Below are 139,378 nucleotides of genomic sequence, written 5' to 3'. Positions count from 1 at the left end.
ATATCCAGTTTCAACATTCCCATTGAGCAACAGCGTTAATGAATCCTGTGTATTCTGATATGGAGACAAACAATACGAGCGAGCAAGGGAGCACTCAGTGGCATATGGGACAAGACAGACGCCAATCTATTAGGAGAACAACTGTTGACCCAGCTCCATCTTTCACAGAGACAAATCTATCCTCTCAGGCCCAAGGAGCCTGGACCTGTGAATTGGGTGCCATCCAATCAATTAGTCTCACCGACACCAGCATGTCTTGCCACATGCTGAGGGAATCTAGAGAGCTTGATGAGAAATCCATTCCCCACAGGTACATGATCAAGGGCGAGTGGCTGGTCATTGCGTGGTCTGCATCGCAATACTAAGGTTAATTGCAGTAGAGCAGTGATTCCCAAATACAAATAAACTAGACACAAATAAACTGAAGAACGAAACACACAAATGTGATACCACACAAATGCTCTGTCTCTCTCTCTCACACAAACACACACACAAATTCAAACATGATGTACACCTCATTTAAGGTATAATCCTCGGGCTAGTCTGCTTTAGTGGTGTAGTTATAGGGGCTAATTGTGTGTTGTCTGCAGTAATGTCAGATTTGTAAGGTCTCAGGGAGTATTTCCTCCAGTCTTTCATGTTTACTGGGTCTTTTCTCCTGCTGGAAGTCTCCTAAATTGGATTTTCCACACCTTCTCATGAAGAATTCTGCATGCTTTACCTCTCCAGTAGGTCTACAGCTCAGCCTTGCAAACTGTATAGGATTCACTGTGTGCTGACGATTGTTGTGTGATAGGAGGTGTGTAAAATAAGTTATTTGAAACCTGAGCTGCTCAATAAACGGTTTCATATGTTTGGTCGCCATACATAGAACTCACATCATGTGACACCACATGTGCTGGTGATAAATAGGCCAAACATTGTTGCAGGATGAATGTCAGATGATAAGGAGTTGTGTCACTTCCTGTATCACAGCAATTGAAACCCATAAAAGCAGCACATCTCCCTCTCTTCTACTCTGCATCTGCAAGTAACCAAATAACACAGCATTTCAACAGCAAGGCAACCCAAACTGAAAGAGGCCACATCTGCATTCATAACAATAATAGGACTTCCCACTGACTTACTCAATAGAAGAATATGCATATTACTTGATTATTGTTTTATTTCCCCAAGCATGAACAGACAGACTCATTCATTCAGAGCCATACCTTGGCAGGTTAGTCAGAATCTCTCTGCATAGAGAAATATTCAAGATACTGAACTAATAGGCACCCACCCACCTCTCATCGTTTGTCCCTTGAAAAATGTATCCAGCAGCTCATTGGAAACACCTAAATGGTTCTATCATGGCAATGCAATGGATTTTCAATACACATGCAGCTTTGAGTGCAACCCCCACTAGGCCTATGTACAATTTTACATCTATGCTTTGTTACATTTGAAATGTTAAAATTAGATGTGATGTCAATAGATGTTGATAACACCTATGGATTCTATAGGAAGTACAAAGAGATGTGGAAGATGGGGTAAGAAATATACAACAACTCATTTAACTGGCAAACAAACATTAGGCTGGCTATATGTCAAATAGCTTCAGAAATGAACTGCACAAAACAACAAATGTGTATCAATGGCAAACACATCGTGAGTGCTTGCAGTTTCTGCGAGTAGCTTATGGTATATGCTCCTCAATCCTCGTTAATCAAACCAAACACACAAACCATTATATTTCCAATATGTATTATTATTATTATGTTACTGTTATATTGAGTTTATTATTTAGAGGAAACACCTCATGTCAAAGCCTATAGGCATATGGCTTTGGTAGATAGATGCCCACCAAGAAAACGAATTAGTCTACCAATCAAAGAACAATTTATTGAAAGTAAATTGGTATTATTGTCACCATGGCCATCATAATGTATATCCAGCCATACATTGTTTCAGTGATTTTTCAGTTTCAATGGCATGACCACACATGCCAAGCTTGATAATTTCCTTACCTAGCGGCCGTTTTCTCCTTATCTTGAAATATATTCAGACCAGCAGTGCACTAATTCAATCCTTTTAGCCATAATAAATAGTTGACCTGCCACGGACGCGTTTTCCGCCGATTTATGTCGGAAACACAAGCTCGTTCATACAGGTTAAACCGAAACACTGTCAGTGTAAGAAAAAACAGTCAGTGTAAGAAAAAACAGGCAATGAACGAAGGCACTAAATAGGGAAGCGTCTCATAGCCTACGTCGTTTTCTCTTTCCCAAAAACAACACCCACACAGTTTGCTCATGAATCAAATCGGCAATTATACGAAAGATGAGCACAAACGCAGACCTATCTCCGAGCCACATTCATGTTGGCAGATTATGTTAAAAATAGTATTTTGGGGAGATCTCCGTATTCCCTGTGAAGTAGCTATAGCAGACGATAGAAGCAGAAAAGATGGAAAGGTATGGCAGACGCACCTGCCGAAGCCAAAGAACTGCGCCAGTCTTCGCCAGAGATCTGAGCAGACAGAAAAACTGTGGGGACATCACTGCGTAAAAATGATCAGGATATCAAAATGTATTGATAGGATTATGAAAATTGATATGTTGATAACTGTACGGTCAGCCTGGTCTCAGAAGAGTAGATAACATAGTAAACGTACATTTGGAACACTCAAATTAGTACGTTAGCCTATGTTACATTTGATATGGTTACATAAGACAGAAGGTTACTTAAATTAGTTGGGGTGGATGGGTGGGCTATAATGGCAATGTCTAGCAACCCAAAGTTAGAATCTCATCTTTAGCATTTTTAGCTTATTAGCGACTTTGCAACTACTTACTACTTTTTAGTTACTTTGCAACTACTTAGCATGTTTGCTAACCCTAACCTTAAAACCCTTTAACCTAACTCCTATCCCTAACCTTAACCCCTACCCTAGCTAACGTTAGCCACAACAAATTGGAATTCGTAACATATCATACGTTTGATAAAATCGTAATTTATTGTACGATTGCAATTCGTAACGTATTGTACGAATTGCAATTGATAACATAGGATACAAATTGTAATTCACTACATATCATACGAAAGGTAACATACCGTACTAATTAGAGTGTCTCCGATTTACAATTACTATGTTGCGTCTACCCGAGTCCTGGTTGGCCCGTTATATATTGTATACTTGAAATATTGCACAGTGTAGATCCATGGAGGTCCGAATCTGCCCCAATGCTGGTGTAGACTGAATAGAAGCTATGATCAATTATTGTGGGCAACTCTTAATTGTGTGTAGTAACCTTTCAACTGATCAAAGTTTTGGGAAAATATTGACATTTCAATGCACTTGATAGGCTACAGTAGGCTAATTAAACATGAATAAGCAATCTATAAATCATATTTGACATGGTTTCAATGTGTCATTAATAACCCCCCTTGATCTGTAGGCTACTTGAAGATGTCACGGCTGTCGTAGAAAGGGGACCAAAGCGCAGCGTGTTGAATGCTCATGCTTAAATGTATTTAAACTCAAAACACTAAAGACGAAATAACAAACCAACGGCCAACAGTTCTGTCAGGTAACAGATAACTAAACAGAAAATACAACTACCCACAAACACAGGTGGAAAAAAAACCCTACTTAAGTATGATCTCCAATTAGAGATAACGATGACCAGCTGCCTCTAATTGGAGATCATCCCCCCCAAAAAACATAGAAATAGAAAAACTAGAACTTAAACATAGAAATACAAAACATAGAAAAACACAAAACACGCCCTGACCTACTCTACCATAGAAAATAACATCTTACTATGGTCAGGACGTGACAGAAGAAGACATTTCTGCATAAGAATTCTGTTATTTCCTAGGCTAACGGTTGGACAGGTGGGCCAGCAACTGTAAGGTCGCCGTTGTAAATCCCAAATCTGATGGGGGAAATCTAGTGGGGAATGAGCTGGTAACCGGAAGATTGCTAACATGAGTATCCTAGATGACATCCCCTGCCGTTTTGCACTTGAGCAATGCACCTTCTAGTGTACATTGTGTCATAGTGCAGATGGTTCTGAGTTTGTGTCCTGGATCAGTTATATTTGCATTCCAACATTCCTTTCACACAGAGTAAAGGAATAATAATCAATTCTACTATTCTGATGACAAAGTAAGATAGGCTATTAATCTCCTCCCCACTCTATAACTGTAGTTCATAAATTATCTTCAGACAAGGCCCACATATTATCAGCTAGTTGTCTGTCTTTCACACGCATGCTCACTCACACGCACACACACACGCACACACACACACACACACACACACACACACACACACACACACGGTCAATAGCTGGGACAAACCCAGTGAAACAAACTCTTTTTTACTACAGTCAGTGCCTGTGTAGTCTACCAGATGCCTATTAAACACACATTGATCATCCTCTCTTCAGCCCAGGATTCCTTAACATGGCCAGAGCATCGTTAATAATGCTCCATACAGCCACCATTTGACATTTCCTTTAATTATCTCCGTAATGTATTCATGCACTTGATCCTAGGAGCTTGTTGTGAAAAGCCGCCTCTAGGAATATTTTTATCCCGCCTCGAGGCACCACGGATTAGCGCGAACCCTGAAGGTATTACCTCCGTCTGTATGTGTGTGTGTTTTAAGCTGTAAAAGTCATTAGGCCTTATTTCTCAACCGTTCAGAGAAGTGAATGTAAATGCTCCACCACGACTAGCTTGTCTAATACCCGGAGTTACAAAGAAAAGTGCAAATGGTTGCAAGATAACATGTTAATAGCACAATGGAGCAACCTCCATGTTTAGCCCAGTTTTAGAGAATAACAGCCTCAATTAATTTGTTCCCTCTGCATGTCTATCTTTGAGCTAGCCAAGTACCTCAACTCCTCCATAGATTTTTAAATGAACCTCCAACTCCTTCGGGTCGCTATGTATTGATACTTAAGAAATTTAAATTCTTAAACCCTTACCGTGCACCTATGTTGTTGCGTGCCTTTCTTTGTTTGCTGAAATTCATACTTTTTAATAAAACGTTAATCAAATATAACCACCGACTGTTTCCTTATTGAGATTCATTTGGCACATGGGCATGCTGAGTTTCCATCTTAGAGCAACAGCAATGAGGAAACAGTCAGTGGTTGTATTTGATTATCGTTTCATTAAAGAGTATGGATTTCAGCAAACAAAGAAAGGCCCGCAACAACAAAGGGAAAACATAGGTACATGGAAAGGGTTTAAGAATGTACATTTTTTAGGTATCGACGAGTCCGAGGTTCATTTAAAAAACTCTAGTCTGCGCTCAACTCCATGGAGGAGTAGAGGTACTTGGATAACTTTGAGCCAGGCAGTAAGACTCAGCTGTTTCTACCAAAGAAGTAGAAGTTTAATACACAACTAAATGTCCAAGTTTTAAGATTCCCTTTTCACACAAATATGTTGTGTGAAATATTCACAAGTTACCTTTATCTAGTTACTTGTATCTTCAATACTGTGCAAGCAATGAAGCAAAAAAAAGCAATATCGTTTTCATATTTAAAACTGCTCATAAATACTCTAAAGCATAAATGCATTAAACTATGCAGGACTGCAAACCTGTTCCGCCATAACTTTGTATTCTAGACTACACAAGACTTTACCACGATTTGTACAAACTTTTTTATGAACATAGCTGTAAAAAAACAAAAAAAATTGCTTTGTCGTTTAGCTGTTTCCTAATTTAAGAATGCACTGAGGAAGGATGCCCTCCTTGGGTTGCTTCATTAACTCTTAAACTCTATGGTTGACTCTTGGTGTAGCCTTACTTCATTAGCCAGGATGGTTTCAACAGCCTTGCCTAAGAGGGTCCATTAGGTTCGAGTACCTAGAATTCTCTCTCTCTCTCTCTATGAGGGAGCCCAGGCCCCATTAAAGAAGGGAGAGATCCAGCTGGGGATAAATCCTGTTCTTGGTCAATACAGTTTGGCTGCTTCTAGAGGACAATTAGAGACCTGCTTTTGGAGGACTGGGCTATAGTCCCACAACCTCAGACAGCACTATGGGCACTATTCAATCAAAACCGCTACCTGGGTAACTGGGGTTAGTCCAAAGCCAGGTAGAGGCCGTAAAGAACATTCAGTGTTTTTTGCTGCAAGAGAGTATGTTTGACTTGTTATGCACAATATATTCTTATATATAGTGTAATATATAATAATATAGTGTATTATACTTGCTTTAAGCTTTAGTAACAGCTAATGTCGCCTTATAAAAGCCTACATAAATTCTGAAGTGGTTCATAGAAAGTGTTACAAACATGATTTTAACAAATACATTATAATACAAACGTTCACTCTCACAGAGAAACAGGTGGCATGCATCTCCCACCGCATCCAAGTGCAAAGCACATGTTGACTGTTCAAAGCTTCACTGACGAAACCAAATGGAGTGATAACTGAATGGAGATTTAATCTAATGTATTCAGAACAGGAGTTAGTTTGTCAGTGTATCAGTAAGGATCATGCTACAGTTAGTGTCCAAGCACCATACCAAGGATTTTCTGTAGTATCCCACTGGGCACAAACTGGTTGAATCAACGTTGTTTCAATGTAATTTGTCAGCATATTGTGAAGTGGAATCTACATGGAAAATATATTGGATTTGAAAAAAGTCCTCAACATTAACTGTTGTTTTGAAGGTGAAATTACAACCTCAGGATTATATCATCATGATAACCAAATTTGAATTGTATAAAATATGTTGAATTTGTACCTTGAAAACAACTTCAGATCTTTACTTCACCCCAGCTGGCAGGCAGACGCTGGAATACGTTTTTGAGTGAGAGTGAGGGCTTTGCATAGGTGCTGTGTTGCAATTTTTTGGGGACTGGAAAAAAATGCCTGGAATGTAAAAGAATGTTATTAACCGGTTCCCAGGCTTTTAAAATAACAGTTCTGTTCCAGAAGAGGATATATCACTTTTTTTCCATTTTGGGTTCTGTTCCTCAAATAATTTCTATATTTTCTGGTTTTTGGTTCTGTTCCCTCAACCAGTTCCAACCCGTGGTTTTAACCAAGCCCTGCTTAGCTATGATATTTGTCACTGACTATTACCAATTGTGCTATCGTTAGAATGATTGTTGAGAGATCTCCACTTAAAAATGAAATAGATTCACTGTTGCTATCGAAGTCATTCCAAAGGGTAGGTTTAACAGAGAAAATGAAATGTGACCATACGTTATCACTCATATATCATTAATTATGCTATTTAGGCCTGAGATGGAGACATGAATCCATCATATAAATTTTTTTATTCATAGACAAACTGGAATTAAAGCCAGACTAAGTCAGTGGCACAGATGGAACTATCAAGTTCAAGTTTATTTATTTGTCATATACACATGATATACAGTGCCTTCAGAAAGTATTAATTTGGGACCTCCCGAGTGGTGCAACGGTCTAAGGCACTGCAACGCAGTGCTAGATGTGTCACTATGTATCACAACTGGCCATAATTGGGAGTTCCATAGGGTGGCGCACAATTGGCCAAGCGTCGTCTGGGTTAGGGGAGGGTTTGGCTAGTAGGGCTTTACTTGTCTCATCACACTCTAGTGACTCCTTGTGGCGGGCCGGGCACCTGCAGGCTGTCCTCGGTCTTCAGTTGAAAATTTCCTCCGACACATTGGTGCAGGCGAGTGTTAAGAAGCGCAGTTTGGCGGATCATGTTTTGGAGGACGCATGACTTGACCTTCGCCTCACAAGCCCATTGGGGAGTTGTAGCGATGAGACAAGATCAAAATTGGGGGATTTTCATTCAAAACCCCTTGACTTACTACAAATGTTATTGTGTTACAGCCTGAATTCAAAAACGATTAATATATATATATATATTCTTGCCCACCTATACACAATACCCCATAATGACAAGGTGAAACATGTTTTTAAAAATGTTATCAAATTTATTGAAAATGAAATACAGAAATATCTCATTTACATAAGTATTCACACACCTTTGCTATGACACTCCGAATTGAGTTTAGGTGCATCAAATTTCCTTTGATAATCTTTCAGATGACTCTACAAATTAATTGGAGTCCACCTGTGGCCAAGTAAATTGACTGGACATGATTTTGAAAGAAACACACCTGAAACACCTGAAACACACACTGAGTGTACAAAACATTAAGAACACCTTCTTGATACACATGGGAAACTGTTGCGTGTGAAAAAACCCAGCTGCATTGCAGTTCTTGACACAAACTGGTGTGCCTGGCACCTACTACCATACTCTGTTCGAAGGCACTTAAATCTTTTTTCTTGCCCACTCACCCTCTGAATGGCACACATACACAATCCATGTCTCAATTGTCTCAAGGCTTAAAAATCATTATTTACCCTGTCTCCTCCCCTTCTGCTAAACTGATTGAAGTGAATTTAACAAGTGACATCAATAAGGGATCATAGCTTTCACCTGGATTCACCTGTTCAGTCTAGGTCATGGGAAAAGCAGGTGTTCTTAATGTTTTGTACACTCAGTGTAAAGTCCCACAGTTGGCATTGCATGTCAGAGCAGAAATTATAGCATGAAGTTCAAGGAACTGTCCAGTTTGGTCGGATGGCCAGACTCTGCATAGAGCTTGCTAAAGTTCCAAAATTCTGTATTCTGACATGTCCCTCTGTGCACCCTCCGTGAATTCTTGGAAGATTTTAACCCATTTAACCCTAACATTTCTCCATGTTTTCACCATAATTGTAAAGCCCTAGTTATGCCCTAGTTATTTTGTTGATTTGACAAAGTCATTTCTGGAGATAATTACTTATTTACTTATTAGTGATTCATTTCTGTCAGTCCCTCATTTTAAGCTCAACCCTGTTACGTGAACTGAATTAACATGTTAATATGGATAATATAGAGCTGGTGGGATTTTCCATGCACCGGCAGAACAGAGAAGCTACGTCTGGTAAGACGAGGGGTGGGGGTGTGTGTCTATTTGTCAATAACATCTGGTGCGCGATGTCTAATATTAAAGAAGTCTCGAGGTATTGCTCGCCTGAGGTAGAGTACCTTATGATCAGCTGTAGACCACACTATCTACCAAGAGAGTTCTCATCTATATTATTCGTAGCTGTCTATTTACCACCACAGACAGATGCTGGCACTAAGAGCACACTCAACCAACTCTATAAGGCCATAAGCAAACAAGAAAATGCTCATCCAGAAGCGGCGCTCCTAGTGGCCGGGGACTTTAATGCAGGCAAACTTAAATCAGTTTTACAAAATTCTTACCAGCATGTCACATGTGCAACCAGAGGAAAAAAAAACTCTAGATCACCTTTATTCCACACACAGAGATGTATACAAACCTCTCTCCCGCACTCCATTTGGAAAATCTGACCATAATTCTATCCTCCTGATTCCTGCTTACAAGCAAAAACTAAAGCAGGAAGTACCAGTGACTCGCTCAAAACAGAAGTGGCCAGATGACACAGATGCGACGCTACAGGACTGTTTTTCTAGCACAGACTAGAATATGTTCCGGGATTCATCCAATGGCATTGAGGAGTACACCACCTCAGTCATTAGCTTCATCAATAAGTGCATCAACGACGTCATCCCCACAGTGACCATACGTACATATCCCAACCAGAAGCCATGGGTTACAGGCAACATCCGCATCGAGCTAAAGGCTAAAGCTGACGCTTTCAAGGAGCGGGACACTAATCTGGATGCTTATAAGAAATCCCGCTATGCCCTCAGACGAACCATCAAACAAGCAAAGCATCAATACAGGATTAAGATTGAATCCTACTACACCGGCTCTGACGATCGTCGGATGTGGCAGGGCTTGAAAACTATTACAGACTACAAAGGGAAACCCAGACGCGAGCTGCCCAGTGCTGCGAGCCTACCAGATGAACTAAAAGCCTTTTATGCTCGCTTCGAGGCAAGCAACACCGAAGCATGCACGAGAGCACCAGCTGTTCTGGATGACTGTGTGATAACGCTCTCTGTAGCCAATGTGAGCAAGAACTTTAAACAGGTCAACATTCACTAAGCAAAGGGTCCAGATGGATTACCAGGAAGTGTACTCAAAGCATGCGCGGACCAACTGGCAAGTGTCTTCACTGACATTTTCAACCTCTCCCTGACTGAGTCTGTAATACAGTACCTACATGTTTCAAGCAGACCACCATAGTCCCTGTGCCCAAGGAAGCGAAGGTAACCTGCCTAAATGGGGCGGCAGGTAGCCTAGTGGTTACAGCGTTTTGGCCAGTAACCGAAAGGTTGCTAGATCGAATCCCCGAGCTGACAAGGTAAAAATCTGTCGTTCTGGCCCTGAACTGTTCCTAGGCCGTCATTGTAAATAAGAAGTTGTTCTTAACTGATTTGCCTAGTTAAAAAAAATATATATTACCGCCCTGTAGCACTCATGTTGGTAGCCATGAAGTGCTTTGAAAGGCTGGTCATGGTTCACATCAACACCATCCTTCTGGTTACCCTAGACCCACTCCAATTTGCATACCGCCCCAACAGATCCATAAATGATGCAATCACACTCCACACTGCCCTTTCTCACCGGGACAAAAGGATGTGAGAATGCTGTTCATTGACTACAGCTCAGCGTTCAACACCATAGTGCCCACTAAGCTAAGGACCCTGGGACTAAACACCTCCCTCTGCAACTGGATCCTGGAAATCCTGATGGGCCGCCCCCAGGTGGCAAGGGTAGGCAACAACACTTCTGCCACGCTGATCCTCAACACTGGGGCCCATCAGGGGTGTGTACTTAGTCTCCTCCTGTACTCCCTATTCACCCACAACTGCGTGGCCAAACACAACTCCAACACCATCATTAAGTTTGCTGACGACACAACAGTGGTAGGCCTGATCACAGACAACGATGAGACAGCCTAAAGGGAGGAGGTCAGAAAACTGGCAGTGTGGTGCAAGGACAACAACCTCTCCCTCAATGTGAGCAAGACAAAGGACCCTATTAAAATCAATGGGGCTGTAGTGGAGCGGGTCGAGAGTTTCAAGTTCCATGGTGTCCATATAACCAACAAACTATCATGGTCCAAACACACCAAAACAGTTGTGAAGAGGGCATGACAAAACATTTTCCCCCTCAGGAGACTGAAAAGATTTGGCATGGGTCCCCAGATCCTCAAAAAGTTCTACAGCTGCACCATCGAGAGCATCCTGACCGGTTGCTTCACCGCCAGGTATGGCAACTGCTCGGCATCTGACCGTAAGGCGCTACAGAGGGTAGTGCGTAAGGCCCAGTACATTACTGGGGCCAAGCTTCCTGCCATCCAGGACCTACGTACAGTGAGGGAAAAAAGTGTTTGATCCCCTGCTGATTTTGTACATTTGCCCACTGACAAAGAAATGATCAGTCTATAATTTTAATGGTAGGTTTATTTGAACAGTGAGAGACAGAATAACAACAAAAAAATCCAGAAAACGCATGTCAAAAATGTTATAAATTGATTTGCATTTTAATGAGGGAAATAAGTATTTGACCCCCTCTCAATCAGGAAGATTTCTGGCTCCCAGGTGTCTTTTATACAGGTAACGAGCTGAGATTAGGAGCACACTCTTAAAGGGAGTGCTCCTAATCTCAGTTTGTTACCTGTATAAAAGACACCTGTCCACAGAAGCAATTAATCAGATTCCAAACTCTCCACCATGGCCAAGACCAAAGAGCTCTCCAAGGATGTCAGGGACAAAATTGTAGACCTACACAAGGCTGGAATGGGCTACAAGACCATCGACAAGCAGCTTGGTGAGAAGGTGACAACAGTTGGTGCGATTATTCGCAAATGGAATGTCAATGATCTCAAGGCAGCTGGGACCATAGTCACCAAGAAAACAATTGATAACACACTACGCCGTGAAGGACGGAAATCCTGCAGCGCCCACAAGGTCCCCCTGCTCAAGAAAGCACATATACATGCCCGTCTGAAGTTTGCCAATGAACATCTGAATGATTCAGAGGACAACTGGGTGAAAGTGTTGTGGTCAGATGAGACCAAAATGGAGCTCTTTGGCATCAACTCAAACTCCGTGTTTGAAGGAGGAGGAATGCTGCCTATGATCCCAAGAACACCATCCCCACCGTCAAACATGGAGGTGGAAACAATATGCTTTGGGGGTGTTTTTCTACTAAGGGGTCAGGACAACTTCACCGCATCAAAGGGACAATGGACGGGGCCATGTACCGTCAAATCTTGGGTGAGAACCTCTTTCCCTCAGCCAGGGCATTGAAAATGGGTCGTGGATGGATATTCCAGCATGACAATGACCCAAAACACACGGCCAAGGCAACAAAGGAGTGGCTCAAGAAGAAGCACATTAAGGTCCTGGAGTGGCCTAGCCAGTCTCCAGACCTTAATCCCATAGAAAATCTGTGGAGGAAGCTGAAGGTTCGAGTTGCCAAACATCAGCCTTAAAACCTTAATGACTTGGAGAAGATCTGCAAAGAGGAGTGGGACAAAATCCCTCCTGAGACGTGTGCAAACCTGTTGGCCAACTCCAAGAAACGTCTGACCTCTGTGATTGCCAACAAGGGTTTTGCCACCAAGTACTAAGTCATGTTTTGCAGAGGGGTCAAATACTTATTTCCCTCATTAAAATGCAAATAATTTTATAACATTTTTGACATGCGTTTTTCTGGATTTTTTTGTTGTTATTCTGTCTCTCACTGTTCAAATAAACCTACCATTAAAATTATAGACTGATAATTTCTTTGTCAGTGGGCAAATGTACAATATCAGTAGGGGATGAAATACTTTTTTCCCTCACTATATATAATATGTGTCAGAGCAAAGCCCATGAAATTGTCAGAGACTCCAGTCACCCAAGTCATAGACTGTTTGCCCTGCTAAGGCACGGCAAGCGGTACCTGAGCGAAAGGCTCCTTAACAGCTTCTACCCCCAAGCCATAAGATTGCTTTACAATTAATCAAATGGCCACCGGACTATTTACATTGACACCCTCCTACATCCATTTGTTTTGTACACTGCTGCTACTCGCTGTTTATTATCTATGCATAGTCACTACACCCCTACCTACAGTACATGTACAAATTACGTCAACTAACCTGTACCCCCGCACACTGACTCGGTACCGGTACCCCCTGTATAGAGCCTCGTTATTGTTATTTTATTGTGTAACTTTTTTTTTTTTTTACTTTAGTTTATTTGGTAAATATTTTCTTAACTCTTCTTGAACTGCACTGTCGGTTAAGGGCTTGTAAGTAAGCATTTCACGGTAAAGTCTACACTTGTATTCGGCACATGTGACAAATACGGTTTGATTTGATTTAAACTATTCCTTTTTTCAAAATAAACATTGAACATTAATGGTGAAATCACCGCTGAAAGCAGGTGAGCTTGTTCTACTCTTTTTGGCCATTTTGTAGTGTTTTGTGGTGGATGAACTGAGCGGGTTGAGCATAACACGTCAACCTTGTTACCCATTGATAGACAGGCCAGAAATGTTTTATCAATGTAACATTTTTTTTTAGCTTGCATTAAATTGCCCCTCATTTTGATTTAAGATGTAATCATCAACCCTGTTCCAGTCAACCCTGTTACGGTGAACTCTGTTACAGTCAACCCTGTTACTTTATTTGGCACTTCATAAGAACTTACTATAGTAATTTTTTTATTTAACCACTTGAGATGGGATTTTTTTATTAAGTTGAACATGTGCTCTTTATGACAGAATGTTAAAATTAGGTGAAATAACACATTTTGTTTACAAAGTTACACTACCTTAAAGGTACTCAATTGGTGGAACAACCCAATCTTCAACTTAACAACAGCATCATTGTACCAATGATATAGCAGGTATAATATTTTTCAGCGGCTATGTTGTATCGACTGGAGTATACATTGTATAGACACTGCTACTGTACCAAAGTACTGATAAATCCCAAAGTCATAATTATCCCATACAGATATTCTACAGTGGCAAGAGAAAGTATGTGAACCCTTTGGAATTACCTGGATTTCTGCGTAAATTGATCATAGATGAAGATCAGATCAAATTGTAAGTCACTACAATAGACAAACACAGTCTGCTTAAACTAATAACACACAAACAATTATACATTTTCATGTCTTTACTGAACACACCGTGTAAACATTCACAGTGTAGGGTGGAAAAAGTATGTGAACCCTTGGATTTAATAACTGGTTGACCCTCCAGCAATAAACTCAACCAAACGTTTCCTGTATTTGCGGATCAGACCTGCACAACGATCAGGAGGAATTTTGGACCATTCATCTTCACAAAATTGTTTCAGTTCAGCAATATTCTTCGGATGTCTGGTGTGAACCACTCTCGAGGTCATGGCACAGCATTTTAAATCGGGTTGAGGTCAGGACCCTGACTGGGCCACTCCAGAAGGCATATTTTCTTCTGTTGAAGCCATTCTGTTGTTGATATACTTCTGTGTTTTGGGTCATTGTCCTGTTGCATCACCCAACTTCTTTTGAGCTTCAATTGGTGGACAGATAGCCTAACATTCTCCTGCAAAATGTCTTGATAAACTTGGGAATACATTTTTCCGATAGCAAGCTGTCCAGGCCCTGAGGCAGCAAAGCAGCCGCAAACCATGATGCTCCCTCCACCATACTTTACAGTTGGGATAAGGTTTTGATGTTGGTGTGCTGTGCCTTTTTTTTCCTCCACACAGAGTGTTGTGTGTTCCTTTCAAACAACTAAAATTTAGTTTAATCTGTCCACAGAATATATTGGCAGAAGCGCTGTGGAACATCCAGGTGCTCTTTTACAAACTTGAGACTTTTTTTGGAAAGCAGTGTCTTCTTCCGTGGTGCCCTCCTATGAACACCATTATTGCTTAGTGTTTTACGTATCGTAGACTCGTCAACAGAGATGTTAGCATGTTCCAGAGATTTCTGTAAGTCTTTAGCTGACACTCTAGGATTCTTCTAAACTTCATAGACAATTTGTCTTACTGTGGATTGATGAACATCAAGGCTTTTAGAGATACTTTTGTAGCCCTTTCCAGCTTTATTCAAGTCAACAATTCTAAATCTTAGGTCTTCTGAGATCTCTTTTGTTCGAGGCATGGTTCACATCAGGCAATGCTTCTTGTGAATAGCAAACTCAAATTTAGTGAGTGTTTTTTATAGGGCAGGGCAGCTCTAACCAACATCGCCAATCTTGTCTCATTGATTGGACTCCAGGTTAGCTGACTCCTGACTCCAATTAGCTTTTGGAAAAGTCATTAGCCTAGGTGTTCACATACTTTTTCCAACCTACACTGTGAATTGTTATGATGTATTCAATATAGACAAGAAAAATACAAGAATTGGTGTGTTTGTCTATTGTTGTGACTAAGATGAAGATCAGATCAAATTTTATATATTCTGAATATATATATATACATACTGTATATATTTGTGCACATACATGTACAGTGAGGGAGAAAAGTATTTGATCCCCTGCTGATTTTGTACATTTGCCCACTGACAAAGAAATTATCAGTCTATAATTTTAATGGTAGGTTTATGTGAACAGTGAGAGACAGAATAACAACAAAAAAATCCTAAAAAATGCATGTCAAAAATGTTATAAAATGATTTGCATTTTAATGAGGGAAATAAGTATTTGACCCCTCTGCAAAACATGACTTAGTACTTGGTGGCAAAACCCTTGTTGGCAATCACAGAGGTCAGACGTGTCTTATAGTTGGCCACCAAGTTTGCACACATCTCAGGAGGGATTTTGTCCCACTCCTCTTTGCAGATCTTCTCCAAGTCATTAAGGTTTCGAGGCTGACGTTTGGCAACTCGAACCTTGAGCTCCCTCCACAGATTTTCTATGGGATTAAGGTCTGGAGACTGTCTAGGCCACTCCAGGACCTTAATGTGCTTCTTCTTGAGCCACTCCTTTGTTGCCCTGGCCGTGTGTTTTGGGTCATTGTCATGCTGGAATACCCATCCACGACCCATTTTCAATGCCCTGGCTGAGGGAAGGAGGTTCTCACCCAAGATTTGACGGTACATGGCCCCGTCCCTCGTCCCTTTGATGCAGTGAAGTTGTCCTGTCCCCTTAGCAGAAAAACACCCCCAAAGCATAATGTTTCCACCTCCATGTTTGACGGTGGGGATGGTGTTCTTGGGATCATAGGCAGCATTCCTCCTCCTCCAAACACGGCGAGTTGAGTTGATGCCAAAGAGCTCCATTTTGGTCTCATCTGACCACAACACTTTCACCCAGTTGTCCTCTGAATCATTCAGATGTTCATTGGCAAACTTCAGACGGGCATGTATATGTGCTTTCTTGAGCAGGGGGACCTTGTGGGCGCTGCAGGATTTCAGTCCTTCACTGCGTAGTGTGTTACCAATTGTTTTCTTGGTGACTATGGTCCCAGCTGCCTTGAGATCATTGACAAGATCCTCCCATGTAGTTCTGGGCTGATTCCTCACCGTTCTCATGATCATTGCAACTCCACGAGGTGAGATCTTGCATGGAGCCCCAGGCCAAGGGAGATTGACAGTTCTTTTGTGTTTCTTCCATTTGCGAATAATCGCACCAACTTTTGTCACCTTCTCACCAAGCTGCTTGGCGATGGTCTTGTAGCCCATTCCAGCCTTGTGTAGGTCTACAATTTTGTCCTTGACATCCTTGGAGAGCTCTTTGGTCTTGGCCATGGTGGAGAGTTTGGAATCTGATTGATTGATTGCTTCTGTGGACAGGTGTCTTTTATACAGGTAACAAGCTGATATTAGGAGCAATCCCTTTAAGAGTGTGCTCCTAATCTCAGCTCGTTACCTGTATAAAAGACACCTGGGAGCCAGAAATCTTCCTGATTGAGAGGGGGTCAAATACTTATTTCCCTCATTACAGTTTTTTCCAACTGCTTTCACACAAAATGTTTTCATGTCACATGGTTTTTTAAACCTCTCATTCAAAGTGCAAAACTACACACCAAATATCCAAAACCATAAGCTATTTCTCAGCCTTTGACTCAGTTGTCAATTGCATAAAACACTTTTTTCAAAACACTACACACAATTCTCTACCTAAAACACAAAAATCTAACAGGAAGTGACTTGCTTTCCTTTTCCAAACACAACCAATCAAAATGCTACACTTATTCACCAGGTCACACACACAATAGGACTGAGGGCAATTACCAATGTCCCTGGACAGTGTAGGGGCAATATAACTATGTGTGCTGCCATCACTCAAAACGGGGTCCTCCATCACAATGCCACACTGGGTCCGTACAACACCGGCCATATGCTCAGTTTTCTGGATGCAATTTACACAATGCTTGTCCCTGATCCAGATCAGGAGCCTGCTAGATTTGTGGTTTTATGGGACAATGTTAGTTTTCACTGGGCTGTTCTGGTCCAAAAGTGGTTTGCCACCCATCCACAATTTGTAGTTTTGTACCTACCCCCATATTCACCTTTTCTAAATCCCATAGAGGAATTCTTCTCAGCCTCGCGCTGGAAAGTGTATGATCGCCAACCCTATGCCCGCATGCCGCTTCTCCAGGCAATGGAGGACGCATGTGGGGACATAGAGGTTGCCTCTGTCCAAGGTTGGATATGCCATGCTAGGAGATACTTCCCTCGATGTTTGTCAAGAGAAAACGTATCTTGTGATGTGGACGAAGTATTGTGGCCAGACCCAGCCCGGAGAAGAGATGAAGCGTAGCTTAGCACTGGTGACTGCCCCCCCCCCCCACACGCACACAATTGTGTTCTTTACTGTATTCTAAAGAATATACTTTTGGTTTACATATGTTTATGGTTTTGTTGTATGCTACTGTATACAACAGTAATGTTTGGCCTAATAAATATTTTCTGTTTCTACATTGCATTGGTGTTTACAGTGTACTTGTTACCCCTCTCAGCAGATTACTTTCACTGTAGAACATTGTATTGAAATGTAGATATAAGCCTATGAAAGACCAAAGAGCTTTAGATTTAGAACAACAGTGTTTACATGGTATATCTAAAAATGTACTATTATGAAAGCAGTGTTTGCCATTTGATGCAAATGCTTCATTCTGACATGTGCTTATGGCATTTTGAATGCAGTGTTACATTTTGAAGGAGATGTGAGGCATTTTGCATTTTGTGTGTGCAGTTTTGGGAATTGTGTGTAGAGTTTTGAACAAAAGGAGACAGTCTTGAAAACGTGTGTAAGCAGTTGGAAAAAACTGTAAAATGCAAATCAATTTATAACATTTTTGACATGCGTTTTTCTGGATTTTTTTGTTGTTATTCTGTCTCTCACTGTTCAAATAAACCTACCATTAAAATTATAGACTGATGATTTCTTTGTCAGTGGGCAAATGTACAAAATCAGCAGGGGATCAAATACTTTTTTCCCTCACTGTACGTGTGAGTGCTATGACAAACTGCCGTGTACTCCACTGCACACTAAACACGCAAAAGACACAAGATAGTAGTGTTTAACATATTTCACATCTGTGTGTAGTTGGCGTGTATAAGAGCTAATCATTTGATAGTTTGTGTGTAGAGTTTTGATGCAAAAACACCATTTTGAGAAGAGTTAAAATAATTTTGAATGAAGTGTTTGGTTTTGCAAGAGATGTATGACGTTTTGCATGTTGTGTGTGTTTGGGGGTTTTGTGTGTAGACTCTAGAGAAAAGGAGCCATAGTTTCAGAAGTCATATGTAAGCAATTGTCAAAATGTATGTCCTCTCCTTTGACACTGGTCTGGGAAATAGAACAGTGTCCTCTGGTGGATTGTAGTGAAAGTACTGTAGAAGACTTACGCTTCGATCACACCGACAGCGTCAATGCATTTTGGTACACCAGAATTAAATTAATTTCCAATGAAACGCTACGTTTGCCTTGCAGCATTGCGTTGCAGGGGCAGTTGCAGTGCGTTCTGTGTAGTGCATAAATTGGATTTATCGAACGTATGCGTCAAACTTTATGTGTAGACGGCTTGACAGAAATGGTAGCAGAAGGTGAATGTTGAACTTTTGTTGCATACATATCCAGATGATGCTGCGTACTATTTTGCGCAAACGCCGTTGGTGTGTTCGAACGTTAGGAGGACCATAGTTCCTCCCATTCCCTGCCAGACCATTTGAATTGGTCCTACGTGGCTTAGTTGGGAAAAGTGTGATGATAACAATAATGTTGTGGTTTCAATTACCACAAGGATCATAAATACAAAACTATGTCTGCAAGCTCACTTTGGATAAAGGCAGCTAAGTTGCATTTCATTCCCTTGCGGCCAAACTGTCATTATAGTTTATATATAGCTCTGCCTATGACCATGTATTAGTTATTTTGGAAGGCACTATCCAAGCTACAGTTGAAGTCGGAAGTTTACGTACACTTAGGTTGGAGTCAATAAATTGACTCATTTGAGTCAACTGGAGGTGTACTTGTGGATGTATTTCAAGGCCTACCTTCAAACTCAGTGCCTCTTTGCTTGACATCATGGGAAAATGAAATGTAGACCTCCACAAGTCTGGTTCATCCTTGTGAGCAATTTCCAAACGCCTGAAGGTACCACGTTCATCTGTGCAAACAATAGTACGCAAGTATAAACACCATGGGACCACGCAGACGTCATACCGCCCAGGAAGGAGACACGTTCTGTCTCCTAGAGATGAACGTACTTTGGTGCGAAAAGTGCAAATCAATCCCAGAACAACAACAAAGGACCTTGTGAAGATGCTGGAGGAAACAGGTAGAATAGTATCTATATCCACAGTAAAACGAGTCCTATATCGACATAACCTGAAAAGCCGCTCAGCAAAGAAGAAGCCACTGCTCCAAAACCACCATAAAAAAGCCAGACTACGGTTTGCAACAGCACATGGGGACAAAGATCGCACTTTTTGAGAAATGTCCTCTGGTCTGATGAAACAAAAATAGAACTGTTTGGCCATAATGACCATCGTTATGTTTGGAGGAAAAAGGGGGAGGCTTGCAAGCCGAAGAACCCCATCCCAACTGTGAAGCACGGGGGTGGCAGCATCATGTTGTGGGGGTGCTTTGCTGTAGGAGGGACTGGTGCACTTCACAAAATAGATGGCATCATGAGGCAGGACAATTATGTGGATATATTGAAGCAACATCTCAAGACATCAGTCAGGAAGTTATAGCTTGGTCAAAAATGGGTCTTCCAAATAGACAATGACCCCACTTCCAAAGTTGTGGCAAAATGGCTTAAGGACAACAAAGTCAAGGTATTGGAGTGACCATCACAAAGCCCTGACCTCAATCCTATAGAACATTTGTGGGCAGAACTGAAAAAGTGTGTGTGAGCAAGGAGGCCTACAAACCTGACTCAGTTACACCAGCTCTGTCAGGAGGAATGAGCCAAAATTCACCCAACTTATTATGGGAAGCTTGTGGAAGGCTACCCGAAACGTTTGACCCAAGTTAAACAATTTAAAGGCAATGCAACCAAATACTAATTTAGTGTCTGTAAACTTCTGACACACTGGGAATGTGATGAAAGAAATAAAAGCTGAAATAAATCATTCTCTCTACTATTATTCTGACATTTTGTCACGATCGTTAAAAGGAGTAGATTAAGGTGCAGCGTGGTAAGTGTTCATCTTTGTATTTATTTTAAATCAGAACACTAAAAACTAAATAATAAACAATGATAACGACCGCCACGTCTTGCCGGCTTAACAAGCATTACAAAAATAAGATCCCACAACTACAGGTGGGGAAAGGCTGCCTAAGTATGATTCCCAATCAGAGACAACGATAGACAGCTGCCTCTGATTAGGAACCATACTCGGCTCAACACAAAGAAATAGACACCATAGAATGCCCACCCCACACCCTGATGTGACCACATAGAGAAACAAACCATTTCTCTCAGGTCACGGCGTGACAGTACCTCCCCCCCAAAGGTGCGGACTCCCGGCCGCAAACCTGAACCTATTGGGGAGGGTCCGGGTGGGCATCTATACTTGGCGGCGGCTCTGGTTCGGGGCGTAGCCCCCACACCGCCCGCTGATCCCCCCGCTTCTGTGTCGCTGGAGGAACCAGACCGTGGATCATCGCCGGAGGCTCTGAACTGCTGACCGCCGCTGAAGACTCTGTGCTGCAGGCCGCCGCTAAAGACTCCGGGCTGCAGACCGCCGCTGAAGACTCCGGGCTGCAGACCGCCGCTGGAGGCTCCGGACTGGGGAGCGTCGCTGGAGGCTCCGGACTGGGGAGCGTCGCTGGAGGCTCCGGACTGGAGAGCGTCTCTGTAGGTTCCGGACTGGAGAGCGTCTCTGTAGGTTCCGGACTGGGGACCGTCGCTGCAGGCTCCATGCCATGGATCATCACTGGAGTCTCCGGGCCATGGATCCTCACTGGAGGCTTCGTGCCATGGATTGTCACTACAGGCTCCGGGCCATGGATCATCACTGGAGGCTTTGTGCCATGGATTATCACTGGAGGCTTCGGGCCATTGATCATCATTCGAGGCTTCCAACGTGGAGCTGGAACCGGTCTCACCGGACAGGGGAGACACACAGGAGACTGGGTGCGCAGAGCAGGCACAGGGTATACTGGGCCGTGGAGGCGCACTGGAGGTCTGGAGCTTAGGGCTGGCACACCCTGTCCTGGCTGAATGGTTATTTTCGCCCAGCAAGGGTGGAGCGCTGTACAGGACGAACTGGGCTGTGCTGGTGAACGGGGGGTACCGTGCGTAGAGCAGGCACAGGATAACCTGGGCCGAAGAGACACACTGGAGACCAGATACACTGAGCCGGCACACTTCTTCCTGGCTGATGGCCAACTCTTGCACGGCAACGGTGAGGAGCTTGCACCGAGCGCACCGGGCTGTGAGTGCGCACCACCTCATAACACGGTGCTTGCTCGGTCACTCGCTCCCCACGGTAAGCACGGGGAGTTGTCTGGCTAGACTGTAAACTCTCCTTCCAGACTCATATCAAACATCTCCAATCCAAAATCAAATCTAGAATGGGCTTTCTATTTCGCAAACAAAGTCTCCTTCACTCACGCCGCCAAACTTACCCTAGTAAAACTGACTATCCTACCGATCGTCGACTTCGGCGATGTCATCTACAAAATAGCTTCCAATACTCTACTCAGCAAATTGGATGCAGTCTATCACAGTGCCATCCGTTTTGTTACCAAAGTGCCTTATACCACCCACTGCGACCTGTATGCTCTACTTGGCTGGCCCTCACTACATATTCGTCGCCAAACCCACTGGCTCCAGGTCATCTACAAGTCTATGCTAGGTAAAGCTCCGCCTTATCCCAGCTCACTGGTCACGATAACATCACCCACCTGTAGTACGCGCTCCAGCAGGTATATCTCACTGGTCATCCCCAAAGCCAACACCTCCTTTGGCCGCCTTTCCTTCCAGTTCTCTGCTGCCAGTGACTGGAACGAATTGCAAAAATTGCTGAAGCTGGAGACTTACATTTCCCTCACTAACTTTAAACATCAGCTATCTGAGCAGCTAACCGATCACTGCAGCTGTACATAGTCCATCTGTAAATAGCCCACCCAATCTACCTTCCTCATCCCCATATTGTTTTTATTTATTTTGCTGCTCTTTTGCACACCAGTATCACTACTTACACACCATCATCTGCTCATCATCATCTGCTCATCTATCACTCCAGTGTTAATCTGCTAAATTGTAATTACTTTGCTACTATGGCCTATTTATTGCCATACCTCCTCATGCAATTTGCACACACTGTATATAGACTTTCTTTTTTTCCTTTTTTTCTATTGTGTTGACTGTACGCTTGTTTATTCCATGTTGTCCTGTGTTGTTGTTTCTGTCGCACTGCTTTGCTTTATCTTGGCCAGGTTGCAGTTGTAAATGAGAACTTGTTCTCAACTAGCTTACCTGGTGAAAAGTTGAAAGGTGAAGGTGAAAAAAAATAAAGGTGAAATAAAGGTGAAAAAATAAAAAATAAAAGAATTGCTGTCTATGGACAACTGATATCACTAGAGGGCAGAGTTGTACTACAGGAGAATCAGTTGTCTGGTTGGTATTCTTACATAGCCAGACACCCTATTTTCCCATTTGCTCTGCATCCTGCCAAGCAAGGCTATCAAGTTGGTCATAACCTTGTTTAATCACCATGACAACAAAACCTTCTTTGCTATACGCACTTTTCATTTTGAACATGATTTTAATTATTTGCTTTACCTCATGTATGACAGGTCAGCTTTAAACCAGAAGAGCTGTACTTGTGATGGTACAACACCTTACGAATGTAAAATGGCTTTTTCTGAGATGCTGACGGATTTTTCTGAGATCCCCGCGCTGCTGACGGCTATTTTGGCCCGCTCATACACAAGTAATAAAGGCCCAGTGCACTACTTTTGTTTTGGTTTAAAATTCTGATTTATCAGGGGGTGCTGCAGCACCCTCAGCACCCCTACTTCCTGTGGCTATGTGTAAAAGCTCTCTTTTCAGAGGTTAAACATGCTGTAGTAGAGCACCGAAGTCTTTTCTAGTAGTAGCATCGGCCCCTACTCTCTGTATCCCTTTGTATCAGTCTCCCCCTATACAGTTCTGAGGCAGGGATGCAGATAGAAGAACAAAGTGTATATCTGAGGACATGGGTCAAGTTCAAGTACAGATAATCTCATCTAGTAATTAGTAATAGCGCCACCCTCAATCACTCCAGGTAAATACACTTATATGCATGACACTGTTCCTCAACAATAACACTTTTTTTTAAACAAACAAACACAAATGAGTAGTAGATTCCCATCCTTGCTAAGCAAAATTACTATTTACTATTGATAATGAGCCAAATAATCTTTCAAGTTCTAAAGCGCTGTGTTCATGGTGGTCCATTTTGATGATTTCATGGGTTGATTTTAATTCTGTACTGAGTGGTAAAAACGGTTTAATTGAATGTGACTAACACTACATTAAGTTGGGTAGAAAGTCTCTCTCATCAGTCATATTATATATTTGACATAGGAGGGCTATAACGTTGCTATAATGTCGCTATAACTTAGATAACGAGAGCTGTGACATCTGTGTAATATTTACAATATCTCTTCATCCTCTGTGCTCTGAGTGAGCTTAATCCTGTGAATTAAACAAAGTTATCTGTCATTGACACAATTCATAAAATAAACTGTATTCTATGGAGATTGAAAATGTGGGAGCCTATAAAACTAGTCTGCTGTCCATGGACTTATTCTCTGCGATTGAAAGTCAAATAATTTGCCATAGAACATGTGCCACCTCAATCATCTGGTAAGAAGCGTGTCCTTTGTCAAATGCCATCCTCCAATTATTCTCTGTGAATTGAAGTTACTGCAGTATTTGTTGAGATTAGATGAAGAAAAGAAATGTCCAGCCAGTATGTGAAATGTCTTTAGATATGTGGAGAGGGCAATAGCATGCATGACTGAACAATGATTGTCCTCTATAATCGCCAATAACACATGTAATTGGAATTTATAATGAAGGTTAGACCTATTTTATTGAATGTGCAGTATGCCATGTGTGACCAACCAGGGTTTGGACCTGTTCTCCAGCACACCACAAGACTGTAATAGCATGCTGAGCTAAAGCCTAGGCACTAGCTTAGGAAGCAAGCAAAATGTTTTATGTCTCAGGCAAGGACAAGGTTACTCATTACACTGAAGTGCTTTTTCTGATTGGTATGATAAAAATTGGGTTTTGGTTCATTTAACCTATTCTATTGAATTTGACAGATCAATGTGATTTTGGGAATTGAATGAAAGCTTCTAAATTGCTTTCAACACCCCGTGCGCATGCACTTGCACAGCCGTGGGGGAAATGTATTGCCAGCGGCCTATTCATGAAATATTAGTTTGTATTTTCCAGTATATTATTTAAACGCGTGGGTACCAACGGTGGCCTCACCTGTGATAATTCTGTATATCGCTCTGTCTAGCCAAAAGCTGAACGCAATTACCGCAGTTTTTCTCGACAGTTTGCATGACAAGAAGTTGTATTCATTTGTTTCCGATGTATAAATTATGCAAAAGTTTGGGTCATTCTCTTGACAACCGGCAAAGTGATTTATAGGCTAAACTCTGGGGGAGCGCGAGCTCGCTATTGTCCAAAGTTGATTGAAGCGCCACATGCAAATCATAATTACGTTGGATTTACTTTCCTTTACTACGAAGGTAAGTATTATTTAACATACATGGTCTGTATTGAAGTTTCAGTGTGATCATTTTAAAGTCTAGATTATACGTAAGGCGGTCGTCATACTGCATATGACTTTTCGCACAGACTGAGTGTTGTATGCGAGTTTCACATTCACAGAACTGTTCGGATGTTGTATTAATTTTGTTTTATTTCTGAACATGGTGTAGTATGAATATGTTCGAACAACACCTATATTGCTGTTGATCGTGCATTATAACGATACGTGTACATTTGTCATGGAAAATGCACAGTTCTTTTTGCCCATGCCTGTCCTCACGGGTGACTGTATTCAAAGTATGAAACCATCCTGATTTACAGCCGTTGTCGGATGACTTTTATGTTTGTTTTTTTCTGGGCAGGTTTTTACATGTAATGTGTCACATAAATCTGCTTTAATTTGGACTGATAGATTCTTGCGCAAGTTCTCCCCTAAAGGCTTCTTCTACTCTTTCTCTTTTGTCCCTCTTCATAGCACTATGTGTTTAAATGACCAGTTTTGTTGGATGATATTCCATTCATCCAGCTCAATGTAACATCAATAGGTTTAGGTCACTACATGATACTCAAAATTAAATACCACCTTGCACACTCTTGCCTGCATCTAGCTGGTCTATGGTGTAATCATTCATCCAAACAGTTGCAAATAAGAGTTTCTATTGGACAAATTCAGGTAGGTTTATCCCGGTTTCGTTTTGTTTGCTTACATCCCTTATCACCGGCACACACAGTTCACTTTGATAGTAGCCTGATACAAACAGCGTTATCACTTTGCTCATTGTATAATTCATTCTCGCATCTATGCGCTCTCCTCCTCTCACCTTCACTTGTGGACTTCAGTGCAGAACACAGCAGCAGTCTGTGACAAGGCGAAAAAACCTTCATACCACATAACCACTAACCGCTACACACAGCCTATATAATTGTCAATGTCATTATATTAGCTAATGTCATAGTCAACATAGTCTACAATCGTGCAGTACAGTGTACAGCAAGCAGTTTAACAGTTACACCGGTGGGCCCGGTGGCAATAAATGTATAAAACCAAAAGCTTACCTTGACTTGGAAGAGTTCCAGTGTTGGATAGCAATAGCCAGTTATGTAACATAAATAGCATTCCTTCATTTGTTAAAAACTGTTCAACTATTGTCGTTCTCTCTCTTTGTCAACTACTCAACACATTTTATTTAGGTTGGAGGACATCCTCCGGAAGTTGTCATAATTACTGTGTAAGTCTATGGAAGGGGGTGAGAACCATGAGCCTCCTAGGTTTTTGTATTGAAGCCAATGTACCCAGAGGAGGACGGGAAAAAAGCTGTCCTCCGTCTACACAATGGTGCTACCCCAGAGAGTGCTGTTGAGGCTACTGTAGACCTTCATTGCAAAACAGTGTGTTTTAAATCAGTTATTTGGTGACGTGAATATGTTTAGTATAGTTCAATCTAAAAAGGATAACTTAAAAAAAAATGTTTTACTATATTTTTATTTTCATGAAATTCACTGAGAAGGATGGTCCTCCCCTTCCTCCTCTGAGGAACCTCCACTGGTCTGTGTTCAAGCTGTGAGTGTTCTCTCTATATCTCCTTCAACTGAAGGAGAATAAGAGGAGGTTTCCCAGGGCATTGGCCACGGTCGGTCCTCTGAAGCTTGGCTATTCAGTCCACTGCAGCTTTATACAGGGAAATGGTTCGAGCCTCTTTCATTGTGACCCAACTTGACTGCTTTGGGGTAATTGGGGAATCCAGGGATACTCAAACTCCCCGCTGTGCAGTGATGTTGGAGCCAGCGTTCAATGAATACATTTACAGCACAGCACACCAAACTGCTACATAGGAATTCATTTTCATCCAGTCCTGTCCTGCAAACTTCTATCAAAGTTCACACTTTGGCATGCTCTCGCAGTTCCTTTCCTTGTCATTCATTCACAGCAAACACAGAAAGCTGCACACAAACACTGTTACAGACTTTGTTTTTTCTCTTGATTGCATTTTTTGCAGTTGTTTCTCTTTGGGTGTGGCGTACTGATTGGAATCACCCTCATTGATCAGGATGTGTTGAACCTGTGCTAGCACAGCTGATATGTAGGAGCTACTGGCCCATTGCTTCAGTTGGAAAAAGAGATGTTGGAAGAGCGACACCTCTGTTTAAGGTTGTTTAACAGAGCCTTTACCTTATTTGTTTCCCCCAATTTTGGTTTCACTACCTATCCAAAGTTGGTGTGTTTCTTTTCTTCTTTTAGTTGGTCTGATATCAGAGAAATCCAGTTAGTGTCCATGATGGGCATCTTTTAAGACCCAACTGGAATTTCTTGGTGAGCACTCGGTAGGCCCTCCATAGATGCCTTTCAGAACCCATTTTAAAACCCCACCTGTTTCATTTCAGTTGTCAGTGGCTCATTTGTTAGTTACCTTTTTCTGTGGAGCAAAGTTTTTTGGTTTCTTATTGGGGAATGTAACAAAATGGGGGCTTGTCTGGGATCTTGTGTCCCAGGTTTGTTGTTGTCGCTCAAATCACTCTGAAACAAGGGAAACACTAACAAAAAAAATCATGGGGTGGTTCTCAATATGCCTACTACCGTGCTCCACACTCATGCTCCAAGTGCATTCTCCGAGGACATATTCTTGAGTACGTTCTTGTGAGGACGAGAGTGTGGAGAACACATAAAACAAGTGTGGAGAACACATAAAACATTACATTTGAGAAGCACTCACACTCCCCCTACTGTGTTGTGTCACGCTGCACCTCCCCATTCACTGAACCGAAACAAGATATACACAAAGCAAACATTTTACTTCTTAATTATCAGCTAGCTACAGTGCCTTGCAAAAGTATTCATCCCCCTTGGCGTTTTTCCTATTTTATTGCATTACAACCTGTAATTTAAATTGATTTTTATTTGGATTTCATGTAATGGACTTACACAAAATTGTCCAAATTGGTGAAGTGAAATGAAAAAAATAACTTGTTTCAAAAAAATTAAAAAAGGAAAAGTGGTGTGTGCATATGTATTCAACCCCTTTGCTATGAAGCCCCTAAATAAAATCTGGTGCAACCAATTACCTTCAGAAGTCACATAATTAGTTAAATAAAGTCCACCTGTGTGCAATCTAAGTGTCACATGACCTGTCACATGATCTCAGTGTATATACACACCTGTTCTGAAAGGCCCCAGGGTCTGCAACACCACTAAGCAAGGGGCACCACCAAGCAAGTGGCACCATGAAGACCAAGGAGCTCTCCAAACAGGTCAGGGACAAAGTTGTGGGGAAGTACAGATCAGGGTTGGGTTATAAAAAAATATCAGAAACTTTGAGCATCCCACAGAGCACCATTAAATCCATTATAAAAAAATTGAAAGAATATGGCACAACAACAAACCTGCCAAGAGAGGGCCGCCCACCAAAACTCACAGAACAGGCAAGGAGGGCATTAATCAGAGAGGCAACAAAGAGACCAAAGATAACCCTGAAGGAGCTGCAAAGCTCCACAGCGGAGATTGGAGTATCTGTCCATAGGACCACTTTAAGCTGTACACTCCACAGAGCTGGGCTTTACGGAAGAGTGGCCAGAAAAAAGCCATTGCTTAAAGGAAAAAAATAACACGTTTGGTGTTTGCCAAAAGGCATGTAGGAGACTCCCCAAACATATGGAAGAAGGGGTACTCTGGTCAGATGAGACTAAAATTGAGCTTTTTGGCCATCAAGGACACACTATGTCTGGAGCAAACCCAACACCGCAAACCCAACACCTCTCATCACCCTGAGAGCACCATCCCCACAGTGAAGCATGGTGGTGGCAGCATCATGTTATGGGGATGTTTTTCATCGGCAGGGACTGGGAAACTGGTCAGAATGGAAGGAAGGATGGATGGTGCTAAATACAGGGACATTCTTGAGGGAAACCTGTTTCAGTCTTCCAGAGATTTGAGCCTGGGACGGAGGTTCACCTTTCAGCAGTACAATGACCCTAAGCATACTGCTAAAGCAACACTCGAGTGGTTTAAGGGGAAACATTTAAATGTCTTGAAATGGCCTAGTCAAAGCCCAGACCTCAATCCAATTGAGAATATGTGGTATGACCAAAGGATTGCTGTACACCAGTGGAACCCATCCAACTTGATGGAGCTGGAGCAGTTTTGCCTTGAAGAATGGGCAAAAATCCCAGTGGCTAGATGTGCCAAGCTTATAGAGACATACCCCAAGAGAGTTGCAGCTGTAATTGCTGCAAAAGGTGGCTCTACAAAGTCTTGACTTGGTGGTGGGGTGAATAGTTATGCACCCTCAAGGTTCACACCCAAAAATATTTTGCTTCTTCAAAGTTGTAGGCATGTTGTGTAAATCAAATGATACAAAACCCCCAAAATCTATTTTAATTCCAGGTTGTAAGGCAAGAAAATAGGAAAAATGTCAAGGGGTGTAAATACTTTGGCAAGCCACTGTATATGTGAATCGTTATAATCTAGCTAGCCAGCTAGTTAAACAGGCAAAAATGACCTACAACTAATGGTATTTAAGGTAGATGTAACATTTTCGTGGGTAGCTAGCTACCCATTCTTCATGGCTAGCTAGCCAGTTATCCCTATTGACTTACTATGAACTTACTCATTCACTGAACATTCTTCCAGCCAGGATAATGGCAATAGATATGATATACACAAAGCAAATGTTTTATTTCATAACTATCAGCTAGCTATATGTGAATCGTTAACTGTCTAGATTATTAACAGGCAAAAATGACCTAAAATGAATGTTATGCGACAATTCTTCGTGGGTAGCTAGCTAACTATTCTTCGTGGCTATCTGGCTAGCTAACAGTAGTAGCTAGCCAGTTAGCCCTATTGACTTGGACTTGCAATCTACGCACACTAGTGGGTCTTGTAAGCAGGTAAACATGCCAAAATTAACACAGCATGTATTATGATAAAATATTGTAGTCAGGCAACATATGAGATGTGAATGGGTAACATTTCATTCCAAAGTTGGTGTTTTATTTTCTCTCGCTTCAGCTCAAATAATGGCTGCCATTGATTTCAAGAAATGTTGCATAATTCTTTTGACGTGTGCATCATATTTCTGTGCATACTTTCCATTGAAGCTTACATCGACGCATGCTTCAAAATATGTACAAGTGGAGTACGCATTCGAAAAGTGCCCTCCGTGCTCCGTTTTGCATACTTTGATTTAGACTCATACTCCGACCCTCTGTGCTCCAATTTGCGTGCTCGGAGCATGGTAGTATTCTTTTTGAGAAACACCTGTGGACTTCGAATGAAAGCATTTGAAGAAAAGCCCACTTGGGAAGTACTAGACCGATGTACCAAGGAGGATCTTACTCTCGAGAAAGCTGCAGTCCTTGCAGATGAGTTTATGTTGATGCATTAAACTACCTTCACAAACAAAGCATACAGTAGTTATCCCTACACAAAAGCAATCTAGAGAAGTTCAGCCTTTTCCCCCAGTGCCCACAAAAAAGATTAGTCAGAAAGGTGGATACGAAGACCCCAGTTATATGTCATTACTGTCATGAGAAAGAACACATTAGCTGTGTCCAAATACCCCTACAGTACTAGCGCACTACGACTTAAACTGCATACCATTTACTCATTGTTGCATACTATTTAGCATGTACTGTTTAGCATGCAGCATGAAATTGCCGCAACGCACTAGCGGCTCCTGATTGGCTGAGTGCGGGTGGATTTTTCCATATTCAACAGAAATGCATTGCATTAACCATTTCCAATTTGGAGTTATAGGCCTACTCAGGCTCGTTATAGGCAGACTATCACATTCAATCTATACCGTAGTAGACCATATACCGTAATTTCCGGACTATTAAGGGCACCTGAATATAAGCCGCACCCACTGAATTTTAAAAAAAGTATTATTTTGAACATAAATAAGCCGCACATGTCTATAAGCCGCAGGTGCCTACCGGTACATTGAAACAAATGAACTTTACACAGGCTTTAACGAAACACGGCTTGTAACAAAAAATAAAAAATTAGCAGTAAGCTTTAGTTGTCTTTTTGCACTGAGTCAATTCCTCACGCTGCTGTTTCCAATGTCTTATCATCGACTCATTAAGACCAAGCTCCCGTGCAGCAGCTCTATTTCCTTTTCCAACAGCCAGATCAATCGCCTTCAACTTGAAAGCTGCATCATATGCATTTCTCTGTGTCTTTGCCATGATGAGGATGACAAAATGACTACCGTAATCAGAATGATGGGAAGTTTGAGAGCGCTCGATTTAATCTAAACAGTAAACAAAAAAGTTGTTTGACCTTAACCCGTTCGGCAATTTCATTGGTCTAATGAAAGCTTCATGCCGCCAAAAAACTGAGCACGTCACAGAATGTGTTTTTTTGGAAGAAAAAAAATTGAAAGCGGGAAAAATCCATATATTAGCCGCGTCATTGTTTAAGCCGCGGGGTTCAAAGCGTGGGAAAAAAGTTGCGGCTTATAGTCCGGAATTTACGGTAACCTATTTAAAAAGGACTGAGACAGGAACCGATAATTTGGTTCCATTTCAACATATTTATTAGTCAAAAGGCACTCGCACAGCTGAGATATCTTTGTTGCAGGTGCATGGTGACAGTTGAATAAGATGAGAAAAAAGAAGAAACCCACACACTGCTCTTGATAGTATCACTGCTCTTTAATAAGCATTACATATCGGCCTCAAGGCCTTCATCAGAGCTTTTGTGAGTAAAAAAATAAATAATTGCACTCTTATGCAGACATAGCTCCACCCACATCCGTTAAATGCATCGAATGGGGTTGGGGTCGAGGGAAATAAATGTTACCAAATATAACAATGTGCATTTCATAAATATTCGAATAAAGTGTGTACATAAAACATATTAAACACGTCTGTAAAACCACAATGAGGACATCGACTGACCAAGCAAGTTTTCATAAATCATTGGGTACAGCGCAAGAAAAACGTCAGAGTAATCTGAAATGGGGGCATTAATTCATTTTCACATTTACAACATAACATACATAGGCATTTCATCATTAAGACCTTTAGGAAATAATGTCTGGAGGGTGAAAATCCCAAAACATTCTCTTTTGTTCAGAGTATTATTCATATCACCTCCCCTGTCTGATATCTTAACTTTCTCTGTGCCACAAAATCTAAAGGTGGAAATGGTCATTAAAATGTACTGCGACTAGATAATCCCTGTCATTTCTCTTGATTGAACATTTATGTTAATTTATTCTCTGCTTGAGAGAACGAGCGGTTTTACCTACATAACACAGACATTTAATAATTTAGATAACATGGGTGGTGGAGCACATAATAATGTCATTTATTTGGAACCGTTTTCCTGTATGTGGGTGGCCGAAATTATCACACTTCATCATATTGTAGCTACCATTCGGAAGAGGGCGTAAAAGAGCCTGGCTGATTTTCTTTTGTGGCTGGCAGTTTGCATGGACCAATTTATCTCGTAAATTGCGACCTCTCCTATATACAATAAGTGGTGGATTCTTAAATTCAGCTGGCAAAGCTGGGTCCGATGATAAAACATGGCAGTGTTTCTTGACAGCATCTCCCACTTTGCGCGAGTTCAAAGTATACAGTGCCAGTCAAAAATTTGGACACCTACTCATTCCAGGGTTTTTCTTTATTTTGACTATTTTCTACATTGTTGAATAATAGTGAAGACATCAAAACTATGAAATAACACATATGGAATCATGTAGTAACCAAAAAAGTGTTAAACTAACCAAATATATTTTCTATTTGAGATTCTTCAAAATGGCCACCCTTTTTCTTGATGACAGCTTTGCACACTCTTGGCATTCTCTCAACCGGCTTCATGAGGTACAGTGGTTCCTCCTTTAAAAATTGTGAGCTTACACCACGGGATTTAGAGGTCATTTGTGGTTTAGTACGGTACCCTGTGTCACCACTTCAATGCTCCAGACCAGCGGAAGGGGGAGTTAGAGCACTGATTTTGCTTTTGGGTCCTACTGTGTCTTTAACTGACAATGAATGGGCGACATAAACCTAAATAGAAACTGATAATTGTGCACGACTTCAGTATTACTTACTAAAACTGTTGTTACACTAAGGTTTTTATTATTTTATTTTGTTAGGATCATTTTGCTCGTACTGTAGTACTGTAGGCCACTCCTGACCGGTCACATACAGTGCCTGAGTGGTGCAACGGTCTAAGACACTGCATAGCAGTACAAGCTATGTTGCTATAGATGCTGGTTCAATACCTGTACCGGCCTCAACTGGGAGACCCATGAGATGACTGTAGATTTTTCTCCCTCTAAAAACAGAAATAAATAATTCTAAATAACAAACTGACCTTATTTTACAAATTAGTAAAAATGTCTCACCCAATGTTCAAGAATGGCCTTTTTCTTGCTCATTTTATGTTATTTGAAAAGGAAATCCTCTCCAAAATATTGTTATTTTTTTAAACAAAGTGATTATTATTCATTTAGAATTGTATAAAAGCCCGTTGGATATTCTCACAGATATTATTAATCCTGCTGGACAAAATATATTGGTCATGGCTCCAGAGTGGCGCACAATGGGATTGCCTTTCAGTTCTCCAGCTGTATCCACTGAAAGTGTGCGAGGTTCAAGGCATGAGGGCAGGGGGCACGGGATGGGCCGCGGAGCTGCGCACAGAAGACCGACCTAGCCCATGGGGAAGGGAGGAGGTGAAAGGGGGAGGAGGAGGAAGGGGGAGGGGGTGGACCCCCACCCCGCCACACTGGCAACACTTTTTAAGGGTCATTGCACTAATAATGGCGCTGACTAGGGAAACATTCCCGCTGTTCTGTTTTTAGTGCCAGTCTGCACGTTCAAACTAAAACAATGTAACTAATAATGGCATCTTTATGTTTTCATTAATAAAATTATGATAAAAATACTCTTTCAAAATGCTGATCTGTATTTAGTTATGGATCCATAATAAATTACTATGGGAATAAATATCACTGAATTACAGAAATATCCTCTATATGTAATTATTGGCAGAGAGTCACTTCATATTTTTCGATATACTGTAGGCCTACCATAGGTGACATGAGTCTCACTAGTGTTTAGTAATGTGCTGTTAAAAGTGGTGTAGGTCTTATTTATTTTAAGAGCATATTGAAGTTAAAAGCAATAGGATTTGAAGCAATAGCCTACAACTACTTTAGCACTGTTTCGCGCTGCCCTGAGACAACCATGGGGACTGGTCTTGATAAATCAATGACATTTTTATGTTCACTGAATCTCCGTTTGGGTATTGGTTAGACTAGAATTAGAAAATTAGGGTGTAGAAATGTTATGCTCTTAGTGTAACCTTTATTTAATTAGGCAAGTCAGTTAAGAACAAATTCTTATTTACAAGGACAGCCTACTCCTTCCTCCCCGTCGGGGAATTGAACCCGGTCTCCCACATGCCCTGCCCACATAACATGGGGATTCTTTAGCTAAATAGCCCAGTACTCTACCCCCGACCGTCACGTTGTACAGCTCCATATTTTCCATTCTATCCTAACGGAAACCCAGAGGGTTTTTTGTTTTTCTTGGAATAGAAACACCATAATATTAATTAAGCAAGTACCATTCAACAGTTTGGACAAACCTACTCATTTCAGGGTTTTTATTTCTTTTATATATTTTCTAAATTGTAGAATAATATTTAAGACATCACAACTATGAAATAACACATATAGAATCAGTTAAGAACAAATTCTTATTTACAAGGACAGCCTACTCCTTCCTCCCCATGAGGGATTGAACCTCGGTCTCCCGTGTGCCCGCATTCTCTAGTACAGCCATTATTGAAGGTTATCAAATGCTTCTCAAAGATGCCCTCTGGTAGTCAAACAAGCATTAATGGTAGCAGTGGTTCAAATAACGTGCCATAGAATTCTGCAGCACCATGCAAGCTGCGCCGCAGTACGCTGCAACTTTGAAAGGACGAACCACTGTAGTCACCTTGAATGCATTTCAATTAACAGGTGTGCCTTATTAAAAGTTCATTTGTGGAATTTCTTTCCTTCTTAACGCGTTTGAGCCAATCTGTTGTGTTGTGACAAGGTAGGGGGTGTATACAGAAGATAGCCCTATGTGATACAGACCATGTCCATATTATGGCAAGAACAGCTCAAATAAGCAAAGAGAAATGACAGTCCATCATTACTTTAAGGCATGAAGGTCAGTCAGTCCAGAAAATCTCAAGAACTTTTAAAGTTTCTTCAAGTGCAGTTGCAAAAATCATCAAGCGCTATGATGAAACTGTCTGTCATGAGTACCGCCAGAGGAAATTAAGACCCAGAATTACCTCTGCTGAAGAGGATAAGTTCATTAGAGTCACCAGCCTCAGAAATTGCAGCCCAAATAAATGCTTCACAGAGTTGAAGTAACAGACACATCTCAACATCAACTGTTCAGAGGAGACTGCGTGAATCAGGCCTTCATGGTCGAATTGCTGCATAGAAACCCCTATTAAAGAACACTAATGAGAAGAAGAGACTTGCTTGGGTCAAGAAACACGAGCAATGGACATTAGACCGATGGAAATCTGTCTTTTGGTCTGATGAGTCCAAATTTGAGAATTTTGGTTCCAACTGCCGTGTCTTTGTGAGACGCCGAGTAGGTGAACGGATGATCTCCGCATGTATGGTTCCCACCGTGAAGCATGGTGGAGGAGGTGTGATGGTGAGGAGTTGCTTTGCTGGTGACACTGTCAGTGATTTATTTTGAATTCAAGGCACACTTAACCAACATAGCTACCACAGCATTCTGCAGCGATACGCCATCCCATCTGGTTTGGGCTTAGTGGGACTATCATTTGTTTTCAACAGTACAATGACCCAACACACCTCCAGGCTGTGTAAGGGCTATTTGACCAAGAAGGAGAGTGATGGAGTGCTGCATCAGATGACCTGGCCTCCACAATCACTCCTTCAAGACTGTTGGAAAAGCATTCCAATCAACCAGCTTCATGAGATGCCAATGTGTGCAAAGCTGTCATCAAGGCAAAGGGTGGCTACTTGGAAGAATCTAAAATAGAAAATATATTTTCATTTGTTTTACACTTTTGTGGTTACTACATGATTCCATATGTGTTAATTTATAGTTTTGATGTCTTCACTATTATTCTACAAGTAGAAAATAGAAAAAATAAAGAAAAACCCTTGAAATTTTAGGTTTGTCCAAACTTTAGCTCTAGTGGGTCTTCTTTGTAGCAGTTTGTCTCATGTTTTCTCCAATCCCAAATCAAGAGCTTCATCCACACATTGTGGAGAGTAGCCTCTTCTTAGAAACCTATTGCGCATTGCCGCTGCTTTTTCTAGATAGTCCTCTGTGGAGTGACGTACGCCGCAGTCTGAAAAACTGGCTTCTTGGAAGGCCTATTCTTTATGGCTCAGGGTGGAAGCTGTCCCACTGTAATAGAGTATTTCTGTCCGTTTCTTTTCTATACAGTGGTGTAAACAGGGTTCCATTTGATTTCTCAATCCACATATAGAGGTAATGAACACATTTAGTGTCACATTCAATAGTGAATATGAGATTGCTGTCAATGTCATTGAGTAATGCCATAAAGTCTGACAGCTCTTCTCCCGTTCCTCCCCATATGCAAAAAATGTTGTCAAAATATCAATACCACTTCAGGACTTTTTTCAAAAATAGATTTTCGTTTTCATTGTTAACAAAACGTTCTTCAAAAAGACACACATAAAGGTTAGCATAGCTCAGTGCAAATGTGGAGCCCATCGATGTTCCATTCGTTTGGAGGTAGTATTCATCATTAAACCTGAAATAGTTATACGTCAAAACATATTCAGCCAGCTGTAGAATAAAGTTTGTTGGTGGAGACTTGTTATTATCTTGGTCTCTCAAATAGTGAGCTAGGGCTTCCAGCCCCCCCCGAATGGGGAATGCTGTTATATAGACTCTCTACATCTAATGTGACCAAAATACAGTCTTCTGTTAATCCCATTATTGGTGAGATCTTGTTTATGAAGTCTATAGAGTCTTTCACATATGATGGCAATGCTTGCACATGAGATTTAATAAAAGAGTCTACGAAGTTCAACAATGGCTCTAGCATTGAGCCTATTCCTGCAACCACTGGTCTGCCTGGATAATTGCCTTGTTGTGTTTTAGGTTTATTATATTTGGTAACCCATACTTACTTATTTTCCCCTGACTTCAATCCCATTCAATGTATGGAATGCATGTGGGTGGAGCTATGTCTACATATGGGTGCTAATTTTTTTTAAAACTCACAAAATCTCTGACAAAGGCCTTGAGGCCGATACGTAAAGCTTATTAAATAGTGATACCATCGAGTAGTGTGTGGGTTTCTTCTTTATATAAAAGATCACAGAAAGTTTCCATATGCACAAAAGCTTATTTCTTTCAAATTTTGTGCAAAAAATTGTTTTACCTCCCTGTTAGTGAGCATTTTTTATATGCCAAGATAATCCATCCACCTGACAGGTGTGGCATATAAAGAAGCTGATTTAACAGCATGATCATTACACAGGTGCACCTTGTGCTGGGGACAAAAGCCACTCTAAAATGTGCAGTTTTGTCACTCGACACAATGCCACACGTCTCAAGTTTTGAGGGTGCATGCAATTGGCATACTGACTTCAGGAATGTCCACCATACTGTAGCTGTTGGCAGATAATTGAATGTTCTGTTCTCTACCATAAGCCGCCTCCAACGTTGTTTTAGAGAATTTGTCAGTGGGTGGGCCTGGCATACATGTCTGCGCCCCTGCCAAGTCATGTGAAATCCATAGATTAGGGCCTAATGAATTGATTTCAATTGACTTATTTCCTTATGACCTGTAACTCAGTAAAATCTTTGAAATTGTTGCATGTTGCATTTATATTTTTGTTCAGTATATTTTTGTTCAGTGTATATAATTTTACCCAGAATTCATTAGATTATTCCTGATTGTTTGAAATGCAGTGTATTGAATGTTAATTGCGCAACAAAGCTTATTTAGAGAAAACGTTAAAATTGAGATACAGTATATATCGTGAATCGCCCATAAGTTAAAAAAAATGTAGATATGATTTTTAGGCCATATCGCCCAGCCCTACTCTGTAGCCACATGCCATGCAATCTTTGTCCCCACCCTTCCACTCAGCCTGCTAGATAGCTAGAACAGCTACTTACCCCTTAGCTACCCCACATACTGCAATTGTCTAATTGAACCCCACTGGGAAGGGTTTAGAACCTAGCCAATACCTGGCTTTGTAGGTATGGCAAAGTGGCGGAGGTATTCCATAATGTGCCATTCCAATACCCCGATCATTATACTAGGACTGCATGAGTCAAATGCATTTCAGGAGAAATGCTTGAAAGAATGCTTACATGTGGTGTGATGGTGACACAAAGCCACAAACGGTGATATGCTGTCAATGTCACAGCCTGTATGAACATCCTTTGTTGTTATCCATTAGGAACAGCACAGTGCTCTATAAGAGCTTTATCAGGCAGAGAGGTATTCCTGAACCACTTATCAATGTAGCACGGGGAGGGGGGGTAAAGCCTCGTGCCAGTCCAAGATAATCAACACTACAGTGGAAACAACCTGCAGGGCAGGCTGTGTCAAGCCTTAAGATGTTTTCTGCTGAAAGGATAGCGTCTAAATACCAAAAAGCCAGAATAATCCAATTTACTCGTAAAATGGAACTATCTAGATTGCAAATAACCTTGCTTCACCCCTACTATTTCAGGGGGGGATTTCCTAGAGCCTAATGTCTGGGTTTAAATTATGCCAACCATTTCAGTCTCCCAGTCCCTGCCGCTGAAAAACATCCCGAATAAACTGATATCCTAGCTGGACTAGCTTGCCGACATTTATTTATTCCTGTAGAAATGTGATTCCAAATAAATGTGAACGTGCATGAAGATGGCAGAATTCAGATATGACATCATTGTTTTAGCACCACTAAGTTTTTAAACTACGGCGAGCGATACGGTTCCATGTGCCAATAAATAAGCACAATCTACTTTTTCGTTTTTTTTCAAATTGCCGCTGTCTTGAAGCTAAAATTTGTATAATGTGTACTCTGCTAATGACCATACAAAAAAGAGTAACGGAGAGCAATGTACACTGATCAAAAATATAAACAGAACGTGTAAAGTGTTGTTTCATGAGCTGAAATAAAAGATCACAGAATTTTTCCATATGCACAAATTGTGCACAAATTTGTTTACTTATCTGTTAGTTTGCATTTCTCCTTTGCCAAGATAATCCATTCACTTGACAGTAGAGGTCGACCGATTAATCGGAATGGCCGATTAATTAGGGTCGATTTCAAGTTTTCATATCAATCGGAAATCGGTATTTTTGGAGGCCGATTTGGCCGTTTTTTTTGTTTTTTTTTACACCTTTATTTAACTAGGCAAGTCAGTTAAGAACACATTCTTATTTTCAATGACGGCCTAGGAATGGTGGGTTAACTGCCTTGTTCAGGGGCAGAACGACAGATTTTTACCTTGTCAGCTCGGGGATTCAATCTTGCAACCTTACAGTTAACTAGTCCAACGCTCTAACCACCTGTTTACATTGCACTCCACGAGGAGCCTGCCTGTTACGCGAATGCAGTAAGAAGCCAAGGTAAGTTGCTAGCTAGCATTAAACTTATCTTATAAAAAACAATCAATCAATCATAATCACTAGTTAACTACACATGGTAGATGATATTACTAGTTTATCTAGCCTGTCCTGCGTTGCATATAATTGCTTAGGTACACGTTGCTCGTACACGTTGCTCCAACGTGTACCTAACCATAAACATCAATGCCTTTCTTAAAATCAATACACAAGTATATATTTTTAAACCTGCGTATTTAGTTAATATTGCCTGCTAACATGAATTTCTTTTAACTAGGGAAAATGTGTCACTTCTCTTGCAACAGAGTCAGGGTATATGCTGCAGTTTGGGCCGCCTGGCTCATTGCGAACTGTGAAGACTATTTCTTCCTAACAAAGGAACAAAAGCGTATTTGCGATAAAAGCACAATCGTTGCACGAATGTACCTAACCATAAACATCAATGCCTTTCTTAAAATCAATACACAGAAGTATACATTTTTAAACCTACATATTTAGCTAAAAGAAATCCAGGTTAGCAGGCAATATTAACCAGGTGAAATTGTGTGTCACAGGGGTCGTTGAAAGGGGACCAAGTGCTCATATTTCTTTTATTCATGATAACACTTCAACAAAATAACAAAACGACAGCCAACAGTTCCGTCAGGTACTAAGACTAAAACGGAAAACAACTACCCACAAACCCAAAAGGAAAAAAGGCTGCCTAAGTATGGCTTCCAATCAGAGACAACGAAAGACACCTGCCTCTGATTGAAAACCATACCCAGCCAAAACCTGGAAAACAAAACATAGAAATAGAATACTAGAAAACCCCCACCTATAAACAGAAAACCCAAAACCACCAAACACAACCACCTGTCATGCCCTGACCGCTCTACCATAGCAAATGACCTCTTACAAGGGTCAGGACGTGACATTGTGTCACTTCTCTTGCGTTCATTGCACTCAGAGTCAGGGTATATGCAACAGTTTGGGCCGCCTGGCTCGTTGCAAACTAATTTGCCAGAATTTTACGTAATTATGACATAACATTGAAGGTTGTGCAATGTAACAGGAATATTTAGACTTATGGATGCCACCCGTTAGATAAAATACGGAACGGTTCCGTATTTCACTGAAAGAATAAACGTGATAATTTCCGGATTCGACCACATTAATGACCTAAGGCTCGTATTTCTGTGTGTTATTATATTATAATTAAGTCTATGATTTGATAGAGCAGTCTGACTGAGCGATGGTAGGCACCAGCAGGCTCGTAAGCATTCATTCAAACAGCACTTTCATGCGTTTTGCCAGCAGCTAAGCATTGCGCTGTTTATGACTTCAAGCCTATCAACTCCCGAGATTAGGCTGGTGTAACCCATGTGAAATGGCTAGCTAGTTAGCGGGGTGCATGCTAATAGCGTTACAAACATCACTTGCTCTGCATGGGTAACGCTGCTTCGAGGGTGCCTGTTGGCGATGTGTTCCTGGTTCGAGCCCAGGTAGGAGCGAGGAGAGGGACGGAAGCTATACCGTTACACTGGCAATACTAAAGTGCCTATAAGAACATCCAATAGTCAAAGGTATATTAAATACAAATCGTATAGAGAGAAATAGTCCTATAATAACTACAACCTAAAACTTCTTACCTGGGAATATTGAAGACTCATGTTAAAAGGAACCACCAGCTTTCATATGTTCTCATGTTCTGAGCAAGGAACTTAAACGTTAGCTTTCTTACATGGCACATATTGCACTTTTACTTTCTTCTCCAACACTTTGTTTTTGCATTATTTAAACCAAATTGAACATGTTTCATTATTTATTTCAGGCTAAATTGATTTAATTGATGTATTATATTAAGTTAAAATAAGTGTTAAGTGTTAAGTGTTATTGTTGTAATTGTCATTATAACGAATAAATAAATAAATAAATAAATCGGCCCTCCAATAATCAGTATCGGTATCGGCGTTGAAAAATCATAATCGGTCGACCTCTACTTGACAGGTGTGGCATATCAAGAAGATGATTAAACAGCATTATCACACAGGTGAACCTTGTGCTGGGGACAGTAAAAGGCCGCTCTAAAATGTGCAGTTGTCACACAACACAATGCCACATGTCTCAAGTTGAGGGAGCATGCAATTGGCATGCTGACTGCAGGAATGTCCACCAGAGCTGTTTCCAGAGAATTGAATGTTAATTTCTCTACCATAAGCCGCATCCAACGTAGTTTTAGAGAATTTTGCAGTACGTCCACCCGCCCTCAAAACAGCAGACCACGTGTAACCACGCCGACCTAGGACCTGCACATCCGGCTTCTTCACCTGTGAGATCGTCTGAGAACAGCCACCCGGACAGCTGATGAAACTGAGAAGTATTTCTGTCTGTAATTAAGTCCCTTTGTGGGGGAAAAACTCATTCTGATTGGCTGTTTCTGGCTCCCCAGGCCCACCCATGGCTACACCATGCCCAGTCATGTGAAATCCATAATATTTATTTTTATTTCAATTGACTGATTTCATTATATGAACTGTAACTCAGTAAATTCATAATTTTTACCTTGTTGCGTTTATATTTTTGTAAAATACGAGGAATTTGTGTAGAGTGCATGGGGGCCACCATCTTTATGCACCTCTATTGTGTTTGACATTATCCTGCTTGTAGAATTAGGTGCAGAAAATTGAGATTATGCACTGGCCTAGGTCACAATAAATCTCTCACTTTTGGTATTAGCAGGCATCACAAAAGGACTTAATGTTTGAGAAAAACAAGAACATGACCAATGCAACAATGATAGCTTTCCCAGAGAGTGCATTTGGAAAGTATTCAGACCCCTTGGCTTTTCCACATTTTGTTTCCTTACAGCCTTATTTTTAAACGGATAAAAAAAAAAAAATCCTCATCAATCTACACACAATACCCCTTAATGACAAAGCGAAAACAGGTTTTTGAAATGTTTGCAAGTGTATAAACCAAAAAAAGATAAAGAATCCTTTTCCCATTGATCATCTTTGAGATGTTTCTACAACTTGATTGGATTCCACCTGTGTTAAATCCAATTGATTGGACATGATTTGGAAAGGCACACACCTGTCTATGTAAGATCCCACAGTTGACAGTGCATGTCAGAGCAAAAACCAAGCCATGAGGTTGAAGGAATTGTCCGTAGAGCTCCAAGACAGGATTGTGTTGTGGCACAGACCTGGGGAAGGGTACCAAAAAATGTCTGTGTCATTGAAGGTCCCCAAGAACACAGTGACCTCCATCATTCTTAAATGGAAGACGTTTGGAACCACCAGGCTCTTCCTAGAGCTGACCGCCCTCCTAGACTGAGCAATCGGGGGAGAACGGCAGCACTCCATCAAACAGGCCTTTATTTTGTTAATATTTGATACCAGTCCTCATTTAACTAGGCCTAAACTGGATCGAATCCCCGAGCTGACAAGGTAAAAATCTGTCGTTCTGCCACTGAGCAAGGCAGTTAACCCACTGTTCCCCGGGCGCCGAAGACGTGGATGTCGATTTAAGGCAGCCCCCCGCACCTCTCTGATTCAGAGGGGTTGCATTAATTGCGGAAGACACATTTCAGTTGAAGACATTCAGTTGTACAACTGACTAGGTATCCCGCCTTTCCCCTTTCCCATTATAAGTAAATGAAGCAGACATAATGGAAATCATGGTATCATTTTTTTTTTGATGATTTAAAAAGTCTATGCAAGTAGACTTCCCTTCCCTCCTCCTTCTTCTCCTCCCTTCCCTCCTCCCTCTCTGCGGATGACTTTGTCAACCACACTGGGTCATTACAGTTATTGTTATTTGTTGCCTTAAACATTATTTTGAGTTAATTCTATGAGGGGGAGTGTGCAAGGGTAAGGTCATATTTTTATGTTGGGGAGGTGGGTGTATTTTATTTGACAGCCTGATTCTCAGCAATCAAGTTTTCAAGAAGCAAAGTGTAGGATGTCACGTCGTGAAGCCTTTTGCATCATATGATGCACCTGTATCTTGAATATAATTGCTGACATGCATACATTTTGGGACTGTATCAACAGTGGACTTGGAATTCAGTGACACTCTCTCTAAATTTGAATGTCCCGGCCAACCTCTCTGGCCAGTGGCCTGGATCGCTGTATTCCTGTCACTATGGTTTCTGGACTCCTGCCTGGCAGTCCTGTCACCTCCTAGAGAGCCAGGTCAAAGGTCTTGACCGCTCCAACCATCCACTGATTAGTAGTGTAATAAGCACCTTATGCAGGCACCACAAATAACTCTGAACCCAGTTGAATAGAGATAGAGACGACCATAGTCTCTCTGGACCAAGAGCACCTGGGGAGGGAGAGGAACTGGAGGTTCCGGGTTCGAGGACACCCACGCCTCTACTGTCCAAACCACCCACTCCTCCCCTCTGAAACACCATTATTGCCTTTCAAGGGGCGCGGGCACCCGCTCAATAGACAATGGCCTGAATTCCTCCTCGCTAGTGAGTAACATGGTTTGCTTGCACTTGAAATGCACTTCAATTCATTCAGCTGAGCTCTTGCTTTTAAACAGTGCATTCACTGTTAGGTCCCCCTTTTTATAGACATCCATCCCTCGTCTTGTTCCATGGTAGAACTGTACTCCCTGTTGACAGTGTGTCTCAGCAGTCATGGAGTAAACAAAATCTCCACTTGTGCCCCCTCCCCACTGCCCGATTTTCTCTTGTTGTAACTGGAGTTCGTTGAGGAAAAACCAGATAATCTCGTTACAAAAAAAAATATTAACAGACCGTTTATATCGCACACACGTAGAAAAACACAATGATACGTGCAGAAGGAAGAAAGAGGGGGATGACACATTGATGCCATGTCCGTACATGTTTCCAGGCTGCTAGGTTGGCTGCTGTGGATGAACAGAAGCAGGTCCATGCCTTGCACTCAACCCTAATTTGCTTGAACAGAAAGTAGATTTATATTTTGTTCAAATTGGCTTATATAGTACATTATATAGAGAGATGGGACTAAGTTATGGACGTTAATCTTTAGTTGTGTGAACCCAAAAACCCCAGTGTGTCACGCCCTGACCTGAGACAGAGGGTTTCTTTCTCTATGTGGTTAGGTCAGGGTGTGGGGTGGGCATTCTATGTTTTGTATTTTTTTGTGTTGGGCCGAGTATGGTTCCTAACCAGAGGCAGCTCTCTATCGTTGTCTCTGATTTGGAACCATACTTAGGCAGCCTTTTTTCCTTTGGGGTTTAGTGGGTAGTTGCTTTCTGTTTTGTTGTAAGTACCTGACGGAACTGTCAGCTGTCATTTTTGTTATATTTGTAAAGTGTTCATTTTTGGCGTTAAAATACAAGATGAACATATTCCACGCTGCACCTTGGTCTCCTCATTTCGACGCCTGTGACACAGTGCACATACAGTATGCCACAAATTGCCTGAATCATAACTTTATGAATTTCACCAGAGATGCACTATAAATGCCTTTAATCTTGTATTTTTTATTTCTTCATTTAACCTATATTTAACTAGGCAAGTCAGTTAAGAACAAATTCTTATTTACAATGACGGCCTACCAAAAGGCAACAGGTCTTCTGTGGGGATGGGGGCCTGGGAAATAAATACAATGTAAATATAGGACAAACACACATCACAACAAGAGATACAACACTACATAAATAGAGACCTAAGACAAAAACATAGCAAGGCAGCAACACATGACAACATAGCATGGTAGCAACATAACAACGACATGGTAGCCACACAACATGGTAGCAGCATAAAACATAGTACAAACATTATTGGGCACAGACAACAGCACAAAGGGCAAGAAGGTAGAGACAACACTACACCACACAAAGCAGCCACAACTGTCAGTAAGAGTGTTCATGATTGAGTCTTTGAATGAAGAGATTGAGATTAAACTGTCCAGTTTGAGGGTTTGTTGCAGCTCGTTCCAGTCACTAGCTGCAGCGAACCCAGGGATATGTGTGCTTAGGGGACCTTTAACAGAATGTGACTGGCAGAACTGGTGTTGTATGTGGAGGATGAGGGCTGCAGTAGATATCTCAGATAGGGGGGGAGTAAGGCCTAAGAGGGTTTTATAAATAAGCATCAACCAGTGGGTCTTGCGATGGGTATACAGAGATGACCAGTTTACAGAGGAGTATATAGTGCAGTGATGTGTCCTATAAGGAGCATTGGTGGCAAATCTGATGGCCGAATGGTAAAGAACATCTAGCCGCTCGAGAGCACCCTTACCTGCCGATCTATAAATTATGTCTCCGTAATCTAGCAACCTATCACGTGTGCAGTTAAACTGTATAATATGAGATGTATGAGCTGGGGACATTTTATTGGAAGGCAGCTTTGCAGAAATATGAGCTCCCGAGTGGCACAGCGGTCTAAGGCACTGCATCTCTAGTGCAAGAGGCATCACTGCAGTCCCTGGTTCAAATCCAGGCTGCATCACATCCGGCCGTGTTTGGAAGTACCATAGGGCGGTGCACATTTTGCCCAGCATCGTCTGGTGTAGGCCGTCGTTGTATATAGGAATTTGTTCTTAACTGACTTGCCTAGTTAATTAAATAAAGGTTATATTTAAAAAAGTGTTCTGTTATTATAAAGATTGCCCAAATCTTTTTTTATTGCACATAAAATTAACTATTATATTTGAAATATAATGCAGATGAGAATTAACTATGTAGACCAAATCTAGTGCAATGTTTGTTGTACCTGGTCCCTGTCAACTACACCAAAAATAACCCTACACACTTAATCAAAGTCAATACATGCTCTTTGATTTATAGTTATTCCTACAGTTTTTATAACCACAAACAAATAGGATAAATGGACACAGTCCTGGAACAGATTCCTCTGAGCAGGCCTTTGAGTGCAGTGGGGGGCCTAATATCTGCAGCACAGGAGAGCGAGAGAGCCATGGGAAAACCTCATTAGCATATGAATCAGATTCCAGATCCAGGAAAAAGGCCCATTGTTAGGAATACCAGCAGTGTGTGAGTGAAACCAACGAGTGATGTGAAGAACTGAAGGTCAGAGTTAACACTCCCATAGTTCTCAGGAGCCAGGGGAAAACGTGACAGAATATCAAACAAATGCTTAAGTATGGCTGTGGCCCCTTCCAGACCTAGCTTGTTCTTGGCATTTGAGACTGGTGGGTAGTGTGGGTACACACACTAGCCTTAAGGCGTCAGCATGCTTCAGTTCGGCTGGCGGCTTGCCGAAGTCAGCTAGGCAAACCGAACGACTGTGTTTGTATACTCCCTTAAGGTTTGAGTTAGAATGGAAATTGAGTAAAGACGTAAACTTTGAAGTAACTATTTTTTTATCATTGTTGTCTTGATAGTGGCTTCAGGCGATGTTGCAATCCCTCATGAGGAGTAAATATAGTTTTGATTGATACTGGGCTCTTTATGTGAGACTGGTTGCCCTCTGTCTTTCTTGAAACATTTATTTAATCCATTGGATATACACTACCGTCCAAAAGTTTGTGGTCAGTTAGAAATTTCCTTATTTTTGAAGAAAAGCTAAAAAAGAATTGTCCATTAAAATAACATCAAATTGATCAAAAATGCAGTGTAGACATTGTTAATGTTGTTGTAAATGACTATTGTAGCTGGAAACGGCTGATTTAAAAAAATGGAATATCTACATAGGCGTACAGAGGCCCATTATCAGCAACCATCACTCCTGTGTTCCAATGGCACGTTGTGTTAGCTAATCCAAGTTTATCATTTTAAAAGGCTAATTGATCATTAGAAAACCCTTTTTACAATTATGTTAGCACAGCTGAAAACTGTTGTTCTGGTTATATACACAATAAAACTGGCCTTCTTTAGACTAGTTGAGTATCTGGAGCATCAAATCAAATTTTATTAGTCACATGCGCCGAATAAAACGGGTGTAGACCTTACAGTGAAATGCTTAATTACAAGCCCCTAACCAACAAGTTAAAAAAAAAAAATACAGATAAGAATTATTTTATTTTATTTTACTAAGCAAGTCAGTTAAGAACAAATTCTTATTTTCAATGACGGCCTAGGAACAGTGGGTTAACTGCCTTGTTCAGGGACAGAACGACAGATCTGTACCTTGTCAGCTCGGGGATTCGATCTTGCAACCTTTCGGATACTAGTCCAACACTCTAAATAGTACCCGCAAAACACCAGTCTCAACATCAACAGTAAAGAGGCGACTCCGGGATGCTGGCCTTCTAGGCAGAGTTCCTCTGTCCAGTGTCTGTATTATTTTGCCCATCTTAATCTTTTATTTTGATTAGACAGTCTGAGATATGACTTTTTCTTTGCAACTCTGCCTAGAAGGCCAGCATCCCGGAGTTGCCTCTTCACTGTTGACGTTGAGACTGGTGTTTTGCGGGTACTATTTAATGAAGCTGCCAGTTGAGGACTTCCTTCATTTCTCAGAACAAGAATAGACTGACGAGTTTCAGAAGAAAGTCCTTTGTTTCTGGCCATTTTAAGCCTGTAATCTAACCCACAAATGCTGATCCTCCAGATACTCAACCAGTCTGAAGATAGCCAGTTTTATTTCTTCTTCAATCAGAACAACAGTTTTCAGCTGTGCTAACATAATTGCAAAAGGGATTTCTAATGGTCAATTAGCCTTTTAAAATGATAAACTTGGATTAGCTAACACAACGTGCCATTGGAACACAGGAGTGATGGTTGCTGATAATTGGCCTCTGTACGCCTATGTAGATATTCCATAAAAAATCTGCCGTTTCCAACTACAATAGTCATTTACAACATTAACAATGTCTACACTGTATTTCTGATCAATTTGATGTTATTTTAATGGACAGAAAATGTGCTTTTCTATGAAAAACAAGGACATTTCTAAGTGACCCCAAACTTTTGAACGGTAGTGTACGTAGTACCTCAAATAACCGGTTCCCCGCATTGACTCTGTATCGGTACCCCTGTCACATCCTGACCAGTAAAAGGGGTTGTTTGTTATTGTAGTTTGGTCAGGGCATGGCAGGGGGTGTTTGTTTTATGTGTTTCTGGGTTTTTGGTTAATGTTCTATGTTCGTTCTAGTCTTTCTATTTCTATGTTTAGTTATTGGGTTGACCTTCAATTGGAGGCAGCTGTTCCTCGTTGCCTCTAATTGAAGGTCCTATTTAGTAGGGGTGTTTTTTCATGGGTTTTTGTGGGTAGTTGTTCCTTGTGTAGTTGTGTTCCTTACAGGACTGTTTCTCGTCGTAGTTTTTTTTTTGTATTAAGTGTTTTGTTTCATTAAATAAAAATCTCATTAAATAAAAAGAAGATGAGCATACACATTCCCGCTGCGCCTTGGTCCCATCTTTACGACGCCCGTGACAACCCCCTGTATATAATCTCGCTATTGCTATTTCACTGCTGCTCTGATTTCTATCTGTATTTTTTGGAAACTGCATAGTTGGTTAGGGGCTCGTAAGTAAGCGTTTCACTGTAAGGTCTACACCTGTTGTATTCGGCGCATGTGACTTATAACATTTGATTTGATTTTAAAATAACAATCGCGAGACAATGCTGCGTTGAGTTGTCACAAGATGGATTTTTCTGTCAGATTTTTGCAGTTCGTTTGCACGTGACATAAGACATACTTTACAAACCAACATACTTCCTTAGAACTTTCTCCCTTGCACTTTCCTCCCTCAGCAAGTATAGAACTTCCGACCCAACTTGGAACAAGGCGTAAAACACTACTTAATGGACTCTTTCAATTGGGCACACAAACTAGAACAAACACGTTCATTCATCCCCTTTCCAAAATGCTAATGTGGCAAGGCCTTGAGCCTTTTTAAGGGGCTACCCTGTCATGATACTGTGTAGGGGGGCTGTAGGGAGGTTGCCATTTGTTCAGTAGCCACACAAGGTGATGTCCTCACGGTAACCATCCCACGCTAGTTAGCAATTAAGGCTTACCAGGTCGAGTGAGTTTCCTCAACCACCATTGGCAAGGAGCCATCTGTAGCGTTAGCATGACTAGATTTAGGAAGGCATACTACTAGGTAAAGCAACCAAACCAGATGCTTGTCAACACTGTAATGTAATGTTGACACACCTGTCAACACAAGTGACACAGAGTGATTTATGTTTACTGGAATGCAACTCAACCACAATGCCATTGAAGCCATTATCAGTCATCTTATTAAGATTGTGATAGTACTTTGGAAAGCTCTTGGCACATTGTTTCGAGTACTCAAGTCTTATGATATGTTTTTCTTCATTATAGTAAATATCTCTTAAGTGTTAGTGTGTTGTCTTTTTAGCAAATTGAAGTTTGACAGTCCAGATAGAGTACAAGGAAGGCTCTTGTCTTGTTTACCTCAGTTAAGTGTTTTGTGGCGGCCCTGTCAGAGCTTGCTGTAGATGGGGTAATATTTGAGGAATGTGTGTGCGGGTAGGGTGCACTTTGTGGTATAGGGATGACCCTGTGCTGTTTCCAGCATGTTACAACAGAAGTTTTCATTCCCATTAACTCCTAGCTTGTCATAAATATGTAAGAAGGATGTGTCATCTACAATGTTTAGATGAATATCTGTATTCATTGATTCATCAGATTTGAAATAATTTAATTACACTCCATTTGAGAGCTTGCACAATATCAATAAGGTAGGACTTAGGGTACTATGGGGTGAGACGCCCCCTGGGGTAAGAAGCCCCCCCCCCCTAATTCTCACAAACACAATTTGTCACAAATCCTTTTTTCAACAGTTCCTCTGGCTGCTACTAGTCTTAATCAATCTGTTTCATCAACATTTTTTATGTAATTTCCTCAAAATGATTTTGAGATAAGTTGATCAAATTTTTGTTCATTTAGAAAAAGTTGTAGGTATAATCCAATTAAGTTTGATCCTTGTCTTTGTTATATATACTGCTCAAAAAAATAAAGGGAACACTTAAACAACACAATGTAACTCCAAGTCAATCACACTTCTGTGAAATCAAACTGTCCACTTAGGAAGCAACACTGATTGACAATAAATTTCACATGCTGTTGTGCAAATGGAATAGACAACAGGTGGAAATTATAGGCAATTAGCAAGACACTCCCAATAAAGGAGTGGTTCTGCAGGTGGTGACCACAGACCACTTCTCAGTTCCTATGCTTCCTGGCTGATGTTTTGGTCACTTTTGAATGCTGGCGGTGCTTTCACTCTAGTGGTAGCATGAGACGGAGTCTACAACCCACACAAGTGGCTCAGGTAGTGCAGCTCATCCAGGATAGCACATCAATGCGAGCTGTGGCAAGAAGGTTTGCTGTGTCTGTCAGCGTAGTGTCCAGAGCATGGAGGCGCTTCCAGGAGACAGGCCAGTACATCAGGAGACGTGGAGGAGGCCGTAGGAGGGCAACAACCCAGCAGCAGGACCGCTACCTCCGCCTTTGTGCAAGGAGGAGCAGGAGGAGCACTGCCAGAGCCCTGCAAAATGACCTCCAGCAGGCCACAAATGTGCATGTGTCTGCTCAAACGGTCAGAAACAGTTTCCATGAGGGTGGTATGAGGGCCCAACGTCCACAGGTGGGGGTTGTGCTTACAGCCCAACACCGTGCAGGATGTTTGGCATTTGCCAGAGAACACCAAGATTGGCAAATTCGCCACTGGCGCCCTGTGCTCTTCACAGATGAAAGCAGGTTCACACTGAGCACATGTGACAGTCTGGAGACGCCGTGGAGAACGTTCTGCTGCCTGCAACATCCTCCAGCATGACCGGTTTGGCGGTGGGTCAGTCATGGTGTGGGGTGGAATTTCTTTGGGGGGCCGCACAGCCCTCCATGTGCTCGCCAGAGGTAGCCTGACTAGCAGAAAGTCTGAGGTGAAATAAATTCTAGCCAGCTAGTTAGCATAAGCTAATGTCTGATATCATAGCTAGCTAGCCCCCAGTTAGCAACCTCACTAGCAGAAAGCCTGAGGTGATATAAATGCTGGGAAGCTAGTTAGCATAAGATAATGTCTGCTAGTATAGCTATCTAGCTATCTAAGATACGCTTAGTCGTGCCCTGAATGCTATTGAAAATGGGCAGGGCATTAAGTGGGCAGGGCCCATGCTTTTAATGTGATACACAAAACCCTGAGGTGCCACTTAGACCAGCAGGCAAAAACCCCAGGCCACAGCCATTTGGGTGGGTTACCAGTCTTCACTGGCTCTTTTGAATGTGACCTGGTGAGTTATATCCATGAAATGGAAAGAGCCCTTTTCGGACTTAAATCATGGGATGCCCGAAAACTTGCCTTTTGACTTGGCGGAGAGGATGGGAATCCAAAACACATTCAATAAAGAAAGGCAGTTGGTTTTACAAACTATTGAAAACCATTTGCTCTTGAATTTCATTTTAAAGAGCTGGGATTTTAAATCTTGCCTCATTCAAATTATAATGAGTTTAGTTTAACTGTACATAATGGAGTGTAAGGAAAGGGTAAAAGAACAAAGTTTCTTTATGTGCAGGTGAGGTAAAAAAAAAAAATAGGGTCACTTCTGTGAAATCCTATGACATAATCTTCTATTGGGGTAACTTGCCCCCAGGGGTAGTTGCCGGCCAACTTACCCCGGGGTTGGTTGCCGGTCAGGCTGTGTAAGGGCTATTTGACCAAGACGGAGAGTGATGGAGTGCTGCATCAGATGATCTGGCCTCCACAATCACCTGACCTCAACCCAATTGAGATGGTTTGGGATGAGTTGGACTGCAGAGGGAAGGAAAAGTAGCAACAAGTGCTCAGCATATGTGGGAACACCTTCAAGACTGTTGTAAAAACATTCCTCGTGAAGCTGGCTGAGAGAATGCCAAGACTGTGCAAAGCTTTTACTTTTATGGTTACTACATGATTCCAAATGGGTTATTTCATAGTTTTGATGTCTTCACTATTATTCTACAATATAGAAAATAGTAAAAATAAAGACAAAACCTTGAATGAGTAGGTGTGTCCAAACTATTGACTGGTAGTACTGTATATTATTTAGTATATGTAAAGACCAGATTAAGTGAAGAATAGTCTGATGGGTGACAATATTAGCCTATCACTTGTGAATGATATATTATCACTTGTGAATGATGCCCAGCATAAGAAACAATGCCTACACCTCATGTAGCCTAGCTCATAAGCCTGTATGTTTTAATTAGGTTTGTATCACAACTAAAGTGGCCAAATAACTTCTTAAAATTAAGCACATTAATCCACTTTACAAGGGGTGTAGAGCCTAACTGGCATACATAAGCAGCACATGAGTTTCAAGTTTGGGGAAGATCATTTTCACCATAAAAATGCACCTTTATAATAAAAACATTTACATGCATAATTGCATTTGCAGTCACTTTTGATAATGGTGTTTTCCGCTAATTGAACATTCGCGCTTATAGCCTACTACCATGTGCGCATTGCTGCACTTATCATGTGAAGAAATAGTCTAATAGTTTATCAACATTTAAAGCTAAATGTCTGTTGCGTAGGCCACATTGCATAAAACATTTTGGGGGATGCTAGTGGTTGTATTAATTTGGGATCCATCGCATCCCACAATTGTCACAGACTATGTTTGGAATATTTATTTCTTGCACAGAATAGAATAGGTCAACTTTTGTACTATGGGGGATAGTAGATTGACATAGGCTAATGCTTTTGCTGTTCGTTAGGCCTACTCATCTTGTTGGCTGACGAAAAGTAAATGTGGACAGTTCTTCCAATATCTTCAATATGCACCTCGGAATTGGATAAGGACTCGCGCAGTTGCGTCCGCTGTGTGTCTCTTCACTTGTAGCCTGTGAGAAAGACCCAATCACGTGACGGAGCGCGCAGCACTCAGGGAAAAGGGCACAACGGCGAATGGCCACAAAAGGCATGTTTTTTTTTTGGGTGCATTACGGCCACACAAAAGGGATGCCGCCATAACATTCTAGGCATTATCAAGTGCTTGTCAAATTGTGAATGAGTGACTGATGTAGTGTTTACAGCCTGCAGAGAATACAAAGCAGAGCTCATGCCTTTCAAGCAACTTTTTTCAAATCATCATTAGTCGCATCATGCAGCCTTACATTGTAATAAAAATCAAAACATATAGCCCAACGTTTGTAGAACAGCTAAAGTTACATCATAATTATAAATTAAGGATATAGGAATACCTATTTCTTTGTTAACCGCTCAAAACAGAATAGTCGCATGTGCGCACTCCCTCAAATCGTTTGGAGAAAATATCCTTTCTCTTTTGTTCAATCTTATTCTTCATACTATAAATAAAGCCATGGAATTCTAAGCAAATCTTGTCTGCTAAATGAACTAGTGTAGCCCACAGCCATTTGGCATAGCCAGATCAGGACCTAACGTAAGGACAACTCAGAGTACGCTATTCTGAAATAGACCACATTTTCTTCATATCATGCTTCTTTCGACCTGTCTAAATAAATTGTTTTATTTATTGTGAAGGTGTAAGCTATATTACATGGATTTATTAGACTTTTTAAAATGTAGATGTTCCAAAGGACTGCGTCAGGTGTGGAAGCCTGGTCAATTACCATGAGATCAACAATTATTTGCTTGTTAATCACCAGCTGACAAGGTTTTGTGACCGCCACAGCCCTAGTCGTGAGCCATGGCTTTCTATATAAAGCAGACAGACAGGCATTGAGGTATTCAGCTACTGTTCAACTTGAATGTAAGAATGGGCAAAACAAGTGATCTAAGTGACTTTCAGCGTGGTATGATTGTCGGTGCCTGGCACGCCGGATCCACTATCTCAGAAACAGCTGCCCTCCAGGGCTTTTCATGCACGACAGTTTAGAGTTTACTGAGAAAGGTGCGACAAACGAAAAACATCCAGTCTGTGACAGTCCTGTGGGCGAAAACAGCTCATTGATGAGAGAGGTCAAAGGAGAATGGCAAAAATTGTGCAAGCTAACAGGTGGGCCACAAACAGACAATTAATGTTACTTTACAAAATTGGTGTACAAAATGGCATCTCGTTATAGACCATCCAATAGCCCATCCATCGATCCTTGTCGTGGATGGGCTATTGCAGCAGACGACCACACCGGGTTTCACTCCTATCAGCTAAAAACAAGAAGAAGCGGCTCCAGTGGGCACACAGCGATCACCAACACTGGACAATTGAGGAGTGGAAAAACATTGCCTTGAACATGACAGTGAGTTCAGTTTACTTGAGTGGCCTGGTCAGTCCCCAGACCTGGTCAGTCCCTAGACTTGGTCAGTCCCCAGACCTAGTCAGTCCCCAGACCTGGTCAGTCCCCAGACCTGGTCAGTCCCCAGACCTCAACCCAATAGAGGATCTTTGGGATCAGATAGAACGGGCGGTTTGCAGCATGAATGTACCGCCTTTCAATCTGCAGCAACTGCGTGATGCCATCGCATCAGCATGGACCAACATCCCATTTCCGACACCTTGTCGAATGCCCCTAAAGATTCAGGCTGATCTGGAGGCAAAGAGGGTCCGACCCTGTACTAGATGGGTGTACCTATTAAACTGTCTGGTGAGTTGTTTCAAGCAAAACTATTGCTGATAGTGAACATGAACATCCAAAATAAAATCTAATGTAAGCCCAGATGTATGCATTGCAGCCAGATGAGTTGTCTCCGTTGCTACTTTTATTCCGTAAAACACCATTTTCAACATAGCATGTGATAAAAATAATCTAGCAAGTTACATTGGTTGACACTCAACTAATATTGCCTAATATTGCCCAAGCCATTTTATGAAGGTGACATGCAGATGTGCCAAATCAGGAATAGGCCTAACTCTTGTTGGTCAGCGCGGGAAGCTACGCACAGCACACAGTTTGACTAGGCTACTGATATTGCCTGGGGTTGTTCAGCATGCAAAATGACTTGTAGATCAGTTGCTGTCAACACATGCTTAGATCAACATTGAAGGAGAGGACGCAGTTGTCACAAAAGATGAGCAGTATGGGCTCCCGAAAAGAAAGTGGGCTCCCGATGGGCTCCAGAAAGAAAGTGGGCTCCCGATGGCTCAGCGGTCTAAAGCACTGCGTCACTACAGACCCTGGTTCGATTCCAGGCTGTATCACAACCGGCTGTGATTGAGAATCCCATAGGGCAGCGCACAATTGGCCCAGCGTCATCCAGGTTAGGGTTTGGCCAGGGAAGGCCATCATTGTAAATAACAATTTGTTCATAACTGAGTTACCTTGTTAAATAAAAAAGTAATTTGAGCAACAAAAAGTCAACGTTTGTATTGATTTTCTGAACGATGCATGCTACATTTAGTTCGGTTTGGGGTCACACAGACCAATGCACCCATATCTCATTTGAACTGGGATCGATGCATATTGGTGAATCGTTACATCCCTAATAATTACTAAGGCTTTAAAATCTGGATTCTGTCAAGTTTTTATAGGTAGCAAGGCTGCAGGTATAAGCCATTTGATGAAATGAGCCCAACGATCTGTCCATTCAATTAGGTCGTAGTGCCTTCTTTACTTTCCTTCGTGCTATAGTTTGAGCAGTGGTGTCATCTCCAAAGCGTGTGTAAGTGGGACATTGGGAGTGAACTGTATGTGTGTGTTTTGTAAGAATAGAATAGAATGGTTTGATTGTATCCTTTGTCTAAGCCCCTCAATTATGAATCGTAATCCACAAAGATTGAGAAGGAGATCCAACAGCTGTTCATTGCAAACCGGATAAAAGGTACTTGTCGTGACCTGCCACTAAAACCCCGGACATCCCTGGAACTTGGCGGCTCCTTCGTTCCTCTGTTTCCTTCTCCCTCCTAGCTGATGAAAGGAAAGAGATGAGAGAAAGTGAGTCAGATGCCGTCAACGTGTCAACAGGTATATTCATGTTCAGTTCTCTCCTCTATTGCAAAGAAAATAAACCACCAGGAATTCAGAGTTGTAAACCAGCGTCTAGTTATTTTACCGCTGCTACTGTGTTTTGAGAAAATATTTACAGTACATAAAGTGCATATATTGTAAATAACTGAGAAATTGTTGACAGCACATGGATGTTTTGTCTTTAAAATCAAGGGAAACCAAGTCAGGATTAAAATGGGCTAAAAAACGAAGAAAACGCTAACAACACAAGCTATAGGATATAGAGTAACACTATTTGAAAGGGTTACAGAATTTAACTAGGAAAGTCAGTTAAGAACAAATTCTTATTTACAATGACGGCCTACCCCGGCCAAACCCTCCCCTAATCCAGACAACGCTGGGCCAATTGTGGGATTCCCGATCACGGCTGTTTGTGATACAGCCCAGGATCAAACCAGGGTCTGTAGTGATGCCTCTAGCATTGAGATGCAGTGTCTTAGACCGACGCGCCACTCGGGAGCTGAAAGTCATTCATATCATGCCTGTTTTTCAAAAGGTGTTATGAAAAAGGTGTTAGTACAGTGTTACCGGATGTACTGCATTAGCTTCTGGTATTTGTTGGGGGAATCATTCCCTTATCTCTTTCTCAGCACTGTGGTGGAAAGAGCTGAGGTGTGAAGTGGGCTGCCAGTAGACCCCGAAAAGGGAGGAAGCAGAGTTTGAGTGTCACTCTCCATATCCCAGTTCTTGCAGCAAACTGATTTAGCTGCTGAATGGCCCTTTCATTGTCACTCTCAAGCGCTGCCAAGTGATGAGTTCCATGTAGGGGAGCTGTGAAAAACCATTATAATTGTTTTGTAAAATGTAATTCCATTGGGGAATAGGATATAACAAAGTCTGAATTCCTATGTATATCTCGAAATGTTTTGTTAACTGTTACATCTCACTTTGATTATTTCCATATTTATTGTAAAGACAGAAATCAACAAAAAGGGTAATGAGTGGTTAGTAGCCTGTCCAAAGTCTTAATTTCCCCCTTCAGGGACCAAGTTTTTGTTTGGTTGTTTAAGTGTTGTAAATACAATACTGTCCCTGCCCAACCAATCACATGCTTCAAAATTAAATTTAGCAACGGCTCTTCCCATGTCCTCACACAATCCACTAAACTCTTAACCCCTGACTGAATGAGCTCTTTCCCACTCTACAGAATGACACTTTTCACAATATGGCGGGACCAACAATGAGAACATTCACTCTAAAAACAACGGCAATGACAACAACAGTGTTGAAAGGTCTATTGAAAGCATGAGAGCTAAGTTTAGTACTTGAGCATAACAACAAAAGCAGTAGCCCTGTACTGTATTCTTCATCTCTCATTCACTCACCTCTTCAAATGACTGTACACTTGGCATGATTTAATTGCAAACACAGATTGACTGTGGACATGCCCAAAATCCCACAATCAATATTGTCATCAGCTGCAGGTCAATTAAAGAAACTGGGAGTGGCGCCAAAAGGGGAGTACACTAAGTAATTGGCTCAAATAGACTGCCTCTGAATACAATACAGTAATGTTATCTAACAACGCCCACGTGCAGCAGCGTCTCACTACAGTCAATGTTTTTGTTTGAACTTTTTGAAAGGAGCAGTCTTTGAAATGTGAGACGTTTCTAGCACACTTCACCGTAACCTAACAAGTGTGTGTGCGTGTCTGTCAAGTTACAAACCCTGCCCTTACATAATACTGGTAGTACAGGTTAGCTCTTGATGTCAGAGAGCTGCCAGGTGCTGTCTGTTGTTAGTGTGGAATCGAGGCTGTGACTGTGGTACCTGTTTAGATACCCACTCCTTTCGAGAGGGCACAAGGAGTACATGTTAGGTTTGGCAGATATTGACCTCAAAGGTAAGGCCATGTCTCTTTCTGACCTTTGCCCGGTTATGATAAACTGAGAGACTAGAACTCCTGTTCGTGCTGTTGGGAAATGCAGTGCTGTCCTGTAATGTATCCCTTTTCAGCAAGGCTCAATGGAAGTGTTACCCAAGGAACTTACTTGTTTCAGAAATATGAAGGAAAAGGTATCGTTGGAAACTAAGTTAACATCCAGTGGTGTGATCTGAGGCACCCTCTTTATAACATTTACAACAGTTTATTATTTTATTTGCATTGCTCTTGTTGACTGCATAAATTGATAGAGATGTCTAAAGGGATTAGTGCTTTGACCACAACCGTAGATCAAATGATAAGAGAGTCATCTTTCATTTTACTTACCACAGTTATATATGCCAAGATAGCAGAATCTCACTGGGATGTGATTAACATTTGCAATCAGTGGAAGGGTCGTTCCACCAATTCGGTGCCCTTTTGAGAAGTGTGACTTTGTCTGATTTTTTATTTTTTTTAGATATCCCATCTCAAGAGATTAAATATACTATAGTATAAACGCAGATTTAAGTAACAGGTTAGACTGTAACAGGGTTGACGATTTCTTCTTAAATCAGCAAAAAATCCCCTTGTGACAGGGAGAATGGAAACGTGTTGTGTACAACAGGGAGTGGCAATTGAGTGTAACCTGAAATGGAAAATGAAATTGTTAAAAGATTTCTAGCCTGTCTATCTATTGGTAACAGGGTTGACGTGTTATGCTCGACCAGCTCATTTTCCCACCACAAAACACCAGAAAATTGCCAAAAATAGTAGGACCATCTCATCTGCTTTTACTCTATGATTTGACTATAAGATGTTCAACCTTTCCTTTGAAAAAAATATTTAAAAAGGAATAGTTTCACCATATTAAAACGAGAGTTCAGTTCACATAACACGGTTGACCTTAATATGAGACAGATGTACAGTACCAGTCAAAATTTGACAATCCTACTCATTCAAGGGTTTTTCCCAATTATTTGCTATTTTCTACATTGACGAATATTAGTGAAGACATCAAAACTATGAAATAACCATATTTAGCATTCTCTCAACCAGCTTCATGAGGTAGTCACCTGGAATACATTTCAATTAATAAGTGTACCTTGTTCATTTGTGGAATTTCTTTCCTTCTTAATGCGTTTGAGCCAAACAGTTGTGTTGTGACAAGGTAGGGGCGGTATACAGAAGATAGCCCTATTTGATAAAAGTCCATATTGTGGCAATAACAGCTCAAATATGTCACGCCCTGGCCATAGAGAGGTTTTTGTTCTCTATTTTGGTTAGGCCAGGGTGTGACTAGGGTGGGCATTCTATGTTCCGTTTTCTATGTTTTGTGTATTTCTTTGTTTTGGCAGGGTATGGCTCTCAATCAGGGACAGCTGTCTATCGTTATCGCTGATTGGGAGCCATACTTAGGTACCCTTTTCCCACAGGGTTTTTGTGGGTAGTTGTTTTCTGTCCTGTTTTTCACCTGACAGAGCTGTTTGTTCCACTTTGTTTTTGATTCAGTGTTCAGAACTAATAAACATGATGAACACGTACCACGCTGCACCTTGGTCCTCTCCTTGCAACAACCGTTACAAAATAAGCAAAGAGAAATGACAGTCCATCATTACTTTAAGACATGAAGGTCAGTCAATTCGGAAAATTTCTAGAACTTTGAACGTTTCTTCAAGTGCAGTCGCAAAAACCATCAAGCTCTATGATGAAACTGGCTCTCATGAGGACCGCCACAGGAAAGGAAGACCCAGAGTTACCTCTCCTGTAGAGGATATATTCATTAGAGTTAACTGCACCTCAGATTGCAGCCCAAATAAATGCTTCACAGAGTTCAAGTAACAGACACATCTCAACATCAACTGTTCAGAGGAAACTGCGTGAAACAGGCCTTCATGGTCAAATTGCTGCAAAGAAAGCACTAGTAAAGGACACCAATTAGAAGACGAGACTTGGTTGGGCCAAGAAACACGAACAATGGATATTAGACCGGTGTAAATCTGTTCTTTGGTCTGATGAGTCCAAATTTGAGATTTTTGATTCCAACCGCCGTGTCTTTGTGAGATGCAGAGTAGGTGAAAGGATGATCTCCACATATGTGGTTCCCACCGTGAAGCATGGAGGAGGTGTGATGGTGGGGGCTGCTTTGCTGGTGACACACTCAGTGATTTATTTAGAATTCAAGGCACACTTAACCAGCATGGCTACCACAGCATTCTGCAGCGCTACGCCATCCCATCTGGTTTGCGCTTAGTGAGACTATCATTTGTTTTTCAACAGGACAATGACCCAAAACACACCTCCAGGCTGTGTAAGGGCTAGTTGACCAAGAAGGAGAGTGATGAAGTGCTGCATCAGATGACCTGGCCTCCACAATCACCCAACCTCAACCCAATTGAGATGGTTTGGGATGAGTTGGACCGCAGAATGAAGGAAAAGAAGCCAACGGGTGCTCAGATATGTGGGAACTCCTTCAAGACTGTTGGAAAAGCATTCCAGGTGAAGATGGTTGAGAGAATGCCAAGAGTGTGCATAGCTGTCATCAAGCAAAAGGGTGGCTACTTGGAAGAATCTCAAATATAAAATATATTTGGTTTGTTTAATACTTTTTTGGTTACTACATGATTCCCTATGTGTTATTTCATAGTAAAAATAAAGACAAAACCTTGAATGAGTAGGTGTTTCCAAACTTTTGAATGGTACTGTATATTATTTAGTATATGTAAAGACAAGATCAAATAAAGAATAGTCTGATGAGTGACAATATTAGCCTTGTGAATGATGCCCAGCATAAGAAACAATGTCTTTTTTTGCGTTTAAAAAAAATCATAGTCACACACCTCATGTGGCCTAGCCCATATGACTATATGTTTTAATAAGGTTTGTATCACAACTAAAGTGCCCAAATAAATTATTAAAATTAAGCACATGAATCTCCTTTACAAGGGGTGTAGTGCCTAACTGGCATACATAAGCAGTGCGTAAAAATAAAGAAAAACACTTGAATGGGTAGATGTGTCCAAACTTTTGACTGGTACTGTGTATTGCACAGCTGAGAGTCAAGTGGAGGCAAATGAATTCTGTTCAGTCAGTTGTCCTGATTAACCCTCCCAGCTACACGACATCCCTTCAAATTCAGCCACACCCGTTGCTGACAGGTGTCAAAAAAAAAAATGAGCACACAGCCATGCAATCTCCATAGACAAACATTGGCAGTAGAATGGCCTGTACTGACGAGCTCAGTGACTTTCAACTTGGCACCGCCATAGGGTGCCACCTTTTTTCAGTTTGTCATATTTCTGCCCTGCTCGAGCTGCCTCGGTCAACGGTAAGTGCTGTTATTGTGAATTGAAAACGTCTAGGCACAACAAGCTCACAGAATGGGACCGGCGAGTGCTGAAGTGTGCAGCGCATAAAAATGGTCTGTCCTCGGTTGCAACAGTCACTACGGTGTTTCAAACTGCCTCTGGAAGCAACGTCAGCACAATAACTGTTTGTCGGGAGCTTTCTGAAATGGGTTTCCATGGCCGAGCAGCCGCACAAGAGTAAGATCACCATGGGCAATGCCAAGCGTCGGCTGGAGTGGTTTTAAGCTCACCGCCATTTAGACTCTGGAGCAGTGGAAACGTGTTCTCTGGAGTGATGAGTCACACTTCACCATCTGGCAGTCCAATCGTACTAATCTGGGTTTGGCAGATGCCAAGAGAACACTACCTGCCCGAATGCTTAGTGCCAACTGTAAAGTTGGGTGGAGGAGGAATAATGGTCTAGGGTTGTTTTTTTATAGTTAGGGCTAGGCCCCTTAGTTCCAGTGAAGGGAAGTCTTAACTCTACAGCATACTATGACATTCTAGACGATTCTGTTCTTCCAACTTTGTGTCAACAGTTTGGGGAAGGTCCTTTCCTGTTTCAGTATGACAATGCCCCCATGCACAAAGCGAGGTTCATACAGAAATGATTTGTCAACATTGGTGTGGAAGATCTTGACCGGCTGGCACAGATCTCAGACCTCAATCCCAGGCCTAATCGCCCAACATCAGTGTCCGCCCTCACTAATGATCTTGTGTCTGAATGGAAGCAAGTCCCGCAGCAATGTTCCAACATCTAGTGGAAAGCCTTCCCAGAAGAGTGGAGCAGGTGTCCACATACTTTTGGTCATGTAGTGTATGTTTTTTATTTTTTTACCGTTGGTATTTCTAAACACCCAGTATACAGTATACCGCCCAAGCCTAGCTGATATTGTGTAACAGACAGCTCACAAAAAGACCCGTTATGTGTTGATACAAGTTGCCTGTTGTGCCTAAGTTTTCAGACATGTAAAACCATGCAGTGAGTGCAGTGTATGTCCTTCTCTAGCAACAATATCCACCCCTCAAGCCAGTGCTGTACACAACTACAAAGATGAGGCTTGATGAAAGCAGATGTCATCCAGCGCTCCACTCTCTTCAATGGAGCTAAGACCCATTGCATTATAATCATTAAAATAGGCTGGGTGTAAATGGGTGTCATCATGCACATGTTTAGTGAAGGGAGGCATGGGGTGGTAGTGCAGGGTGAGGAGGGGTATGGACAGAGAGGCATGCCTGTACTTCCTCTCCCCCCATTCTTTAATGCTCTGTGAATAGCCCTGTGGCCGTGGCTTTGTCCAAGTCATTGTCGGTCGGCTTAGAGAGCCTCTTTGCCAAGTGAGAGGCTTTGCCGACATATGTCACTTCAGTGAATCTCCTATAGCTCCTTTAGCCGCTTGAGTGGAGGGGTGGACGAGAGGCGTTCACTAGGCGAAAAATAAGCAACGTGAAGGGTGAGCTGGAATGCTCACTGTCTGTTCCTGTCCTGTGTGCCTGAACTTGCACAGCACAGATGTCTGAGGCATTTAAATGGACTTTCAGTGCAGGTGATTTGCTCACAGCCTATAGGCATCCACAGTTGAAAAATTCCAGTGAGTATACTCTATTTTCCATGCCCTTTACTGTATGTTGTTGCTCTTTGGAAAGGAGTTTTTTTTTCAATGGATTGATGATTAATAGTATGTTTGGAATTTCAAGTCAGTAAGTAATGAGGTACAATACAATGTGTGTTTTGAGTTGCTGTGGTAAAGGGATTAGCAGTGTGGTGGACCCACACTCATTCCTCGGCCGACTATTGGTCATGTAAACACAATCCCTGGGGATTGGAGGGTTCAACATCCTGACGTGGTCTGGTAATAGATCCCTCTGCTTCCAAACAAATGTTGGGAGCATGTTACCTGTTTATATCCCAAAGCATTGCGTATCTTCAATACTGCAAGAATGGACTTCATCACATTAATGAATTAATTGACGTTTTATTTCATCCAACTTTGGCTATTTGAGTCAATGTAAACTGGGAGGTTGTTGCATAATCTTCCATGCACATACTGTACCCTGAGGAAGCCCAATCATTTTCATAATCCAAAGGGTTATTTAAGTATATGAAACAGAGGCTTTGTTTAGCTTGAATGAGTTACATCCTTGGTAAGGTCAGGCATAATGTTGATTCTTTGTTGTCAGGATCAACAAAATCTGGATAAAGGGTCAAATTCTGTTACTTTAAGCAAGGTTGCCCGCATTTTATGGACTGTTTTACATATATATTTTTTCTACAATGAAAAAACAAATTAATCACAAGATTTCAGTATGTACAGAAATATTGGAGTCTTTTTTTTTTTTTTTTTTGGTTGAAATATATGTGGTTCATCGTGTGATGCTGTGACTGTTTTACCATACCGTAGTTGCTTTACCATGGATTAGGTTTATTTCTGTCGCAAAAAGGCAACCAACTATTCAATTCCAATTGAAATTCAATTCACAAATTGAAAACTAAACCTCACTGAGAATATTGGGCAATTTCTAATGTGTTACTTGACTCTCAATTCCATTGTTGAATTGGACTAATCCTAGCCCTGGTGTACAGTAATTGCCAAATTAACCTGCATTAACCCATATTACTAACTAGGACCAACCGGCAACGTTACACTCCATTGTGGGAGGTTGGCGGGAGATACATCACTGGTTTGTGTTTGGACAAGGCAGACTCCCGCTCTCGTGACTGAGTGATTAGTTTGTAGAGTGAACCCTTTGGCAATGCCACTGTACCCACAGGCTGAAACCCACAATACCCACAGGCTTACTACTATATACAAACTTAAGTCTACCCACTCTAGCAATCATCCATAGCAGCATCTTATATTATGTGCCAATAAGGTTTACTGTAAGCATGCCATTTGATGCTGCCATCCCAGTTTTACAATCAAATCAAAGTTTATTTGTCACGTGCACCGAATACAACAGGTGTAGACCTTACAGTGAAGTGCTTACTTACAGGCTCTAACCAACAGTGCAAAAAAGGTATTTGGTGAACAATAGGTAAGTAAAGAAATAAAAACAACAGTAAAAAAGACGGTGAATAATAACAGTAGCGAGGCTATATACAGGCACCGGTTAGTCAGGCTGATTGAGGTAGTATGTACATGTAGATATGGTTAAAGTGACTATGCATATATGATAAACAGAGAGTAGCGTAAAAGAGGGGTTGGCGGGTGGTGGGTGGCGGGTGGCGGGACACAATGCAGATAGCCCGGTTAGCCAATGTGCAGGAGCACTGGTTGGTTGGGCCAATTAAGGTAGTATGTACAAAATGTATAGTTAAAGTGACTATGCATATATGATAAACAGAGAGGAGCAGCAGCGTAAAAAGAGGGTTGGGGGGGGGGGGGGGGGGGTACACAATGCAAATAATCCGGATAGCCATTTGATGACCTGTTCAGGAGTCTTATGGCTTGGTGGTAAAAACTGTTGAGAAGCCTTTTTGTCCTAAACTTGGCATTCCGGTACAGCTTGCCATGCGGTAGTACAGAGAACAGTCTATGAGTGTGGTGGCTGGGGTCTTTGACAATTTTTAGGGCCTTCCTCTGACACCGCCTGGTGTAGAGGTCCTGGATGGCAGGCAGCTTAGCCCCAGTGATGTACTGGGCCGTACGCACTACCCTCTGTAGTGCCTTGCGGTCGGAGGCCGAGCAATTGCCGTACCAGGCAGTGATGCAACCGGTCAGGATGCTCTCGATGTTGCAGCTGTAGAGCATTTTGAGGATCTGAGGACCCATGCCGTATCTTTTTAGTTTCCTGAGGGGGAATAGGCTTTGTTGTGCCCTCTTCATGACTGTCTTGGTGTGTTTGGACCATTCTAGTTTGTTGTTGATGTGGACACCAAGGAACTTGAAGCTCTCAACCTGCTCCAGTACAGCCCCATCGATGAGAATGGGGGTGTGCTCGGTCTTCCTTTTCCTGTAGTCCACAACCATCTCCTTAGTCTTGGTTACGTTAAGGGATAGGTTGTTATTCTGGCACCACCCGGGCCAGGTCTCTGACTTCCTCCCTATAGGCTGTCTCGTCGTTGTCGGTGATCAGGCCTACCACTGTTGTGTTGTCTGCAAACTTAATGATGGTGTGTGTGTTGGAGTCGTGCCTGGCCATGCAGTTGTGGGTGAACAGGGAGTACAGGAGGGGACTGAGCATGCACCCCTGAGGGGCTCCAGTGTTGAGGATCAGCGTGGCAGATGTGTTGCTACCTACCCTCACCACCTGGGGGCGGCCCATCAGGAAGTCCAGGATCCAGTTGCAGAGGGAGGTGTTTAGTCCCAGGATCCTTAGCTTTGTGATGAGCTTTGAGGGTACTATGGTGTTGAACGCTGAGCTGTAGTCAATGAATAGCATTCTCACGTAGGTGTTCCTTTTGTCCAGATGGAAAAGGAGGGCAGTGTGGAGTGCAATGGAGATTGCATCATCTGTGGATCTGTTTGGGCAGAATGAAAATTGGAGTGGGTCTAGGGTTTCTGGGATAATGGTGTTGATGTGAGCCATTACCAGCCTTTCAAAGCACTTCATGGGTACAGATGTGAGTGCTACGGGTCTGTTGTCATTTAGGCAGGTTGCCTTCAGGGACTATGGTGGTCTGCTTGAAACATGTTGGTATTACAGACTCAATCAGGGACATGTTGAAAATGTCAGTGAAGATACCTGCCGGTTGGTCAGCACATGCCCAGAGCACACGTCCTGGTAATCCGTCTGGCCCTGCAGCCTTGTGAATGTTGACCTGTTTTAAAGGTCTTACTTACGTCGGCTACGTAGAGCGTGATCACACAGTTGTCCGGAACAGCTCAGGCTCTCATGCAAGCCGCCTAAGTGTTGCTTGCCTCGAAGTGAGCATAGAAGTGATTTAGCTCGTCTGGTAGGCTTGTGTCACTGGGCAGCTTGTGGCTGTGCTTCCCTTTGTGGTCTGTAATAGTTTGCAAGCCCTGCCACATAAGACGAGCGTTGGAGCCGGTGTAGTACGATTCAATCTTAGCCCTGTATTGACGCTTTGCCTGTTTGATGGTTCGTCGGAGGGCATAGCAGGATTTCTCATAAGCTTCCGGGTTAGAGTCCCGCACCTTGAAAGCGGGAGCTTTACCCTTTAGCTCAGTGTGAATGTTGCCTGTAATCCATGGCTTCTGGTTGGGGTATGTACGTACAGTCACTGTGGGGACGACGTCCTCGATGCGCTGATTGATAAAACCAGTGACTGATGCACTTATTGATAAAGCCAGTGACTGATGTGGTGTACTCCTCAATGTCATCGGAAGAATCCCGGAACATCTTCCAGTCTGTGATAGCAAAACAGTCCTGTAGTTTAGCATCTGCTTCACCTGACCACTTTTTTTTATAGACCGAGTCATTGGTGCTTCCTGCTTTAATTTGTACTTGTAAGCAGGAATCAGGAGGATAGAATTGTGGTCGGATTTACCAAATGGAGGGCGAGGGAGAGCTTTGTACGCATCTCTGTGTGTGGAGTACAGGTGATCTAGAATTGTTTTCTCTCAGGTTGCACATTTAACATGCTGATAGAAATTAGGTAGAACTGATTTAAGTTTCCCTGCATTAAAGTCTCCAGTCACTTGGAGTGCCGCCTCTGGGTGAGCGGTTTCATGGTTGCTTATTTCCTTATACAGCTGACTGAGTGCGGTCTTAGTGTCAGCGTCCGTCTGTGGTGATAAATAAACAGCGACGAAATGTATAGCTGAAAACTCTCTAGGCAAATAGTGTGGTCTGCATTTTATCACAAGATACTCTACTTCAGGCGAGCAAAATCTAGAGACTTCCTTAGATATCGTGCACCAGCTGTTGTTTATAAATATGCACAGTCCGCCCCCCCTCGTCTTACCGGAGTGTGCTGTTCTATCTTGCCGTGCAGCGTATATCCCTCTAGCTGAATATCTATGTCATCATTCAGCCACGATTCCGTGAAACATAAGATATTACAGTTTTTGATGTTCCGTTGGTAGGATATTCGTGATCGTACCTCGTCTAATCTAAACAAGGGTAATCCCAAACCACTGGCATGTTTTACAACAATGATGTACCAATGAATTACACCCATTGAGAGAGGATGTGTGATATGGGACATTACTGTTATTCAGAAGAGAGTTTAACTGTCTTTCAATACTTGGATTGGAGTAAGGAAAGACATGGTGATTGCCTAGCTGGGTTGCTTCAGTATTTGCTTGGGCAATGGTGCTGCCCATTAGATTATTTTAGACTGTCTGAGGGGTAGTCTATCAAACTGTACCCAATGCATTTTATATATCATTTTACTAGTACATATAAGCAATTTAACCGCTCCGCTTCCATTTATTTACTGATTTGTATAGGCAAAGCAAATTGTCCCTTGGGCAATTCAAGATTTACTTTTCTCCACTAAAAGTCAGTATAGGGATGCTGTTTATGTTGCCAAAACGGTCTATGGCTCTGTGATACAGTACACGCTTTTACTTTTTGTTGTCCTAGGCTACCTGGCAAAAATGCTTGCTCAATAGCCTAACTTCCTTTCATGACCAATGGTGCGCCAGGCCAGCTAGTTAACATCAGCCTACTACATCTAGCTACATATTGAACTTCCATCCTCTCAGGCCAGGGGCACAATGTAGGAATTTATGGTTGGATCAGAATTACTGTTTATAATCGTTTGCCAATAAGTAAAACCACAAGTCCAAATCCCTATCTCCATCCATGGCTAATTTAGGAAATGGATGATTTTATTTAGCTAGTCACCAGAGGACAACGGCACTACGAGATGTAACAATTAGAGGTCGACCGATTTAATTGGAATGGCCAATTAATTAGGGCCGATTTCAAGTTTTCATAACAATCGGTATTCGGCATTTTTGGACACCGATTATGGCCGATTACATTGCACTCCACGAGGAGACTGCGTGACAGGCTGACTACCTGTTATGCGAGTGCAGCAAGGAGCCAAGGTAAGGTGCTAGCTAGCATTAAACTTATCTTATAAAAAACAATCAATCTTAACATAATCACTAGTTAACTACACATGGTTAATGATAATACTAGTTTATCTAGCTTGTCCTGCGTTGCATATAATCAATGCGGTGCCTGTTAATTTGTCATTGAATCACAGCCTACTTCGCCAAACGGGTGATTTAACAAGCGCATTCGCGAAAAAAGCACTGTCGTTGCACCAATGTGTACCTAACCATAAACATCAATGCCTTTCTTAAAATCAATACACAAATATATATTTTGAAACCTGCATATTTAGTTTAAATTGCCTGCTAACATGAATTTCTTTTAACTAGGGAAATTGTGTCACTTTTCTTGCGTTCTGTGCAAGCAGAGTCAGGGTATATGCAGCAGTTTGGGCCACCTGGCTCATTGCCAACTGTGTGAAGACCAATTCTTCCTAACAAAGACTGTAATTAATTTGCCAGAATTTTACATAATTATGACTTAACATTCAAGGTTGAGCAATGTAACAGCAATATTTAGACTTATGGATGCCACCCATTAGATAAAATACGGAACAGTTCCGAATTTCACTGAAAGAATAAACGGTTTGTTTTCGAAATGATAGTTTCTGGATTTGACCATATTAATGACCTAAGGCTCGTATTTCTGTGTGTTATTATAATTAAGTCTATGATTTGATAGAGCAGTCTGACTGAGCAGTGGTAGGCTGCAGCAGGCTCATAAGCATTCATTCAAACAGCACTTTCGTGATTTGCCAGCAGCTCTTCGCTGTGCTTCAAGCACTATCAATTCCCGAGATTAGGCTGGCAATACTAAAGTACCTATTAGAACATCCAATAGTTAAAGGTATATGAAATACAAATGGTATAGAGAGAAATAGTCCTATAATAACTACAACCTAAAACTTCTTACCTGGGAATATTGAAGACTCATGTTAAAAGGAACCACCAGCTTTCATATGTTCTCATGTTCTGAACAAGGAACATAAACGTTAGCTTTTTTACATGGCACATATTGCACTTTTACTTTCTTCTCCAACACTTTGTTTTTGCATTATTTAAACCAAATTGAACATGTTTCATTATTTATTTGAGACTAAATTGATTTTATTGATGTATTATATTAAGTTAAAATAAGTGTTCATTCAGTATTGTTGTAATTGTTATTATTACAAATATATAAAAATTGCCCGATTAATCGGTAGCGGGGTTTTTGCCCTCCAATAATCGGTATCGGCGTTGAAAAATCATAATCGGTTGACCTCTAGTAAAAATGTACGTTTTTCTGTAAATTACGTTCTACTTTTGATGTGATATGATTGGTGTGAAGACAAGTCCAAACTCGCTTCCATTTACAGTTTTATTTTGGTGCGCCAGGATAATTCACAGTTGAGCTCACTCAGTTTAGCGCAATGCTGATTGCCTATTATTATTATTATTACATTTTTTATTATCAAGGGAGGCTAAATGCTGGCTGGCTTCCGTTGTGTTCAATGGGGCAACAATGTCATTCTCATTTTACCAGACAGCATCAGATAGATGGGATACACATACTGAAAAAGACAGGCACTGTTTTGCTCGCTCAGATGCTTTCTCCAGTGAGATACATTCAGCCTCTTGCAAATTGAAGGAAAATGACTTCCCTTGCCTCCATGAGTACACACCACTGGGTTACTGACAGTTTTTATATTTCCCTGTGTCTCTGCACATCTAGGTCCTATCCCTCTAAGTGTTGACAGATATCCGCTGATCTAGTGGGCCAAAGCCGTGGTGGTGTCAGTAGTGTCGCCTGCTCTCCTGAACAGTCTCTGCTCAACGGCGGTGGGGTGATGAGGTCGCTGTGGAGCTTGGGCCTTGCTTTCCTCTTGGCCTTGACCTCCAGGGCCAGAGGACTCGATATCCCCCTGGAAGGTAAAGTGCAGTATGGGCAACCTACACTGAGTGTACAAAACATTAAGAACACCCCGCCCTTTTGCTCTCAGAACAGCCTCAATTAGTCAGCGCATGGACTCTACAAGGTGTCAAAAGTGTTCCACAGGGATGCAGCTGTGTCAAGTTGGCTGGATGTCCTTTGGGTGGTGGACCATTCTTGATACACAAGGGAAACTGTTGACTGTGAAAACCCAGCAGCATTGCAGTTCTTGGCACAAACCGGTGCACCTGGCACCTACTACCATACCCCAAAGGCACTTCAATATTTTGTCTTGCCCATTTCCCCTATGAATGCCACACATACACAATCCATGTCTAAATTGACTAAAGGCTTAAAAATCTTTCTTCAACCTGTCTCCTTCCCTTCATCTACACTGAATGAAGTGGATTTAACAAGTGAAATCATTAAGGGATTATAGCTTTTACCAGGATTCACCTGGTCAGCCTATGTCATGGAAAGAACATGTTCATAGTCTTTTGTACATTCAGTATATTTTATAGTCTATAGGGGAATGTTTTAGACACAGCCTATGCCCATAATGGGCAGTGAAGAGAGAGTATATGGTCCAGCTGTCAGAGAAATGGACTGGCTAACTAAATTCATGCCTATGACGGGTCATTTACTCCAGGCATGTGTAACATGCGGTGCAAGATTGGTATGTCTTGTTGGTTTAATCGCTGTCTGCACTGCAGTTCATTATTAGCTCAGACATGTGGGCAAATAGAGCTAGTTTCTCAATATTAATCTTCCAACAAGCACAAGTTATACTATTCCTGCTGTACATTGCACAAAACATGACCAAACCCCATAATGGTAGTCAAGTTGTTAAAGTGTTTGTTTGATGAAAGCGATATGGAGGTATGAATGTATGATTTGTATCTTTTCATCCCGCAGTGGAGCAGCTACCGACCATAACAGTGCAGACCGCTGGCCCTGTCATTGCCTTACCCTTTGAAGGCAGTTTTTCCATGAGATGTGAAGCCAAAGGCAACCCACAACCAGTGTGAGTGAGATGACTGCGATTCGTCCTAGAATCTCCCTGTTTTTTGCCCTTATGCTTATGGATTGTTCACACTATCAGCATTAATCCAATGCTTATTGTTGCATCTCTAGCTAAATATCATAACTGTAACCAAGCATTATAAAATGCTTCATTGCCCCAACAGATACAGATGGACAAAAGATGGCCAGGCCATAGATCCCCTCTTCGACTTGGGGGTCAAAAAAGAGAGAAACAATGGGAGTTTTGTGATTCATAGCGGGCTCCTTGCGCAGTTCCAGGGGAAGTATCAGTGCTACGCTTCAAACAATCTGGGAACAGCAGTATCAGAGGAAATTGAACTCATTGTACCAAGTGAGTGCCACTCTCATGTTGTAAGAACCTGGCATAGTGAACAGTTTTGCATCTTACAGCAAGACTGTGTGTGTTACATTTTGAATCCTATCTAAAGGTGTTGACATGAGTAAAACATGCCTAACCATTGCACAGGTACCCCAAAGTTCCCCAAAGAGAAGATTGCCCCAATCGTTGTTAAAGAGGGCCAGCCTGTGATTCTGGAATGCAATCCACCACAGGGGATCCCTCCACGAAAGATCTACTGGATGACTATTGGTGAGAAAATAGACCACTAGTTCAATCTTTACAGCACCATCCAACTGAAACTAGTTAAGAAGGGAAAATGTCAATTTATACACATTTCAATTGAAATAGAATACAGTAACACTTTACATTAGGTTGCTCTTATACCTCTGTTGTAATATTGTTACTACTCAAGTCACAAAATAGTATTGAGATGTTCTTATGTAGTAATTGAGTAGTTGTTTTAAATTGGCATAGTAATGGGAATTAGCTTTTTTTGTTATTACACAAGAAGAATTAGGGCCGCTCAACATAGTTCCCTTTACATTTGGACATTTTGTCACCTTTTTCTCACCATAGCCAAAAGAGAGTCTATGGTCTAATGACATCACAGCACTGTATGAAGTAGTGTCTCAATGGGGATGAGGCCATATGCTTAGGCTCTCAGCCGTCCTATCCCATCTAGCCAAATCACACACTTTTCAATTCTGCAAGGAACTCAAATAGAAGTGCTTGTTTTTTAGAGCTGAGAGCAGCTTCTCATAAAGTGGTCCAAATAAAAATAAGAAATTAAATAAGAATTCTAAACTAGCAACTAGAAAATGAAATTTCCTGAAGAAAATCTAAGTTGAGTCAGTCTGGACCAGAGCTAGTTAATGTGGACCAGAGCTAGACCAATGATACTAGCTACGCCCTGGACCAGAGCATTGACCAGAGCTAGTTAGTGCGGGGACCAGAGCTAGCTAGGTGCTAGTTACGCCCTGGATCAGAGCGGGACCAGAGCTAGCTAGCTACTAGCTACGTCCTGGCCTAGAGCTGGACCAGAGCTAGTACGGATCAGAGCTAGACCACAGTTAGTTCAGATCTGGGCTGCACTAGTTCTGGTCTAGTTCTTGTCCGCACTAGTTTTGGGCCAGCTCTGGTCCAGGACTTGGCTAGTAGATAGCTAGCTAGCTAGTCACTATTTCCTATTGAAGCCTATGGAGCTTTTATGCACATATTAAATGGTTATAGTTTAAACAGCACATAAACTCAGCAAAAAAAGAAACGTCCCTTTTTCAGGACCCTGTCTTTCAAAGATAATTCGTAAAAATCCAAATAACTTCACAGATCTTCATTGTAAAGGGTTTTAACACATGCTTGTTCAATGACCATAACCAATTATTGAACATGCACCTGTGGAACGGTCTTTAAGACACTAACAGCTTACAGATGGTAGGCAATTAAGGTCACAGTCATGAAAACTTAGAACACTAAAGAGGCCTTTCTACTGACTCTGAATAACACCAAAAGAAAGATGCCCAGGGTCCCTGCTCATCTGTGTGAACGTGCCTTAGGCATGCTGCAAGGAGGCATGAGGACTGCAGATGTGGCCAGGGCAATAAATTGCAATGTCCGTACTGTGAGAGGCCTAAGACAGCGCTACAGGGAGACAGGACGGACAGCTGATCGTCCTCCCAGTGGCAAGGGGACGTGCAACAACACCGGCAATGGATCGGTACATCCGAACATCACACCTGCGGGACAGGTACAGGATGGCAACAACAACTGACCGAGTTACACCAGGAATGCACAATCCCTCCATCAGTGCTCAGACTGTCCACAACAGGCTGAGAGAGGCTGGACTGAGGGCTTTTAGGCCTGTTGTAAGGCAGGTCCTCACCAGACATCACCGGCAACAACGTTGCCTATGGGCAAAAACCCACCATCGCTTGACCAGACAGGACTGGCAAAAAGATCCTGTTGGATCGGAGGGTGAGGGCTAGGGCCATTCCCCCAAGAAATGTCCGGGAACTTGCAGGTGCCTTGGTGGAAGAGTGGCGTAACATCTCACAGCAAGAACTGGCAAATCTGGTGCAGTCCATGAAGAGGAGATGCACTGCACTACTTAATGCAGCTGGTGGCCACACCAGATACTGACTGTTACTTTCGATTTTGACCCCCGTTTGTTCAGGGACACATTATTCCATTTCAGTTAGTCACATGTCTGTGGAACTTGTTTAGTTTATGTCTCAGTTGTTGAATCTTGTTATCTTCATACAAATATTTACACGTTAAGTTTGCTGAAAATAAATGTAGTTGACAGAGAGGACGTTTCTTTTTTTGCTGAGTTTAGTATCAGCAATTTAAGTCTGAACATGTCAACATTGGTTTGGTGTTTGTAGCTTTAAAGATGCACTCCAGCTATTTTTGAACTTGTTGAAAACAATATCCCACGTATAAATAAAGTAATCATCACACATAAAAAAAAATATGTTTTCAGCATAGTAGTGTTTTTGCAAACTTTATGGAGTAGGCCATTCAAGGAGTTGGTCTGATGGTGCCCTTTGATGTCATCGGCCTCCCCCTTGCTTGAATTTTTCCCATTCATGTCTAAAACTATGAATGGACAGACCAACCCTACTTCTATAACCCCACTCTTACCTAATTGCTATCCAACCATATTTAAAGCCACAGTATGGTCAGTCAAGTCATGTGACCCCAGTTCTTCCTTTACACTTCCAATAAGAAACACACATTTTCGCCTTGTTCAATATTAAACACAAATTGTCGCTTTCTGTTGCAAAACATTTTCCATTGTCTCCTAATGAAAACGATCTATTGTTTCCTCCAGGTCTCCAACATATTGAACAGGATGAGAGGGTGTCCATGGGCCATGACGGCAACCTCTACTTCTCCAACGCCCTGGAGAAGGATAGCCGGAGAGACTACTGCTGCTTCGCCGCATTCTCCGCCATACGGACCATCGTTCAGAAGACAGCCATGTCGGTGGTCGTCAAGAGCTGTAGGTTGACAGTGTGATGCTCTACATCAATGTTTCTCAACTGTTTTATACCAGGGACTGGCAAGCTATAGTCCTTCCTCTAAACATTAGACCAAGAGGAAATCCTCATATTCTAAGTGCAACATTAAGGCTCCGATACACTTACCTTACAAGTAGCACTTGAAAAAAACTGATTAAATAGGTATCTGTAAGACCGGTCAGCAACATACCACTCCCAGGTTGAGAACCCTGCCCTACATGTTGAGTAGGAGTTGAAAGGGCATGTTCAGGACACTAGATGCAGTGATGCTGTAAGGAGACGGAGGAGTGCTGTCCCCACACATGTCAAAGACAATTGTCGGATGCAAAAGTCTATCAACATTATATATGGTTTTATTTTACAAAAGTATAAGTGCAAAGTGTGCAGGTGAAAAAAAATGCAGGCATGTACTTCAGATCAGAGCAATAGACATGGCTCCATTGGATCAAGGTGGGTCTTCATATTTTGTTTACATTTCAGTAAAATCTGCTGGTGAGCTAGATGACAGTGACAGCAGTGGGGAGTTGCTTTAACATTATATTTGACTTTAACATGAATGATAATATCCCATTACAGTTCATAGTATTTGACTGACTAAAGGCTCAAACTTACAGGAAAAGTCAATACATGTTTAATATGCACACGTTGAATGAGATTCATCTATGCAATTTTATCTGTGTGAAAAAAATATATACAGTACCAGTCAAAAGTTTCATTGCAGGGGTTTTTCTTTATTTTTACTATTTTCTACATTGTTGAAAAATAGTGAAGAAATCAAAACTATGAAATAACACATATGGAATTATGTACTAACCCAAAAAATGTTAAGCAAATAAAAATATATTTTATATTTGAGATTCTTCAAAGTAGCCACCCTTTGCCTTGATGACAGCTTTGCAAACTCTTGGCATTCTCTCAACCAGCTTCATGAGGTAGTCACCTGGAATGCAATACAATTAACAGGTGTGGTTTGTTAAAAGTTAATTTGTGTAATGTCTTTCCTTCTTAATGCATTTGAGCCAATCAGTTGTGTTGTGACAAGGTAGGGGTGGTATACAGAAGTAGTGCTATTTGGTAAAAGACCAAGTCCATATTATGGCAAGAACAGCTCAAGTAAGCAAAGAGAAATGACAGTCCATCATTACTTTAAGACATGAAGGTCAGTCAATCCAGAAAATTTCAATAACTTTGAATGTTTCTTGAAGTGCAGTCGCAAAAACCATCAAGTGCTATGATGAAACCAGCTCTCATGAGGACCGCCATAGGAAAGGAAGACCCAGAGTTACTTCTGCTGCAGAGGACAAGTTCATTAGAGTTATCTGCCACCCAAATAAATGCTTCATATAGTTCAAGTAACAGACACATCACAACATCAACTGTTCAGAGGAGACTGTGTGAATCAGGCCTTCATGGTCGAATTGCTACAAAGAAAACACTACTAAAGGACACCAATAAGAAGAAGAGACTTGCTTCTTACAAGAAACACGAGCAATGGACATTAGACCGGTGGAAATCTGATGAGTCCAAATTTTAGATTTTTGCTTCCAACTGCTGTGTCTTTGTGAGATGCAGAGTAGGTGAATGGATGATCTCCGCATGTGTGGTTCCCACCTTGAAGCATGGAAGAGGAGGTGTGATGGTGTGGGGGTACTTTGCTGGTGATACTATCTGAGATTTATTTAGAATTCAAGGCACACTTAACCAGCATGGCTACCACAGCATTCTGCAGTGATACTTCATCCCATCTGGTTTGGGCTTAGTGGGACTATGACTCAAAACACACCTCCAGGCTATGTAAGGGCTATTTGACCAAGGAGAGTGATGGAGTGCTGCATCAGATGATGTGGCCTACGCAATCCCCTGACCTCAAACCAATTGAGATGGTTTAGGATGAGTTGGACTGCAGAGTCAATCAATCAATCAATCAATCAATCAATCAATCAATCAATCAATCAATCAATCAAATGTATTTATAAAGCCCTTTTTATATCAGCCGATGTCACAAAGTACTATACAGAAACCCATCCTAAATCCCCAAACAGCAAGCAATGCAGATGTAGAAGCACGGTGGCCTGGAAAAACTCCCTAGAAAGGCAGTAACCTAGGAAGAAACCTAGAGAGGAACCAGGCTCTGAGGGGTGGCCAGTCCTCTTCTGGCTGTGCCGGGTGGAGATTATAACAGTACATGGCCAAGATGTTCAAACGTTCATAGATGACCAGTAGGGTCAAATAATAATAATCGCAGTGGTTGTAGAGGGTGCAACAGGTCAGCACTTCAGGAGTAAATGTCAGTTGGCTTTTCATAGCCGAGTGAAGGAAAAGCAGCAAACAAGTGCTCAGCATATGTGGGAACTCCATCAAGACTGTTTGAAAAGCATTCCTCGTGAAGCTGGTTGAGAGAATGCCGAGAGTGTGCAAAGGTGTCATCAAGGCAAAGGGTGGCTACTTTGAAGAATAAAATATATTTTCATTTGTATAACCCTTTTTTGATTACTACATGATTCCATATGTGTTATTTCATAATTTTGATGTCTTCACTATTATTCTACAATGTAGAAAATAGTACAATATTAGGAAAAACCCTTGAATGAGTAGGTGTGTCCAAGCTTTTGACTGGTACTGTACATATTCTAGGAGAGTGTACCAAAAGACTCAAGTGTGGACAAACACCTACTGCAGTTGCTCCTAGGGTTTCAGAATATACCTACTATACATCTTATGCCTGTCCTTTTCTGCCCATGGAAGCCTATGCCATTCCAGAGAGAAGACCGAGCCTTCTGGTACCCTCTGGTGTTCAGTCAGAGGTATGGCTGGTGAAAGGAGAGGAGCTGGTGCTAGAGTGTATAGCAGAGGGATTGTAAGTGGAGTATAATCATTTCTCAATTTAGTATTACAGAATATTTATTCATAACTTCAGTGACTGGATCTGCATTGAACATGTTGTATTATTACATTTTATAGAATGTGTGTATCATTTTTCACTAATCATATCTTGTTTTCTCTCATCTTGTTACTCAGTCCAACTCCTGTGATCAAATGGACAAGAAGGAGAGAGAAGCTACCGAAACGGGCAAATATAAAAAACTTTGGGAAACGATTAACCATATATAACATTGAAGAGGAGGATGATGGGAAGTACATGTGTGAGGCGAGGAACTCTGTCGGAGACACAGTCCACTACTTCAACGTCATGGTGGAGGGTGAGTAGACTGAGGCAGGTTATACTTTCAGTGTGTCCCCCGCAAAAAAGTTTGTTGTCCCCTCTACAATGTCCAAGTGAAGCCTACGCCCTTTGTTATACAGTGTACGTTTAACCGTTTTTAATACCTTTTTAAGACCTCTCTTGTGGTGTTGCGTTCACTTACAGCAGCTACATTGTCAAAGGAAAACATTGATTTCTTATTAGAGCCTAAAGCATTCTAGAAGAGGTCATTTATCGTCTTTACAATGATGGACAAATCTCCAGGCGACCGTCTTTGTTAGATACAAAGGATTATGGTTGCCATTACATAGGTTGCGCTCCCCTGCTCAGACGTTAGATGAATCAACCAATGGTTGCATGCCACGTCATCGACTGTGCCGCCAGGCACCAGATTGCTATATGCTATATGGTTTGGTTAGCTGATAAATAAAAAATACCAATCCTGGCGTTGTAAGATCTGGCATGGGTCAGATCAACCCTAGACTGACAAAGACTCTCTTTACAGTGCATTCGGAAAGTATTTAGAGCCCTTAACTCTTCCCACATTTTGTTTCATTACAGCCTTATTCTAAAATGGATTAAATAGTTTTTTCCCCCTCATCAATATACACACAATACCTCATAATGACAAAGAAAAACTGGATTTTAGACATTTCTGCAAATGTATAAGACAAAACAAACAAAAATGATATCACATTTATGTAAGTATTCCGACCCTTTACTCAGTACTTTGTTGAAACACCTTTGGCAGCGATTACAGCCTCGAGTCTTCTCGGGTATGATGCTACAAGCTTGACACATCTGTATTTGGGGAGTTTCTCACATTATTTTCTGCAGATACTCTCAATCTCTGTCAGGTTGGATGGGGAGTGTAGCTGTACAGCTATTTTCAGGTCTTTCCAGAGATGATTGATGGGGTTCAAGTCCGGGCTCTGGCTGGGCCACTCAAGGACATCAAATCAAATCAAATGTTATTTTTCACATGCTCCGAATATACAACAGGTGTAGGCCTTACAGTGAAATGCTTACTTACAAGCCCTTAAACAACAATGCAGTTTTAAGAAAATACAACAACAAAAAAGTAAGAGATAAGAATAACAAATAATTAAAGAGCAGCAGTAAATAACAATATTGGGACTATATACAGGGCGTACCGGTACAGAGTCAATGTCAATGTGCAGGTGCACCGTTGACGAGGTAATTGAGGTAATATGTACAGTTGAAGTCGGAAGTTTATTTACACTTAGGTTAGAGTCATTAAATCTCGTTTTTCAACCACTCCACAAATTTCTTGTTAATGAACTATAGTTTTGGCAAGTCGGTTAGGACATCTACTTTGTACATGACACAAGTAATTTTTCCAACAATTGTTTGTAGACAGATTATTTAACTTATACCTCACTGTATCACAATTCCAGTGGGTCAGAAGTTTACATACACTAAGTTGACTGTGCCTTTAAACAGCTTGGAAAATTTCAGAAAATTATGTGATGGCTTTAGATGCTTCTGATAGGCTAATTGACATAATTTCAGTCAATTGGAGGTGTACCTGTGGATGTATTTCAAGGCCTACCTTCAAACTCAGTGCCTCTGCTTGACATCATGGGCAAATCAAAAGAAATCAGCCAAGACCTTTTTTTAGACCTCCACAAGTCTGGTTCAGCCTTGGGAGCAATTTCCAAATGCCTGAAGGTACGGCATTCATCTGTACAAACAATAGTATGCAAGTATAAACACCATGGGACCACGCAGCCGTCATACCACTCAAGAAGGAGACGCGTTCTGTCTCCTAGAGATGAACGTACTTTGGTGCGAAAAGTGCAAATCGATCCCAAAACAACAGCAAATGACCTTGTGAAGGTGCTGGAGGAAACAGGTACAAAAGTATCTATATCCACAGTAAAATGAGTCCTATATTGACATAACCTGAAAGGCCGTTCAGCAAGGAAGAAGCCACTTCTCCAACTGCACATGGGGACAAAGTTCGCACTTTTTGGAGAAATGTCCTCTGGTCTGATGAAACAAAAATAGAACTGTTTGGCCATAATGACCATTGTTATGTTTGGAGGAAAAATGGGAGGCTTGCAAGCCGAAGAACACCATCCCAACCATGAAGCCGTGAGGCCAAAATTCACCCAACTTATTGTGGGAAGGTTGTGGAAGGCTACCCGAAAAGTTTGACCCAAGTGAAACAATTTAAAGGCAATGCTACCAAATACTAATTGAGTGTATGTAAACCTCTTAGCCACTGGGATTGTGATGAAAGAAATAAAAGCTGAAATAAATAATTCTCTCTACTATTATTCTGACATTTCACATTCTTAAAATAAGGTGATGATCCTAACTGACCTAAGACAGGGAATTTTTACTAGGATTACATTTCAGGAATTGTGAAAAACTGAGTTTAAATGTGTTTGGCTAAGCTGTTTGTAAACTTTCGACTTCAACTGTACATGTAGGTAGAGTTATTAAAGTGACTATGCATAGATAATAACAGAGAGTCGCAGCAGCGTCCCAGAGGGTGGGGGGGGGGGGCAATGCAAATGATATGTGTAGCCATTTGATTAGTTGTTCAGGGGTCTTATGGCTTGGGGGTAGAAGCTATTTAGGAGCCTCTTGGACCTAGACTTGGCGCTCCGGTACCGCTTTCCATGCAGTAGCAGAGAGAGCAGTCTATGATTATGGTGGCTGGATTCTTTGACAATTTTTAGGTCCTTCCTCTGACATCGCCTGGTATAGAGGTCCTGGATGGCAGGAAGCTTTGCCCCTGTGATGTACTGGGCCGTACGCACAACCTCTATAGTAGAGTTAGCAAGATGTCGCCTCGCTTCGCGTTCTTAGGAAACTATGCAGTATTTTTAATTTTTTTTGTATTATTTCTTACATTGTTACCCCAGGAAATCTTAAGTATTACATACAGCCGGGAAGAACTATTGTATATAAGAGCAACGTCAACTTACCAACATTGCGACCAGGAATACGACTTTCCCGAAGTGGATCCTCTGTTCGGACCACCACCCAGGACAATGGATCTGATCCCAGTAGGCGACCCAAAACAACGGCGCCACAGAAGGGACAGACGGAGCGGTCTTCTGTTCAGGCTTCGTAGACGGGCACATCGCTCACCGCTCCCGAGTATACTACTCGCCAATGTCCAGTCTCTTGACAACAAGGTAGACGAAATTCAAGCAAGAGTTGCCTCCCAGAGAGACATCAGAGATTGTAACATTCTCTGTTTCACGGAAACATGGCTCTCTGGATATATGTTATCAGAGTCGGTACAGCCATCCGGTTTCTTCAAGCTTCACGCCAACAGAAACAAACCCAGCCTAAAACCCCAAACAGCAAGCAATGCAGGTGTAGAAGCACAGTGGCTAGGAAAAACTCCCTAGAAAGGCCAAAACCTAGGAAGTACCCATGGTGACTATTAAAACCTTTCCTAACCAGAAACCGTGGATTGATGGCAGCATTCGTGCAAAACTGAAAGCGCGAACCACTGCTTTTAATCATAGCAAGGCGACCAGAAACATGACCGAATACAAACAGTGTAGCTAATCCCTCCGCAAGGCAATCAAACAAGCTCAGCGTCAGTATAGAGACAAAGTAGATTTGCAATTCAACTGCTCAAACACAAGACGTATGTGGCAGGGTCTACAGTCAATCACGGATTACAAAAAGAAAACCAGCCCCGTCGCAGACACTGACATCTTGCTCCCAGACAAATTAAACAACTTCTTTGCTCGCTTTGAGGACAGTACAGTGCCACTGACACCAAATCCTGTGGGCTCTACTTCACCGTGGCCAACGTGAGTAAAACATTTAAATGTGTTAACCCTCGCAAGGCTGCTGGCCCAGACGGCATCCCTAGCCGCGTCCTCAGAGCATGCGCAGACCAGCTGGCTGGTGTGTTTATGGACATATTCAATCAATCCCAATCCCAGTCATGCTTCAAGTGGGCCACCATTGTTTTTGTCCCCAAGAAAGCTAAGGTAACTCAGCTAAACGACAATCGCCCTGTAGCACTCACTTCTGTCATCATGGAGTGCTTTGAGAGACTAGTCAAGGATCATATCACCTCCACCCTACCTGATACCCTAGACCTACTCCAATTTGCCTACCGCCCCAATAGGTCCACAGACAACGTAATCGCAATCACACTGCCCTATCCCATCTGGACAAGAGGATTACCTATGTAAGAATGCTGCTCATTGACTACAGCTCAGCATTTAACACCATAGTACCCTCCAAACTTGTCATTAAGCTCGAGACCCTGGGTCTCGACCCCGCCCTGTGCAACTGGGTCCTGGACTTTGTGACGGGCCTCCCCCAAGTGGTGAAGGTAGGAAACAACATCTCCACCCCGCTGATCCTCAACACTGGGGCCCCACAAGGGTGCGTTCTAGGCCCTCTCCTGTACTCCCTGTTCACCCATGACTGCGTGGCCATGCACGCCTCCAACTCAATCATCAAGTTTGCAGACAACACTACAGTGGTAGGCTTGATTACCAACAACAACGAGACGGCCTACAGGGAGGAGAATAGGCCCTCGGAGTGTGGTGTTAGGAAAATAACATCACACTCAACGACAACAAAACAAAGCAGTTGATCGCGGACTTCAGGAAACAGTAGAGGGAGCACACCCCTATCCACATCGAGAAAGTGGAACGTTTTAAATTCCTCGGCATACACATCACAGACAAACTGAAATTGTCCACCCACACAGACGCATTTCGAGCCACTGCCTGTTCACCCCGCTATCATCCAGAAGGCGAGGTCAGTACAGGTGCATCAAAGCTGGGACCGAGAGACTGAAAAACAGCTTCTATCTGTTCGTGGTCCGTAGTTTATGCTTGCCCATACCATAACCCCATCAGACTGTTAAACAGCCATCACTAACATTGTGTCTGCTGCTAACATACTGACTCAAATCTCTAGCCACTTTAATAATTAATAATTGGATGTGATAAATGTATCACTAGTCACTTTAAACAATGCCACTTTATATAATGATTACATACCTTACATTACTCATCTCATATGTATATACTGTACTCTATACCATCTATGGTCCCATGTGGCTCAGTTGGTAGAGCATGGTGTTTGCAACGCCAGGGTTGTGGGTTCGATTCCCACGGGGGACCAGTATGAAAAGAAAAAAAGTGTATGCATTCACTATTGTAAGTTGCTCTGGATAAGAGCGTCTGCTAAATGACTAAAATGTAAATGTACTGCATCTTGCCTATGCCGCATGGCCATTGCTCATCCATATATTTATATGTACATATTCTTATTTATCCCTTTACACTTGTGTGTGTACAAGGTAGTTGTTGTGAAATTGTTAGATTACTTTGTAGATATTACTGCACTGTCGGAACTAGAAGCACAAGCATTTCGCTACACTCACATTAACATCTGCTAACCATGTGTATGTGACCAATAAAATGTTATTTGATTTAGAGACTTGTCCTAAAGCGTTGTCTTGGCTGTGTGTTCAGGGTCGTTGGATGGTGAACCTTCACCCCAGTCTGAGGTCCTGAGCGCTCTGGAGCAGATCTCTCTGTACTTTGCTACGTTCATCTTTCCCTCAATCCTGACTTCTCTCCCAGTCCCTGCCGCTGAAAACATCCCCACAGCATGATGCTGCCATGCTTCATGCTTCACCATAGGGATGGTGACCGGTTTCCTCCAGATGTGACCCTTGACATTTAGGCCAAAGAGTTCAATCTTGGTTTCAATAGAGCAGAGAATCTTGTTTCTCATGGTCAGTGTCCTTTAGGTGCCTTTTGGCAAACTCCATGCGGGCTGTCATGTGCCTTTTACTGAGGAGTTGCTTCCGTCTGGCCACTGTACCATAAAGGCCTGATTGGTGGAGTGCTGCAGAGATGGTTGTCCTTCTGGAAGGGTATCCCATCTCCACAGAGAAACTTTGAAGCTCTCAGAGTGACCATCGGGCTCTTGGTCACCTCCCTGACCAAGTTCCTTCTCCCCCGATTGCTCAGTTTGGCCGGGTGGCCAGCTCGAGGAATTGTCTTGGTGATTCCAAACTTCTTCCATTTAAGAATGATGGAGGCCACTGTGTTCTTGGGGACCTTCAATGCTGCATGCATTTTCACAAGATCTGTGCCTCGACAAATCCTGTCTAGGAGCTGTACGGACAATTCCTTCGACCTCATGGCTTGGTTTTTTGCTCTGACATGCTCTGTAAACTGTGGGACCTGATATAGACAGGTGTGTGCCTTTCCAAATCATGTCCAATCAATTGAATTTACCACAGGCGGACTCCAAGTTCAACTCCAAGCTCAATTTCGAGTCTCATAGCAAAGGGTCAGTAATATTATATAAATAAGGTATTTCTGTTTTTGTATAAATCTGCAAACATTTATAAAAACTTGTTTTCACTTTGTTATTATGGGGTATTGTGTGGAGATTGATGTGAAACATTTTTTTTGTCCCTTTTAGAATAAGGCTGTAATGTAGCAAAATGTGGAAAAAGTCAAGGGGTCTGAAAACTTTCCGAATGCACTGTATGTCTCACAGAGCCACCAAGATGGCAGCCGGAGCCACCCAAGGGCCAGCTAGCTGTTGTTGGCTCTGACGTGCACATCAAGTGCTCTGCCTCAGGAAAGCCACGGCCGGTTATCTCATGGAGGAAGAACGGACAGCCTCTGGACGGTGAGTGAGATGACCTCTAACATATGAACCCTGACCTCTCTCCTTGCCGGTTACTTCAGTGCCCAGTCCACCCACTTCACTTGACTATATAAGATACAAAAATTATCTTTGTAGTTTTGTGTAAAACAATAGTAATTTCACTGTGTTGCATTTGGTCCAGTTGTTGCTCAGCATCCTATAAATCAAATCAAATTGATTTTTTTCACATTCGCTGAGTACAACAGATGTAGACTTTACTGTGAAATGCTTACGTATGAGCCGTTTCCCAACAATGCAGTTAAAAAGTAAGAAAATTAACAAATAGATAAAAATAAAATAGTAACACAATAAAATATCAATAATCAGGCAATATACAGGCCAGATACAAAGACTACCACTACTATAGAATCTGCATTCGTGTTTGGTTTTAAGCATTTCTTTCTGGTTCTTTCAGATGGCCCGTCATCGAACAGACAAGTGCTTGATGACACCATAGTGTTGCACAGGGCCAGGCCTGAGGACAGTGCCGTCTACCAGTGTGAAGTCTCCAACAGACATGGCACCATCCTGGCTAATGCTAACATCATGATCATAAGTCAGTACTGGACATTAGCACTTTGTGTGTGTATTTGTATTTATTATGGATCCCCATTAGCTGTTAAAGCAGCAGTTACTCTTCCTGGGGTCCAGCAAAATGAAGGAAGTTTATACAATTTTAAAACATTACAATACATTCACAGATTTCACAACACACTGTGTGCCCTCAGGCCCCTACTCCACCACATAACTACAGTACTAAATCTGTGTGTGTGTGTGTGTGTGTGTGTGTGTGTGTGTGTGTGTGTGTGTGTGTGTGTGTGTGTGTGTGTGTGTGTGTGTGTGTGTGTGTGTGTGTGTGTGTGTGTGTGTGTGTGTGTGTGTGTGTGTGTGTGTGTCTGTGTCTGTGTCTGTGTCTGTGTGCATGTGTCTGTGCCAATGTTTGTTGTTTCACAGTCTCTGCTGTTCCATAAGGTGTTTTTTTTCATCTGTTTTGTAAATCTAATTTTACTGATTGCGTCAGTTACTTGATGTGGAATAGAGTTCTATGTAGTCATGGCTCTATGTAGTACTGTGTGCCTCCCAATGTCTGTTCTGGACTTGGGGACTGTGAAGAGACCTCTTGTGGCATGTCTTGTGGGGTATGCATGGGTGTCCGAGCTGTGTGCCAGTAGTTTAGTCAGACAGCTCGGTGCATTCAACATGTCAATACCTCTCATAAATAAAAGTAGTGATGAAGTCAATCTCTCCTCCACTTTCAGCCAGGAGAGATTGACATGCATATTATTAATATTAGCTCTTTGTGTACATCCAAGGGCCAGCCGTGCTGCCCTGTTCTGAGTCAATAGCAATTTTTCTAAGTTATTTTTTGTGGCACCTGACCACACGACTGAACAGTAGTCAAGGTGTGACAAAACTAGGGCCTGTAGGATCTACCTTGTTGATAGTGTTGTTAAGAAGGCAGAGCATTGCTTTATTATAGACAGACTTCTCCCCATCTTAGCTCCTACTGCATCAATATGTTTTGACAGTTTACAGTCTAGTGTTACTCCAAGCAGTTTAGTCATCTCAACCTGCTCAATTTCCACATTATTTATTACAATATTTAGTTGAGGTTTAGTGTTTTGTTCCAATACAATGGTTTTAGTTTTAGAAATATTTAGAGCTAACTTATTCCTTGCCACCCACTCTGAAACTAACTACTGCTCTTTGTTGAGTGTTGCAGTCATTTCAGTCGCTGTAGTAGCTGACGTGTATAGTGTTGAGTCATCCGCATACATGGAAACTCTGGCTTTACTCAAAGTCAGTGGCATGTCATTAGTAAAAATTGAAAAAAAGCAAGGGGCCTAAACAGCTACCCTGGGGAATTCCGGATTCGAACTGGATTATATTTGATAGGCTTCCATTAAAGAACACCCTCTGTGTTCTGTTAAACAAGTAACTCTTTATTTATCCACATTATAGCAGGGGGTGTAAAGCCATAACACATATGTTTTTCAAGCAGCTGACAATGATCAATAGTGTCAAAAGCTGCACTGAAATCTAACAAGACAGCACCCACAATCATTTTATCATCAATTTCTCTTAGCCAATCATCAGTCATATGTGTAAGTGCTGTGCGTGTTGAGTGTCCTTCCCTATAAGCATGCTGAAATTCTGTTATCAATTTGTTTACTGTAAAATAGCATTGTATCTGGTCAAACACATTTTTTTCTCCCAGAAGTTTACTAAGGGTTGGTAACAGGCTGATTGGTTGGCTATTTGAGCCAGTAAAGGGGGCTTAACTATTCTTGGGTAGCAGAATGACTTTAGCTTCCCTCCGGACCTGAGGGCACACGCTCACTATTAAACTTAAATTGAAGATGTGGCAAATAGGAGTAGCAATATCGGCTGCTATAATCCTCAGTAATTTTCCATCTAGATTGTCAGCCCTGGTGGCTTGTCATTGTTGATAGACAACAATAATTTTCCCACACTGACTTTACGGAATTCAAAAGTACAATTCTTGTCTTTCATAATTTGGTCCGATATACTTGGATGTATAGTGTCAGCGTTTGTTGCTGGCATGTCATCCCTAAGTTTGCTTATCTTGCCAATGAAAAAGTCATTAAAGTAGTTTGCAATATGAGTGGGCTTTGTGATGAATGAGCCATCTGATTCAATAAATGAAGGGGCCGAGTTGGCTTTTTTTCCCAAAATTTCATTTCAGGTGCCCCAAAGCTTTTAAATATTGTTCTTTACATAACTTATCTTTGTTTCATAGTGTAGTTTATTTTTATTTTTATTTAGTTTAGTCACATGATTTCTTAATTTGCAGTACGTTTGCCAATCAGCTGGTAGACTTAATTGCCATACCTTTTGCCTCATCCCTCTCAACCATACAATTTTTCAATTCCTCATCAATCCAAGGGGATTCAACAGATTTTTTCTTAATGGGTGAGTGCTTATTTGTAACTGGAATAAGTAGTTTCATAAATGCATCAAGTGCAGAGTCTGGTTGCTCCACATTACACACCACAGACCAGCAAATAGTCTGGTCTTATTTTCAATGACGGCCTAGGAACAGTGGGTTAACTGCCTTGTTCAGGAGTATAGCAACATATTTTTCCATTGTCAGCTGGGGGATTTGAGCTTGCAACCTTCCATTTATTAGTGCAACCCTGTAACCACTAGGCTACTTGCATCCTATGGATTTGGATACTGCTTTAAAGCAAATATCTGCAGCGTTAGTAAACTGTGATCAATACATGTTGATGATTTAATTCCTGTGCTGTTTGTACCTACCCTGGTAGGTTGACTGACAACCTGATCCAGGTTGCAGGCACTGGTTACAGTTTGAAGTTTTTTCCTGAGTGGGCATGTGTGTGTGTGTAGCTATAGCCCCGGTTCACCCAGAAGTCTGATAGGGAGCTTATGGATGTCATATCCATATAAATATAGTATTACACATTTATACAATGGGTGGTTTGGAATTCCCATTTTTAGAGCCTCACCTGCCCATGATATGAGACAACATACATGTACACATGGCCACGTTCATATAAAGTGGCATCGTTTACGTCATTACCTAGCAACCTACTACTTTTAAAACTGTCTTAGCACCTGTAAGTCATCATGGATGATTTTAAAGTTACTTTTGATTTGTTTTATCCACTAACGTTTGAAGAATTGTGCCAACAAGAAGAGGAGGAGGATATGAAAGAAATGAAGCAAGAAGAAGTGCAAGTGTACCAGCAAACTGAGCCTAGCGTTAACGTTAGACATCAGTAGCGCTGCTATAGACGACATAGAAAAGGAGATAAATTGGGCAATGAAGTGCTTTCTGGAATGGCTGTCAGAAAAGGGGATAAACATCGATCTGGCAACTGTTACAAAACAGGAGATGGGTAATATTCTCCGGAGTTTATACACCGCTAAGGTAAGAAGACCGATATGGAATCAACAGCGTCGCTGGACTGCGGGCAGGCCTAAACCGCGACTTAAATGAGGCTCCATTGAGACGATCTTGGTGTCAGAGATACTGAGTTCCTAAACGCAAACAATGTCTTTGCTGGTATCATAAAAACAGCTGAGAAGGGAGCGCAGGGACAGAACCAGACACCACCCAGCTACAGTGGCTTGTGAAAGTATTCACCCCCTTGGCATTTTTCCTATTTTGTTGCCTTACAAACTGGAAATAAAATAGTTTTTTTGGGGGGGGGGTGTATCATTTGATTTACACAACATGCCTCCCACTTTGAAGATGCAAAATATTTTTTAATGTGAAACAAACAAGAAATAAGACAAAAAAACTGAAAACTTGCGCATGCATAACTATTCCTCCCCCTCCAAAGTCAATACCTTGTCGAGCCACCTTTTGCAGCACAGTGGAGATACTCCAATCTCCACTGTGGAGCTTTGCAGCTCCTTCAGGGTTATCTTTAGTCTCTTTGTTGCCTCTCTGATAAATGCTCTCCTTGCCTGGTCCATGAGTTTTGGTGGCAGGTTTGGCAGGTTTGTTTTGGTGCCATATTCTTTCCATTTTTTAATAATGGATTTAATGGTGCTCCATGGGGTGTTCAAAGTTTCTGATATTTTTTTATAACCCAACCTTGATCTGTACTTCTTCACAACTTTGTCCCTGACCTGCTTGGCGAGCTCCTTGGTCTTAATTGTCCCGCTGCTTGGTGGTGCCCCTTGCTTAGTGATGCTGCAGACTCTGAGGCCTTTCAGAACAGGTGTATATATACTGAGATCATGTGACCGATCATGTGACACTTAGATTGTACACAGGTGGACATTATTTAACTAATTATGTGACTTCAGAAGGTAATTGGTTGCACCAGATCTTATTTAGGGGCTTCATAGCAAAGGGGGTGAATACATATGCACACACCAGTTTTCCGTTTTTAAATAAAAATAAAACATTTGAAACAAGTTGTTTTTTCCATTTCACTTCACCATTTTGGACTATTTTGTGTATGTCCATTACATGAAATCCAAATAAAAATCCATTTAAATTACAGGTTGTAATGCAACAAAATAGGAAAAACGCCAAGGATGATGAATACTTTTGCAAGGCACTGTATAACACAGCAGGACCTAAAAATCCTCTGTGAGTCCGAAGCCTTGAGCCCTGCCACCCATACGATTACTGAATAAGGTGTCGTTTCATTTGTAGTTGCACTTTGGCCGAAGAGGAAACGAAGGAAATCGCAAACTGAAGCCAGACTCATTCGCAATAATACAAATATGGATCGAGATACGCAACACTGAGTTTCAATGAACAAACCAAGAACCACAAAAATCGAATGGAAAGAGACAGAGAGAATCGCTGCGGCTGCATGTATGAAAACCTAGGGAACGAGCTCTGCACGATGGGATCGCTAGAAAAATATATCTCTAAATTACATGAACATGCTATACCCCAGATGAAAGTTCTCCGATGATGACAACCTGTGATATACCATGGAGCCAATGGGACACCCTTTCATCAATGCTACCCCATCTGTGCAAGGTATAAAAAAAATTCAAATAGCTAGGCTGCTATGCAGTATATGAATAGAATAAAAATATATTGTCATTCAGGGTTGGATAGGTTACTTTCTAAAAGTACTCAGTAATGTCATCTGATTACATTCAGTTACATTTAGATTACTTTCCCTTTGAGAGGCATTAGAAGATGACAAAAATGTATGTTACCAATTGAATGACATCTATTGCAGGATAAATCAATGTTAAAGTTTACATAGTTGGCCATATATGGATGTACATTCTTACTTTATGGGTTGGTTATGTAAGCTTCTTCTAACCCATCGCTTTCTACTATATATAATAATACGATTAAATTATATCTTTACATTAATATATATATTTTATAAGTTAAAAAATGGATGTAGCAACTACAGATTGCCCCTTTAAGTTTATCCAAAGTGTGTGAGTTTGAGCATGTGTCCATGCTTGGTCGCAAATGGGTCTTCCATATTGACAATGACCCCAAGCATACTTCCAAAGTTGTGACAAAATGGCTTAAGGACAACAAAGTTGTCCACTATTGGAGTGGCCATCACAAAGCCCTGACCTCAACCCTATAGACAATTTGTCGGCAGAACTGAAAAAGCGTGTGCGAGCAAGGAGGCCTACAAACCTGACTCAGTTACACCAGCTCTGTCAGGAGGAATTGGCCAACATTCACCCAACTTATTGTGGAAAGCTTGTGGAAGGTTACCTGAAACATTTGACCCAAGTTAAACAATTTAAAGGCAATGCTACCGAATACTAATTGAGTGTATGTAAACTTCTGACCCACTGGGAATGTGACGAAAGAAATAAAAGGTGAAATAAATCATTCTCTCTGCTATTATTCAGGAATTGTGATGGCTAAGGTGTATGTACATTTCCGACTTCAACTGTAGCACACATTTGGTGTGTCATCATACTGGTCTCTGACTTGTGGTCAGACTCGCTCAGGTGGAACCACCTTAAACTTGCGCCTTTTTTCAATGCTGATTTGAATGCCACTAAGAAAACAGAGAAGTGTCAAAGATCTTTTTCGCAAACATCCTTTCTGAATTTAAAAGAAGTCCTCGAAGTAGTCATCTAGTTTTTCAAAAGTATATGTAATCTGATTACAATATTTTATCGAGTAATGTAACAGATTACTGTACAGTTACAATTTTTTGTAATCCCTTACATGTTACGTACTTACATCCCGTAGGTATACCAACCACTGCATCAGGACGACTACCATCCAGCAGGTCTCCAATGCAGGTCTGGAGGCCAAAGAGATAATAAGTGTGAGCGGGCAAAGGGCTGAAAGTGCTCTTAGTAGCACTTTCAACCCGTCCACGGAAAACAGAAGGAGATGGCGTAACATCCTAACAGCTGCATGCAACAACAAGGCAGTTGTTCCTGAGAAATTACGCCCGGCTGCTCTTGAGACCCTGGTGTTAGACCGCTACTTCACTAATTGGACATTTGCAATTCAATGTGTATCACAAATAAATAGCTGTCGATGCTGTGACCATCTAAAAAAAATTGTCATTGTGGTTTTTATTCTGATCCGCTGTATCAATGTCTTTGCTACAATGTTTCGGCACTGTTTTCAGAACCATGGACAGTGCCCCTATACAATGTTTCGATCTGACATAACATTTTCCTATGAATAGACCAGACGTGCGCTATTCTCAGAACCATGGAGAGCATCCCTAGAAACCAAGGTTCTGGAACTATCAACCAGGGCTTGGGTAGTTTTGCTTTACATGGCAGTCAATATGAAAATAACTAACGACCAGAGAACGCCTAAAATGTCACTTGACAACCAGTGTTGGTGAATGTTGCATCATGTTTTGTTTATAAATTGATCGTTTGGGAAATAATCTTTATTTTTTATTTGTTTTACTTCTTCGGGATCAGTGTCCCTTCCACGGGACGGTTGAGCTAACGTAGGCTAATGCGATAAGCATGAGGTTCTAAGTAACAAGAACATTTCCAGGACATAAACATATCTGATATTAGCAGAAAGCTTAAATAGTTGTTAATCTAACTTCACTGTCCAATTTACAGTAGCTATTACAGTGAAAGAATACCATGCTATTGTTTGAGGAGAGTGCACAATTCTGAACATGAAAAGTTATTAATAAATAAATTAGGCATATTTGGGTAGTCTTGATACAACATTTTGAACAGAAATACAATGGTTCATTGGATCAGTCTAAGACTTTGCACATACACTGATGCCATCTAGTGGCCAAAATCTAAATTTCACCTGGACTGGAATAGTACATTAAGGCCTTTCTCTTGCATTTCAAAGATGATGGTACAAAAAAATACATAAGAACGGTTGTTTTTTTCTTTGTATTATACCAGATCTATTGTGTTTTATTCTACTACATTCCTTTCACATTTCCATAAACTTCAGTGTTTCCTTTCAAATGGTACCAGGAATATGCATATCCTTGCTTCAGGGCCTGAGCTACAGGCAGTTAGACTTGGGTATGTCATTTTAGGCGAAAATTGAACAAAAGGGGCTAATCCTTAAGAGAAAACTAACTCGTGGCTTCGCCTCGTGGCTATGACCACGTCACAGCCATGATAAAAGGTCATAACACATGGCCTCTCATGTATTATTGCTTAATTTGACTAATGTTTGATGGATCTGACAGTGATTTCTCTGTAAGATGCACAGTATAATAGTGATTCTTTAAACAATAGTGTGTGTGCTGGAATGTGGGAATGCATGCAAGTGTGTTTATTGTACAGTTGCAACCTCTGCTGGCCACAGAACACACACACACAACCAGTCCTATCCGAGAAGCAGAGCAGCATAGCACAAACAGATCCTGGACGAGGCTATGCTTGGACATTCCAAGCTAACAATTACTTTTCTCAAACTAGAAATTCTAAGGCCTATAATTGTGATAGTGCACCACAGTGAACAGCTTACCTAAAACCACCCAAATTCTTCCTCATGATAGTATTACCAATAAACCAATCATTAACCTATGCCGTGGTTGATAGCTTTATGTTTTTGCTTCCCCCACAGATCTCCCACCTCGGATGCTGACTAAGGATTACCAGCGATATTCAGTAGTGCAAGGGAGGGACATCATCATGGACTGCAAAGTATTCAGCTCCCCTCCATCCACTGTTTCCTGGTGAGTTGAGCCACCAGCCTATTTCTCCTGCTGTTGTTGGTGAACACCTGTAGTGACTGGTATGGAAAGCACTGCAAAAGGTTATCTTCAATAATTAATGTATTTGCCATTACATTTTGACAATCACAAGGATTCAGCATGCATCCAGTTTTGAAGTCAAATTTGTGAGTGAGCGATTTGTTTTTTATTATTGTTTTTTATTGTTTATTATTATGGTGGTGAACAATGGCCGAATCATCCTTAATTCTCTCTCTCCTGCTGTTTTATGTATCATACATCACCCTATTCTTCATTTGTCCTCCATCTGGGCAGTTCTGTGACACTTTTCCTCTGTTCATCTCCTTATATTCTGATTATCTCTTTCACTAACATCACCCCTAATCCTTCTCTTTTGGTGTGTTTAGATAGGGAACACTCTCTTAGACCCATTGAAGTTGACCCATTCAAATTTCATATAGGACTCATGAGTTCCGCTAGTTTCATTCGCCAACACCTTAACAAAATGAGGAAGAGTGCAAACCAACCCTACTGGAAGTTCCACACACAATTCCACTTGCAATTCTAACGTGACATGTTAAATGACTAGATCAACTGTTTTCCAAATTTGTAATGTATTTAGGAACTAAAATTGCACGTCAATCAGGCTTTTCAGGTGTCTTTGAAAGCAAAGATGTATTAGAATTCAATTTGTGTAACAATAAAATGTCTTTTTGTGTAATTATTGTATACCCAACGCAGTTTTAACATGTACATGTCCGGTAGGGAAACAGCTTATCAAATGGCAACTCTGAAATGCTTGTCTTCTAGGAACAAGGATGACACTACGGAATCTGTTGAGGGGGAACGATTCTCAGTTTTTAAGAATGGATCGCTGCAGATCAACCAGGCAGGGAAAGAAGACAGTGGGGAATATGTATGTTTTGCCACCAATTCAGAGGGAAAATCAGCCATCACAGCCTTGTTGGACGTCAAAGGTATTTCAGCACCTTAGACAGCATTGAATGGTTTATCATTAGCTTTTTTCATTTGCACTTTGAAGGAAATTGGGTTTAGGACAAATAATAAGGATGTTGGCTTTCAGCCATATTGCTTTTATCTATCTAGTCCTTTCAGATAAGTGTTGACAGGAAAGGTAGCAGGGAAAATTTGGCATTCATTATCATCCAGACATAGTTCAATTCAGCCAACCTTGCTATGCCGATTACTTGCAAACTGCCCATGGAAACTCCAAGAAAAAACAATGGTTATCTCATTTCTCTTGTGTGTAAAATGTTTGTAACTCTCTCTCACCTGACTTACATAGCTAGCTTGAGACTTCAAATATGGCCCGCAAAACTTTCAAATGTAACTGAACATCAGAAGAGTATAAGATCTTGTTTAATTCACCCGGTAAATGTATTTGTATGTTTTAGATCCCACCCAAATTGTGGAGCCACCGCAGGACCTGCACATATTAAGTGGCACCACAGCCCAGCTTACATGCCAAGCAGAGTATGATATATCTCTTAGGAACGAGTTTCAAATAGTCTGGAGCAAGGATGGGGAAGAGATACCCCCATTCACAGAACAGTCCAGGTAAGATACCCTAATGGGATTGTTACCCCATTTTGTATACAAGAATTCATCACTATACTATTACAAGAATGTAGGAAGTTGGATCACCTCACAAAGATTACAGAAATATTCATAGAAACCACCTATTAAGATTGACAGCTTTACCACTGATACAAGTGAATGTATTATGAGTCTCTCTTTATAAATGTGCTTTTATTATTAGATATTTTGTGGATGACGGAATGCTACAAATTATCAATGTAAACCAAAGCGACAAGGGAACATACACATGTACCGCCAGAACCAATCTAGACCAGGACACCGCCTCTGCACTTGTTACTGTACTGGGTAAGCAGCATCACCGTCAGTTTCAGTAATGCCATTGTACTACATCTGTAGTGCTGAAGTGCACAATTCAGGCCCTGGAGGTCCGCAGTCCAGACAGTTTTGATTTATCTTTGGTACCTACGGTGCTTAATAGGGATCTTACTGATTGGCTGAAGAGTGTACCTACCTGGGTTGTGTTCATTAGGCACCAAACGGAAGAAAATAGACTGAAAGAGGGAAGGACTTTTTTTTTGGCATGAAAGAGGGAAGGACTTTTTCCATTGCATGCCCCAATGAACATGACCCAGGTGTCACAGGTAGAAGTCAGTCCCTAGTTACTATAAAAGGAGGTCAAAGACGAAATGTAGCAGGAATGCGGTCCTCAAATGACTGGAACTGTGCACCCCACCATCATAATGTGATTGCAATGTTGCTGTTATGTTGTTTCAGATGTCCCTGATGCGCCAGAGGATGTGGAGCTGTCTGAACAAAAGAGCTGGAGTGTCCGGTTGGCCTGGGTACCCGGTGATGACCACAACAGCTCTGTCACTGGTAGGCCTGGCTACCACAGTCAGCTGTCTTCACCCTCAACCTTTTGCTATAGGAAGGAGGGATGTCCTCAAATGTACACCGTACCTGTGGGACTAGAAAGAGAAGATCAAATGTGGTCCCAGTTCAGCATACTACAAACATATACTGAACAAAAATATAAACGCAACATGCAACAATTTCAAAGATTTTACTGAGTTACAGTTCATATAAGGAAATCAGTCAATTGAAATAAAGAAATTAGGCCATAATCTATGGATTTCACATACAGATATACATCTGTTGGTCACAGATAAAAAACAAAAAAAGTTTGGCCAATACCAGTTAGTATCTGGTGTGACCAGCATTTGCCTCATGCAGCGCGGCACATCTCTTTCACATAGAGTTGATCAGGCTGTTGATTGTGACCTAGGGAATTTTGTCCCACTCCTCTTCAATTGCTGTGCGAAGTTTCTGGATATTGGCGGGAACTGGAACACGCTGTTGGGCACATCAATCCAGAGCATCCCAAACGGGCTCAATGGGTGACATGTCTGAGTATGCAGGCCATGGAAAAACTGGGAAATGTTCAGCTTCCAGGAATTGTGAACAGATTATTGCGACATGGGGCCGTACATTATCATGCTGAAACATGTGGTGATGGCGACGGATGAATGGCACTACAATGGGCCTCAGGATCTCATCACGGTATCTCTGTGCATTCAAATTACCATCGATAAAATGCAGTTGTGTTCGTTGTCCGTAGCTTGTGCCTGCTCATACCATAACCCCACCGTAACCATGGGGTACTCTCTTCATAAGCAAATCGCTTGCCAACGCGACACCATACATGTGGTCAGCGGTTGTGAGGCCGGTTGGATGTACTGCCAAATTCTCTAAAACGATATTGGAGGCGGTTTATGGTAGAGAAATTAGCATTCAATTCTCTGGCAACAGCTCTGGTGGACATTCCTGCAGTCAGCATGCCAATTGCACGCTTCCTCACGTTTAACATCTGTGGCATTGTGTTGTGTGACAAAACTGCACATTTTAGAGTGGCCTTTTATTGTCCCCAGCACAAGGTGCACCTGTCTAATAATTATGCTGTTTAATCAGCTTCTTGATATGCCATACTGGTCAGGTGGATGGATTATATTGGCAAACGAGAAATGCTCACTAACAGGGATGTAAACAAATTGTGTGCAAAACATTTGAGAGTAATTCGCCTTTTGTGCGTATGTAAAATGTCTGGGATCTTTTATGTCAGTTAATGAAACATGGGACCAACACTTTACATGTTGCGTTTATATTTTTGTTCAGTGTCCTAAAAACATTATGATTGTCATGTAACACTTGGAGGTGTTATTCCTCAATATATTATAACCCCTTTCCTGAAACTGTAAAAAGAGATTTCTATAATGTGAAATATATGCACAGACAAGGTACACTATTGTGAAGTTGAAACGTCTAGGAGCAACAACGGCTCAGCCGCGAAGTGGTAGGCCACACAAGCTCACAGAATGGGACCGCCGAGTGCTGAAGCGCGTAGCATGTAAAAATCGCCTGTCCTCAGTTGCAACGCTCACTACCAAGTTCCAAACTGCCTCTGGAATCAACATCGGCACAATACCTGTTCGTTGGGAGCTTCATGAAATGGGTTTCCATGGCTGAGCAGCCGCACACAAGTGTAAGATCAACATGTGCAATGCCAAGCGTCAGCTGGAGTGGTTTAAAGCCGCCATTTTACTCTGCAACAGTGGAAACGCGTTCTCTAGAGTGATGAATCACGCGTTCACCATCTGGCAGTCTGACGGACGAATCTGGGTTTTGTGGATGCCATGAGAACGCTACCTGCCCGAATGCATAGTGCCAAATGTAAAGTTTGGTGTTGGAGGAATAATGGTCTGTGGCTGTTTTTCATTGTTTAGTCTCCCTAGTTTCAGTGAAGGGAAATCTTAACGCTAAAGCATACAATGACATTCTAGACGATTCTGTGTTTCCAGATTTGTGGCAACAGTTTGGGGAAGTCCCTTTCCTGTTTCAGCATGACAATGCCCCCGTGCACAAAGCGAGGTCCATACAGAAATGGTTTGTCGAGATCTGTGTGGAAGAACTTGACTGGCCTGCACAGAGCCCTGACCTCAACCCCATCGAACACCTTTGGGATGAATTGGAATGCCGACTGCGAGCCAGGCCTAATCGCCCAACACCAGTGCCCGACCTGCTCTTGTGGCTGAATGGAAGCAAGTCCCCGCAGCAATTTTCCAACATCTACTGTGGTGGACAGCCTTCCCAGAAGAGTGGAGGCTGTTATAGCAGCAAAAAGGGAACCAACTCCATATTAATACCCATGATTTTGGAATGATATGTTTGACGAGCATACTTTTGGTCACGTTGTGTATTTCGATATTTCCTAATGTAGACATACAATGTAGTACTTTTTCAGTACACAGTATATTTATTTCTGAATGGCTGATTTATGATTTTGTATACTGTACGAGCACAGAGTTCATAGTGGAGTACGAGGAGAGTCAGTGGGATCCTGGGACCTGGCGAGAACTCCAGCGAGTCCCTGGCAACCAGGTCACAGCGGTGTTGACATTACACGGCCACCTGAACTACCAGTTTAGAGTGTATGCAGTTAATGCCATTGGGAAAGGGCCCCCAAGCAACCCCACAGACCGATACAAAACCCCTCCTGCAGGTTTGACTTTCTCTGTAACCTGTTATAATCATCTTATTATACGTTTATAACTGTGTACTTTATATATAGGTTAAGAGGATTTCAAAGTTTTCAATGAATTGGCAATTGTCATGTGAAGAGTTATTTTTGGCCATATGCGCCCTAAAGGAATTGTCTTAACTCAAAGCAAAATATATAATAATGCATATGTCCTCACAGCTCCTGATAAAAACCCAGAAAACATCAAAATTCAGGGTCATCTGCCCCATCAAATGGATATCAGTTGGGAGGTGAGAGAGACTCATAACTGCATCTATAGCTACCCTTAAAGGCAGCAATTGTATGCTGTATGTCTTAGATACAGGTAGAGTATGTTGTAGATACCTTATGTGTTTAATTATGTACTTTCTGTTGTGTTGTCCTCTGTCACAGCCACTATTGCCTGTGGAGCACAATGGTCCCGGCCTGGAGTACAAGTTGAGCTACAGGAAACTGGGCGTAGAAGATATCTGGAAAGAGCATCTTGTCAAAAGACACGCCTTTGTCGTCAAGAACACCCCCACATTTGTCCCCTACGAGATCAAGATCCAGAGTCGCAACAGTCACGGCTGGGGCCCAGAACCCAAAGTAGTGACAGGGTACTCCGGGGAAGACTGTGAGTAACAGACCACCAAAGTGTTTCCTTTAATCCAGTGAACTTCATACACATGGCCTCTTTTTGGCAATGTCAACAATTATTGTCCCAAAGTGTGCACGTTCACTTCCCTTATATACAGTTGTAGTCGGAAATGTACATACACTTAGGTTGGGGTCATTAAAACAACTTTTTCAACCACTCCACAAATTTATTGTTAACAAACTATAGTTTTGGCAAGTCGGTTAGGACATCTACTTTGTGCATGACACAAGTCATTTTTACAACAATTGTTAACAGACAGATTATTTCACTTATAACTCACTGTATCACAATTGCAGTGGGTCAGAAGTTTACATACACTATGTTGACTGTGCCTTTAAACAGCTTGGAAAATTCCAGAAATGATGTCATGGCTTTAGAAGCTTCTGATAGGCGAATTGACATCATTTGAGTCCATTGGAGGTGTACCTGTGGATGTATTTCAAGGCCTACCTTCAAACTCAGTGCCTCTTTGCTTGACATTATGGGAAAATCAAAAGAAATCAGCCAAGACCTCAGAAAAACAATTGTAGACCTCCACAAGCCTGGTTCATCCTTGGAAGCAATTTCCAAACGCCTGAAGGTACTAAGTTCATCTGTACAAACAATAGTACGCAAGTATAAACACCATTGGACCACGCAGCTGTCATACCGCTCAGGAAGGAGACTCGTTCTGTCTCCTAGAGATGAACGTACTTTGGTGTGAAAAGTGCAAATCAATCCCAGAACAACAGCAAAGGACCTTGTGAAGATGCTGGAGGAAACAGGTACAAAAGTATCTATATCCTAAGTAAAACTATATCGACATAACCTGAAAGGCCGCTCAGCAAGGAAGAAGCCACTGCTCCAAAACCGCCATAAAAAAAGCCAAACTACGCTATGCAACTGCACATGGGGACAAAGATTGTACTTTTTGGAGAAATGTCCTCTGGTCTGATGAAACAAAAATATAATTGTTTAGCCATAATGACCATTGTTATGTTTGGAGGAAAAAGGGTGAGGCTTGCAAGCCGAAGAACACCATCCCAACTGTGAAGCACGGGGGTGGCAGCATCATGTTGTGGGGGTGCTTTGCTGCAGGAGGGACTGGTGCACTTCACAAAATAGATTGCATCATGAGTCATGAGGAAGGAAAATTATGTGGATATATTGAAGCAACATCTCAAGACATCAGTTAGGAAGGAAGTTAAAGCTTGGTCGCAAATGGGTCTTCCAAATGGACAATGACCCCAAGCATACTTCCAAAGTTGTGGCAAAATGACTTAAGGACAACAAAGTCAAGGTATTGGAGTGGCCATCACAAAGCCCTGACCTCAATCCTATAGAACATTTGTGGGCAGAACTGAAAAAGCGTGTGCAAGCAAGGAGGCCTACAAACCTGACTCAGTTACACCAGCTCTGTCAGGAGGAATGGACCAAAATTCACCCAACTTATTGTGGGAAGCTAGTGGAAGGCTACCTGAAATGTTTGACCCAAGTTAAACAATTTAATGGCAATGCTACCAAATACTAATTGAGTGTATGTAAACTTCTGACCCACTGGGAATGTGACAAAATAAATAAAAGCTGAAATAAATCATTCTCTCTACTGTTATTCTGACATTTCACATTCTTAAAATAAATTGGTGATCCTAACTGACCTAAAATAGGGAATTATTACTAGGATTAAATGTCACGAATTGTGAAAAACTGAGTTTAAATGTATTTGGCTAAGGTGTATGTAAACCTGTAAACAGTTTCTTCACTGATTTGAAAGGAAATAGTGAATGAGTACGCACTTCAGGAGAAAGGAGATATTATTGGGATGTACACTTTCAAGGCTGTATAGGTGTATCATAATGTGCAAGTAGGGGAGATGAGTGTTTTACCAAGCTCACCCAGGGGAGGAATGTTGCTCTTCTATGTGAATGAAAACAATTGTTCTACTCTTAGTTGTATAAAGCAAATAATCATCATTGGTTGTATCGTACATTTTACATTTCCACTGTTTATCTACTGTTCTGATGTGCAGATGGTGTTGTAGTGTATCCGAGTACTACTCTCTGTTAAGTGACCCAACTGCCATTTTTGACAAAGAGCCCAATATTATTCATTTATGTGAACATTGCATCTGATCCCTCCCCCATTTTCTTGTCTTCAGTTGTCTTTTGGCATTGTTTTCGGGATAATGTATCAGGTTAAGTGTCTGTAATTTTTTTCTGGATATCACCCCAGTCCTATGTAGGTGTACTTCAAGTAGTCCCCTCACATAAAAAAATGGAACCGTTGCAGAGAGTTTGCAAGTCAAATTCTCACCTTTGTCTGAGCAAATTGTGAGATTTGACACATAATGACACAAAGGATAATGGATTCCCCCCCCCCCCCCCGCCCTCTACATAGACTGTACTAATAAGTACCCTCCATAGTTTCATACAGAAGTGGAAATGCTTTTGTTTTATATAGTGTGTTTGTTCCTTCTTGGTGTTGTATTTCTTTGTAAATGTGTGCTACCTATCCTTTGTCTACTGTGTGTGTGTGTGTGTGTGTGTGTGTGTGTGTGTGTGTGTGTGTGTGTGTGTGTGTGTGTGTGTGTGTGTGTGTGTGTGTGTGTGTGTGTGTGTGTGTGTGTGTGTGTGTGTGTGTGTGTGTGTGTGTGTGTGTGTGTGTGTGTGTGTGTGTGTGTGCGTGTACTATTGCTACTGATTGGTGCCTGTCCTCTCCAGTGCCTACAGCTTCCCCACGGGACGTGGCAGTGGAGGTGTTGAACACCACCCTTCTCAGAGTCAGTTGGACGAGGGTTGCCCAGGCAACATTGCGTGGTCATCTGGGGGGCTACAATGTGAGTGTTCAGGGTCGTGTTCATCAGGTACCAAATGGAAGAAAATGGACTGAAATAGGGAGGAACTAGCTTGTCCCCTAAGGGGGTCTCAACCCACGGTTTGGGGACCAGCGTCTGCTAAATGACTAAAATGTCAAATGTAAATGTAAACACGAATATTTAGTGGTAAAACATTTTAAAATGCTTTCCATTGTGTGGCCTAATGAACATTATCCAAGTTTCTCTATCAGGATTTTACTTGAGGTGGGCCCATCTGCCTAGCTCTGTTGCTCTTCTTCACCCAAAGTAGGGCCTTTACGTCTCACCTAACATAAATACTGGGCCACCTGTACATATCCCTGGGTAGCCTACTCCACAGGCTGTATTCCTATTTGAGAAAAAAAAGTGGAATATTTAGGCTGAATTTAAGGTTGCCTGTGTGTTTCTCAAGTCAGGGTACTCTGTGTAATCTATCATTTTGTGTACATTATGTGCCCATTTAGCATAGCATGTTTTACATTGAAGTTAGTTAGCATGCGACAAACCGCATTTTACAATATACCAGTTTAGATTTTTACTTTTCGTTTGGTAAATGTTATATAAATGTAATAACTGAGTAATGAAACTCGAAAAAGTATGGCAATCGTCCGTTCTTATCACCAGTAAAAGACTGCTAACAGTTGAGAACTGCTAATTTGCTAGCAGAGCTTCGGGTGTGCACATGGACTTTACACTGCCTTCAGAAAGTATTCACACCCCTTGACTTTTTCCACATTTTGAAAAAATTTGCTTAACAAGTCACATAATAAGTGTACTCTACACATACAATTATCTGCAAGGTCCCTCAGTCGAGCAGTGAATTTGAAACACAGATTCAACTACCAAGATCAGGGAGGTTTTCCAATGCCTCTCAAAGAAGGACACCTATTGGAAGATGTGTAAAAATAAAAAAGCAGACATTGAATATCCCTTTGAGCATGGTGAAGTTATTAATTACACTTTGGATAGTGTATCAATACACCCAGTCACTACAAAGATACAGGCGTCATTCCTAACTCAGTTGCCGGAGAGGAAGGAAACCGCTCAGGGATTTCACCATGAAGCCAATGATGACTTTAAAACAGTTACAGGAGAAACATTTGGATGGATCAACAACATTGTAGTTACTCCACAATACTAACCTAAATGACAGTATGAAAAACAAGGAAACCTTTCCAGAATACAAATATTCTAAAATTTGCATCATGTTTGCAGTAAGGCACTAAAGTAAAACTGTGAAAAATGTGGCAAAGAAATGTACTTTGTCCTGAATACAAAGCGTTATGTTTGGGGCAACTCCAACACAACACATCACTGAGTACCACTCTTTATATTTTCAACTATGGTGGTGGTTGCATAATTTTATGAGTTTGCTTTTCATCGACAAGGACTAGGGTGTTTTTTATGATAAAAATAAATGTATTAGAGCTAAGCACATGCAAAATCCTAAAGAAAAACCTGGTTCAGTCTGCTTTCCAAAATACACTGGGAGACAAATTCACCTTTCAGCAGGACAATAACCTAAAACACAAGTCCAAATTTACACTGGAGTTGTTTACCAAGATGACATTGAATGTTCCTGAGTGGCCTAGTTACAGTTTTGACTTAAATCAGCTTGAAAATCTCTGGCAAGACATGACAATGGCTGTCTATCTAGCAATGATCAACAACCAACTTGACAGAGCTTGAAGAATGTTAAAAATAATAATGTGCATATATTGTACAATTCAGGTGGGCAAAGCTCATATCTAAAAACATGTTTTCACTTTGTCATCATGGGGTATTGTGTGTAGATGGGTGAAAAACAATCAATTTAATACATGTTGAATTCAGGCTGTAACACAACAACATGTTGAATACGTCAAGAGGTATGAATTCTTTCTGAAGGCACTGTATGCCATGAATAGTGCCTGTGAGAGCGCTGGCACCAACGGTGCACACATGGTTTTTGCCATGAATCTTACCTTTGAGTTGCCGAAAGCATCTTAGAAAATGGCACAATGCACCTTGTGGCGAAAGTATGAACTGCCGTTGAATCTATTGAAAATACATGGTCATAGAGGACAATCATTATTATGATAATGGAAAATTGACTTTTTCACAAAATAGAGGCAAACAAAGACAAATGTTTTACAGTGTGGAAATAATAAATGAGTGAAGTAAATGTATGAAAATGCTAAACATTTATTTTTGGGTGAAGTTTAATTGAACAGTATAAAACAATCAGAAGAGAGAAAGCCCCATTTAAAACCACTTAGAATGTATTTGTTGCCTCCCTGGGGATATGCACTACTCATGAAGCATATTTAGAACTTGTATTATTAAAAAACAAAATATTGTCAAATACCCTCATAGCGTAAAAAAGAAAAGAAAAATGTGATATGATATTTTGGCCATATCACCCAGCCCTAGTTATCATTAGTCAGCTGCAGTTCATTCTCAATGGCACTTGAGTCATTCTTGAGTTACAATGGATTTTGGCATTGAATTTAGAAAAAAATATCGAATTCATAGATTTTATTTATTTAAATGTATTTGGGTGCATCTTCCCTTTTTAAATCAATTTATATGGCAACTTAATGACTTCAAATGTTTTATTTTATTATGATAACCAGTCATTTCCTTTCATCTAAATAGAGTAACACCAATTACACTTTATATTTAGTAACACCAAATCATTAGCCTGAAATCTAGAACCTGTTTTGCTAACATTCCACTCATTGTACTAAACATGCTATGGGTAGCATGACAATGTGTGGCAAGGAGTGGAATGAGAACTCAAACAGACTGGTACCCAGGTTACCAAATCATCATTGAAATCCTCAAATGTATGACAAACTATAAGGTGTGATTAACAAATAATTGTATGTCTTTGTAAGGAGTGATTTGTATGTCAGTAACACCAATGGCATAAAACTTAGGGACACACATTTGTGAAAAAAAAAGAAAAATGAATTTTAATAGCCTTCTTTGTTTTAATGATCTATACAATATATTAAATACTTTTTTATTTTCTAGCATTCAAAATAATAAGTCCCCAAAACATGTCACTACAACTCTACTGGGAAAAACTAATTTGCTTGCACTAAATACATTAAATAATAGATAAACAGAACGTGTTTCAGTATAAAGGACTTGCATTATGTTTGATCATTGATAAACAGTTCAAATTAAACAAGAACATGAATGATGCGTTTAGTTCTTTGCCATTTTAAAGATTTTTTCATGGTTGCAAAGGCAAGGGATGCAAAATCAACGCCATAAAATAATTACCTACCTGACAAAGTAGTGAAAACCATAAGGTGCTTTGTAATTATACTGAACAAAAATATAAACGCAACATGCAACAATTTTAAAGATTTTACTGCGTTACAGTTCATATAAGGAAATCAGTCAATTGAAATAAATAAATTAGGCCCTAATCTATGGATTTCACATGACTGGGAATACAGATATGCGTCTGTTGGTCACAGATACCTTAAAAAAAGGTAGGGGCGTGGATCAGAAAACCAGTCAGCATCTGGTGTGACCACCATTTACCTCATGCAGAGCGACACATTTCCACATAGAGTTGATCAAGCTGTTAATTGTGGCCTGTGGAATGTTGTCCCGCTCCTCTTGAATAGCTGTGCAAAGTTGCTGGATATTGGCGGAAACTGGAAAAAGCTGTCGTTTACACGTCGATCCAGAGCATCCTAAATATAGCTTCCAGGAATTGTGTAAAGTTCCATGCGACAGGGGGCCATGCATTATCATGCTGAAACATGAGATGATGGCAGAGGATGAATGGCATGACAATGGGCCTCAGGATCTCGTCACGGTATCTCTGTGCATTGAAATTGACATCGATAAAATGCTATTGTGGGGCACTCTGTTCACAACGTTGACATCAGCAAACGCCACAGAATGCTATACATGTGGTCTACAGTTGTGAGGCCGGTTGGACGTACTGCCAAATTCTCTAAAATTATGTTGGAGGCGGCTTATGGTAGAGACATTCAAATGGAATTATCTGGCAACAACTCTGGTGAACATTTTTGCAGTCAGCATGCCAATTGCACGCTCCCTCAAAATGTGAGACAACTGTGGCATTGTGTTGTGTGACAAAACTGAACAATTTAGAGTGGCCTTTTATTGTCCCAAGCACAAGGTGCACCTGTGTAATGATCATGATGTTTAATCAGTTTCTTGATATGCCACACCTATCAGGTGGGTGGATTATCTTGGCAAAGGAGAAATGCTCACTAACAGGGATATGAACAAATTTGTGCACAACATTTGAGAGAAATAAGCTTTTTGTGCGTAAGGAACATTTCTGGGATCTTTTATTTCAGCTCATGAAACAGGGGACCAACACTTTACATGTTGTGTTTATATTTTTGTTCAGTGTAGATGCAAAATAATATGTGGTGTTATTTCAAAGTGTGTGAAATGCTGTGAAAAAGCAATACTTCTAATGAAACAATTGGAACTCATCAGACAAACACATTATTTGTACTTATGTCAAGACTTGTCAATTGTATGCCCTTACACTCCTCTCCATATGTACAGTGCCTTCGGAAAGTATTCAGACCCCTTGACTTTACAGCCTTATTCTAAAATTGATTACATTGTTTTTTTCTCCTCAATCTACCCACAATACCCCATAATGACAAAACAAAAACAAGTTTTTAGACATTATTGCTGATTTATTCAAAATACAAAACAGAAATATCACATTTGCGTAAGTATTTAGACCCTTTACTCTGTACTTTGTTGAAGCACCTTTGGCAACGATTACAGCATCGTGTCTTCTTGGGTATGATGACGCTACAAGCTTGGCACACCTGTATTTGGGGAGTTTCTCCCATTCTTCTCTGCAGATCCTCTCAAGCTCTGTCAGGTTGGATGGGGAGCATTGCTGCACAGCTATTTTCAGGTCTCTCCAGAGATGTTCAATCATGTTCAAGTCCGGGCTTTGGTTGTGCCACTCAAGGACATTCAGAGATGTGTCCTGAATACATTCCTGCATTGTCTTGGCTGTGTGCTTAGGGTTGTTGTCCTGTTGGAAGGTGAACCTTCGCCCCAGTCTAAGGTTCTGAGCGCTCTGGAGAAAGGTTTTCATCAAGGATCTCTCTGTACTTTTCTCCGTTTATCTTTGCCTCGATCTTGACTAGTTACACAGTCCCTGCCACATTCCTACAGATGTGGCACTTGGCATTCAGGCCGGCCAAAGAGTTCAATCTTGGTTTCATCAGACCAGAGAATCTTGATCCTCATGTTCTGAGAGTCTTTAGGTGCCTTTTGGCAAACTCCATGCGGGCTGTTGTGCCTTTTACTGAGGAGTGGCTTCCGTCTGCCCACTCTACCATAAAGGCCTGATTGGTGGAGTGCTGTAGAGATGGTTGTCCTTCTGGAAGGTTCTCCCATCTCCATAGAGAAACTCTAAAGCTCCCTGACCAAGGCCCTTCTCCCCTGATTGCTCAATTTGGTTGGGCGGCCAGCTCTAGGAAGTGTCTTGGTGATTCCAAACTTCTTCCATTTAAGAGTGATGAAGGCCACTGTGTTCTTGGGGACCTTCAATGCTGCAGACATTTTTTGGTACCCTTCCCCAGATCTGTGCCTCGACACAATCCTGTCTCTGAGCCCCCAGGACAATTCCTTCGACCTCATGGCTTGGTGTTTGCTATGACATGCACTGTCAACTGTGGGACCTTATATAGACCTTATAATTCCAAATCATATCCAATCAATTGAATTTACCTAAGGTGGACTCCAATCAAGTTGTAGAAACATCTCAAGGATGATCAATGGAAACAGGGTGCACCTGAGCTCAATTTCGAGTCTCATAGGAAAGGGTATGAATACTTACGTAATTAAGGTATTTCATTAAAAAAAAAAAAAAATTATACTTTTGCAAACATTCTAAAAACCTGTTTGCTTTGTCATTATGGGGTATTGTGTGTAAATTGCTGAGGATATTTGTTTAATTTAATCCATTTTGGAATAAGGCTGTAATGTAACAATATGTGAAAAAAGTCAAGGGGTCTGAATACTTTCCGAAGGCACTGTATTTGGACAGTGAAGCAACATTTTTTAATTTGTCTCTATATTCCAGATTTTGGGATTTGAGATCAAAGGTTTCATATAAGGTGACAGTACAGAATGCCACCTTTTATTTGAGGGTATTTTCATAAATATCTGTTTTACTGTTTAGAAATGAAATCGCTATGTATCTAGTCCTCCCATTTGAATAATGAATTTGAACATATTCACTTATAATGTATTAAAGAAGTCAAAAGTTTATTATTTGGTCCCATATAGTGTTGATCGCATGCATTGACTACATCAAGCTTGCGACTCTACAAACTAATTTGCAGTTTGTTTTGATTGTGTTTTGGGTTATGTTTTGTCCAATAGTAACTGAATGATGACTAGAGTAATTTTCTTTAAGTGAGTAGGTGAGATGTTTCTGATACCATGATATTAACCACAGGGTTCAATTCTTGGGCCAACTCTTTTCTCTGTATACATCAATGATGTCGCTCTTGCTGCTGGTGAATCCCTGATCCACCTCTACGCAGACGACACCATTCTGTATACTTCTGGCCCTTCTTTGGACACTGTGTTAACAACCCTCCAGACGAGCTTCAATGCCATACAACTCTCCTTCCGTGGTCTCCAACTGCTCCTAAATACAAGTAAAACTGCTCTTCAACCGATCGCTGCCTGCACCTGCCCGCCTGTCCAGCATCACTTCTCTGGACGGTTCTGACTTAGAATTTGTGGACAACTACAAATACCTAGGTGTCTGGTTAGACTGTAAACTCTCCTTCCAGACTCACATCAATCATCTCCAATCCAAAGTTAAATCTAGAATTGGCTTCCTATTTCGCAACAAAGCATCCTTCACTCATGCTGCCAAACTAACCCTCGTAAAACTGACCATCCTACCAATCCTCGACTTCGGCGATGTCATTTACAAAATAGCCTCCAATACCCTACTCAACAAGCTGGATGCAGTCTATCACAATGCCATCCGTTTTGTCACCAAAGACCCATATACTACCCACCACTGCGACCTGTACGCTCTCGTTGGCTGGCCTTCGCTTCATAATCGTCGCCAAATACATTGGCTCCAGGTCATCTACAAGACCCTGCTAGGTAAAGTCCCCCCTTATCTCCGCTCACTGGTCACCATAGCATCACCCACTTGTAGCACGCGCTCCAGCAGATATATCTCTCTGGTCACCCCTAAAGCCAACTCCTCCTTTGGTCGTCTCTCCTTCCAGTTCTCTGCTGCCAATGACTGGAACGAACTACAAAAATCTCTGAAACTGGAAACACTTATCTCCCTCACTAGCTTTAAGCACCAGCTATCAGAGCAGCTCCCAGATCACTGCACCTGTACATAGCCCATCTATAATTTAGCCCAAACTACTACCTCTTCCCCTACTTTATTTATTTATTTAATTTATTTTGCTCCTTTGCACCATATTATTTATATTTTAACTTTGAACTTTCTTCAAATAACAAATCTACCATTCCAGTGTTTTACTTGCTATACTTTATTTACTCTGCCACCATGGCCTTTTTTGCCTTTACCTCCCTTACCTCACATCATTTGCTCACATTGTATATAGTCTTATTTCTTTCTACTGTATGTGTAACTCTGTGTTTTTGTATGTTGTCGAACTGCTTTGCTTTATCTTGGCCAGGTCGCAATTGTAAATGAGAACTTGTTCTCAACTTGCCTACCTGATTAAATAAAGGTGAAATAAATAAAATAAATTTAAAAATCATGAATGAATCATAAATAATGATGAGTGAGATGCCGTTCAGAGGCGACAACAAAAAATGGGGGTTATGAGCTTCTCTCTCATCCTTATTCACAATTAATTCATGATTATTCATAATCATGGAAGCATCCACATGGATGTAAAAGTGTTCAGAAACATCTTCTATTCTTACTTACAATAAAAGTGACTCCAAAATGGCACAAGACATGCTGACATTCTGTACTGTCGCCTAATGTGAAACATTCTATCTCAAATGCTGGAGTATAGAGCCAAATTAAAATGGTTAGCTTCACTGTACAAATACATATGGAGGGGAGTGTATATGTCCAATAAAAATCTATAATAAATAACAAAAAAAGGTCCTGTGAAACAATCTCCATCACAAACAAACCCTTTCTTATTTGAATATCATCTTCAAAATGGCTGCCATATAAGTCTCTCCATTTTCTATCCCTCCCTCAGGTGCACTGGCTGAGGAAACGGAGTCTCCTACATTCCAACAGAATTCCTGAGGAGAGACATTTCCTGACGTTCCCGGGGAACAGGAGCCATGCCATGGTACCTGGCCTCAGACCCTTCTCGGAGTACAGACTGACCGTCAACGTCTTTAACAAAAGGGGCAACGGCCCCAATAGTGACCCCGTCACCTTCCAGACTCCAGAAGGAGGTAAATATTTGGCAGAGGGCTGTGTTCACTCACAGATTTACTACAAGGCATAACAGTACAACAATGCCAACTTTGTGTAGCAGATGTGAGGTAGTTAGCTGTGTCCTGTAGTAATAGCCATTGTGCAGTGACATCACCCGCCCTGAGAACTGTGGTGTTATCACAGAACACAACATGTTACTGTAGTGTTTGTGTTTGTCTTATACTGTCTTATATATCTTAAGCACTGAGTGTTTGTCTTATAGTGTATATTAATACATCATTTGTGTGAGTTGCTGTAAAATGAAGCTCAAAATATGTGAACGCTAAAGCCTATAGATTTCACAGCAAGGTAAGCCTAAGAAGTATGTTCAATACGATTATGACGGATTGTAGGCTGAATGTGTAATATTTGTTTGTTTTTCTATGTTTGACAGTTCCCGAACAAGTGCCCATTCTGACAGTGTCAAACGCCCAGAGAGACTCTATCACCCTGGTGTGGGCACCCCCCTTTGAGGCCAACGGCATCCTTATGGGATATCTCCTGCAGTACCAACTCAGTATGTACATACATGACCACCCTAGTATTACTTCATGAGTATGTACTCATATGACCACTCTAGTATTACTACAGTAGATGAGTATGTACACACAACTTCACCACAATTTTACCAGCTGAATATTACTCTTGACCTACTATTACCTAGCAGCCAGTTTAGACTGGTCATTTACTGTAGTACAGTTTTCTGTTGTTCCAATAGCTGCACTATCAAAACCTGCACTAGATGGTGCTGTTTAAATACTCAATGGTCAATTGGGTTCTCTCTAAAGCTCAATTATTGGTATTGCCCACTGGCAGAGGGTTACCTCTATAGGCATATAAAATGTAGTTGCTGTTTTCCCCCTAATAGAATGGAAACATTTACTAAATCAAAAGAAGACATGACTAGTGTTCATATGTCATTATATGCTTTCTATCACATGGAATTCAAATGAAACCATTCACATCCTATATGAAGAGAACACTTATCTTATGGAGTGAACACTGATGTAAGAGGCTTTCATTACATTTTCCTTTTACCTGCATTTTTTTTTGCCTGACATTTCTGAATGTTATGGGAGACCCTTCCCTGCAGTTGTTCTAGCACCCACTGAGCCAGTCGAGCATCTGAATGCAGCCAGCATGCCCTTTTCACTGCTTGTCATCAGATATCAGCATTTCACTGATATTAAAGTACAAGGAGCCAGTGGGAATATGAGCATTACAATAGAACTGGTTCAGAGAGTCTAACAGGCTGGCAAATATACAGTATTACAACAACAACAAAAAAATCAACAAGGACATCTTATTAAACCTTATCATTGTATAGAGGTATCTCTTTATGTACATGCTGCTTCAGAGCAACGTCTTTAGGAATAACATGGAAAGCCACTAATACAGAAAAAAGGAAGACAGTGAATTGTAAGTGCAGTAATTGGAATCTGTAATCGATGGGTAAAATACTCCATTTATTTACCACGAGACCTGACAATGAAAACCTCTGGAGCCTAATTACAGCATATGAGTAGGCCTCAGACTCTTAGTCAAGTCTTGTAACTAGAGTCTTGTTTTCCTCATCAGCTCACATAGTCAGCTCACAAAACTCCTGGCACAAAGGTCATGACCCGTGTCATGTGAATGTTTGACTGTGAGCTGCATGAGATGATCTCTGCTCCAGCCTCTCCAAACAAATGTGTATTTTTGTGTATGTGTATGTGTGTGTGTATATCTTCTTCTTGGGTGGTCCTCTGTACCTCAGTTGGTAGAGCATGACGCTTGCAACGCCAGTATAGTGGGTTTGATTCCCGGGACCACCCATACGTAAAACTCGGGCTCCCGAGTGGCGCAGCGGTCTAAGGCACTGCATCTCAGCGCTGGAGGCGTCACTACAGACCCAGGCTGTATCGCAACCGGCCGTGATTGTGGAGTCTCATAGGGCGGCGCAAAATTGGCCCTTCGTCATTAGGGTTTGGCCGGGGTAGGCCGTCATTGTAAATAAGAATTTGTTCTTAACTGACTTGCCTAGTTAAATAAAGGTTAAATAAAAAATGTAAACAATTATGCACGCATGACTGTAAGTCGCTTTGCATAAAAGCATCTGCTAAATGGCTTCTATTATTTTCTTCTTCTATAGTAAATGAGACGTTGGCGATGGGGGACATGCAGGAGGTGAACGTCAGCAGTGCCGACACCACCCAGTGGCTCCTGCAGGGCCTGGGGGAGATGAGCAAGTACATGTTTTACTTGAGCGCCTGCACCAGGGTGGGTTGCGGACCCCAGCGCATGGAGGAGGGTAGCACGGTCACAGAAGCAAGTGAGTAGCCAATCCACAGGGGGATGGATCATGGTTGAGGGAGTTGATGGCTGTGTTAAACTCAATGATTACTTCACGCTACGGAACAAAACACTACGCAACGCAGCTACGGTTACTTGTAGTAGGCGTCGGTACGCTTGTAGCTCATAACCAAATATAATCTCAGCGACTCCTCAAACAATAATCCAAACAACATTGTTGATTTATTAGAATCCACAAAAGGTTTTTTGTTTGGAAGTAATAATAACTGTGTGATTCTAGGCTATTTTTAAATTGAAAAGTTGGTAAAGTTTTTACAGCTTTTTTCTGCTACCTTGCCGTGAGGAAAAATTAGGTTATATTTTTTGCTGATATTGGCGTGAACGCATTCAAGCAACATTATTATATCATATGGGGAGATGTGGGAAGTTAAAAGGCTAGCTTGTTTTTTACAACGAACTAGTAGCAAAACAAGGTAATAGTAAATAACCCTAAACTTTCTCCTACACCTGCAGACGTTGTTTTGAAATCGCATCCATTCATGTCAAGCCAAATACTACTACACATGTATAGTTTACACTTAAGTGTTATGCAAATAAATGTGCAAACAAATATTCAACAACAGCTTCAAATCCTTTTGTTGTTTGTTGTTGTTGTTGTTGTAGATTATGAGACAAACTGTATATTCTGACAACTTTTAGCAAATATCAGGCAGCCACGTTGATGAAGTTGAATGAGAACTCATTGTTGAGACAACCAGTTTTTGAAGTGTTGAAGGGAGTTGTAGTCCGTGCTTGGAGTCAGTGCTCCTATTGAGACATTATAGTGTCTGTCATTACTGAACATGGTAGAGTATATGGCTCTGAATGGAGATAGAAGGGCCTATTAGGCACGTGTGCCTTCCGGCCAAGTCAGTCATTGTTATCTACAAGATGTATGTGTGGCAATAGGGGACCTGGAACGCAATGAGTTTGGAGACATTGATGGGAGGTGATAGAGAGTATGGAGATGGTACTACATACAATGGAACATTCATGGCACTGTGAGATGCATCATGGGAATATGGGAAAGAGGGTTATGTGTTTTGTTTCTGTTTGTATTTGAGTGTGGGTGGGTGCCTGTGCCTGTGAGAGAGCGAGAGAGAGGATGAGAGAGAGAGTGACATGAGTGAGAGAAAGAAATAAGAGTATGGTACAAAGGAAATAGAAAAAGAGAAACTACTAACTGAACAAGAACAACAGCTGTGATACAAGGACACAACAGCAGTGATATCAGAACAATGTGTTGGACTCTTCAACGGGTCTAAAACCATCTCATTTTGTCTGTCTCCTCATGGTGTAGCAAAAAAGTGAAAAAAAATGTATGTTGCATTTAATACAGATAGCAAAACCACCTACCAAAAATCCCTTAGAAAAACTGTTTCACCAGAGATTCAATTACACTGAGTGCACAAAACATTAGGAACCCCTGCTCTTTCCATAACATTGACCGACCAGGTGATTCCAGGTGAAAGATGATTTTTTATTTTAAAATTTTATTTGATATTTTATAAACAATACAAAACATACACATACTGTACAAACGACTACATCGTACAAACATCAACTACATCACACCTGCCCAGACCCACTTGCACCCCCCCGATCTCCAGCGGCCGCATCACTTTCCGCCACATGACCTGAAACTGCACCATTTTGTTTCTTTCTGTAGCCCACGCACTTTCAGTATTTAAATATTAAATCATTACATTTTTCCATTGTGTTAATGATGGCGGGTTTCAAGATGAGTGATGAAGAGAATCGTCCAACCCATCGGGTATCTCACTACACCCCCACATGCCATGTCTTGAAATATGAAGACAGACGGATTAAAAGTAAGTTTGCATTGTAATACTTCTGACAGCCAACTTTCTAGCTACGCCCACAATTTCCGGACTTTATAGCGTTCCCAGAAAGCATGGATTATTGAGTCATTATTAGTTTTACACTTAAGATATGACTCTGGCCTTGTGCTGTAGAATTTGTGAATTTTGTCTTTTGTATAATACATTCTATACATTAGTTTATACTGGATTAAGCGTAAATTATCGTTAACTGTAATTTCGTTAGTTATGCTCCTACTTTCCCTCCATCTTGTGCCAACATCAGTTCTTTTTAAATCTTGGTTCCAATAGTTTATATTTTTTCCTAAGAGATTGTCAGTTGGACATGCTCTCTGCAAGGTTTTGTATATCTTCCCTATCATATGAACATCCTTTCCTGACTCAAATTGTAACGATGTGCGCTGAGAGTCAGGAAACAAGTTCAGGGAGTGAATACATTTAATAAAGGAACAGAACTTTAAAACAAGAAACATGAGCAGCCTGGTTACCTAGAGGCCGGAGAAGGGAGCACACGTTGAACAAATAAGATTCCCTCAAGGTTGCTCTGATGTCCAAAAGATTTCAATTCGAAATGTTGTGTTATGTAACTTTTAAGTTGCGTGTATTTGAAACTATCTACATTGTTCAGTCCAAAATTACTTTTTAATTCTGTCATGAAAATAAATGTATTTCCTGTTACCAAGTCATTAATGGTTTCTATGCCTTAAATTGGTCCACATGGAAAACTAATCTGTGAATTCTGAAAAGCTATCCAAGTATTGTTCCATAAGGTTGTGTTTAGGGAGTGATATTGATTCTTGTAAAATACGTTTAATTTTCTTTCCATATTTTTATAATGTTCTTAACTATGACGTTGTTAATGTTGTTAGCTTTATCCTTTGAAAATTGACATGTAAAAAGTTTCCCGGGATAAGCAAGCGCATCTTCATTATGTACCCATTGTTCCTCTTTATTGCATTTACTGTAACTATACACTGAATCTACAAAACATTAAGATCACCTGCTCATTCCATGACATAGACTGACCAAGTGAATCAAATCAAATTGTATAGGTCACATACTTAATTTTTTTACATTTAACTAGGCAAGACATACACATATTTATCAAATAAAATAAAATTGTATTGGTCACATACACGTGATTAGCAGATGTTATTGCGGGTGTAGCGAAATGCTTGTGTTTCTAGCTCCAACAGTGCAGTAATATCTAACAAGTAATATCTAACAAATTACACAACATATACCCATACACCCAATTCTAAGTAGGAATGAATTAAGACTATATACATATGGATGAGCGATGTCAGAGCGGAACGGACTAAGATGCAGTAGAATAGTATAGAAAAAACAGTATATGCATATGAGAGGAGTAATGCAAGATATGTAAGCATTGTTAAGTGAATGAGATACCGTAGAATAGTTTAGCCTGTCTGGAAGCAAGATGTCAGTCTCGGCGACGTGGCTGGTTTTCCTGCCACATGCGTCTCGTGTCTGAGCCATTGAATTGCGACTCCACTTTATCTCTAGACTGACGTTTAGCTTGTTTGATTGCCTTGCGGAGTGAATAGCTAGCTACACTGTTTATATTACCAGTCGCCTTGCCATTGTTAAAGGCGATGGTTTGCGCTTTCAGTTTTGCGTGAATGCTACTATCTGTCCACGGTTTCTGGTTAGGGTAGGTTTTAATAGTCACAGTGGATACTATGTCTCCTATACACTTCCTTATGAACTCAGTCACTGTATCCATGTATGCGTCTAGATTATTTTTGCATGCTACCTGGAACATATCCCAGTCCACGTGATCAAAACAATCCTCAAATCAAATCAAATTTTATTTGTCACATACACATGGTTAGCAGATGTTAATGCGAAATGTTGTAAAAGGAAATCCAGCCATGTCGCCGAGACCGACATCTTGCTTCCGGACAGGCTAAACTATTCTATGGTATCACATTCACTTAAATAAATAAGGTTAAATTAAAAAAAAAACCTATACAATTTGATTTGATTCACCTGGTCAGTCTATGCCATGTTGTAGCGAAATGCTTGTGCTTCTAGTTCCAACAGTGCAGTAATATCTAACATGTAATCTAACAATTCCCCAACAACTACCTAATACACACTAATCTAAAGGAGTTTATGAGAATATGTAAATGTAAGTATATGGATGAGCGATGGTCGAGCGGCATAGGCAAAGTGCAGTAGATGGTATAAAATACAGTATATACTTGTGATATGAGTAGTGTAAGATATGTAAACATTATTAAAGTGGCATTATTTAGAGTGGCATTGTGTAAAGTGACTAGTGATCAATTTATTAAAGTGGCTAGTGATTGGGTCTCAATGTAGGCAGCAACTTTTCTGAGTTAGTGATTGCTGTTTAGCAGTCTGGTGCCCTTGAGATAGAAGCTGTTTTTCAGTCTCTCGGTCCCAGCTCTGATGGGACTGAGAGCGTGGATTCCGATTGGTCAGACCAGCGTTGAATAGTACAAAGCACGGGCACTTCCTGTTTGAGTTTCGGGAGGAGCAAGATGGAGTTGTGGTCAGATTTGCCGAAAGGAGGGCGGGGGAGGTCCTTGTAAGCATCCGGAAGTTTGAATAGCAATGGTTGAGAGTCTTAGTAGTGCGAGTAGGACAGTCAATATGTTGGTAGAATTTTGGCAGCCTAGTCCTCAGATTTGCTTTGTTAAAATCCCCAGCTACAATAAATGCAGCCTCAGGATATGTGGTTTCCAGTTTGCATAAAGTTCAGTGAAGTTCTTTGAGGGCCCCGATGTCTCTCTGGAAAGAAATCCTTGCTCTAAGCTCATCAACGTTATTATCCAAAGATTGAACATTAGCGAGTAATATACTCGGAAGCGGTGGATAGTGTGCGCGCCTCCTAAGTCGAACCAGCATGCCGCCTCGAGTGCCTCTCCTCCGCCGGCAAGGTTTTGGGTCGGCCTCTGGAATAAGTTCACTTGCTCTGGGGAGAGTGAACAAAGGATCGGCTCCAGGGAAGTCGTATTCCTGGTCATAATGCTGGTAGTTCTGGTGAGTTACCACCACTCTAATATCCAATAGTTCTTCCCGGCTGTATGTAATGACACAAAACATTTCCTGAGCTAATAAAAGTTTTCTAAGAGCTAGTTGCAATGCTGCCATCTCAGTCGGCAACATCTTAAACACATCTTAACATGTGTATGTGATATTTAGAATCCGGGTGAAAGCTATGATCCCTTATTAATGTCACTTGTTAAATACACTTCAATCATAGTAAATAAAGGGGAGGAAACAGGTTAAATAAATATTTTTAAGGCTTGAGACAATTGAGACATGGATTGTGTATGTGTGCCATTCAGAGGGTGAATTGGCAAGACAAAAAATGTAAGTGCCTTTGAACGGGTTATGATAGTGGTGTCAAGCGCACCGGTTTGTGTCAAGAACTGCAACGCTTCTGTTTTTCACACTCAACAGTTTCCCGTGTGAATCAAAAATGGTCCACCACCCAAAGGACATCCAGCCAACTGTGGGAAGCATTTGAGTCAAAATGGGTCAGCCCCGAAGAATTGACGCTGTTCTGAGGGCAAAAGGGGATGCGACTCAATATTAGAAAGGTGTTCCAAATGTTTGGTATGCTCAGTGTATAAGCTCTTCATAAAGCACATTTCATCATGTCAGTTGTTTTGAAAAGATCAATACCTGGCTTTAGTGTTGTGCTTTGTGTATCCCTTGCATATGTCTGACTGATTAAAAATGTACCATTTGGCTGTCATCATCATTGATAGATGATGGTTGTAGTTTTTTTTGTGTTGTGCGTATTGATGGATTATGGCTGTGTATGTATGTGTGTGTGTGCGTGCGTGCGTGCATGCATCGGTGCATACGTACACATGTGTATGGTATTTGGTGTTTGACTGTGCCTGGAGACTAGCTTTCCTCATGTTTGTGATGTGGTGCCTTATTTGAACACTTCTCCCTCTGAAGATTTCTCCACCATTCCAGCTGTGGCACCCACTGGGAGGAGTATGTATCCATAGGCTTCCTGGATAGAATTCCAAATACAGATAGCATTAGTTGTGGTAGTAGTACCTTACCGGAAATCTACTTGTTAAAAATGTGTTGGAATTACATGAATTACACAATAACACGTTTTATTGTAACACATTGAATTGTAACATGTTGAATGTAAAAGGCATTCTACCCTATCTTTGCTTTCACAATTACCTTAAAAGCTATAGTTTGGAGTGAATTTTTAGATCCTTAATACATTTAAAATGTTTTGGAAATAGTTTATCAAGTCATTTCCCATGCCATTGGAACATGTTAGAATTGCAAACGGAATGTGTTAATTGTGTGTGATATTTCGATAGGGTAGTAGTGTGATGATAATTGCCCTAACATTAGTAACAGTATACCAGTGGTGTCATGCCCATCGAAATTAAAGAGGCACATGCCCCCTTCCCAGCGGGCAAAACGGGTTGAAATGATGTCATTAGAATCTGTTTTACATACATTTTGACATCATTTCAACCAGCTTTGCTCGCTAGGCTAATTCTGGGATTTAGGCTTGTAATAAAACAAGATATGGAATTAATGTAAAAATATAGTATTTGGCCATCAGTGGCCCTTCAAAAGAATGTGTTGAATGATGCCACTGTAGTATACAGTAGTGGTAGCAGCGTAATTTTTAACCATAAATAGGCATTTGTAATTTGTGGCGAGATGTCAATTTGTAGAGCCTTAATTGTAATTTGTTTCAGCATTCAATAACACTACATTGATACCTGACACTGAGCCTACCATTAGTAGACCTCCATTGTAGATGTCGTGTAAATGTTGACAAAGTACAATTTGGGTCATTACGTAAACAAGACAATTGTAGAAATGTAGAAACTATTTCAATGGGTACATTGGAACTTGAGGTGCATCTTTCATTTCAGGGCAGAACTGCTCTCTCATTCCTCCCAGCTCGATTCCTGTGAATGCAACTCCTTCCTCCTTAGGTATACTACATACTCACACTTCTACTATGATGCTCCTTTGTTTTTTGCTATATTTCTATTATGATTAATTTTTCACTCTGTGTCTCCGACAACAATACCATTTCCAGACATTAAGTAGTCGGATCTATTTAGATATTATTGCATGTGGGATGTCATAAATGGCAGCTCAGAAGACGTACCTAAGTTATATATCTCCCTGTACACCAAATCCAATTCCACACAATCAAGTAGAGGATGCCTGCCTTGCTTTCTAACGGTCTCCTTGAAGGGTGCCTAGTGGCTGCAGTGTTCTTTACTTGGGGGATCCGATTTGGCTTCACTAATCCTCTCTTCCCTGCCTCTCTTTTCTTTCCCCTTCATTTCTTCTCTCTTTATCAGTCCCAGCCCTGTTTAACATAAGCTCCTATGTGAGTGACACCTTTGTAAAAATCAGCTGGACTGCCGTGGACGAGCAACAGGACTCTCAGCTTTATGTCGCTTATATGAATAACCGTAAGCTACTCTCTAACCCCCACAGCTTTTTTTAAAAGTAGCACAATGCTAGTGTATTACCCTTTTTTTAAATGAACGCATGTAGTTACAGTATATGTCATAAGTAGGGCTGTTACGGTGACCATGTTACCGGCACACCGGTGGTCACGAGTCATGATGGTAGTCAAATTGCATGTGACCGTTTAGTAACGGTAATTAGGCTTCTCCAAGCTTTGATGCTGCTGATGGTCATTAGTAGCTTACTGAACTGGCGAACTACTCTATTGTCTCTCTAATCACTCTGACATCAATGCAAATGTAATCAAAAATCTAATCAAACACTTCATGAGAGCCTATGAGCTAATGTTGCTCAACATTTCTATAGGCTATGTAATTGCGTGAGAAAACAGAGTGATGGCCTCTATTAAAAAGAGGATGATCCCATCAGCTTTCTATAGGCTAGACTTACTATATTTATTTCTCCACCTTTGTAATATTAAGCAAATTGCTTCTCTTTAAAACAGGAGTAAAGCCTACCTGGCTGGCATGAAAATGAACCACGGGAAAAGCATCCTTCATTCGCTACTTAAGTGCATAGATGACATGTCTTTTTTCCCCCGCTGCCCCTGTTCAATACAGGTGCATGATAATGGTCCATTCTAAATTAAAACAAATTTCACACATATATTATTTAGTATATGTAAAGACAAGATTAAATTAAGAATAGTGTGATGGGTGACAATATTAGCCTATCACTTGTGAATTATATATTATCGATGATGCCCAGCTTAAGAAAAACTGCGCATGCATTTTTTTGCAACTTTTTCAAATCATAATCCAACACCTCATGTAGCCTAGCCCATAGGCATATATGTTATGATAAGGTTTGTATCACAACTAAAGTCACCAAATAACTGCTTAAAATGAAGCACATGAATCCGCTTTACAATGGGTGTAGAGCCTAACTGGCATACATACGCAGCGCAAGTGTTTCAAGTTTGGGGAAGCTCATTTTCACCATAAAAATGCACCTTTATAATAAAAGCATTACATGCATAATTGCATTTGTGGTCACTTTTGATAATGGTGTTTTCCTGCTAATGAAATATTTGCGCTTATCGCCTTCTGCGTGTGCGCATTGCTATGAAGAAATAGCTTATTAGTTTATCAACATTTTAAGCTAAACATTCTCATCTGTTGCGTCGGGCTCATTGCTTAAAAAAGTTTTTTTAATGCTAGTGGTTGTATTAATTTGGGACCTTTCGCATCCCACAATTGTACCAGACTATGTTTGGAATATTTATTTCTCGCACAGAATAGGTCAACTTTTGTACTATGGGGATAGTAGATTGACATAGGCTAGTGTTTTTTCTATTTGTTAGGCCTACTCATCTTGTTGGCTGATGAAAAGTAAATGTGGAAAGTTCTTCCAATATCTTCAATATGCGCCTCGGAATTGGATAAGGATGCGTGCAGTTGAGTCCCCGATGTGTCGGTCTTCACTTGTAGCCTGTGAGAAATACCCAATCATGTGACTGAGAGGCATGTGAGTGAGAGGTGCTTTGGGCAGGCAGTAGGGAGAAGGGATTTATAATTATTATATTCAGCCAAAGGGCATAACGGCACTGGCCACAAAATGCATGGATTTTTTGGGGGGAAATTAGAGCCACACAAAGGGGATGCAGCCGGGAAATCCGAGGTATTATCAAGTGCTTGTCAAATTGTGAATGAGAGACTGATGAAGTGTGTGCGGCCTGTGCAAGAAACAAAGCAGAGCTCATGCCTTTCATGCAACTTTTTTCAAATCATCATTAGTCACATCATACAGCCTTAGAATGTATTAAAAATCTAAACATATAGCCCAACATTTGTATCACAACTAAAGTTACATAAATAACTCTAAATTAAGCATATAGGGAGTACCTGTTTCTTTGTTAACCGCTCAACACAGAATGCATGTGTGGAGAAAAGACCCTTTCTATTTTATTCAACTAGGTTCAATTGTATTCTTCATACTATAAAGTAATATAAAATAATGCTACGGAATTCTAAGCAAATCTTTTCTGTTAAATGAACTAGTGTAGCTCACAGCTATATGGCATAGCCAGATCAGGGCCTAACATAAGGACCATGCAGACTATGCTATTCTGTTCTTCTGAAATAGACTACATTTTCTTCATATCTTTAGACCTGTCTAAAATAAATACTGGATTTATTGTGATGGGTAGGCTATATTGCATGGATTTATTAGACTTTTTAAAATGTAGATGTTCCAAAGGTCTGCATCATGTGTGGAAGACAGGAGATGCTAAATGTGTTTATGTTAATTAACAGTCAATTACAGTGAGACCGGTAGTTTTTTGCTTGACAATCAGCAGCTGACAAAATGTCATGACCACCACAGCCCTAGTTATAAGAATATATAGGGCTTGACTGTACTGTACGCACGAACTGACTGCTATTGCATTTCAGTAACTTACAATTAATTTATACTTTGTTTCCATTATCTGAAATGTAAACAATGTATTTTACAGTGTTGTTGTTGTCGTCGTGGAAGTAGTGTTTAGCATGGCGATAGTCCTTACCATGTGCTGCTAGCCTGACTAATATCACATGATGGTTGTGCGAATCCTGTAGGTGAAGGTAACTGGAGGATTTCAGAAGCAGTAAACACTTCTAAGAATTTCCACTTGATTGAAGGGCTGGAGCCTGGGACGGTGTACACTGTGCGTCTCTTGGCCAAGTCACGGCTCGATAATGCTAGTATTTTCGAAGACGTTATACAGACCAGGGTCAAAGGTAAGAGAGAATAGTCCCATGGTGTGCAATTGGTAGCCATCAACTGTCCATTCCACTCACAACAACAGAATACCAGATTGACAAGCATTTGTCGACAATTATCGTGAGATGTGTTTTTATTTCCTGTGTCCTTCATTTTATATTATTTTATAAGTGATTGACAAATGTTACCAGGGGAAAGTGAAAAAATAAAACAATAGGGGATATCATTGAACTATGGAGGTCTATTGAGAAAAAAAGTTATTTTCATGACCTCAACGGACTTCCATATGGTTCACATGCCAAGCAGTTTTTGTGCTATCTGTTTTCTAATGTACTTGTTGTTAAATGAGTTGTTTAGGGCATGGGGCAAACTAACCTCATTTGTCTGTTTGGGGTGGGTTAGGTTTGGCCAGTCTTCACTTGGGAGTTTCCACCCAGGGCTGGTTCATCGGGATGATGTGCGCTGTGGCTCTCCTCACCCTCACTGTGCTCATCGCATGCTTCGTGACCCGCAACAAGGGTGGCAAATACGCAGGTACGCCATCTCACCCAAACATGTCTTCCAGTGTCCAAGGTCAGTTTTGTCTTTGAACTTCGCTGGTTTTGGCATCTATTTAATTGGATAGAGGAAATAAATTGCTTTTCAATTCATCAACCGAACATTACCCTATTGTTTTCAATGGTGATTTTTTTTTGTTTATTCACAAATTGAATGTCTGTTAATTTCCTGATTTGAGTGAAATAAAATTGACCCCGAACCTGGCTAACAACTTTAGCTGTGTGGGAATGCTCTTTGCATACCGTGCATGTCAATCTGTCCATGCATGTGGGAAATCAGACAAACCCCATTCAACCCTGTGTGTGTGAAACATCGGCAAGGTGCTAGAGGCCTTCTTTCCTTCCCAATTGTCCCTCCTTTCTGTGCTGTGGCCCTCGTGTCCCAGTCCGGCACCGCTGATTACTAGGGTTGTCAAAGACAGGTTGGAATCAGCCAGCTTTGTTCCCCTTCTCCGCCTTCACCTGGACCCGGCCCTGGCTCTTCTCTAGCCTTTGTGCACCCGTCTCGGCCTCACAAAGGTGCTGCCGTCTCACCCGCTCTCTTTCGCTCTCACCATTTCTCCCCTCTCCGCCTGCGGGAGCTGTTAACATGAACACTGAATATTTCATCACCCCTGTATTCCCTCCTTTACTTGTCCTGATGCTTTTCATGAAACCCCTCTCCTTTGTCTCTCTCAAAAGCCCCTTTACTTTTTAATCATATTTACACATAGAGCTGTTGGAAATCGTTTTGAACAGACGCACAAAAGAGCATTCAGGATGGTTGAGGAGATATTTTTGGTCATTTGAGATGTTTGTTGTTCATATCCTTCTGTGGTTTTAACTATGAGAAAATTACACATTTGTGTTACATACGTGTTGTGAAATAAAGGAAACACTAACATAAAGGGCCGTAATAGGGTGTCGGGCCACCACGAGCTGCCAGAACAACGTCAATGTGCCTTGGAATAGATTCTACAAGTGTCTGAATCTCTATTGGAGGGATGCGACACCATTCTTCCACAAGAAATTCCCATAATTTTTTGTTGATTGTGGTGGAAAACGCTGTCTCAGGCACCGCTCCAGAATCTCCCATAACTTTCAATTGGGTTGAGATCTGGTGACTGAGACGGCCATGACATATGGTTTACGTCGTTTTCATGCTCATCTAACCATTCAATGACCACTTGTGGACTGGGGCATTGTCATTCTAAAGGAGACCACTCCCATCAGTATAGAAATTCTTCATCATAGGTTGAAGGTGATGACTCAGAATGGCTTTGTTTTTGTTGTTTTTTACCTTTTGTTTGCCCTCTTGAGTGGACCTGCAACCCACACTATAACAGCTCAAACAACTGAAGTGTTTCCTTTATTTTGGCAGTTTACTGTTCATATATGAAGCTTCTCAGGTTTCACATTAAAACTAAATGATGTTTTGTATTGTAGATCACAGGAACAATAATAGGCTTCAGTTACAGAGTGCTAAGACAATGGCCGGCTCTCCAACTACAGTGGCTCATTCACACAAAATGTTTTAGTGAACGGCATGGCTTTGGTCTAGCCTGGTGGAACCAGTCTGATCGCTACGTTCACCATTCTCTTTCACTTATCATATACTCTTAGAAAAAAAGGTGAAAAGTGGAACCATATAGGGTTCTTTGGCTTTTGGTGCTAGGTAGAACTCTTTGCTTTTGGTGCTTTGCTTTTGGTGCTAGGTAGAACTCTTTTCTACCTACAGTAGAACCCTCTATGAATGGTTCTTCATATAACCGTCTATGAAGGGTTCTACCAATAACCTTTTCATCTCTAACATACAGTATATTTTTCTAAATGAATCCAATCTGTTAGTAGTTAGACTTATTTCACCTTTTACTGAGATGTCTGTTCCAGTTTAGATGATTTAGGTAGTCTCACTAATTAATCTTCCCTACCCTGTCAGTCATTCTGAATGTGGGTTGCAGGACTTGAATGCCTGATGTGGCTTGTAAACCAGGAGATTCAGACTACTGCGACAGAGTATAACTAGGCCCTCAAAGAAAGGCCTTTAGAATTAAACTCTTTATGACAATACATTACATATATCAAAGGCTAATAAGGCTGGTTGAACTGTTCATAGAGGGTTCTAAGAAGAACCCTTCAAAGATAAAACAGTTCTCAATTGAACTCTTCATAGAGAGTTCTAGGAAGATGATAAAAGGGTGATTAGTAGAACCATTTATAGAAGATTCTAGTAAGAACGCTTCACACAGGGACAAGCTTGAAGAATCCTATATGGTTTAACTAAGCACCTTTTTTTCTCAGAGTACTTTTTAAAGGTTCATCCTGTCACTCGATATCTCAGGGATGGAATGCAATCAAACATGTACTGCTGAAAGCCACACTGATTCTTCCTGGCACATGTCATTTGGGCAATCAAAATAATCATGTTTTGTACTGAAGGTAGGACCTGCTTTTTCTCAATGCAGGGACAATGTTACTTTCTCACAACCGGGATCTGCCACAGTGTCGTTTTGAATGATGTCCTGTTACATTTTCTATTAACCTTCATGAATAAGACAATATAAATTCTTATAAATGTGTAAAAATGCGTATAAATGCTTTATACACTATAATAAATGTTCCTAATCTTTATGAATGGTAATGCTTATGAATGTTTATGATTATATAATGATGAACTATTTATCAATTATTTATAAATCATTTTTCATGAAAATGTTATGAAGTGTTACGACAATCTCCTTCCCTTAAATGTAATTGAATTAAAACATTCTAAGAGTCTGTATAGAGCTTTCTGGTACTAGCCTAATAGAACGTGTTTCAATCTTACAGTAAAGGAAAAGGAGGATCTCCACCCTGAAGTTGAGTCCCAGGGCATGAATGATGACACATTCTGTGATTACAGGTGAGCCATTTGCTATTGTTCTTGATAATGGTGAGATTTAATATGGAAGTGCTTACATTGACACCAATATATATTTTCACTATAATATATTTATGATTGAGCTTTGTGGCAATGAGATTAGAAGAACTTCCATAGTTTTCATGATTTCCTTACTGTACATCTCTCTTGTCCCGAAAGAAAACCTTATATGCATGCGCTTTTCTTGGATCAGCACAGAAATGAAAATTCCCAACAGTTTGCAGCTAAGTAAACAAAAAATGTAGGTAATTGTTGTCCTTCAATTGATATGGTTCTGTAGAGTAGGATATTGTGTACAGTATATGTTTTGTCAGTGTGTGTCTGGGTGGGTGCATGTGCACTTGCGTAAAATCACAAACACATTTGTTGTACGTTGCTCCCTATGTAGTAGATGTGCTTTAAAATGTGATTTATTCTAAGACATGTAGGACAAAAGACTTCCTTCAAAGCTGGAAAAAAAACTAAACGGGCGGTCAAAGGCGAGACATCTTTTGATGACCAAAGTCATCAAAATCAGTGATGCACTTCCATCTCTCTCATGTCTGTGTGACCACGCAGTGCCCAGTTAATAACTCCTCTCTCATAGAGAGCACGGCGCTGCAGCTGAGGTCGAGGAGGACGTTGGATTCAGATCAGAGCCCAAAATGAACCCGGGACTCTAGCAGCAACTCTCCAGTAATTTTATCACAGTATGGCGATGTCGCACCATAGCTGTGTTCGAATACTCATACTAACCGTACTATTTGTGACATGAATTGAGTAAATAGTATGCTTATTGGTCATAGTATGGATATAGTTAGTATAACAAAAGTTCCTGGATGCCGTACTACTAAATTTGGTAAAATACGAAGTATACATGCATAGAACACTATTTCCGTACTTTTAGGGCCCATAATGCAATTCTTCAGAAAATTTGCGTGGCTTCACAACGTTTTCAGATTTGACGAAAATGGCGGAAAATATGCAAATTCAGCGAGCGAATACATATTCATTGAACTAACTAATGACAAATGTTGAGCAATGTAATAAAGTAATGACTTTTCAAATAAGTTACGTTACACGTTATGTTGGCTGACAATTTGTTAGCTACGCTATCCTTACGAGCCGCATAGCATTACAGCAGTATGTACCGGTATGTTAGTTAGTTACCTAACGTTAGTTGGATACTAATACATCGAATTTGCCAGGCAGTATATTAACTATCTGCTATCTAACGTTTATTGACTTGATTATTCACATTCTTAGCTAAGTGGTATAGTTGTTGTGCGTTTCAATGGACATTGTTAATTCATTGTTAAATCATCAACGCTCTGGATAACAGCCTAACCAGCTCTGCTATGGTGAGTAAAATGGTCAGCGTGAGGTGTTCTCTCATTTGTGTCTGGAAGTAGCTAGCCGACGTTAGCCAGTTAGCTTGGGTGCTTGACTGCCGTTGAACGCTCGGATCAACCCTACTCCTCCGCCAGAGAGTCCAGGGTGCACTCTGAACGCTCCGAGAGCGAACGCTCAGAATTTACAGTCTGACAACGCTCTGGATTTACGAACGCCCAGAGCGCACTCCGGCACTGCAGATTGAATTTACTGACACACACGAAATCATAAAATGTTTAGCTAGTCATTTGTTATGCTAACAAGCTAGAAAGTGGTTGCATAGCAACAGCATCAACTTCCAGTAGACAGGTAAAGCTCTAGTATGCTCAACTAAAATAATACTGTTCGTTTACAGTATACTAAAATGAACTAATAGTATGCAGTATATAGTCATTAAGTATGTAGTATACAGTATGTTTAGTATGGGTATTCGAACACAGCCCATGATGGGTCGCACCGGCTGCCGCACTCCACCAATAAACATAACACTTAGTGTTATATTGGCACTTGTTTGCCAGCTCTGATGTAGAAAAAAAGAAAGACAGATTGGTAACAATTAAAATGAGGCCAGTGTAAACTGAAAAATTACCTAATATCATACAGATATGAGAAGATTAATGATTTAATAGATTATTGAAAATATTAAAGGCCTGATATGTAAATCTTCACATCTATATCTTAATGCTTCCCCTAATCAATTGTCTCATGCTTGTGTTGACTATTCAGTATGTACAACCATTTGATAAATTATCATATCACACTGAATTATGAATGCTAAATGGGACAGAGATAATGTAGAGTATTACCACATATTGATGGTCCTGGGCTTTAGTGAGGGTGATGAGAAATCCTTGGTACTGAGGTGACCCTTTGTCTTGTCGAGAGACACCTGCGAGCTGGCCATGTGCCCAGTCTTAAATTGGCATCTAATCTCCTTGGCCCCGGCGTGCTCCCCTGGGAATACCAGGAATGACAGGTTGTTTGTCTGGGATTGCATATGGCCACTCTGTACGGAATGAGCAGCACTCGGGCAATTTCCATCTAAAGAGATTTGAAATTGCCTTCCGTCCTGAAGCCTTGGCAATTAGCAATTAGTGAAGTGAAGGGATTGTACGGTGGTAGCCTCACCCCGCCTCCCTTGCCCCCATCCACCCTTTCCCTATCCAAACCACACCCCACCCCCTATGTTAAAGCCATGTTAGCTGTGTGTGTTTCCGTGTGCATGTGCGCACACGTCTGTGAGTTTGTTTGTGTGCGCATGTCTGTGTGAGCATGTATGTGTATATCAGTGTTAAAGCTGCAATATTTAACTTTTTGGGTGACCTAACCAAATTCACATAGAAATGTGTGTTATAGATCTGTCATTCTCATTGAAAGTAAGTCTAAGAATCGGTAGGTATGTTCTATATGCGCTATTTCTATGCCCCCCGTTTTGAAGTTTTGTTTTTGCATCTTTTACTTTTGGTTTTGTACACCAGCTTCAAACAGCTGAAAAGACAATATTTTTGGTTATGGAAAATATATTTCACAGCGGTTTAGATCAGGGATGGCCAACTTTGATGTGGGTGGTACCCACATCCATACCCCCCCCCCCCATTGTAGCGGTGCCCCTTCGTGATAGCAAAGAAAACAAAACATTTATTTAAGTTCATTTTCTGCTAGATATTGCTGTTTTAAATCAAGTTGGCTGCAATTCTACACGTTTTGCGTTGAGGCGGAGAGAAGATTTTGCAATTTTCTAACAAATTTCATGCAATTCTACTCATTTTGCCATGGGATGGAGAGAAAAAAATATCTGTTTTACAATTAATTTCATGTAATTCTACACATTTTGCCATAGTGTGGAGGCAAATGTTTACAGTTTTTAATATGATAACTGATGATCAATGGGCACCACCCCAGTCGGTAATTCTACCATGCTTACTACAAGTTTAGATAGCTGGTCGCTAGACTAATTTTACCAATCTAAACAATTTCCTGACATGGGCAAATTGAGTGACTGCTGATGCACAACCAAATTTCGAAATTGCGTCTTGTGTATTCTAACTCTCAACAGTAAGTTGAGACCCCGACTGAGTTCCCCACAAATTTTTATAAATAAAAGAAACTACAAAAGGGTGCCAGTTGCCCATCCATGGTTTAGATGGTACAATGATTCTCTACACTATACTTGCTTGTTTTGTCACATAAACTGAAATTAGGAAAATTATTAGATACTATTTCTACATAGTGCATATTTAATTTAGTCAACAATAACTACATTTTACAAAAAATATTCATTAATTATCTATTTTCTCTGACAAAAACTAATGACGATAACGAGACGAGATGCCATCAAAAAAGATATAAATATAACAAACTTTAGTTTTCACTACAGTTGAAGAAAATGTGATGAGACAAGAATGTCTCGACGCAATGTGGAATGCCTGGATACAGCCCTTAGTCATGGTATATTGGCCATATACCACAAAACCCAGAGGTGTCTCATTGCATTATAAACTGGTTATCAATGTAATTAGAACAGTAGAAATACATGTTTTATCATACCCGTGGTATATGGTCTGTTATAAACTGTGTGGTTCGAGCGCTGAATGCTGATTGGCTTTTTCCCGATTTTTAAAATACGAATGCTATTTCAAGTTTCAATGTTTATTTGCCACGTCCACAGGACACAACAAGTGTAAAACAGTAGAGAAGAGTGGGGTAAGTTGAGTATTTCATTCAGCATCACTCCATCAATGGAAATATAGTATTCTTTCTAACAACGATATCTATATACATTTCAGGATGTTGTGAATCCCTGGAAATAATGAGAATTCATGTAAACAATACAGTTTTGAAAACATAGCTTGTTCAAAATAAAATGTATTTTGACACAACCTACCCCTGGTATGGACAGGATAAGTTAAGCTGCCTACAAATGTCTGTAGTGAATTAAATATTACCACTACCTTTTTAAAACCATGTCTCCTTATTTTCCCAAACACAATTCCACACAATCACAATAGTCTTTGTCTTTGTCTTTGAATAATTGTAAGCATCTCTTAACACAGGCTTAACACTTAACAAACACTTTGTACTTTTTAAAACACTTTTAACATAGGCCAGGCCCTGTTGTTACCTCATATCCCAGCAATAATGCCTTGCGTTACGCCTGGGAAGAAAACACTTCAATTTACTCAACTTACCATTGGCTGAACCATTGGCTCAACTTATCCCAAGGCAAACATTTTGACTATATTAGCCCACATAGGGCTAATATATACTTTCATGCATATTATCACACGTAGGGCTAATATACACTTTCATGCTAGGTTTATTGAAGCTTATAGAGACGCCAACTGATGTATAGAACAAAAGTATCTACTTTGGTTTAGGTACAATACATTCTTTTGACATTGTTAAAATCTGTTTTTTGGACTTGCTTACCACTTTTTCCATGTGGTTTCTTCCTTCACAGACTCAATGAAAATGATGACCACTTCCTAAATATTTGGTCAAATTATACATTTTGTGTATGGTTTCCTAGAAACAAGGGAGGCTCAACTTACCCCTTTGGCTCAACTTACCCCTTTGGCTCAACTTACCCCTTCCGCTCAACTTACCCCTTCCGCTCAACTTACCCCTTCCGCTCAACTTACCCCACTCTCCCCTTCAGTGAAATTCTTACCTTGAGAGCTCTTTCCCAACAATGCAGTGATAATAATAATATACTGTAGATAATAATAGAACATAAAATACAATAAAAAACACAAGAACTATGATGTGAGTTAAAAAACATCAGTGCCAGTATCTTATTCAATGTACAGGGGTACTGGAGTGGTTGTGGGTTTATACATAAAAAGTGACTGATAGTAGGATATACATGTAAACAGAGCTGAAAAGTGACTGGTAGCAGGAATATATAACTACGCATGGTAATATATACAGCTCATTTGGAAAGTATTCAGACCTCTTGACTTTTTACACATTTTGTTACGTTACAGACTTATTCTAAAATTGATTAAATTGTCCCCCCCCCCCCATCTACACACAACACTCCACAATGACAAATCAAAAACAGGTTTTTAGACATTTTTGCCAATGTATATAAAATGTAATATCACCTTTACATACTGTAAGTATTCAGACCCTTTACTCAGTACTTTGTTGAAGCATCTTTGGCAGCGATTACAGCCTTGAGTCTTCTTGGGTGTGACGGTACAAGCTTGGCATACCTGTATTTACGGAGTTTCTCCCATTCTTCTCTGCAGATCCTGTCAAGCTCTGTCAGGTTGGATTGGGAGTGTTGCGCCACAGCTATTTTCAGGTCTCTCCAGAGATGTTCAATCGGGTTCAAGTCTGGGCTCTGGCTGGGCCACTCAAGGACATTCAGAGACTTGTCCCGAAGCCACTCCTGCATTGTCTTGGCTGTGTGCTTAGGGTCGTTGTCCTGTTGGAAGGTGAACCTTTGCCCCAGTCTGAGGTCCTGAGCGCTCTGGAGCAGGTTGTCATCAAATATCTCTCTATACTTTGCTCCATTCATCTTTCCTTCGATCCTGACTAGTCTCCTAGTCCCTTCCGCTGGACAACATCACCACAGCATGATGTTGCCATCACCATGCTTGACCGTAGGGATGGTCCCATGTTTCCTCTAGATGTGACGCTTGGTATTCAGGCCAGAGTTCAATATTGGTTTCATCAGACCAAATAATCTTGTTTCCATTGGTCTGAGAGTCTTTATGTGCCTTTTGGCAAACTCCAAGCAGGCTGTCATGTGCCTTTCACTGAGGACTGGCTTCCGTCTGCCCACTCTATCATAAAGGCCTGATTGGTGGAGTGCTGCAGAGATGGTTGTCCTTCTGGAAGATTCTCCCATCTCCACAGAGGAACTCTGGAGTTCTGTCAGAGTGACATCGGGTTCTTGGTCACCTCCCTGACCAAGGCCCTTCTCCCCTGATTGCCAGCTCTAGGAAGAGTCTTGGTGGTTCCAAACTTCTTCCATTTAACTGTGTTCTTGGGGACCTTCAATGCTGCAGAAATTGTTTGGTATCCTTCCCCAGATCTGTGCCTTGACACAATCCTGTCTCTGAGCTCTACGGACAATTCCTTCGACCCCATGTCTTGGTATTTGCTCTGACATGCACTGTCAACTGTGGGACCTTATATAGGCAGGTGTGTCCCTTCCAAATCATGTCCAATCATTTGAATTTACCACAGGTGGACTCCAATCAAGTTGTAGAAACATCTCAAGGATGATGAATGGAAACAGGATGCACTACACTCTACACTCTCAAAGCAAAGGGTCAGAATACTTATGTAAATAAGGTATTTCTGTTTTTTATTTGTTCATATATTTGCAGAAAAAAAACTGGTTTTCCTTTGTCATTTTGGGGTATTGTGTGTTGATTGATGAGGAAAATGTTTTATTGAATCAATTTTAGAATTAGGCTGTAACGTAATATAATGTGGAAAAAGTCATGGGGTCTGAATACTTTCCAAATGTAAACAGGAGTAATAGTGACCAGTAGCAGGATAAATAGATAAATGTTATTGGAAATTGATAATCAATGGACAGCAGCATAATGGAGTAATACATCTCATCAATAATAATTTTAGCAGCAGCGTAGGTTGTGTCTGAGTGGGTAGAGATCTGTGGATGGGCATAGAGTCAGTGTGGATAGTCTGTGGGAGAGGGAGAGCAGTAATTGTTTGCCATTTAACGGTCTTATAGCCAGGGGATGGAAGCTGTTTAGGAGTCTGTTGGTCTGAGCCTTGATGTACCGGTACCACCTACCAGACGGGAGCATGGAGAACAGTCTTTGTACATTTTCCGGGCCTTTCTCAGACACCGCCTGGTATATACTATTTGCTAAATATTATTACTGTAATAATTCTGTCATTGTTGGAAAGCTCAGATTCTTCCCTCTTTAAGTGAATAATTGTAATTCATCCCCCTCAGATGGTTATGACAAGGAGAGAATTGGAGCTGTAAATTGTTTAAACTTTATCCAGCTATTTAACCATAGCCAGGATTAACCATAGAGTAGGCTACAATCTACCACAATAGCAATGTTGCCAGCTAAGATATAGGAGGGTATTGTAGTTGGACAAGGCTGTCTGAATTTAAGCATCTCTTAACACAGGAAGTTAGAGGTAAATATAAATTATTCAATGAATAAAATGACTGACTGAAACTAGACTAAAACGGTCCAGACTTTTAGACGACTGACAATAACATTAGGGATTCTTCAATAAAGTCTTTGTTGTTCATTGAGAAATACTGCACCAAAAATCGAAGTTAGATATAAAATTGCGTGATTAAGATCTCCTCGGCAAAAACGTCTAAATTAATGACAGATTTCTTGAGTTATCTTAGATTCATTCTGACTATTTTCAGGAAGCGTATACTGGCCTCGGAATCCCAAAATCGAATAACAACACTGTTGCTGCTTTTTCTCGTATTTGAAGTGAAAGTCTTTTAACGGAGTATGCGGGCATGCCAGCCAAACTGAAGCATACTGACGCCTTAAGACTGACATGAAATCTAAAATAGCAGCCATAATTAACACTGGTGTATATGCAGACGTGTGTGTGTGGTGTGTGTGTGTGTGTGTGTGTGTGTGTGTGTGTGTGTGTGTGTGTGTATGTGTATGTGTGTATGTGTGTGTGTGTGTGTGTAACCAAAATGAGCCTCTGTCCTTTGTGCTGTGTGACAGTGACAGCGAGGAAAACCCACTGAAGGCTAGCCAATGTTCCCTGGATGGGGGCATGGGAGGGGACAGCGACTATGGGGACGAAGAAGAATGCCAGTTCAACGAAGATGGCTCGTTTATCGGTGAATACTCTGGCCACAAAAACAGAGGCTCTGTAAGAGAGTCCAATGGACCCAGCCCGGTCACTGCGTGAAGGGACAAATGCTTCCTTCGGACTTCAAAGGGACAGCAAAGGGAAATGAATGGCATCATCTGTGTGATGCATGATGTTAATCAGAAATGTTAAATTCCTGTCAATCACAATTGTCTATGATGCATATTTATTTTGTACCTCCACATTGTGACAGATTCATTAGGAAATGTTTTCACATTCTTGTAGACAGGATTGGACATCTGCAGTTTCAATATACAGTACCAGTCAAAAGTTTGGACACCTTTTCATTCAAGGGTTTTTCTTTATTTTCACAATTTTCTACATTGTAGAATAATAGTTAAGACATCAAAACTATGAAATAACACATAGGAAATCATGTACTGTAGTAACCAAAAAAGTGTTAAACAAATCAAATTATATTTTCTATTTTAGATTCTTCAAAATAGCCACCCTTTGCCTTGATGACAGCTTTGCACATTCTTAGCATTCTCTCAACCAGCTTCACCTGGAATGCTTTTCCAACAGTTTTGAAGGAGTTCCCACATATATTGAGTACTTGTTGGCTGCTTTTCCTTCAGCCGGCTGTCCAACTCATCCCAAACCATCTCAATTAGGTTGAGGTAGGGTGATTGTGGAGGCCGGGTCATCTGATGCAGCACTCCATCACTCTCCTTCTTGGTCAAATAGCCCTTACACAGCCTGGAGGTGTGTTAGGTCACTGTGCTGTTGAAAAACAAAATATAGTCCCACTAAGCGCAAACCAGATTGGATGGCGTATCGCTGCAGAATGCTGTGGTAGCCATGCTGGTTAAGTGTGCCTTGAATTCTAAATAAATCACTGACTGTCTCACCAACAAAGCACCATCACACCTCCTCCTCAATGCTTCACGGTGGGAACCACACATGTGGAGGTCATCCGTTCACCTACTCTGCGTTTCAAAACATGGCGGTTGGAACCAAAAACCTCCAATTTGGACTCATCAAACCAAAGGACAGATATCCGCCGGTCTAATTTCCATTGCTCGTGTTTCTTGGCCCAAGCAAGTCTTTTCTTGTTATTGGTGTCCTTTAGTAGTGGTTTCTTTACAGCAATTCGACCATGAATGCCTGATTCACACAGTCTCCTCTGAACAGTTGATGTTGATGGGTCTGTTACTTTTATTTAGGCTGCTTTCTGAGGCTGGTAACTCTTATGAACTTATCCTCTGCAGTAGAGGTAACTCAGTGTCTTCCTTTCTTGTGGCGGTCCTCATGAGAGCCAGTTTCATCATAGCGCTTGATGGTTTTTGCAACTCCACTTGAAGAAACTTTCAAAGTTCTTGAAATGTTCCATTTTGACTGACCTTTATGTCTTAAAGTAATGATGGACTGTCGTTTCTCTTTGCTAATTTGAGCTGTGCTTACCATAATATGGATTTGGTCTTTACTAAATAGGGCTATCTTCTGTATACCACCTGTCATGGTTCCTCCTGGCACCAGAGGGAGGCAGGTGTGTCTTATTATTTCATAATTGTGTCCCTGTTTAAAGAGGTGTATTTTCTGTGGTCCTTTGCAGAAACTTGAATTGTTTACCGTGTGCATTCGTTTCCTCAGTGAATTTTCGATACTTAGTATTTGTTGTTATTTCTGGTCTCTTCTCTGCACCTGGGTCCAACCTTACCACGTCACACCACCCCTACCTTGTCACAACACAACTGATTGGCTGAAACGCATTAAGAAGGAAAGAAATTCCACAAATTAATTTTCAACAAGGCACTCCTATTAATTGAAATGCATTCCAGGTGACTACCTCATGAAGCTGGTTGAGAGAATGCCAAGAGTGTGCAAAGCTGTCAAGGCAAATGGTGGCTGCTTTGAATAATCTCAAATATAACCTCTATTTTGATTTAACAATGTTTTGGTTTCTACATGATTCCATATGTGTTATTTCATAGTTTAGATGTCTTCATTATTCTACAATGTAGAAAATAGTAAAAAAAATAAAAATAAAAAAAACCTGAATGAGTAGGTGTGTCCAAACTTTTGACTGTTACTGTAAATACACTATATAGATCTTTAAAAAGAAAAGGTAGACAGCAAACACATATGCATACTGTCATATTAACTTGTACATTTGATAAGAAGGTATCATTAATAACGATGCATGATTTCTTATGTTTTTACTTTCTTAGAAAAGGTCAGAACAGATATGAGGCATAAACATTCTTTATACCACGGTATTGTTGAATACTTGTTTCTGATTGGCTTGAAGGACATTCTAGAGTGTGTAATATGTAAGGGATAATCAATGAGTGGCTCTGCGTTCTATGGAAAATAATGAAGGACCTGGAAGTTGTGTTCCACGACATGCAGAGTGGAATAGACCTTCCACTGAGTTGGATTATTTTCCAGAAAACGCATAGAGCCCTGAGTTGATAATCCCTTTCATACCAGGGCTATAATTTAGCACATTTGCCACTAGAAATGTGTTTGTTCATTTGCTGGTAGATTTTTTTTTTTTATTCAACTTTTGATTTCAAAAGCAGCTCAAACAGAACATGTAAGAATGAACTATAGCCATTGAATTCTACCGAGGTAATATACCGTGGGCTATAGGGTCTAATCGTGAATGCTGATTGGTTACAACCGTAAATGGTGTCTATTCCACCATTTACCACTGGCTAAATCTATGATGTTAAAATGCCTACAGTCGTGGCCAAAAGTTTTGAGAATGACACAAATATTAATTTCCACAAAGTTTGCTGCTTCAGTGTCTTTAGATATTTTTGTCAGATGTTACTATGGAATACTGAAGTATAATTACAAGCATTTCATAAGTGTCAAAGGCTTTTATTGACAATTACATTAAGTTGATGCAAAGAGTCATTATTTGCAGTGTTGAACCTTCTTTTTCAAGACCTCTGCAATCCGCCCTGGCATGCTGTCAATTAACTTCTGGGCCACATCCTGACTGATGGCAGCCCATTCTTGCATAATCAATGCTTGGAGTTTGTCAGAATTTGTGGGTTTTGTTTGTCCATCCGCCTCTTGAGGATTGACCACAAGTTCTCAATGGGATTAAGGTCTGGGGAGTTTCCTGGCCATGGACCCAAAATATTGATGTTTTGTTCCCCGAGCCACTTAGTTATCACTTTTTCCTTATGACAAGGTGCTAATTCATGCTGGAAAAGACATTGTTCGTCACCAAACTGTTCCTGGATGGTTGGGAGAAGTTGCTCTCGGGATGTGTTGGTACCATTCTTTATTCATGGCTGTGTTCTTAGGCAAAATTGTGAGTGAGCCCACTCCCTTGGCTGAGAAGCAACCCATTTACATTACATTTACATTTAAGTCATTTAGCAGACGCTCTTATCCAGAGCGACTTACAAAATGGTGCATTCACCTTATGATATCCAGTGGAACAACCACTTTACAATAGTGCATCTAAATATTTTAAGGGGGGGGGGGGGTTAGAAGGATTACTTTATCCTATCCTAGGTATTCCTTAAAGAGGTGGGGTTTCAGGTGTCTCCGGAAGGTGGTGATTGACTCCGCTGTCCTGGCGTCGTGAGGGAGCTTGTTCCACCATTGGGGTGCCAGAGCAGCGAACAGTTTTGACTGGGCTGAGCGGGAACTGTGCTTCCTCAGAGGTAGGGGGGCCAGCAGGCCAGTGGTGGATGAACGCAGTGCCCTTGTTTGGGTGTAGGGCCTGATCAGAGCCTGAAGGTATGGAGGTGCCGTTCCCTTCACAGCTCCGTAGGCAATCACCATGGTCTTGTAGCGGATGCGAGCTTCAACTGGAAGCCAGTGGAGATAGCGGAGGAGCGGGGTGACGTGAGAGAACTTGGGAAGGTTGAACACCAGACGGGCTGCGGCGTTCTGGATGAGTTGTAGGGGTTTAATGGCACAGGCAGGGAGCCCAGCCAACAGCGAGTTGCAGTAATCCAGACGGGAGATGACAAGTGCCTGGATTAGGACCTGCGCCGCTTCCTGTGTGAGGCAGGGTCGTACTCTGCGAATGTTGTAGAGCATGAACCTACAGGATCGGGTCACCGCCTTGATGTTAGTGGAGAACGACAGGGTGTTGTCCAGGATCACGCCAAGGTTCTTAGCACTCTGGGAGGAGGACACAAGGGAGTTGTCAACCGTGATGGGGAGATCATGGAACGGGCAGTCCTTCCCCGGGAGGAAGAGCAGCTCCGTCTTGCCGAGGTTCAGCTTGAGCTGGTGATCCGTCATCCACACTGATATGTCTGACAGACATGCAGAGATGCGATTCGCCGCCTGGTTATCAGAAGGGGGAAAGGAGAAGATTAATTGTGTGTCGTCTGCATAGCAATGATAGGAGAGACCATGTGAGGATATGACAGAGCCAAGTGACTTGGTGTATAGCGAGAATAGGAGAGGGCCTAGAACAGAGCCCTGGGGGACACCAGTGGTGAGAGCGCATGGTGCGGAGACAGATTCTCGCCACGCCACCTGGTAGGAGCGACCTGTCAGGTAGGACGCAATCCAAGCGTGGGCCGCGCCGGAGATGCCCAACTCGGAGAGGGTGGAGAGGAGGATCTGATGGTTCACAGTATCAAAGGCAGCAGATAGGTCTAGAAGGATGAGAGCAGAGGAGAGAGAGT

General features: G+C 41.2%; 1 protein-coding gene across 3 annotated transcripts; it reads left to right on the top strand.

The window, feature by feature from the left end:
• The first annotated feature begins 24,860 nt into the window (after positions 1–24,860).
• LOC106572061 (neural cell adhesion molecule L1-like protein) lies at positions 24,861–137,636 on the top strand. Of its 3 annotated transcripts, none has more exons than XM_045696134.2 (25): positions 24,861–25,135; positions 70,485–70,681; positions 71,598–71,706; positions 71,870–72,057; positions 72,193–72,315; positions 74,897–75,067; positions 77,832–77,943; positions 78,105–78,286; positions 84,826–84,960; positions 85,394–85,534; positions 93,500–93,611; positions 94,419–94,585; positions 95,024–95,186; positions 95,389–95,513; positions 95,943–96,044; positions 98,527–98,724; positions 98,923–98,993; positions 99,136–99,358; positions 102,082–102,197; positions 110,456–110,660; positions 111,077–111,199; positions 112,814–112,993; positions 123,495–123,626; positions 126,458–126,530; positions 134,618–137,636. In XM_045696134.2, exons 2-25 carry the CDS (start codon positions 70,600–70,602, stop codon positions 134,805–134,807), a joined length of 3,423 nt encoding a protein of 1,140 aa, XP_045552090.1. In that variant the 5' UTR covers positions 24,861–25,135; positions 70,485–70,599; the 3' UTR covers positions 134,808–137,636. The 3 variants fall into 3 exon arrangements, with proteins under 3 accessions (XP_045552090.1, XP_014001313.1, XP_045552089.1); XM_014145838.3 differs by lacking the exon at positions 24,861–25,135 and adding an exon at positions 58,299–58,434; XM_045696133.2 differs by lacking the exon at positions 24,861–25,135 and adding an exon at positions 63,191–63,391.
• The last annotated feature ends 1,742 nt before the right edge of the window (positions 137,637–139,378 follow it).

The sequence above is a fragment of the Salmo salar genome, chromosome 15 (assembly GCF_965601325.2).
Source record: "Salmo salar chromosome 15, fSalSal1, whole genome shotgun sequence".
Taxonomy (NCBI): domain Eukaryota; kingdom Metazoa; phylum Chordata; class Actinopteri; order Salmoniformes; family Salmonidae; genus Salmo; species Salmo salar.
This window is presented reverse-complemented; position numbering and strand designations above follow the sequence as displayed.

Bases quoted from the DNA above. Each gene is read 5' to 3' on its own strand.
- LOC106572061 (XM_045696134.2), top strand. From the start codon at position 70,600: ATGAGGTCGCTGTGGAGCTTGGGCCTTGCTTTCCTCTTGGCCTTGACC. The intron at 77,944-78,104 runs GTAAGTGGAGTA...CTTGTTACTCAG, and splicing joins GAGTGTATAGCAGAGGGATT to TCCAACTCCTGTGATCAAAT. The intron at 102,198-110,455 runs GTGAGTGTTCAG...TCCCTCCCTCAG, and splicing joins GTCATCTGGGGGGCTACAAT to GTGCACTGGCTGAGGAAACG.